The sequence below is a fragment of the Echiichthys vipera genome (genome assembly GCF_963691815.1).
Source record: "Echiichthys vipera genome assembly, chromosome: 19".
NCBI lineage: Eukaryota > Metazoa > Chordata > Actinopteri > Perciformes > Trachinidae > Echiichthys > Echiichthys vipera.
The window spans coordinates 14,970,310-15,086,565 of NC_139844.1; the positions used below are offsets into that span (position 1 = coordinate 14,970,310).

At 40.2% G+C, this 116,256-nt stretch overlaps 2 protein-coding genes across 3 annotated transcripts; both read left to right on the forward strand.

The window, feature by feature from the left end:
- Positions 1-3,665: 3,665 nt before the first annotated feature.
- nudt14 (nudix (nucleoside diphosphate linked moiety X)-type motif 14) lies at positions 3,666-25,506 on the forward strand (the record flags this gene model as incomplete). The annotated part of the gene is made up of 5 exons (XM_083934634.1): positions 3,666-3,777; positions 15,903-15,946; positions 21,657-21,721; positions 23,127-23,427; positions 25,257-25,506. The coding sequence occupies exons 1-5, from the start codon at positions 3,697-3,699 to the stop codon at positions 25,504-25,506; spliced, it is 741 nt and encodes a 246-aa protein (XP_083790760.1). The 5' UTR covers positions 3,666-3,696.
- Positions 25,507-44,665: 19,159 nt separating this feature from the next.
- On the forward strand, positions 44,666-94,637 carry jag2b (jagged canonical Notch ligand 2b). Of its 2 annotated transcripts, XM_083934338.1 has the most exons (26): positions 44,666-44,942; positions 45,580-45,882; positions 64,584-64,638; positions 69,004-69,261; positions 70,658-70,718; positions 73,330-73,460; positions 74,755-74,874; positions 75,657-75,770; positions 76,003-76,116; positions 78,165-78,278; positions 78,736-78,782; positions 79,760-79,933; positions 83,293-83,455; positions 83,552-83,713; positions 84,388-84,501; positions 84,657-84,770; positions 85,424-85,537; positions 86,193-86,309; positions 86,950-86,977; positions 87,725-87,810; positions 89,086-89,199; positions 89,328-89,443; positions 90,324-90,581; positions 90,701-90,832; positions 91,351-91,501; positions 91,642-94,637. In XM_083934338.1, exons 1-26 carry the CDS (start codon positions 44,868-44,870, stop codon positions 92,166-92,168), a joined length of 3,762 nt encoding a protein of 1,253 aa, XP_083790464.1. In that variant the 5' UTR covers positions 44,666-44,867; the 3' UTR covers positions 92,169-94,637. The 2 variants fall into 2 exon arrangements, with proteins under 2 accessions (XP_083790464.1, XP_083790465.1); XM_083934339.1 differs by lacking the exon at positions 78,165-78,278.
- The last annotated feature ends 21,619 nt before the right edge of the window (positions 94,638-116,256 follow it).

Here is a 116,256-nt window from a genome sequence, read left to right on the forward strand (position 1 = left end):
TTGTTCATTATTCTGAATGTGGCAGCAAACCAGAGCAGGTTGACTCCTGTACACTGCTTCAACTCTGCAGTCCCCCGTCTTATCGTGCCCTGCAGCTTGGCTGGATCGGGCAATATAAATTGGACGTGCCCAGAGGAGAGTCGCCGGTTCCTCCTTTTGGGTCCGCACATTGTTTCGTCTAGGCCTGTATTTATTTAGATGTAAATCAGCTCAGAAAAAAAGTGTTACGTCCTGTCCTTGTGTAGTGGGCGGTGGACTGGGGCTCATTTGTTGGAGGAAGTCAGCCCCATCGAGATAGGAGCTCTGCAGATTGTTTTCCATTATAAGGCTGTTATTGATGTGAGGGGGATGACATCATGCAGCCTCACCCTTCAAGGCAGAGCTGGTGAGAAAGAGCTCCCACACCCATCTCCTGCTCATTGCTCAGCATCTCTTCATGTGTAATGTGAAGCTGTATTTTAAAGCGTTCAAAAGTGCACTCCAAAAATTGTGGATTTTCCACGTGTTCTCTTTATATTGAAAGCAGGAAATGTAGTATAAGGAGGAAGGTTGGAGCACCCAGAACAAAGGACTTTAATCCGTAAATGTTTCCTGTTTACGTTCATGTACCAAACCGCAACCTTTTTTCTAACCTTAAGCGAGTGGTTTTCATGCCTAATCCTAACGTCACCTTTTGCAGACTAAAACCTAAAATGGTAGTTTTGGTGCCTATACCTAACCAACACCAAAAACAACCAATGCGGTCCACTTCTGGTCCGTCGCTGTCTCGCAGTGGACTTTCGTTTACCATTTTTTGTACAGAACTATTCGAACGATATCCTACGAACCTGTTCATGAGAATACCTAGAACCAACAACTTCAAGACTTCAGGAAGAGGCTTTCTGTGTGGCTCTGACTTGGTCATTTGAATTTACACCACTAACTTTACGCACATTCTAAGCAACCGTTTTTTTTTCTTTTTACACATAAGATTACCAAACCAACAGATGAAAGCAAATGTTCAAGTGACTCAATGAACAAAGTGTAGCAAGCTTTCAACAGAGACTTGTCAACAATAAAACGTCTGAGCATCTTCAAGAAAAACAGCCTTTGGTTTTCCTTTTTGTAAATAAAACGTTGGCATCAAAGGTCATTCAGGATGGTTCCCAAGTATTTGTACTGCTGAGGAAGAAGAACTCAAAAGTCTCATATGAAAGTCAATGACAGTCTCTTTGGTCATAGACATGTCCGGTTATAGGAATGTGTCTGAGACGGTTTAAAATAAGTAAAGAAAACGACACATCTTGAAAGAAAATGCACTGACTTAGAAGGTAAATTAAAATGCTTTCAGCCTGATCTATCACAGAAAAACACATTGTCCTCATTTGGACCAATTAGTGACATCCGTCACCTTAATGTGACCTGTGAGTGGTGGTTCCCCTGAGCATCAGTGTGATGTTAAAAACACCAAAACAAACCATCATCCATCGTCTTGGCTGTCATCTGTGTCTAATGTTTGACATAAAGACTTATCATTTAAATCTGGCTTTTAATTTGGAATATCGTTACAGCCATAGTTTTTTTTGTTGTTTTGGTGTTTATTTTTATTTTATTCTTTTGACCTTTATTTATTTATTTGTTACATTTTATTGTGGTATAGTCTTGTGAAGTAGTTTTTTATTGTTGTTTATTTTTGTTTTTATTGTCTGTGTTTCTATTTTCCCATTTGTTGTTTCTATGTTTCTATTTCGGGCTGCATATTTGTATAAATGATATGCTGTATAAATAAAGTTGAGTTGAGCATAATATGGAAATACTCCAGAGGAGTCAAAATGCCTCAAAATACTTCAGTAAATTTTATATATTATACACTTTGTCCTTTATATTGTCCATTTTCAATGTATCTAATTTCCGATATATTTCACATATTGTAAATAATGTTTGCACTATTAAGAATTTAGAATGTATTTATTGTATATATTACTTTTTATACTTATTTCACCGTGGGTCAGGGAGAAAGGTAAGAAAATTTACAATAAAGTTGACTTGCCTTGAAATGTACTTAGTTACATTCCACCACTGATTGGAGCTTATGCATGAAAGGTTCTTTACAAATAAAGTTATACTATTATTCTCATTTATAAAAATAAAAAATGTTCTACACAATTCTTAGATTTTTAAAAAGGAAATTAAATTAAAAAAATCCCTGGTGTTTATTTTATATTAATTAAATACATTTAATAAATTATTTTAATAAATAATATTTATTTATTTTATGTTATTTGATTGTAACAAACACAAAAACATTTGATGTACCATATGAGAGGTGCTTTACAAATAGAATTACACTATTATTATTATTTATAATGATTCTTCTTAGTCTTGTTATCTGTCCTGTTAATGCATACAAAGCCTGCATCAGTATTCATTTTATTTATTTTTTATAACCTTTATTTAAATTGGGAATATATTGAGGAGCAACCTCATTTGTAATAAAGCCGAGATAAAAACACAAAACCTTTTTGGACAAGACAAAACATTTGAAAAATACATAAGCAAATCTGAAATCTGAAATATCAGAAAAGTAAAGTGACGCAGTGATGCAGTTATGGATTTAAATTGTCCTAATACTAAGAGTGTGGTAAGTTTTAAGTGGTTTTGCAGACTGTCCCAGGTTGCAGGTGCACAGTAAGAAAAGTAGAGATCAGATCAATCAGATACCAACACCTGGGCTGAGGTATCAGCCGATACCCGATACCCATCCGATCCTACTGTTGAATAAATGAAGCGTATACCTCGCCATGTGAGTGCAGGCATCAGGCTTAACATAAACATTTAGCCTTGTTAAACAAAAAGGTAACAAATGAACACAGATATAAAAGTACTTACTATTATTTATTAACAAATAAAAAAGTGAAAGAAATAGAAATAAATAACACTTCCATGTAAAGTGCACTGCAAACAGATATTTTAAAATGTTATATAATACCAGGTGTTGCAAACACAGAATTGTAGTGACTTGATCGCTGGAACGGTATTGCTGTGTATGATGTTAATAAAAAAGAAATGACTGGATCGACCCGGATTGGTGCATCTTTAAAGAACAGCAAAATTTTCCTAATTTTGTATTAGCCAAGTGAACCTGCAGTGTGAGCCAGCCCTTTGAGTGTGTGTGTATGATGGAGACTTGCCTTGAAATATACTTAATAATTGATATGGGATGGTAAGAGACCAGTGAGAGCTTAGAAAACAAATATAATCCTATGTGTCTATCACGCCTTTTAGATATATTCAGCTTTTGAATACAGGACACAGTGATGAGTGTCTCATCTCATCTTCAACCGCTTATACAGGGTCGGGTCGCGGGGGCAGCAGCTTTAGCAGGGGACCCCAACCTTCCTTTTCCCGGGCCACATTAACCAGCTCTAGCTGGGGGATCCCGAGGCGTTCCCAGGCCAGTGTGGAGATATAATCTCTCCACCTAGGCCTGTAATAAATCTGAGGGCTGAATGATATACGGTGTCAAGTGGGTGTAGAGTTGTAGCTGAAACTGATCCAAAGCCTGCATCAGTGTACAGTCTAAAGAGATGAACTGCCTTCGCAGGTCAGTCTTATGTCGTCTCTCGGCTTCCGTAGACATTCCTGTACTGTCAGTGTATGTGTGCGGTGACAGACAACCATCGGCGAGCATCACAATCCAGCTCCAAGTGTGAAACTATGGAAGAGATTAATACCATTGAAGTCACTCCGTGCACAGAGTCCGACTACCTGAAGCCGCTGAGGGTGCACTACAACCAGGTGAGGGATTATTGAGTGTGATAACGGCAGATGCTGTAGGCTAACCCAACCCCCCATTCATTTGTGCAGCTAGCATGCTAACTAGCATAACATGGAGGCTAAAACTGACCTTAAACAACAAAACGTGGACAGCAACAGTTGTTTTTACTTTAACTACAACGACTAAACAACCGTGTTGGCTTCGTTTTCATGTGCAGTGTGTTTCTACGTTTGACGTGAGAACCGGAGAGACAGCTATTAAAAGCTAAGATGCTAACGGTTGCTAGGTAGCTGAAGAGGTTTTTTTTTTTTTTTTAGATTGAGCATCACGTTAACACATGATTTACATTAGTGTGAGGAGTCGTTGTTAACACGTGACAAGGAAACATGTTTTTCCTCCTAAATAGCAGGTCAGGTGAAACTTGTTGACTCCTATATGAATGTTGGTGTCTGTAGGTCAGAGGACTTGACACTGAGCTAAGATACTCATTTCTATGTGGATCCTTTTGAAGTTAAAGCTACCCTAAATGTTTTTACAACTCTACAGTGAAAATACACATCCAGGATATAACATTTAACACTTGTTGTCAGAGTATTTAAAGGTTTAGATCTCTTTGTCCTTTATAAATGAATAAATTAACTTTATTGATCCCCACAGGGGAAATTCACATGTTATGGCAGCTCAGTTACATCAATAGTATATAGAAATATATACATTCACCAGCCACTTTATTAGGCATACCTGGTGCTTAATAAAGTGTCAGTGTGATCTTCTGCTGCTGTTCCCTATCTGCTAGAAAGTGGGTGGTGTTGTGCGTTCAGAGATGCTCTCCTGCATTCCTCTGTTGTAACCAGTGGATATTTTAGTTACTGTTGCCTTTCTATCAGCTCCAACCAGTCTGGCCTTTCTCCTCGGACCTCTGGCATCTACAAGGCATTTGCGCCCACAGAACTGCCACTCACTGGATCTTTTCTCTTTTTGGGACCATTCTCTGTAAACCCTAGAGATGGTTGTGTGTGAAAATCCCAGTAGATCAGCAGTTTCTGAAATCCTCAGAGCAGCCCCTCTGGCACCAACAACCATGCCACGTTCAAAGTCACTTAAATCACCTTTCTTCCCCGTTCTGATGCTCTGTGTGAACGACAGCAGATTATCTTGACCACGTCTACATGCCTAAATGCTTTGAGTTGCTGCCCTGTGATTGGCTGATTAGAAATTTGCATTAACGAGCAGTTGGACAGGTGCACCTAATAAAGTGGCCAGTGAGTGTATAACATGAAACACTTATTGTCAGAGTACTTAAAGGTGTAAATCTCTTTGTCCTTTATAAGTGAATATATATATATATATATATATATATATATATATATATATATATATATATATATATATATGTATATATATATATATATATATATATATATATATATATATATATATATATATATATATGTATATATGTAAAGTATGCACTTTACAGAATAGAGAACAAAATAGAGAACAATGATTAAAAAAAAGAAATAAAAGATTACATACAGTATATACACTACACACCACATTTGTACAATTAGGGTCAATAAACACATGATGCATATTGCTCAGGAATATGAATATAAATAGGTGTGGTGAGTGATAGTGGCAGAAACATCGGTGTTACAGTATGTTATTGTACAATTTGACTGCCATCAGGATGAAGGACCTGCGGTAGAGAGTTTGTTGCTTAAGGGCCTACGGTCTCATGCAGGAGATGGGAGTTGTTGTAGATGTTAATTTCCTCTAATGTATTTAGACACATTGGCAAATGCATTGTCACGCGATCACTTAGTGATCTAAATGTTGATATAATTGTATAAAACATCAGTGCTTATATGCTTTTGTAGTGCTTCTTGAATGGAGTCAGTAGTCTTGGTTAGACCTACTTTGGCACATTCATATATTATCAGTCTGTTCTAGGTAGGGCTGGATATCGATACGTAACCCAGTAGTATAAAAAAACTCCTGTCAAACGTGATCTGCATTCAGTCCTTTTTGTATTGTGATCTATGAATACATTACTATCTGTGTGGTTGCAGCCAATCACCGCAATCCTTCTCTGATTTAATGCAGTGTGCGATAGGCCTACTACGGCAGCAGCCACAACCCATACAGTAGAGCGCGGTGAGATTTGGCAGTTTGTTGTGTTGGGATGCCACCAAAAACTTAAAAAATATAAAATAAAGAACTCTATTACTGATATCTGTTTCAATTAAATGATACTGGTATTAGTAGCTTAATTTTTTAACAATATCCAGAATTAATTCTAGGATATATAGGTGCACAAATACACGCCATCCATCCATCCATCTATTCATTCATCTATCGATCGATTTAAACCGCCTATAGGTCATGTTGGCAAGTTTTTATCTCAAATTTGATATTGTAGCTGCCTCTGTGGCCTAATGCTCAATAGTATTAACTGCATACTGAATACTGACAGGTATGGGATCCGGAAGCATGACTCTAAATCAGTGTTATGCTCGTTATTTGTCTGTGATTATAGGTTTATTAAGAAATCTTTTTATTTTTTTATTAAATCTTCCTGCTAAGAGAAAAGTGTGATGACTGTGTGTCCTGATGGTCTCCAGCAAAGTGAGAAATGCTTCCTCACCCAAACATCGGCTGCAGTCCAAGATGAATTTATTTTTAGGTTTCAAAATATTTGTGCAGTTTCTCTATTCCTGGGTTATAGACTTGGCTTTTGTTGTTCTCAGGATAGTGACAGTGGTTCAGAAGATGTTATTCTGGTACTGTTAAAACGCATTACTCACCCTGTAGATGATAGGAAGATTTAATTGTACCTAATCTAAATCGTGAAGCAAAGTTCATGTCATTAGTACATGCAAGATAAAGGCTATTTTGTTCACTCTAGAGCTGGAAACAATGCTCAATGTGCAGAGTGGAAAATACCTTTTAAACATAAAGAAACTGCAACTATGTTTAATTTGAAGGTGCTCTTTTGTGGTGCTGCTTTCAATTTAATCAGAAAACTCAAGTACCAAGGCACTCATGTTGAGGGGAGCTCAGTGAGGAGTTTTTTTTTTTTTCCTACTGGGGTTTACACCTGTGACAGCAGTTGGGGGTGGGGGGTAAGCTTGTCAAGAGAATGGCGGAACGGCTAAGACAGCAGATGGACAACAAAAGAGATGATGGTGGACTCCCTCTCTGTCCCGTCCTCCCTTTCATCCTCGTCACCTCTCCTGTGCAGCTCGGGAGGGGCTGCTCAGGGACTCCCCACAAAGGCCTTTCAGTCACACCGAGGGAGCATCTCTTCTCCAAACCTTTTATGTCTATCGGTACATCTGCAGCTAAGCCACTGGTCACTAACCGAAAAACCTATTCACACACACAGAAACACACTATAAAGTAGGTAATGTCATGCGTGAGAGGCTCTCTTCATCATTAGTGTTTACTAGTGTTTTGTCTTCTCTCCCTCGGCTCTCTCCACAAAGCAGGTGATTGTCCCTCGTTGACTCCGGGAAACCCCTCTTATCTATGTTGCCTAGTGCTTACGTTGAATCACGGGTTTCTACTTGGAGCAGGATAATTACCTTCCATTTATTCATGATAATGATCTGAATTATTCATCTGGAATTATTTATTTTGTATAGCTTACAGCCAGTGGCCCCGGTACTCCTTCAATGAATATGAGCTCCATTATGATCTTAAAACACACATTTTCTCATGTGAATAGTTATTTATAGACAGAATGAGTTTGAATGAGCCTGATGAATGAGTGTTTCTGTAGGTGGAAAGAGGATTGCCTGCATGTTTTAAAACCTTGATTAAGGGCATTAATTCAGTATGATCATTTATTACCTGTGGGTTGAAATCTAGCCTAACAAAATGAGTTATTGAAGTTCTTCTTTCACCCAGTCAACATTTTTATCTGATGTAATGAATAACAGTGGAATTCACGCTGTAAAACAAATCACGCTGGTTCAACAACTCACGCTGGTTCAACTTAACAACAAAACACAAGTAACCTTAATACCTTGAATAGTTGGTTCAAAGTTTTCACGTAAGTAGTAGAAAATATAAAACAAACTAAGTTAACTTCACTGTTTTGTTATACTAATTTCAACATGCGTCAAATTGTTTTATTATTTGAGAAGAAACAACCACAGCTTAATAGACACAAATATACTATAAAGCATAACACACAGGATCAATTTTCCATCAACTACACAACAGTGATTCTTTAATGAGTTGAGTCATCTCTCAGCAGAACATTTAGTTTGTTTAAAAAAATTCTGAAATTGTCTGAAAATACAAACTTTAAGTTGAAATTAACTTGAAAATTCAATATTTACCTTTATTGACAACAAATTCTAGATTGATAACAACAATACTAGGATCACATTTCACAGAAAATCTGATGTGGAATATTGAACACCATCTGAAGATTGCAGTTTTGTTTTTACATCACAAAATTTGGGTGCATGAATGTCAACATAGTCAATGTATAGCTTCACATATATAATAATGTACAAATTGCAAAACATGCCATCGAAGTGTGACTGCAAAGTGTCCAACACTTTGAATACAATATGTTCCAACATCTTAGAGATAATCATCCACCCCTTTATGCTCAAGTCAAGGGGAAAAAAACTAGTGAATGCAACGTTACAAAGCTGGACCAAAACAGTTTGCACTTGTTCGAGAGTAGTTATGTTATTGTTTACGTGTGTGGATATGTAGTAGTTACTTGGATGTAACTCCAGTTCTTTGAGTACGAGCTGAACCCTCTATTTTTAATATAATGTAGGCTGACTTGTTTTATTTGCAGGACCAAAAGAATGCTTGTTTGTCGTTTTCCTTCCACAGTGAATAATAAGTTCTCTGATTAGCGATGACAATAATGGTAATCTCAAATGCTTATATCGGGACATGTCTAAATTGAAATAATGATATCACACAAATGTCAAAGACTGTGCGATTAAAAACCACTTTAGCAATCAAAAACAGGCTGTGGTCAGTTCAAAGTTGTATCTCAGTCAGTTTGCATTGGAGGGACACCAACATGTAAGCTGACTTGATGTGATCTGAGGTCTCCATGCTTTCTGTGGATTTCACCCGAGGACACAGTCACATGGGTTTGTTGTACTTGAGGAGTGTGTCCTTGACACTGGATTTGGCCCTGGTGGATAGGAACCACTTAGCAGGTTGTTTTTAAAGCTGCAGATCTGTAATTTCACCGCAACTGGTCGATCACTTTGTGCAGGTGCGGATGCTTTTTGTCTGTCATTTTTAAACTCTGATTAGTTCACTGGTTGTAATGTGTGTATGATAGTCCTGCTGTCTTTGTTCAGGCTCGCCAGAAGACGGAGTGAAGCTAAAACCAGAAAAAAAAAACTGGAGAGCACATGTTGAGATTCAAAGAGGGCTATTGTATTTGAGGACGATAGTTCAATTTTTTTCTTTCTTTCTGCTGCAGCTGCCGGCTTTATAGTGTATGGAGGTGTGTGCATGTGTGATGGTTATTAGACTTTAAGCACCTAAAGACTATACATCCCTCCCTACAATAGCCATTCACACAGGAGTCTGTCATTTCTGATGCCCAAAGCCAGAGGGACCACATTAATTTCAAGGTCCTGTGTAGCCTGTCCCTGCTTCCCTTCCTCTCTCTCTCTCCCTCTCTCTCTTTTTTTTGTTTCTCTCTCTCTCTCTCTCTCTCTCTCTCTCTCTCTCTCTCTCTCTCTCTCTCTCTCTCTCTCTCTCTCTCTCTCTCTCTCTCTCTCTCTCTCTCTCTCTCTCTTCCTCTTTCTCTCTCTCTCTCTCTCCCTCTCCCCATGGGCTAATCTCTCTGTCGTAATCCATGTCGGCCATGATTCTCCGTCTCCCCTGGGCCATTCAGGCTGTCCCCGCCCCCCTTCTCTCAGCAAGTGGCCCGAGTAATGAGGGGCACCCCACCATCTGTGAGTGGTGACAGGACACTAAAGAGGAAATATGTGTGTGTGCATGAGTAGTTTTTACCTCGTACAGTATGTCGTTGCAGGAAAAGAAATAATCTTTTGGGTGTACGACTGTCATCAATCATCTCCAAATTAATAGTGATGACTGTATGATTATTGTAAACAAACTAGACCATAATCAAGATGGGTGTTCAATATTAACACCATGGAGCGGCCACTCGCTCACCGGGTAGAGCGTGCACCCCGTAAAGCCTCAGTCCTTGACAGTGGCCCGGGTTTGAATCTAACCTGCTGTATGGAGTCCTCTTTCATCCCTCTCCTGTCATTCTTCAACTGTTATAATAAATTAACGAAATAAAAGTCCAAAAAATCATTAAGGCTACATTTTCGCAACATCCTGTTTGGAAAAACCTGTCCCCCCTCCCTGGGATCACTGTGGTCGAGTTACTTTTGTCTGTCGCTTTTCTGAATGAATGGAAGTGATTTTTTAATATTTTTTTTTACCTTCAGCTTTTCTCACCTTCCACCATCTGCTGTTACCAGAAATCTCTGAAAAGCTGTAGCTCTCATTTATGCAGTAAGGACATGACACTCTTCCTGTCTCTACGCCTACTCGAACAGGCCTCAACATTAAGGCTTGTCTCTTCTCATGGAAGAGAGATTTACTTCCCCTACCGGACCAGTTAAAAGTCATATACAAAGAAAGTACTGTGTGTTTTCACCCTTTGTACCACTCATTACTTGGCTGTTTAGTTAAATTAATACATTCAGAATTCCAAATGGAAATGTATACATTTTTACCCAAGATACGTTACAATACATGTGTCGGGGCTACAACTTGACTTCCAAGTAAGTGACTAAGCTAGCTAGCGTTCAGCATTCGTTAGACACCCGTAACGTAGCTGCTGAATAGACAGTGAGTCGAGGGAGGCTTTTATGTGTTTTTTTTGTGTCTGGAAAAGTAAGTAAGTACATTTACTTGTCTCAAAAAGTTAATGTCAAGTTCTGTCAAAGCGTCCAAATCTGAAAATGCATCTTTTTTTCTCAATTCTTGCCTGTTTGGGTTTTTTTCACTCTTAAAAGAAATAAAGAGTGGATAAATTTGAAAGTGCCAGCCTCAAGAAAACCTTGAACTGTGTGGAGGTAAAGTTAAGGAAGACAACTTTCAGCTAAAACACCCATTTTACATGTGATTTTACAAAGTCACAGTTCAGATTACAGCCATTGTAAGTGATTGAAATTCAGTAATTACATTTAGAGGTAGACCCATTTTTGCTATTTTTAAATGATCGCCATCGGCCACCACATGAGCAGGTTAAGCCGATTATCACGCAGGCACATCTGCTTGGTTTAGTGCACGCTCATCACATGTGTCTGCGCAGAGAGCGTGTAATATGAGTAAACAAAGTTGTTATAATTATGATTGATATTATTTTTTTCAATCACTTTGATTACGGCCATTTGTCCTGTGACAGTGACACAAACAAACAAAAAAACATATTTCAGGATAGTTTTGAGACCTGTACTATTACTACTATTAACTATCATGTACCCTCAATTATCTGTGTTTGTTTTTGTTCAAAATATAATAGATTGTGATAGAATTATAGAATAAATTAAACATAACTTAAAAAAAACAAAATACTAACCTTGTAATTTTGTTGATTTTGTTTTTAATAGTTGCTTAGACGGCTGAGAAATCGAATCCCTTATTAATTTTTTGTATTATTTGTGATTATTAAACTGTTACATTTCATCAGATGGAAGGAAAAACGAAAAATCTGCCAAAAATAATCGGTATCCTATATCATCATTTCAAATAAGATGTGGAAAACATTGCCTCTAATGTTTCAGAACTGCTCATCATATATTTGTTTTCTCAATACTCCCATTTATTCACATGGCTACATTTTTATTGGTGTATATATTTCCAAATTTTCCTTAGTTATCTTCAATGCAAAATATAATGCGATATACAGCGCACAGTGCAACACTATTATGTTTCTAACTATAAGCATCATGACATATATATGCAGGACAGCTCTAGCGTATACCCCACAATTTACCTGGAAAAGGTTCATTGACGGAAAAAAAAGCTCTGTCTCATACATTATTTAACAAGCACGCTTTACAAAACAACCAGCCACCAGAAGTGCATCTCCGCCTCAGTCACGACAAGTGATTTATCACACACGCACGCACACACACACACACACACACACACACACACACACACACACACACACACACACACACACACACACACACACACACACACACACACACACACACACACACACACACACACGCCTCCGGACTAGTTTTTCTTTTACCCAAAAAAAAGTGAGAGGAGTGTGGCTGGCTTGGCATCAAGGAGGAATGGTGGCGTGTAAGACTCTGCACACTGTTGACATGACAGGTTTTTGTGAGAGAAATTACACCCGTAGACTGTCCACAGCGTGTGCAGAGCATCTTTTAATGACATGACTCCACAGCGAGGAGTTATGATGGTGTCGGTGACATACTAATGGCTGGCAGCCAGAAAGACCTCAAAACAGCAGATACCAAGTATCTTTTCCTAGTCTATAAGTTCCTGCAGTGTTGGTTTTAACTTAATATGAATAAATGCAACATTTTCCATCTCTTTTACGGAACATCTTTTCACATAAATGACAGAGACAAGCATCAAATCATCAGATTGGAAAAGAAAATCAGCTAATATTTAGTTTTTTTTGCTTTGACGATGATGTATGAGGATTTAATGAATTTAAATTGTGAAAGTGGTTGGTGATTAGTTTTCTGTCAGCTTTAACTTTTCCATCCATCTTCAACCGCTTGTCCCTATCAGGGTCGCGGGGGGGACTTGAGCCGATCCCAGCTGACATCGGGTGTGAGGCGGGGTACGTCCTGGACAGGACGCCAGTCTATCGCAGGGCACATAGAGACGCACAGAGATAGACAACCAGTCACACCTACGGGCGATTTAGAGTCACCAATTAACACGTACATGTCTTTGGATTGTGGGAGGAAGCCGGAGAACCCAGAGAAAACCAATGCAGACACAGGGAGAACATGCAGACTCCACACAGAAGGGCCCCAGCCGGGATGTGAACCAGTAACCCTCTCGCTGTGAGGCCACAGTGCTAACCACCACACAACCTGCTTTAACTTTTGCAAAAGTTTGAAAAAAATACATCAAAACTACAGTTAATAACTGCACAACAGCTTAAGAGAAATATGCTACATTGATTAATATGTGTGTTATAAATGATGACACATTTAGTTTTTTTAGACTGAGGTCAGTTGTTTGCAGTCAATAATTAGGATCATCTAAGAGGAGCTAAAGTAAGCCTTTATCGTTGACCTGATGTAATAGCTTTTTAAAGCTGATACCAAAGCACTAGCATAACTAAACCTACATGCTCTTATTTTACACCACAACACGATAGTTAATGATGCATGAACTGCATTATGCTAGCTTGGCTTCACATTGAGGCCCTGTGGTCGTGACCTGTTAGGTCATGCACCGCCTGGTCGTTTGACCGTTTGTTGAGATGATTTTGAGGATTCTTCTCAAAAGTTAATTATTTTTGTAGTTTCTTTACCCAGACTCTGTTGTACAATAGAAGCTGTATTGAAAATGTGATTAAGAGTAGTTTTTATGGATGAATGGTAAAAGGTCTGTCGATAAATAATAAGTTGGAAATCATTTTAAGTTTTTTAAATTCAACAAGCATTTTGTTGCAAAAAGACAAAACTGAGTGAACCTTAATATCAGTTATCAGATTCATCATAAGTAATATTGTTATTGTGATATTCAACAACATTAGCGTATTTTGCATTAGGGCTGTACTGGATAATCTTTTCTGCGTGTCTATTCATTCTGCTTAAACCTGGTATTTCTGCACAGTTGCTGATAAAGATTACGCTACATTAATATTATTAGTATCGTACTGTTTGTAGAATTAGATTCCAGTGATGTCTGCTCAGGATTGTTCCAGGCCCCGTTGGAATTGAAAGCTGTGTGAGAGGTTGTTCCCTTGTTGATAGAAATCTTAAAGTTGCACAGTGCGGCTCTGGCTCTCCGTGCATCTTTGGCACAGTGATTCATCCTAACTCAGACCCTGTTGACACAACAGTAGATTTATTATGTCTGATTCTATCAGTGCAATTAGCTTGCCATTTCACCTCCTTCCATTTCTTGGGTGGTACTGAAACTGCACCACACACTCACACACGAAGGCACATCTATTGTAGCTGAAATAAGCCAGTTCTGGTAAAGCTGTCATCCCTGCATCTGAAAGGGCTTGTGTGTGCGGACGGGAGGTGCAGTCTAAATTTTAATCAAGGACATTTTACCTCAGGCAATAGAAAATGTAGGACAACTTCACCATATTAATACAGCATGTAGTGTGGAGAGAGGAATACGTTTATATTTCAGTTCAGTTCACACATGCTGATTTGATGTGATATGATTAGAAAAAATAGATTGAATGGCGTAAAGGCCTATTTCATTTTTATGATTTCAAGTTAAAACCAGTGGGCTGAAGTCAGTCCTTTGTGCAGACTGAGTTACAGCTGCAGACACTTTATATATCAGTGGATGAGAACAAGCTATTTATTGACTTCACACTAAAAGTAAAGTGAAATGAGAATGAGTGATTAATTCCCTACAATTTTAATTTAACCTTCAATACATTTTTGCACCGTGAAGTGCAAACGCCTTCCCTCCCTTCCCCGAGCATGAATGAAAATAATCTTAAAATACACTATAAGGGTGTTTCCCTTTAATGTATCTTTACGCTTACTGCAAAGTGATGAGCCAACAATCAGACAATGTGTTTGTGCACTGCCCACATATTTAAGATCTCCGTGTGCCAGTGAGCATTTTGTGCTGGTCACACACCTACCTCTGTGGGTTGATTGCACTGCTGGAAATTTACTGAAGGCGGGTTCTGCTGCACTTAACCACAGCTTCTGTAATTTTAATTCTTCTAAACTTCTAGCTTTAATAACTACAGGATATGTTTTAGTAGTTAGTTTAGTAGTGTGGATTGCGCGTCCTTTCTGACGTAGGATGCAGAAACAATCACTGCATTAGTGAATAAGAATCAATAAATGACATTAACCAGACACATTGTTTTTATTTTATTTCATTTACCTCCCAAAGATTCAGGTGCTTTTGTAACTGGTTCCAATCAGAGGGAGCAGCCAACTTAATCACTCTTTTTCCCAGTTCAGTATGAACTTTAAGGACAGTTAGAAGACATACGTCCCGGGAGCAAAGACAATAACCTCCCATACTTTTTTGAAGGATGTAGGTCCATAAGTAAGAAGGAAGCGGTCCAAGAACAGCCTTATAAATCACAATATGCCAATGGTTGAGTCTATAGACGGGCAAGGCCGACCATCCGACCCTAGCATACAAAGATGATGAGTAAGAGCTTTGAGATTTGTGATAGATGTCAGTGCTCCAGGGTACACAATAAGCATATGTAGGCATTGTGCAGATGCATGCATGTATAACATCACCATACAGTAGTCCAGCACAGACGGAAAGGTGGCCGCAACAAGTCTCTTTTTGGCCTCAAAGGAAAAGCATACGAAAAACATAATTAGATACTTTTCCGATTTGTGATTCACAGGATGTCCCTGACATTTGGCCCCAAGCTGCTAATTTCTAACTGTGACAAAACACACATTGTTGCCAGTGTTTGCTGTAAGTTGTTTATTGAATTTGGCAGCGGCAGTGGTGGCGTACGGAAGAGCAACACAAATTGCTATTATCAAAACCATTCAGGTTAGCATTTTTCTTTTACATGGTTTTCGCTGAACTGCAGTTGCTAAAGGTCAGCTTTATGTCATATTTGTTGCAGGCACGGGGTTTTTTGATTTGCATCTGCAGATGTTTTTGTTGGGTGTGGTTTGCCTTCAACATGCCAAAGCAAGCATCAGTTGTGGAGCAGCTGATTGCCTCTACAGTAATCCTATTAAATAAATCAGCGGTGATTTGACATCCTGTCATGCAAGTCACTTATAACAAAGGGAGTGAGAAGTTTTGGTTGACTGAATACACACTGTATGCACGCTTTTTTGTTTACACTTTTGTTTCACTCAGTTGTCAAACAACATTTTCAGAGGATTAAAGGTATTGTATTAACTTATGCTGTTTGCTTTGTCTTATTCCTTCACAGAATGGCACAAAGAAATCCTGGGACTTCATGCGAACCCATGATAGGTAAAAACATGTTTTATTCTGTGCTGCTGGATGGAAGGAGTGCTCCTATTCACTCTTTCTTTCATTCTGTGTGTGTACACACAAACACACACACCACAAATGCACAAATCGATGGCGTCAACACCTTTATTTTTTTTAGAATGGGCTAACAAATAAAACCACCTTACTCAGAATGGAAATATTGATGTAGATAGGTCTAGAGACTAGCCAAGACTTCATCCCAAAGAATGTCTGCCAATGAAATGGCTTTGAAACATAGAAAAGCTCCATATGAGGAGACATTTTGCAATCTAAGAGCTTGTCGCTAAGGTATTGAATATGATCTAGCGCTCAGCAAACAAGGATGAATTTGTTGATATGAGTGCCAAGGAGCTTGATTTGCATCAACCTTGGCCCATACTATCTCTGAAACTCTATATTCTCTAAATGCTATCTGATCTACTCTCTATTTTGACCTGCACGATATTTTGTTGTACAAATCAGAATCCGGGTTAGTTTAGCTTTGGTTAATTAATGCATAACATAAACAAAGAAAGAGAAAATTAAAAGAACAATAAAAGCAAGTAATGCAAACAAATTCAAATACACGAATAAAGAATAGAATAATATTACAATAAAAGTATGAAAAGAATATGAACAATATATATGAATAAAAACAAAAGAGCTGTTCAGTTTTTAGAAGTGGTAGTTTTTTTTGCAGAAATGTGCAAAACTGTGCCATGAATAGAGATATAGTCCCAAAATGTGAGTTATTGCAATGCCGACATTTCAAGAGAAGTCTTGTCTCTCTAACAAACAAATGGTCACTAAACATGCGTGGACTTTCTGGTTCACTGTGGAATATATATATATATGTAATGTTAAAGTTATATGTTCATACCTTGTGTGCACAGTAAAAGAAATGTTATATGCGTTTTTGCCAGTTTTTTGTGTGTATTTTCACCTGTAGCCATCCTCTTGGCATTTGTATACATTTTTATTCTTAAGCATTTCTAAAAGATTCCAAATACCGAGCGCAGTCAAACCAAAACAGACCTTGTTTTTCGGGAACTGGCGCCTTGTTATTCTACTTGGCAACGGCTGTAAATGTCTTGAGCTTCACAGGAGGCACTGTAAGAGAAATATCACACTTTTGTGTCAAAGCCCCAGTTCCTACTCCCCGTTCTGCCCAGGGTACCATAATGCCCTGAGGTAAGTCTCAGGTCATTTAAGCCCTCTTTCCTCTAGTCCTGACCCCAAAGAGAGGTCCCTGTGAAAAATAGTTCCACTGAGACAAAAGCAGTAAACCTCCAACCTGTACTTCCTACAGAAAATAGCCCATGGGAACATCCAGCTTCCCCCCAGGTAGACATTCTGGCAAAGTGTTCTTCTCCCCTTAGCCTGTATTGAAAGGATCTAGGACTGTTTTGCATTTTTGTTTAAGTGTGCATAACATTTTCTTCTCAACAGGACACGTGTCACATTTAAGGAGTCCTAGCAAAAAATGTGGAAGACAGATTTGTGATAAAATGTCTAATTTAGCAAAAGAAAAAGGTAGTTGGACCTTTTCCTGTTCCTGAATTGTTTTTGTTTTCACAAACCAAATGGAGATGTTTACGCTTTAGTGGTTCTTGAAGATGTTGGTCTCTTAGTGGACATTCAGTTGTACTTCTGTTTTTCCACTAGCCATCCATTTTCCTACCACTTATCTGGTTGTTGGACCACTGACAACACTGTAAACAAGGTGTCCCAGGCGTCCTCCTCTCCAATCATGTCCTCCAGTTCTTTCTTGAGATTTCAAGGTTAAAATACTTTCACATTTAGCGTGTGTCAACATGAAGGGGCAATTGTTCTAAACCAGTCCTCCTTCTGAGCTAAACACTTTCCTTTGAGGGCAGGATGAGGAGTGTAATGGAAACTTCTCTCCTTTAAGACACTTGTATCCACAATTTAATCGATTTAGGTATTACACAGCGGTCATAGTCATAAGTGAAGGCTGGTGGAGGTTAGATTGGTAACGCCCCACCTTCAGATTTTTTCTTTCACCATGACAATCCGGTGGCTTAACCAAAGACGTCACACCAATCCGCCCATCAATCTCACACCACAGTTTACCCCTCATCATGACGAACTTTTAACCATAGGGGACTGGAGATGGGTAAATCCACAGATGATCTCGGCCTTCAACTGGAAGTTCCTGACCCTCAAGTGTGCACTGGAGGTCAAAGTCCGATGAAGCTAACAGAACTGCCTCATAGGCAAAATGCAGAGATTCAATATTGAAGGCCCAAGAAAGCACCACGAAAGCAGTTCACAAAAACATTTGTAGGCTGGGCAAACTCTCATTGCTTTGTTATTTTGACAGCTATGTGTTTATTGGAGTGTCTGCATACTGGTGCTTATTTAAAGTACATTTAATGACAGCCAGTATTGTCAGCACAAGAAATTGCATTGCCATTTGCATTTTTTGAGTTAATAAATAATAATAATACAAATACAAATATAAAAAATATTAAAATAAATTGAACAAATTTGCCTTTAGAGTTGCTGGTCATGACCATCATCATTGCCTCAATTCTGGTATCGGAAGATTCATTATCTAGCACGTAACCCAGCTTTTTACTTAAACAACAGAGATCTGGTAATAGTGTCTTGATACCAGTCATCACCTAGGTCCTATTCATATGTCTATAAGCCAGTTTTCCCGCTGTCCAGCCAGAAGCCCCGCAGAGAAAGCTTAACGGTGCATAAAAAGTCCTGAGAATCCATTTAGCCTGCTTCTTGGTTTAGCCATTAAAGCATTTTTCTTCAGCGGGAAGCTGTAGAACAGCAGTAATGGTGTGGAACAGCGCTAAAAGACCCAGGCCTGCCTCAGGGAGAGCTTCTATGCCTCAGGTCTGTGTCTCCCACTTTTAGCCTAAATCTACCACATCATCTGATCCATACTTGTACTTTTCAGTGACGATATCCCCCGCAAGACTATTTTTTACATCTGTAGGCTAAACTTGTTTTTCATTGCTCTGATGTTTGATATTCTGTGTACCTGCTGAAGGAAGGAAACAGGTCATGTTTTTTCAGTGTATACCATCCTGACAATTGGGGGCTACTTTCCTTTAAAATGGTCATCACAATCTGTTAATGAACGCCAAGACAAAAGTATTGACATGGAGTGATAGGTCAAGCTCTGTTAACTTTTTCAAGGGAGAAGCGATTGAAAAGGGTGGTCTGTGTCCTTTTTGTCAAGGAGATGAGAGCAAATGACGAAGTGATGGATGAGAGAAGTGGACGAACAAGTGGTTATAGCTGGCTAAGCTACAGAAAAACAAGGCCTTTAAAATAATAATAATTGATGTTTTCCTCTCACACATTGAGAAGCTATTGCCAGGGCCACACAGCAATATTGTGTTTCAAGTATCTTTTGCCCAATTTGTGTTAAATTACAACTTGGGTTTTTCTTTCATACTGCTGGACGGTTATATCAGTGATAATCTCATTGTACTCCCTCACTTAATTGCTGAGATCTTTGAACTCGACATTAAATATAGCTGGTGTTAAAATTATTACCCAAACTGTCGTAAACATTCATCACAGTTTACAGACTTCTAGTTTTTGTCTTGTTTTTTTTTTTTTATGGTCTCGTGCCTCGTTGGACTCTGAATTATCTTGGACTCGGCTATTGAGAAGTTGTTCCTGGCTGCTGATGCAGGATCACTCGTACAGAACATTGCCTATTTTATATGCATTGATTAGTTTGATGTGAGAAGGTAGATCAACTTGTTAATTGATCCCTCCTTACTCCTTTATTACTATATTAGCATTGGACATTATTGCCTATTGTGGTTTTGCACAGACTTGATCCTGCTTTGGCCTGGACTGCTTTTGGTCTTGGACTCGATCCTGCTTTGGCCTGGACTGCTTTTGGTCTTGGACTTGATCCTGCTTTGGCCTGGACTGCTTTTGGTCTTGGACTAGATCTTGCTTTGGCCCGGACTGCCTTTGATCTTGGACTAGATCTTGCTTTGGCCCGGACTGTCTTTGGCCTTGGACTAGATCTTGCCTTGGCGTGTACTGCCTTTGGTCTTGGACTCGATCCTCCTTTGGCCTGGATTGCTTTTGGTCTTGGACTGGATCTTCCCTTGGCCTGGACTGCTTTTGGTCTTGGACTCGGCCTTACTATGGCCCGGACTGCCTTCGGTCTTGGACTCGGTCTTGCCTTAGCCTGGACTGCGGTTGGTCTTTGACTTGACTTGGACTCGATTTAATTGGTCTTGACTACAGCCCTGGTCCCACTGTGAGTCTATGGGCTCATGATCAGCCTTAAAATGACTGGCCCTCAGATCAGCTTACGTTCTTACATATTGTTGAAAATATACATGGAATTTTAACTTGAATTATCTGTATTGCAAATGGATATAAAATCAGTATCAGCCTAGGCGCTGCAGCTAGGAACGAGTTGTAACAGCGTGTCCTGGTTCCCATTCACCATGGGAAAGATAGGGCAGGGCTTCCTGCCGCCTCAGACACATCCGCTTTCCCAACACCGACCCCAGGCCTCAAGACTCCACTGGCAGCGACAGTCACGCTCTCATACTCACAGACACAGCAGTGAACCACCTGTGATATACAATTCACTGGTTGCCAGTGGTGAAGCCATATTTTATTTCCACATCTGGCTTGTTGGGAGTCATCGGTTGAATCTGGAATGATGTGGTCCTCTTATTTCAGAATAGTGTTAAGGTTTGTAGCCATTCTAGTTTCAGTATCATTTTTAATTTCATTTTGGTTTTTAGTACTTAGTCTTCAGCACATTTCAATTTTTATTTAAATTAAATTTTATTTATCACATACGGTTATGCATAACCTAATTCAATCAATTAATCAATTTATTTGTCATATGAAATCATATAAAATACAATTCCAGTGAAAACAACCAACAAGGTCTGAAGGAGTTTTAGTTTTAAGGACAACATCGCGTCATCATGAAGCCCAAAGCGCACACTGGATGTGCCATTCAGACAGCTGTAGTCAAGGCAAGGTCACCGGTGATAAAACGACTGCAATCATGGAGCCTCACTGGGAAATAGGATAGTGGTGTATCCTAGTGCGGATGTGGATGGAGTTAAATGAAAAACAACACGGTTTTGTCATTTGCCATACACCACTGCAGTCTGTCCCTTGATCATTGGGTTTACTCAGACTTTAACCACATTTTCAATTAACATTTTAAGCCCAAAATGTGTGACCCTGCAGACAGTGTGTGCACAGGCAAGTAGTAAATAATAAAAAATAATAAAAAATGATTAGTGCCGTGCTAATTTTTTTATTCTATTAGTATTTTCTTTTCTCCTTTTTTCGTCCTGAATGACTTTTTACGAAAAAAAAGCCTATGAGCACATTTCTGGTACACACTAGATTTAAAGTGGTGCCTTTGGATGATCCTTTGTGGAGAAACTAACTCAACCTGATCAATAATAGTTTCAGTGGTTCCTTATTTTGTCAGGCTAATGTTAAAAAAAGATTATTTCAGGTTAATATACCTAATACTTGTGGTCAAAACAACACGAAAAGCTGAATGTTCCCCGGACACTCGTTTTAATCCATTAAGCCCTGACTCGTACTGCCTTCTTCTTTAATAACTGGTGTTTTTTAAAGAGTTGATCAAATGGATTTACTCGATGCAAAAGTTGTCTGATTTTATTTAAACTTGACCCTTTTTCCTCTTTCCCGCTAGTGTATCAGTGCTGATCTTCAACACCAGCTCACACTGTTTTGTCCTCGTCAAGCAGTTCCGCCCAGGTACGTTTCACCGCACAAAGCAGGAGAGTGAACTTTACTCTGCGACTGACTTAATTCATTTCTCTCTTGTCCCACAGCTATATCTAGATTGTTGTATATTCTGTGGGCACTTTCACTAAAAAGGCAGTACATTACAATCCCTGTTTATTCTACTGGATCTTAGTAACAATGCAGACTCATAAATAGGCCGCAAGAGGCCCCGTTACAAAGCAGCCTAACCTCCTTTGTTAGAAGTCACCAGGGACTGTATCAAACTGCAGTGTGCTAAATTCAAGGAAGTCTGGGCATTGATATATATATTTTTTTCCTCTCCTCTCTCATTGCTGTTGGAGGAAAAAAAATCCTTTATCTGAAAGAAATCAGTTTTTCTGCAACCTTCATTTGTTTTTAAACAGGGAGTGTACGACATGTTAGTCAGCTTATTGATGTGGCACAATAAATGTTAGCCTGTGTTATAAAAACACTGCTGTTTCCAGCTGATGATTTACGGATTTGATATCTGGATGATTATTTCTGAATATCATATTGCATGTGCTTAACTTTTGAATTTCCCAATTGGCATTTGCAGTTGAAGCAACGGTGCTACAGTCAGCATTTTACCGTTACAGGAACGCTTTCAATGATTAGCGTGCATCCTGTGGGGCTTCAACTAACGACTGTTACAACAATTAGTTTATCAATTCTTTTCCCGTTTAATTGATTAATCATAATCTATAAAATGTCAGAAAATAATGAAAAATCCTCTTCAGTAGCTGTTTTTGTTTGAAAAACAGTCCACCCAAAAATATTTAATTCACAATAATATAAAGCAAAAAAAGTAGCAAATCCTCACAGTTAAGGGGATGATGCTAATTCAATGAATAGACAAGTATCTGTGTTGTGTAAAATGAGACACATATTCTCCATCCTTTATTTTAGATGTATTACAGTGCCTTAGACATGCTTTTATGCCTCTGCGCCAGAGACCGAGGTGGCCAGTGACATTATGTTTTGGCTTGTCTGTATGGCCCCTTCTTCTGAACATGATGTCTCAGGAACCCCTGAGGGGATTTTCTTCACAAATGTCAACTTGAACTTGGGGATGAAGTGATAAGATTTTGGAGGTCAAAGGTCACTGTAACCTCACAAAATATTTTGGTAGATCACTTAAGAACTCTGTTAATAAGAATATTTCAATAAAATCGAATGCAAATAGGATAACATAATTAAGAGATGGCATAGACGTAATACCTTTTATTAAATTTGTTCAAGTCTTCACTGCATATAGATGTAAATCCACACAGCTTGGATTTAAACTGCAACTTGACTGTTTCACGGAGACATACAACCGCAAAGTGGTAATTCTAGTTTTCAATTTAAGGAAAAATGTAATGAGAATAATATTTTCTATCTTTTTCTCCACCAGCTGTATACATGTGTGAGTGGGAAAGGAACAAGACGCAGCAGTCTCAATCTGCTGAAAAAACTGAGGAGGGCGCCTCAGAAGCCGCTGCCTCCGCCCCAGAGTCTCAGGAGGGCCAGTCGGCCTCAGAGGGGGAGAGCTCTTCTCAGTGGCCACCGGCCTCGGCTGGGGTCACCTACGAGCTCTGCGCCGGGCTGGTGGACAAACCCAACCTCTCTCTGGAGGAGATCGCCCGGCAGGAGGTGCTGGAGGAGTGCGGCTACGATGTACCTGCCTCTAAACTGAAGAGGATTACTTCTTACAGGTTAGCTCAGGGCACATTAGATTTAGGAAATACCACAAGTTAAGAAACACTATTTGTGAATCAAGTTGATAAAGGCATTTTACTTATAACCTGTCCATTCCCAACTCAGATAAGTTTAAAGACATGGACATGGGCTTTTTTTTTTTAAGATTATTTTTTGGCAGTTTTCCAGCCTTTATTACATAGGACGGATAGGACATGGGGTAAGAGAGAGATGGGGGGAGACATGCAGCAAATGGCCGCAGGTCAGCGCCGAACCCTCGGCCGCTGCCTCGAGGACCTTCAGCCTCTTTACATGGGGCGACTGCTCTAATCACTCAGCCACCGGCTGCCCCTCCCTCTGGACGTCTTGTCCCTTAACAATTAATATCCTGTTGTCCTATTTTGCATCGCTTTCATTTATAATTTCTGAACCTCCTTGAGCTATGTTCAACCTGAAATAACCCACATTTGCAGCTTTGTTTCTTTAGGGCGCACTCACACTGTCCCTCCGTATCGTACCCTGTGCTTTAGGGTACTCGTTCTCGTCCTCGTGCTCATACTTGTGCGCATGCTTGTGCTCGTACATGTGCAAACGTGCTTTACAAAAGCCCACCTCTCCCAAACGGGCCGTGGACGGCTAGCATACCGCTCCTAGGTGCGGTACGGTTGCACTCACACTGGGCAAACAAACTAGACTTTAGCCTTGAAACGTGCTTGGGCACGGTACGGATGGACAGTGTTAGTGTTAGTTTGACTTCTGACAGTCACGTCCAGGTAGTATTAGAAACACCTTTAAAAGACTGACAGTCCTTTCAAAACCTTTTATGCATTAAACACTAACCCCTGCAGGCTTTAAACGATGTGAAGTCCTTCACAGTTGAGTTCTGAAAGGTTTCCAAAGAAAATTTGTACAGAAACTTTGTGCAGCACTATATTGAGGATGTAGGCTGGTTCCAGACCTCGTCCTCCTCTGAATCGCTACTGAATCTCCAGGATTTTTAAAGGTCTTTTTAATTGTAATTTGTAAAGGTCAGAAGTGGGCTAAACAGTGAACTGGCTAGTACAGAGCAATCTGGAGTGAGTTAATTACATTTTGTCTGGAGTATCACTGTCTGAATGATGCAAAAGAAAACATTTAATGATTCCAGTTTGAAAAAAAATACTTTGGTGGAAATGTATCGAGATTCAAAAACCTAAACCTGACTGAAAGTTGGGGAATTTTAGAGGATAATGATAAGAAATTGCACTGAAGAAGAGGAACTACGTTTATTAAGTTAAGAATCATCTATCTTTATCAACCTATTATTAAGCTCTCTATATTATGACACAGAAGTTTAAAGTTGAAAATGAACAGTCCCACATTAAACAGCAGCACCTGGACAGCTTTGACTAACAGCTCTTAAAACTATGTTTTTGATTTGACCTGAACACCTCCTCTGGTTTTGTTGGTGTTGTCTATGAGCGTTGTTATGTGTGGGCTGCTTCCATTGAAGAGATAGGTATCGTCTTAACCCTCAGGACCCCTATGAGGGTGGTTTTGAAGGAAGCTCATGGAGTGGTGTCTGTGCTGAGAGTAGGCAGCTCGAGGTCAGTCTGGTTTAAATGGCAAAGAAATTCACGGAAATGCTGATGTTTCATGTATGTTGCTTATTACCAGCATTCAAAGATGGCTTCATATGTAGACTTATAACTGAAGTCTACATTGCATCAGTACTTAGATTCAATCATATTATATCCAGTATTGATTTATCTAAACGCCATCCAGCCCTGTGTAAAAACATAAGCAACAATTGCAAACACATACATGGACACCGGTTAATTTGCCCTTCTCTTATCCTCCCCTACAGGTCAGGCGTAGGCGTAACAGGTTCCAAGCAGACCATGTTTTATGCTGAGGTGTCTGACGACAACTGCGTGAGCGCAGGCGGAGGTGAGCCACGGGAGGGAGAGCTTATCGAGGTGGTCAAAGTCCCGCTGCACGAGGCCATGACGTTTGCCTACGACGAGCGTATACCCAAAACCATGGGGGTCATTTTTAGTTTCATCTGGTTCCATAATAACATGTCTCCCAAGTACAAGATCTCCACCAATGTGTAACTAGTATTAACCAACCCTATTTATACCGTTTATTCCAAATCAAAAATCAAACACTGGCCCAGCACATCCACTCTTCCCCTCATGGCTCTTCATCCTGTATTGCCTTTTTTGCTTATTGGTACATGATGAAAGGTGGGCCCCTTGTCTTGTTGCCAACAGGTATCTTTACGTTTTGTCCTGTTTACCTTTTTGACTTTCCTGTGGTCTTAATATTTCTCCTAAAAAACAAATTTGCCATAGCTGGTTGTCACCGGCACATTTTTCTCTTCTTTATTATTATTATTTTTTTTTTTTTTTTAATTAATCGTTTCATTTACTGTGCCATCTGTTATAAATGGCTTCATATCACTGATTTATTTGTCTGCCCTTGATTAAAGGAATACTCCACTGTTTACAGTCAAACTCAAGTATTGTTTCAAACATTCCTACAACACCCAGCATTCGTTGCAAACTCTGTGACGCTAACCAGCCATGTGTCCATAGTTAGCATTGGTTTGCTAACATTTTAGCATGCAAATATTTGTATTGGAGTTGATGCAAACAGTTCTACTTGCCTGACAAAGTGTACCAGAGAACAAGATGCATATGACTGATGGCTCCTTTTTGCAATGGTAATTACTTGAAGCATTAAATATATAGATTAGGTAAAAGAGCAAAATAAAACAGTGGAGTATTCCTTTTTCCATGATCCAGTAATGCAAAAACTATGCTAGTCAATGGTGGGGCCTTGTAACGATTGAGGTGTCAGGTGTGTTTAAACCACCACTTGTTCAAGCATGCCTCAGCTAATTTCTCTGATCCACAATCGCCTTTAAGCAATACTTATCATAGTGCCCCGGGCTAAACAATCACTCAGTGTCACGGAAATCAACTCTTTATAAAGTCAAATCAGTCAATATATTGGCAGACGTTTTCTTCTACAAGCAAAGTGGAAACTCTGCGTATTGTTTCACATCACAGTTAAAGGAACTGCACCAAGGGCCTAACTTCGGTTTTAAGTGATTGTTCTTAAGCACAGTCCTTCAATGAGTTACCTGTAACCTGTAGTTTTTTGAGCTTTGAAGGAATTAGTTTTACTCTCTGTTGCATATTTTTCTTCTGAGATAAAGACAGACTCGTAATACAGTGGAAAAGGCACTGTATGCAAAGAAAACCTCTATTTTCATCACTTTGTCACTTCTAGAGTGTTCATTTTATACCCAGCATGGCAAGGCTACATTTTGAACACATACATGCAGGTTTGAAGCATATTTAAAAAGTCTTGAATGCTCATTAACACACAAACAATCGGATCTCAACGTGAATCTCAACAGAAGTTTGCCAAATTCTCAGGTCCAAATAGACAAACGTTTGGTCACATTCAGGGTGGATCTCTGGATGTGATGATGACCAGCAAGTTATTATATTATTGCAGCTTAAAGGCAACACAGTTCTTATTCTTCTTACTATCATGTTAGTATTTTTTCTTCATTCAGAAAGGGCTGGTACTTCATTTATTAATCAATATGTGAAAAGGAAGAAATTCCCCCCACCTTTATAGTTTTCTTAACAATATGCAAGCTCTGAAGCAAAGACAATACAACAGTTTTTAGAAAATTACCGCTCACTTAAAACACATAAAACATTATTTATACATTCCTACAGTTAGATAATAAGAAAACTACGCTGCAGATCTTTAGCTATGGTGACTGACTTCAGCTCTTCTTGAGTTCAATGTTAGCACTTTGGACATGTTGGAGGTGAAATCATCAAGTAAAACCATGAATCTGTTTTATTAAACAAAAACAAAATGTAGTCTTCATAATACAGTTTGCTATTAATGTACATGTCTGATCTCTGGTGTGAAAACGAAGAAATACTCCCGGTGAATATGAGCTTCAGCAGAGATTGGATTTATTTTGTTCTGGGCTTTTTGAGCACGAGGAACAGCTGACAATCAAATGTGAACATTTGTCTGCTTTTATCCATCAAACCTTGCGTTTTTCTGGTCATTTTTCTTTAGTTTGCGTGTTCTTGTCCCTATTGAATCTCACAGCCGTTCTCTTTGAAGAGGACTGACTCTAAATTCATGTTTATCTGCACAAACAAAGTGAAGAGAATCAACTAAACTAATAATATTTATTTTTTTCCACCCAGACTGTGATAGAATATATGCAGAACCCTTAAGCCATATTTATCTCCTGTGACGGGCCGATCATCGAGCTTCTTCATCCGTCTTTCCATCAAAGATCATTCCTTGATGTAGGATTGTATAGTTTGCTTGAACTGCTTGAATTTTTTTATTTTGAGGATTATATTTACTAAATTGATTCACATTCTCTCAATCGCATACAAATTACAGGATGTATCTACTGTGGAAAAATGGGGATAGCATCTTTGGAAACCTGTGAAAAACAAGTATTAAAAAAAGACACAAACTGTAACACTGAGGCTTTTAAACTACATTTTTTTAAACTAAACTTGACATCATGATAACCAGCCAACAAAATATCTTTTTTTTTTTTTTTAGTTTTCAAAAAGTTATTTATTTGACACTTTACCCTCCTTACTTCCTCCATCTTCTTCCAAGTCGCAATCCTTTATTTAGTCAGTTGAATAAGGTCTAAAGCCGTTTTCTCATATGAACTTCACTCATGTAGCACACAACAGGTCCATTTTAGACAAGTTCTCACTTACTGGAAGTACTCCGTTTAGTTTGTACGAAGGGAGGCGTCTGGGTGGAGGTTGCTGGAGTCTGGGCAGGATGCAGATTACACCGCGGTCTCGTAATTTGGTCATAAACAACCGAGACAATAACGTTGTCTACCCTTACCGACAGAAGTCTCTGAATCTCGCTGTCTCTCCGCCTAGACATTTTCAATGCCATCTTTGTGTCGATCATCCTTGGACATATATTTTCTTCCAGTTTTAATAATAGAAATCTAATCAACGCGCCCACTCGCTCACACAACGTCTTACACATTGGATAACTTTTCAGACTCATAAATCATCCTGATGATGATATTACTTGCTATAAATAAAAGCGATATTAAAGTGTCACCAGTTCAATCTTCCTGTTGCTTTCAGTTTACTGCTAAAATACAACAATATTCTTTCTGAACGAATTAAACTTAAAATAAATTATGCCTAATCCCTGAGTGTCTTCAGCGATGTCTTTAAAACATTTATTGTGCAGCCCTAATAGGGAGCTGGCAGGCTAAACTCTGTTTGGTGTCCGGTCCAACTGATTCGGACGTTTGCGTTGTCATACAGTAACGCTGGGTGATTTCTAGATAATTCCTGGGTTGGTGTGCATGTGGGAAAGGAAAATTGATCTCAGTATTTGTTGAGTTAAATGTAGTTAAACCTGAAAGATTCCCAATGGTGCTCACAGTTTTCCATCAGCTTGTTCTCGTCTGGTATGAGACAAGCCCATCTTGGAAATGGTGATCACTTTTTGTCTTAGAATGACTCATCAGAAAATGATCCTCAGCCCACATTTTAAATGGGTTAGCCATAATCGTTCCCAAAAAGTATATATTCCTCTGTGTATTTAAAATCTCAGTTTGCTAAAACGAGGCCAACTGCTTCTGATTTGGTTTGATGTAAAAATGTGACAAACAAAGCCATTTAAACTTGTAAGGCCAGTCTGTAACTTTATGTGCCTGTCAAATGTGGAGAAATGCCCCAGGACTTCTCTTCTGGCTGAAATTATTGCTCTTTTTGAGGATAGTTATAGAAAAAAAACACACAGGCTTTTTTCACTGCCTTTTCCATAGGCTTTTCACTGTGGGCGGCATCAGCCAGCAAGTACAACTCTGGACATATTTCTCCACACCTCCCCTCCAGCTATTATCTGGAAGTCGAGTGTATTTAGTGAACATATCCCAAGACAAACAGCAGCCTTAATGATTGACAAGACAAAAGTGGCATCCAGAGAAGATAGCAGCTGCAAGTGGGAGAGTCTAACGTCTAAAGATGGTGTGACTCCAGCTTGAATTCAGTTGTCAAAAAGAAACAGGACATGGCAGCACTTCAGGTTCGGGTGGTTCAGCCTGCTTCTCTACATAAGCAGTTAAAAATGCGCTGGAAATTAAAATTTACGTAAGGCCTGTGGAGTTAAATCTCACAAGCTCATCTGTTATCAGTGCACTCTATTTTATACCATTTTTTTATTAGTTTTATAAGCTATTCAGATGTAACAGGCAATGTTTTTATAATCTCATTTAGCTTAAAACTTTGTGTTTTTTCTGTGTAAAATGCTCAAATTTGAGTTTAAAGCCAAACTGCACCCTCATAGTGTTTTCTTTATTCTTATGGAAGCCATTTAAAGGTCGGTAATGCTGGTGGTTGGCAGTGTTTTCGGAGAACTTAAAGGAAAAGTTTGAAAATATGCTTATTTGTCTATTTGCGGAGAGTTCGATGAGAAGATTGATGCCACTCTCATGTCAGTGTGGTAAAGCTACAGCCAGCAGCTAGCTAACTTACTGTATCTTAGCATAAAGACTGGAAATGGAGGGGAAACAGCGAGCCTGTCTTTGTCTAAAGCGAAGTGCAACCTTGCTGAAAAATTGTTTAACACCAAAAACTGCAGTTCCTTAAATGGCCACTTGAGGCTGGCTCAAAAAGCAAGTCATTCCACATAGACCTAAAAAAACGGTTCATAATTAATTTCCCCCTTTATGTAGGTGAATTGGTATCACCGATGAAAATTTGTTAATTCAGGGTTCCCACCGGTCTTGGAAAACTAGTTTTCCAGTCATGGAAACAGCTGGAAATTGTTTAAAAATGACCAAATATCCTGGAAATAATCTCTGTTTTTTTAGCCCCTGACTCAGATCGCCTATGCAAACCTGGGTTTGTATTTGCTTTGATGAGTTGGTAGAATAAACTGCATGGTATGGCGCTCTAAAGCGGGCTTACCAGACACGAGGCGGAACCCTGCTTTTTCATTTTGTTAATCTTCGGAGCAGAATGGGTTTACAGCAATCTTGTCAGCGTCTCTTTTAGGAGTCAATATTTTTCAGACCCACGAGCAGATTAAATACTTCAATACAAGGCCTATCGCTAAATTACATGACCGTTTTTGAGCAAGTACTGTCCTAAACAAAATAATTTCTAAAATGTTTGCATAACTTGAAAGTTAGGCGACATCAACCACTGCCAAGATGGTGACTGCCACCTTGAACTTCACAGTAGCTCTTAATATTTACTTAAACAACCACCTGAGTGGTATCAATCTCCTCATCTTACAAGACAAGAAAGCGAATTGGCCCGAAATGTTGAATCGTTCCTTTAAGTCTCCCACAGCGACAAGCCAAACCTTCCCCTCTACGGCAAAAGTAAATGCACTTTTGACAGTCCAGAGTGAGGTTGCAGACTGTGCCACTGCTAAGCCATATGCTACTTCTCTTGAATAAAACACAAATATATGAGGTAAGTGAATGGTTGTATAATTCATTCTTACCTATGCTGGATATTAACCATTTAGCCCGGCATTGGACATTTTCTACCTCCATCACTCAGGCACATATTAAAAATATTCTGTGTCCGTTTGCTTGCTTCTAAGGCGCCGACATATCAAATTTCTCAGCAACAGTGTCAGAAATGTCAACACTCAGTGGTTTCTCTGTGACAGAACACTTAATTCATCGGTATCAGACTTTTATAGATGTACCCCCATGGCACTATTTGTCTGTTTTTTCCCAGTTTCTTTTGTTAGTGTTTTTGTGCAATTTTCACAATTTCTTACTGTATTTTCAATGATCATGAGCTGAGCAACAGTTAATCTTGAACATGTTTTTAAAGGTGCTATGTGTAGTATTCTCTACAGTAATTACTGTTAAATTAATACTTGGATCATGGATGTGATAGTTCAAACATTACCTCTGGTGATCTCACCCGTATTCCTTTGTTTGTCGGAAAAGGCACTTTTGATTTTTGGGTGACGTTTGCTTCTGTCTGGGCAGACTGGCAGCTGAATATTCAGAAGCAACAGGGGGAAGAAAATCAGATTGGCTGCTATTAAGGCGTTCATAGTGACTATAAAGTGTAGCACATGTTATTCTGTTAGGTAGTGTAATATTCAGTGAAAATCCTACACATAATACCTTTAAGTGAAAGAAGTAGTATTATTTTTCTCATGGTGATGACATGAAGAAATTCGTCCAATTGTGATTTTATTTTTCTTTCCGGTGTCTTTCACTGAATTTGTGTTTTTGAAAAATGATTTCTGGGAAAGGAAAAAAAAAGTACAAACACGAACATTACAGTTTTATCATGTATTTTATGCTTTATTAAAAGTGTATACTCATGTGTGGGCAGTGTTTTCAGTAATGTTTCAAATTTTGTTTATTTATTACCTAAATGTTGAAATATTAAAACTTTTAAAACATACAGACACTTGGTACAAACATACAGTATATATTTAAATATGATACTTTGCATGTGCACTAACTGTGTTGGATTAAACTGCATTAAGTTAAAATAAAATGGGTTTGATGCCCAAAATGTCAACATTTTTTTGTCCTATAATTATTTACTCCTTCCTCTCTCTTTTCAAGAGAACGGCACGATCACTCTCTGCAGAATAAGGTTAGTGGTACAATACTAAATAGTTCAGAAGTGGTTAGTTATATATAGGCAGCTCTTATTTGGCCACTAAATTGGTCTTAAAATGTCATTAACTATATAGAGTTCCTGTAGACCAAGTTGGCATCACCCCGATTCCCTCGACTAAAAGCCCTGTGGAGTTTCCCATTGGTTTTGTTTAAATAAACTATAAACTAAGCTTCCAACTTTTGCATATATATAAATGTATATTGTTTGGTGTGATTCGTACCGTGCCCCATGCTTTAGGGGGATTACCCCCACCCTTCCAGGCTCCAATGCCTCTTGTTTATACATCATCACCCCTCGGAGACTTAGTTTTGTCTGACCAGCGCTAACCGTTTGGCGGCATCTTTTTAAATTTCAGTCACGGGGAAAAGACGCTTATAAACAGACATCAGGACCACCGTCAATGCTCACGCTCGTGCCCGTACATGTGCACCCGTGCATAAATAAAAAGTAAACAGGAAGAACTTTGTCTTTCTCTTAGTGATTGTTGCAAGGATAAAAGTGAAATACCCAACAATCAGCAAGTCAACTGTATCGCTAAATCATATCTGCCAAGTGACTGTATCGCTTTCACTTTCTATTCTTTCGTTTTTCTACCGCACTTCTTAAAAGCATGTTGCGTGTAAACAAACTGGCTCCAGGTCACACTTTTATTTTCCGTCCTACTTGAGTGTCAAACCACTCTTTAATGGTAATGTCACACTTTAGGCACATCACACTAGCTACGTGATAGGTTTTCATTTCATTTCCATGTAATGCTTTTGACGTTAATAACATTTAGACTGAAAGGGAATTGTTTGCTTCTATGCTCTGTGTATAGAAATCTAGATGATTCTAAATGTTTTTGTTTGTTTGTTTGTTTGTTTCACTTGCAAGCATTAAAGAAAGAGTTCAAAATTTCAAAGAGCTAGTTGAGATCATTACCATTCCTGTATGTAAAGTACAACGCAGAAACCAAGAGGGTATTAGCCTAGCTTAGCATAAAGACTGGAAGCAGCCGGAAACCAGGACCTCTCTAAAGTTTACTAATTAACACATCAAGTTCATTTAATCCGCGCACACAGAAATTAAAAAATGAGTACAGCTTCTTTGCGAGTTGCCTAGCAACCTAACTTTGATGTCATAACTTCAGGAAGTCACTGCGCCCAGCTGTTGTTTCGTCATATTGTCGGTTTCACATTTCTGTTTGTGTACAGATGAAACAATCCAGACACAACATGTTCATTAGAACCATGAAGAGAGATATGCTAGCTGCTTCCAGTTTTATGCTAAGCTAGGCTAATCCCCAGTGTATATAAACAGTCCCAAAAAATGCACTAGCTCACATGATTTTATCTATTTTTTCTTACTTTTTTAAAATATGCTGCTCCAAGCTATTCTTTCTCAGTACTAAATTCATTACGGAATCTGTACTGAATTGTTGAAACAACTTCAAATATTTACATACTGGCTTCAGTAGTACCGATAGCTTAGTTGTCTGAATTGCCAATTGAACTAGCCACGCCAGGACACAACAAAGCCTCCGGTGAAGTAAAGGGCAGCATGCGACCTGGAAAGCAATGTTTGCAATCTGCCATAAAACAGAAAGAAGAAGCCATGTTGAGGCTCCGCTTCCATAGGTGAAACAAACACGGCAAAAGCTGCTCTAATACAGCCGCAAATTAGAGCGAGAACAATAACTAAATACTAGCGGAGTGTAAGGGCCAATCTTCAGAGGATTCGAGAATGAAGTCATAATAGAGAAGATTGCTTTAAGTCACATTAAAATTATATGTCACCTGGGTTTCTTTTACATGAATAAAAACATTTCCACATGAATTAGTGCATAAAAATCCAACCAAATGCAGGAAATGGTTTGACGCTTAAAATGTTCTGGCTCTTGCTCCATACTTGATACACGAAATTGAGAGTAGTATTGATTTTGTAAATGTCAAACTAGTGTTTCTAGCTCAATTTTCTGCATCCTCCCCTCACCATCCATCTTTAGAAGTTGGATGGGTGCTTAAATTCCGTCCCTGATGCTTTCATGTTGTAACTGGACACATGTGACATCTCTGTTCTCCAGAGACCCTGCGTGTGTGTGTGTGTGTGTGTGTGTGTGTGTGTGTGTGTGTGTGTGTGTGTGTGTGTGTGTGTGTGTGTGTGTGTGTGTGTGTGTGTGTGTGTGTGTGTGTGTGTGTGTGTGTGTGTGTGTGTGTGTGTGTGTGTGTGTGTGTGTGTGTGTGTGTGTGTGTGTGTGTGTGTGTGTGTGTGTGTGTGTGTGTGTGTGTGTGTGTGTGTGTGTGTGTGTGTGTGTGCAGCAGATGGATTACCACCCCTCTGAATGCAGTCCATTCACAGGTGGGAGCTAAAAACCTGCCCTTTGAAGGACAGACAAGATCCAGCGCTGCAGGGATGTGCACAATAAGAGTGATTCCAGCAGTCTGTCTGGAGTGACACACACTCTCCATCTGTATGCAAATGTGATCCCACACATATGGAGAGGAGGTTTGCTTTTTATTTTAACCTTATTCTACCTGCGTATCTTAATAGTATGTCATTTAGATACATCAGAAGTGTTAATGCCCCGTAGCTTTATGTTTTTAATACCTTTAATAAACTTAGCAGATCCACTGGAGCAACTGGGGACAACATGTCGTGCTTGAGGGGACATTTATAATATTCACCATTCACAGTGGTGGAAAGTAAGCACATTTATTCAAGTACTGCACAACTTGTAGTTTACTTCCGTATTTCCATTTTCCCTTAGTTACTTCGCAGACTCAAATATATAACTTTAATTAAGATGTTTATTATAGATTAAGCTTCCTGTCAGTATATAAAGTAATTGAAATACGATCCACCTTAACCAGCTGCAACATCAACACACAATGCATAATGAGTGCTTTAAGTGTATGTTGATGCTAATACCTTTGACTTTAATAAAATGGTACATCCTTTAACTGTGCCTTAGTTGTAGTTGGAACAGGTGAGTTAATGTCATTTTAAACGGTAACTACCAACATTTTGGTGTATGAGCCCTTAAAAGTAACATGTCCTTCGAATCAAATGACAAAAAAACATCATTAGTCCGTGTTTTCTGATTTGTTGCCTCTAAGGTTTATTTATATTAAAAACGTGGCCAGTGTTAGTCAAACATCATGTTTTGGGTTAAAACTACTACATACTAGTTCTTCCGTCTTCATCATGGTTTCAGTAATAGCCACTTGGTTAAGGTTAAGGTTCACGGATTAATGTTCTTGGTTTTGGTTAAAATAATCCAGGGTTGACTCTCGGTGGGGGATGAACGACACCCGTTTCAGACGTTATCACTCATTAAATGGCAGTAATCAGTAGTATTAGCTTCATTATGGGTCAGAAGGTGCCGGCTTCACCTGCCAGTAAGTTCAGAAGGCTGTTATCATCTATTCACACTCAACCGTCACCACTGGTGTCCCTTTTTAATGGTTTTAAATTCAGACAAAATGTATGTTACTCAATTAGGTTTAGGCAACAAAACTAAATAGTTAGGTTCAGGAAAAAAATCATTGTTTAGGTTAAAATACTAAAGAACATTATGTAAGAAAGTAAACTCACTAACTTAACTACGTATACTATACTGTACATCAGTAGAAAGTGACGCTACAGTGCCGTTAGTCATCCCCCAACTGCAATGAAGTGCAGATGCAAAAGACCTGGAAACTTTGACCAATCAGAGCAAACTGGGCTTTTTAAGGAGGGGCTCTTAAAGAGACAGGCGCTAAAACAGTGTTTCAGAGAGAGGGGAAATACAGGTATATTCAGACAGACAGCGCAAGAAAAATAATGTGTTTTTGAACATAAAGTATGTAAACATGTTCTAGTAGAAACCCAAAATACAAGTGTAAACCTGAAAATGAGCATAATATGTGATCTTTAAAGCAAAGCTGTGTCGACTCCCAATTCCTTGGTTTTGTCTGTTGAGGAGTATGACAAGTTCAACCAGAGTCTTTTCATTTAAGAAAAATGTTGCTGAGTGTGTTTCTTCTACTTCATTCAGTCTTGTTAGTAATTTCACAACCGTTCAGATTGATCCCACTACTCCTTTAAGAGAGCCAGCATTAGCAAATATAGCTGAATCTCTCACTTAGATGAAGTAATCTATCAGTTCTTATCTACTTTTTCACCAAACCTACCTTTGAAATAACTACAAAATATGCAGCTCTTGTGCCCTCGACTCCTGGGCAGCTATAGGTCATAACCCTGGATTAACATGGCATCGTGCTTTGAGGAAGAGCAGAGGAGGGGACTGGTTCAAACTGATAAACAGTCTGACAGGAACCAGGTAAATACCCACAACTTGTTTCTATTTCAAAGGGCTAAAATCAAGCTCGCCATAAAGGTTTTGCTGCTCTTTTATTTTTGCAACATTGCGAGTCCTTATCAGTGACACATATTTACGAGGTCCTGGGCTATGTGCATGCTGGGATGGATTGGAGGGTTTAGAGCAAGTCTCCCCCTTAGGTATCTCCATATGTGGAAGGAGTGTTATCTGTTAACACTGACGAGAAAAGAAATCTGAACGACATACCACGTATCCTCTTTAATCAGTGATTCATAGGAAGAAGCATGGCAGGCAGCATTCGTGTAATCTGAGCATCTTATCTCATCTCTCACAGTTTAGTGATAGAGAGCGCAAAAAGAAACAATAATTTAGGTTCAAAGGACTTTAGGACACTTCCCTCGCTTTTTTCCCTGGAGATAATCGCTCAGGTTTAAAAAAATATATATACAAAAGAGCAGAGGTTTAAGGTTAAGGAGATACTTTACCTTATAAGATACGATTGAATAACAATGCAATAGAAACATCTCAATGCAGGTCATTGAAAAAAATAAAAATAAAGATGTGTATAACAGAGTGATGCAAATTCAGATGGATGTGGCCCACAAGAGAGTGTACAAAGCTGCACTTTCCTGCTTATCTGAATAATTTAATCTAAACAGAACAACTCCCACAACACTAGAGGCAGTCAAACACATTTCATTCATAAAAGATTTTAAACAAGTTTTGGGAAAAATACGTTTTAATATGCAGCTACATGTCAGTGCAACAAGCTGCCTATCTCGCTTAAATTAAACTCCGTTGAGAGAAGTTTTGGTTGTTAAAGGAGCACCGTGTCTTGTGGTAAAATTGTATATTGCATTCAAACGAATAGTGCTCACTAGCGCCTCACTTTTCAAACGTGCATTGCAACCTGGTTGCAGCTACGGTAGGCGCTATGTGCCAAGAAGCTTTTTTGGCGAGGAGGATTCCTTCTCCTGTGGCGTGGCATAATTCTGATCCTGCATTAGGAACAAAAGTGCAGTGAAGGCTTTCAGATTTGCCGGGGCAGTGACAAGCGCATCTCACTGAGCTCCCCCAGTCTTCCACAGTTATGCTGGGTCTGAGCGAAAACGCATTAAGCCTTATCGGTACCACATAGTGCTTTATGGCCCTCTCGGCCATTCATAGTCTTTTCCAGGGCATGGAAGCCTCCATAGAGCTTACCTGTTCTGTGTAAATACAACTAAAAAATGATTCGCTCAGGAGGAAGAGTCAGATTGTTGACAGAGGTAATTGTACACCGATGAGGACTTATTTATGAATGAAGATGTTGATTTGACGTAATACATTACTTAAAATGCCACACAGTGTCCCTTTAAATAATTTGTTGGTACTGTTTATAAATGCCTGTTTGCCTTGTACCGCAAAAGAGGACCAAAATGGAAATAAGCCCCAACGCTTTTATGTGTGGGTTTTTTAATCCTCAACAATTTTAAATATCTTGTCTGTCTGTCATTGTGATCAGCCTGACAAGTATTATTTTCTATTAAAACGATTCAGTTAGCTGCAAGTAACGTACCTAAACAAAATATCAGATGCCAATCAAGAGAAAAGGGCGAGCTGCAGTAGAGTACTTAGTGTTGCCAGGCCATCACAGCCATGAAAGGTGCCTTCATGTTGTTGTCATGTGTCAAGTGTGTAAAAGGTTAAACGGGGACCGAGCATGAACAGGAAAAGCAAGACATACAGTTTGAAGTGTCATTAACTTGCCAGACTGGTTAACATTGTAACATTGTTTTTTCCATTCGTAAAAATGTGTGTGTGTGTGTGTGTGTGTGTGTGTGTGTGTGTGTGTGTGTGTGTGTGTGTGTGTGTGTGTGTGTGTGTGTGTGTGTGTGTGTGTGTGTGTGTGTGTGTGTGTGTGTGTGTGTGTGTGTGTGTGTGTGTGTGTGTGTGTGTGTGTGTGTGTGTGTGTGTGTGTGTTTCCCTGTTGGCCCAGTGTTATAGAAACCCAGCTATGCATTTCCAGTTAGTTTGGAAACGTCTGTCACTTTTCCTCTTCCCCTGAACAGTAAAATGTCACGTTTGGAGTAGCATGTGTGAAATTTGAGCTCTCCACATGAGTAAACGCATACAGTACTATCAGCAGAGCAGAACATGAGGGCACGATAGAGGTACACTTCGGTGTCAGCGGTGACTAACATGTCTCATCTTATCGCAGAGGAAATGCCTTTTCCACACACTTGATAGCTCAGTCAACCATGGGAACTGAGGGGGAAAAAAACGGGTCAACTAAAGTCACTGAAACACCGGGGGCTCACTCACAGAAAAGCTTGATGACTTTACTCTAAACCTGATGTTTGTAATCAATAAACTCTTCATCTTTGTAGGTAGAAGAAGGCGGTAAAATCATAAGAACTAGTTAAATACTGTATGTAAGAAATGTCTTCATGAGGACCATGTGAGCTATTATATTTAACGTTGGAAAGAAGTCGAGTATGCGATATGCTCTGTGTTCAGGTGGTTTAGGTCAGTGGTGCTCAACCAGGGGTCCGAGGACCCCCTGGGGTCTCTGAGGGAGGTCCAGGGGGTCGTAGTAGTAGATGAAGAAGAGGAACTGCATAAGATAAGACAACATTGCTCAAAGTGTACTACATGTAAGTATACTAATGAAGTATCCGATGTGTCGTGTCCGCAGTTTTGCAGACGTCTTTTTTACGATGGTGGCCTACAGGGAAAAAAGCTGCTCGTGGGCTGCCAGCATTTGCATAATCGTCTTATAGCATTTTGTTTTTTGACAGGCAGTCTGCTGGAAAAGCTGCATTCCTCTGCCAGCCTTGGAACGGTGCAGTTTCCCTGTTCTTTACTCCAATAATTTCCTCTAACAGGACACATTTGAGTCAAAATGGGAACAAAAAACAGAACTCACAACCTGCATGGCATTTAGGTATGAAAGCTTCCCCCCTAAAACATATTATAATTACACAAAATAAGTGTCACAGCTGTCCATCTCCACACAGATAAAATTACTTTGATGCACAAATTTCTCGTCCCAACAGGAATAAGAAGAACAGTATTTTGCACGGTGATCCTCATTAGATGTTTCTGTTGTCTGCTGTCTCTCACACAAAAACAATGGTAATCATTATTGGTTAAAGGCTGCTGCGCTTCAAGGGGAAGGGTGGAGGCCAGGAAACAAGTTCGGTCAATCATGATGAACAACAGAGGTCACAAAAAGAGATCATTAATTATTCAAAGCCCCCTTTTTAAAAGACATATGTGTTTAAATTAATCCACAAGGGGAATAAACTGCTATTTAACAGTACTGCTTATGTACGGTCCATGTGGACTGACCTCCATATTATTCCTACGATGAATGCAAGATCACATGCAGAGTAGAAAACATTCACATCTTCATATTTAGACTTTCATCATTAGAGAAAGATACTACACTGATACCACAATTAAAACCCTGCAAATGAGCAGCCAGCGTGGTAAGATAGTCATTAGAGCTCAGTGAAAAACAGCGTGTCTCAACCTTGACCGATCCCGCCACTATCACCCCCCCCCCCCCCCCCCCGCCAAAAAAAAAAGCCACCAGACGAAAGATGCTTAAAGATAAAAGAGAATCGACTCGTCAGCCGTATGTACAGAGACCAGAGATCTGAAAGGAGAAAAGCCATGAAAAATGGATGAGAGAAGAAATCCACTTCACCTCCCCCCTGGAGGCTCGCAAACCCCCCACAGCGCTCCCACACATAATCCCTTCTCCTCCTGCACACACACACACACACACACACACACACACACACACACACACACACACACACACACACACACACACACACACACACACACACACACACACACACACACACACACACACACAGACACACACACACACTCCTCTCTATGTGCCTCACACATATGTACGCAAATAGGAGGACAAGGCAGGCACACACACCACCCCGAGGCCTTTTGGTAGGTGTTAGTATTCGGGAGATAGTCTGGAAAGAATCACAGCTTCATAAAATAGCTAAAATCCTCATCTTTAGTCGATATTTTTGCTTTGATTTTTTTTGTGGATGCATTTATAATGTAACGGCAAAATGTATCCAGGTTCCTCTGGTGAATCACTGAGGCTTAACGAGACGCCAAACAAATGTTCATTGGTCACGGTTTCGATGGCGGGGCACACATTAGTAAATCAATAAGGTCTCAATGCTTTTACAGAGGCATTTCAACCCTGACATGAAAACATGAGAGTTAGGGCTGAGGGATTTCAATTTTATCGGCATGAACATAAAAAAATATATATATTTCAAAAATATAGGTTCAGCACAATATGTTGGTTATGGAGCAGCCATTTTCAAGGCAGGACCAACTAAGGCTGCATTCACACCAGATCAGGCATTGCAGTGATAACACAAGTCCTCCCATTCATTTGAATGAGGGTAGGGTGTTTAGGCTGCGGCGTAGGGGAACTCAGTGAAGGCTGTGACACCTACTTCGGACGTTACCACTCCAATAAATGGCTGTGATCAGTGGTTATCAGCCTCATAGATATAAGACTGTTTTCATCTATTTTCATGGTAACGGTTGCTGTCAGGACCCCTTAACGGTCTGGGAGTCGTGTTGTGAATTCAAACCAAACAAACGTTACTTGGTTAGGTTAAGGCCATAAGACTACATGGTTAATTTTAGAATAAGGTCATCTGTTGGGTTGAAATACTAATGAACGCAATTAAGAAAGTTAACTGAAGAAGTCACTGTTTCCTTTGTTGGTCTTTTAATACTTCCTACCGTCATATGACATCACTTCCTGCGACCCTGCCCTAATTGGCGCAACGCCTGATTTGGTGAGAATGCAGCCTACAAATCTACAGCCATGCGAGCAAGAGTGAGGCTCTACTTACTGCTAATCAGTCAGCATGCTAACATGCTCACAGTGATAATGCATGTTCACCATCTTTAGCATGCAAACATGCTAAACTAAGATGGCTAACTAGCACAACAGACAAAACGTTACAGGATCCCTTAAAGTTACTTGCGATTCATCCTGAGGGGGACATTAATGCTTGTACTTTTGTACCTATCCATCCAATAGTTCATCTCTATTAACAGACATCAGTTGCAGAAGCGGTCTGGTTTCTATTTGTAGATATTGCATTGACCAGTTTGGGCATGCTTTTGTTGCATGCAGGTAAACAATCCGAGTGGAGAGCAAAAGAGGCGGAACGCATTTGCCACCACGCAACCACAGAAACCATTGTCTGTCATCTGATAATGATTAAGCTTTTCTTTGGCTTTTTGTTATTTTTTATCTGCATTCATATTCAGATATCTATAAATAAAGACGCTGTCTCTTAATTCCAACTCTCGCATCTTACGTTGCTAGTTGGACTGTAAACGATGACTGCCGCTCGGAAAAGGAAGTCTTGGTATTAGTCCGTTGCCCCCAGAGGTTAAATGATCACCACAAAGATAAAATGTCAACCTCATGGTGACTATAGAGGAAAAATTAGGATCAACATCCCTCTCGGGATCATTAATGTCTGTGAAAAAATGTCATATAAATGTCCATCTAGTAGCAATATTCCAGCGATCTGACCGACATCCCCCTAGAGTTGCACTTCTACCAGCAGCACGGCTAAAAAAACCACACTGGTCAAACACACAGACACACAGACACACACACACACACACACACACACACACTGTTCACCACCTGAGGCCCTTTACTAGGTGTGATCCAACTTAAGGCACTCACATGTACTTGTGACAGCGTGTGAAATGTTCCAGTCAAAGCGGCTGCAGCGGCTCAGGCTATCGGCAGCCTCCTTTCAGGCCTATCTGACGGGCTGGCAGTCGCCTGATGAGAAGGAGACGGAGACATGGAGGACTGGAGGAGGGGGGTGCTGTCACATACACTTTGAGTGGCAGCTTCTCTCGCTTGTTTGCCTTGTCAGAAACGGAGTGGGGTGACTTCAGTAGTTGCATGTTGCATGTCACTTACACCTTAGCAGGTCTTATTTTCACCTTTCATACCAAAGATTGCTAAACATACTAGGGTGTGATATCTTTATGAGCTACACAGTGCTCTATTTGTGTCATTTTAATTTTGCTTAAGAAAATGTACAGATACAAATGTATCCGGTCAAATTATTGTTGATAGCTAATTTAAAAAGCTGTGCTTCCACCTACTCAGGAACAATGGACAGACAGAGGAAATCTACATAATGTAAAAATTGCTACATTGAGATTTCAAGAAGCACAGATGGATGATAAGTAGAACACGGACATTATTCAGGACCCTAAGCCGCAACAAACACTATGGAAAGGACAACTGATGACGCTGATTAACCTTTAGGTTTCTTCGTTTGTTTACGTGATCATCTGAGGGTTGTATAGGTTTGAAAACGCTGAATTCATAATTTAAAGTTGAGAAAAAAACTTTTATTCACAGGGACAAAATGGATAAAGAATTTATTATTTAAGTGATGAATACAGTTTTTTATGTTGCTTCTTACAAAATATTTTGGAACTGGAAGATTCAGGCCTCTGCTAAGGAATTGTCTGTGAATCAACATTATACAAGGATAGATACAGTGCACCGTCTCGGTATTCCACTACTTCACATTTGACACGTTTATTCCTTTGAGGGGGAACAATGTGAAGACTGAGAGAGTAAATACTGTTGTTTTTTGTAATGTTTCAGCTGATTTATTACAAACTACAAATACTCTACATTGCTTTTACTTTTTCAAGGGTATACAAACATTTTTCCAAATATTTTTTTGTTTGGTTTCCATTTATTACAACAAATCAACTTAATGGTAAAAGCACACATTATTTATTTTGTAGCATTTTTAAGTCATATAATTTATATACTTCAGTCTGCACTTACAGTTGCATTGGCTCAAAGGTCGCTGCACCTTTAATAATGTGAAAATAACAAATGGATGCAGCTCCATTAAACTTAACATGTCTGCACACACTGATTCTTCTAACATAATGGAAATGAAAGGAAAACCAGCTTCTCTTTGTGAGGAAAAAAAGAAAGCACTACAGGGTGCTTTGGGAAATGGTTATCACTTACTTATAAGATGTTCTTTGAGAAGTGAAACCACCTGACCATGCTGCCAGGTGATGCTTAACCGGGACAAGCATGCATGCTGAGATATGAGACTGATGCTGCAGAGAAAGCTTTCATTTGAATAGTTTCTATTTGGAATATTAAGTGTAGAGGAGGGAAAAGCATTTTGTGCATGTCAAGGTGCATTCTACCTCTGAGAAAATATGAGAACAGCAGAATATGAACAACAGAAATGTGCGGCATTGTTGCAAATGTAATGTTGTATCTTATGTCTTTGTGTTTTTGGAGAGGGTTAAGTGCTCAGTGTAAACGGTGAGTGAAGCAGACAGTAGAGGGCGCTCTAAACTGCTGTAATGAGGTGAGCTCCTTGGTTAAGTCTAGTCTCCTGAACTGAAAAAGTGATGTGTTTTAGGGGCCAGTTTTTCTTTCATCAGCCATGATACTGCAGAAACAGATGTTTGAGAACATGTTGATGGCAATATGTTGATAGAAATAATAATAAAAAAATAGTTTTTGTGGAGCATCATTATGATTAAAAGCAAAAGCATTGAGAAGGGATGCATTTTTAAAAACACCAAGGACAGTGTGAGTGCGCCCTAAGAGGAATCCAGGACCAATTTGGGCCGTGGAAACTGTTCATTTACTGAGCTAAGCTTCAACCTTATGATCATAATCAAATCACGTCAGTCACCAGCAATTAGTCCACTTTGACTCTGAGAAATCCAGTCTACCTGCAGGGGCTACGTTTTTCAAGTTTTATGTGACAAATGAAATGCTTTGAATTAAAAAAAAAAATCCCTACAGCAAATAAAGAGTGTAATTAAATTCCAGACAGCGCATATGAGCTTTAATTCGCTCATCATAATATCTTTGCAGGCGCGTTTAATTAAAAGTCGAGCCATGCTTTGTTCGCATGCTGTAATGCGGTTTGTCCAAATGAAGCTCAATCCAAACCCAGCATAGGCTAATTCAAGTTTTTGGGAGGAGGAGGAGGAGGAGGAGGAGGAGGAGGAGGCTTCGGTGGGGGTATTATACTATTGTCCGCCCCTTAATCCGGTTGGCTCAGAGACTGCCCGCAGGCCAATTTGTAAGTGGTTTGCGGAGCTGCCAATCAAAGCAGACATCCTCTCCTCAGGCTGTGGCTACGATCATCTCAGTTGCTGCGTGGAGAGATTTGACGGAGGGACACTCCTGTGCATGGACCATCACTGCGCTGCAATCCGCCGCCTGCAACGTGAAATCTGGATGTACACGGTGGAGAAAACTCGCATGTGAATATTTTATTTTTGCATGTCAGGAGAGGAGGAACTAGTCGCCGGCTCCGCGGCTGTTTGTCTTTTCGCATCGCTTCTCCCCCCTCCGATGTCACTCTAATTAACCGGAGGCATGTGGAATCGCACCGGGATTAACGTTAGGAAATGCTTCCCAATATTGTGCCTGCTGTTAGCGTTATGGACAAAGGTGAGACTGCGTTTTGTTTCATTTCCTAATTGTTTTCTTTTTTTTAATTATTTTTATTTCAGCTCCACATGAGGACAATTAAATGTTTCAAATTTACAAATGTCAAAAGTTGGTGGGCGTGGGCAGATGTATATTTGCTCTCCGGCGTTGTATATTCGCGTCACATTAATCGATAATTGAATTACGTAGCCGTCAGTTGTCGAGCATGTGATCATGATGTTACCGTGGCTAGATTGAAGTCTGAGGAATTGATACATGCTTCTCTCCATTTTGGTTTCAATTCTAAGAGCCCTGTGTGTTTCTTTTTAATTTTTTCCTTCTGTTTGGGGGCTGAGAATTAGGCCTGAATCAAGAAGTTGTAAGTTGCATTGCATCGATTTTATAACCTGATTGGCTTAAACCCCCCTAGCCTGCAAACTGTAGGCTTGTTCACGTGCTCCATTCATGATGCAACACATTATTTTGGAATATCCACCCAATCTGCATAGGATTTTAGAATGATTTTAATTGGGGGTCAGGCACTGGGTGGCCACTTGTCCATTTTTACGCACCAATTTGAGCAACCCAAATCATTCTGTACCCCGTGGATAAATGGCCTGCGTTTAAATGTTGACTTTAAAAAAAATGTTGTTTCCAGGTGTCCCAGTCAACCGGCTATTTCGAGCTGCAGCTGATCACCGTGAAGAATCCAAACGGCGAGTTAGCGGACGGGGAGTGCTGCGACGGCTCCAGGAGCCCCCAGGACCTGCGCTGCGCCCGCGACGAGTGCGACACTTACTTTAAGATCTGCCTGAAGGAGTACCAGACGGAGGTCACCACCAACGGACCGTGCACGTTCGGAGCTGGATCTACGGAAGTTCTCGGTGGAAATACGTTTTCTTTTACGAACGCAAAGAATAACCCGAATAAGATTTTGATCCCCTTCCAGTTCGCCTGGCCGGTGAGTTGTGATTTCTTAAGGCTACAAACAGTGTTTTCTCGATACAAATCTGGTCACTATGGTGTTCGTTGTTTGATGTATGTGTGTGTGTGCACATGCCCTGGGAACACAGCATCAAACCATTTCTGAATGGTTTTGGAGCCACTCTCCCATTACAGCAACACTGATCAGGATTAAAGTTCACACTTTAGGAGTTTTTTTCCTGTCAGACTAGGGCTGCAGGTTACAGTTATTTGCATTATTATTATTATTTTGTCCAAAAACAGTCCAAAACCCACAATTATTACATTTACTATCACATAAGACCAAGAAAAGTACCAGATTCTAACAGTTGAGAACCTGGAACTATCGAATATTTTGGCTTTTGTGCTTGAAAAACGACTTATTGATTAATTGACTAATGTTGCAGCTTCAATTACACCCATCATCCGGTGCAGTAAAACTCTACAGTATTGACAGAAAGAACCTGTTTTTAAAGATCAAATTGTGTCCAGATAAGCTGACGCTAAAGGGATCCCACTGATGCTAATGATTCTGTGGTTTTGGGTCACATGTTTGTGCCTTTTGAAAGGAAAGAAATACCTAATTAAATGGTGTTTTCTTAGCAGAATCCTGTCAAATCTACACACATCACAGCTAAACGATTGCATAATTCACAAGGATCCGGTTGCAGCTACATTGGTTCAGTGTCATGTGGGTCATCTTTTAAAGTTGCCCTGATATATGAGGGTTGGCTTTGTTCCAGTCCACCAGGCTGCACCTGCCAAGGCCCTGATAGGGTAATTAGACTGAGGGACATGCTTTGATACGTAGACCCTGGAAGGGGGGATCTGCTGCTTCTCCTGTGGAGAAACGGTGATGCAAAGCTGTTTACCTCCCAGAATGACTTTTTGCTGATTCATGAGGATGTTGAGGGCAATTTCATTATAATGCAATCCATCAAGTGGAATTGGCTTTATTTAGACTTTCAGGATTGTGCCACTTTGCTTGCTGCTGCCAGTTGTGTCGGATGATTGTCGGGTAATAGCAAGAAAAGTAGAAATTGATTGAACCTATAAATAATTAGTTTGTGTTGGATCTCTACAGAATAGAAACAAGTCTTATCTGGTGCCTGTTGTGATGTAAGACAATGGCATGCGCTGTGTTTGGAGGTGCAGCCTGGTTGTATGTGTTGAAAAGACGCTCCAATTAACTATTAACTCTGTATTATAATGATGGGAGTGTGAAATATGTGTTCGATGCCTCTGGGCAGTGACTGGGTGCATACTGCTGGCTGGTTTTGACACCTTCCACCCCTGTGCACCTAGCAGCTTCCTCTCCTGCTGAGGGTGCCAGGTGGCCCCTGGTGGCCCCTCCAGGGCAATTAAGATCATCAGTGCAGAAGAGCGATCGCTGATGCACTCTTTATGAGCTAACTCTTGTCACCATTGAGTTTGAGTGAATCTGTTGTAAGTTGCTTCTGACAACTTGTCGATTATAGTTCTAAGGGATTTTGCTGTTGTGTTGCTTCATGGTTTTATTCAGGTGTGTAATGTAGTGGTGATCAAAGTAACTGTAATCTGAACAGTTTATTTGCATGAGGAAGTAGAGTTTATTAGCGTGATGATGATGGGTCGATTAAATAATAGATTAGTCATTTTCTGGTTCCACCTTTTGAGTTGTAGCAGCTTAGGTTTTTTTTGTTTTGGTTGGATAAAACAGGAAGATGAAGATGTCATGTTGGGTGTGAAATTTACATAAAAAAACGAATAATGAAACACTTGTTTGTGGCACAAAAAGTATATTTTCCTAGTTAACTTTGTCTTCTGTTGATAATAAAATGAATATCCTTGGGTACTTGATGATAGGTCAGACAAAACAAGCCAAATAACCAAATGATTAATTGATTTATTTAAAGAAAATAACTGCCTCACTAGTTGCATGTAGTGCTGCAACTGATTATCTTCATAGTTGATTAATCTGTTGATTATTTACTCAATCAATCGATTTGTTGTTCGGTCTATAAGATGTCAGAAAATGGTTAAAAATCAGTCAGTGTTCCGCAAAGCCCAAGATTAGTACATAAATAGTAAAGATGCTAGAAAATATTCACATTTAAGAAGCTGAAATCAAAGGATTTGGGCATTTGTTCTTAAAAGTTCTAGTTGCATGCAGTCATATTTGAAGTAAACCTGATTAAACTTAGTTTCCATAATAGGTAGGTCCAATTAATGAGCAGCTCTGTTCTCCTGAAAGCTTGGCATGTTTCTGCAGCCTTTTGTGTTTAATCCAGGTTCGGTCTTTGTGTATTTAATGATTTTGGGGTTTTCCTGCAGCTGTTTATAGCAGTCCGCCTTTAGTGAATTAACAGCCTCCTTTGCTTGCGTCTTTACGCTCCGGGGGGATAATGGCAAAGGTGTGATTTCACACAGTGTGAGCCGTATATATTTAATGAGGGAGGAATGAATGATTTGACCATCGGGTGGGAAGGTGGGTTAGGGGCAACATTCATGCATCACATACTATATGAGCCAGTGGTAGTCTCTTATTGGATTCATTGACTGACACCTCGAGGCAGAGGTGAAGAGGGCTATTCTGGTGTGTTGTTGATCTGTAAAGTGGCCCGGGCTGATAACCGTGCACTATTCCAGTGCCAGATGTCACAACAAGCCTACAGGGCCACTTGGCTTTGGCGTTGTCGCTTTCCTCACTGAAGAAACAAAGATGCAGTGTACTATTGGCTGTGTCATCTGGACAACTGCCCATTTTAAGCCCAGATGGAAAGCAGTGAGAGCTGGACTCTTGTGTCATCTTGAGAGCCAGTATCTTCTAAACCAACCTGAGAAATGAAAGAACGCAGCGGTGAGTTTACTTCCCGATTCAGAAATATTTCGTCATTGTGAACAGAATAAAGCTGTATGGGTTGAATATGTTCCCTACAAAACAGTGATTTACAAATGGACCTTGATCTCCTGAGGTGACGATACCCTTTTAATGCCTGTGAAATCGTCTGAATAGGCACTTTTCATCTTTCATCTCTTGGAAATGTTTCTTCTTCTGTGAAGATATAAAGACATCAAAGCGTCCGCTTATCGGCCTACTTACCATCATCAGTGTGTTGCAGTTGCTAATGGCTTATTTTACTCAGATTGCGTGATGCTTATCCATTCTTTGGACGTCTTCCTGTGATTCTCCATCTCTGGGCTCGGCCTGCCAGCATGCTAGTAAGGAGACTGACTATTGATGCTGATGCCATATCTGAGCTAAGCCTCCACTCAGGGTTTCCCCGCAGCTTTGAATTTACAGTAAATGTGCGCACTTGCTTATGTTTTTTTGTATTTTGTGAAGGTGCCATTGATATTTTCCTCCAAACTTTTGAAGCTGAGGGAGTAGAATAGACCCACGAGGCACTTTTATGGCGTTTTTGTTGCATGCAGCCCACTTAAGTATTTAGAGTTGATGGATTTTATTTGATTTCTCCCCCTTTTTGTTTATTTATTTATTTATTTATTTATAATCCCATTCCTGCTGGAACTTGTCCAGTCGTGTAGTTTTATAGTTTTCTTTTGCGGTAGAAAGTCCTGCTACACTCTGTTACAGTCAGTCCCCGGGTAAATAACCATCTTTTGAATCGTGTTGACGCCTGTGAAGCTAGCTTAGCTCTCTAAGCTCTCACGCTAACATGCTCACAAAGACGGTGCTGGAATGCGGATGTTTAGCATGTACCATGTTCACCACTGTAGTATGCTAACATTTGCTATCTAGCGCTTCACACGAAAGTTCAGCTTAGGCTGAAGGGAATGTCATTAGTTTTTTGTGTAGCATAGTAAAGAGTAAGCCTATAGGCACCTCTAAAGCTCACAAATGAATATGTACATATGTGTATGTGGCTTGTTTGTTCAGCTACATAAACAGAAATATAAAATCAACAGTTGGTGTTTTTAAAGGAGGCAAGTGGTGTATGCAGTTCCTCTGGTTGCCCGGGTTGCCTGGTAACATCTCCGTGACAACAAGACTAGACTGTTTTGTTTGTGTACGGATTAAACAAACAAGATATGTGTTAATTACTTGTTAAGCTTTAGAGGTGATGTTTTTTTTTGTCTTTTTTTAATTTCATGGAGGGCTTAGCTAGCTGTCGCCCACTGTTTCCAGTCTTTATGCTAAGCTAGGCTAATCACCTCCTGCTCCACCTCCTTGGTAGATGCACATGCAGTGAGACGGGTGTCAGTCTGACTCTCATAAAGAAAGAAAATGAGAAAGGAAATGTTTTAGCTACTATTTGAAAAAACTGTGCTCAGATTTAAGTGATTTTTCAGCTTTAGTGCTGTAGTATGTGGATCATACTGTGCCTTGTTTGGCCCGGCTGATTGAGTTTCCATTTTGTGGGCCCATGCTGTGTGAGCACTTCAGGAGAGAGAGAGAGAGAGACAGAGACGCGTCTTACCTCCATTTGATCACTAATGAAATTGCAGGTGGAATTTCTCTCTATCCCTCTCTCTCTCCCCGCCCCCCAGCTACATTAGCCGGACGTCCGTTTGATGTGAGCCTGCCTGTAACTGTAACTGCTCTGAACTTGGATATGTAGCAGACCTCCCTCAGCTAGTAAATAGATGCATGTCGCTCACCTACAGCAGCCACCAACCTCACCAAGAAGCTTGAGCAGGTGATTTTGAATGAGAACTAGTTGTTATTTCATTAGTCATGACAGTTTAAGCCTCTTTATTCCTGTAAAAATAACACTCATACTCTGGAGAGTATCTGTCATCAAAGGAGGTGTACCAAGTGTGTACCTAGTTGGTGTCTTTGGTCTTTTGTTTATACACTCCCTTGTGTGGCGTGCGTTCAGTCTCAAAAAGGCTGATCATCTCAAAAAGTGAGCGGTGTGGACGATCTCATTCACATTTTAAGGACGAGTTGATCTGCACAGACCTGCTGAAGATCATTTTTCTTGGAACCAACCCAGAGTATTTAAATGGTTTTGGCTCCCTGCTCTGGCCACGTGTGTGTATCCCAAATGCACACTGTGTTACCGTCATGCTTCTTTTTGTGCTTCTGCCAAGCATTTTTCAACATGTCTTTTCTTTGTCCCTGTTGACTGACTTGTGGAAGCAGTAAGTCAAGGGCTTGACACTCGGAGGTCTGTGGCCTATTGTGTTTCTATAGATTTACAAATACAACAATTTGTTTTGTTTCTTACAAATTGTTTAAATGTAGAAAATGTTTTGTGCATGCAAACAGATTTTGCAGCAGCATAGGGATGTTTACATTTAACTGTATAACCCTAACTGACAACAAGAATTAATATTATCAATAAAATGGTTAGAAATAATATATATATTTAATTGCAAAGTAAAAGAAATTATTTAACTGCTAGTTCATTTTTGCAACAGTTATTATTATTGCCATTCGTCAATTAGTTGTTTGGTCTCTAAAATGTCAGAAAATGGTGAAAAATGTCGATCAGCGTTTCTCAAAGCCCAAGAAGACGTCCTCAGAAGATGTCTCGCTCAAAGGTATTCAGTTTACTGTCATAAAGAAGTAAAGAAACCAGAAAAATATTCACATTTAAGAATCTGAAATCAGAGAATTTTGAAAAAAAAAAAAAAAAACCTCATCATTTCCTCAAATAGTTGGAATTCATACTGATGAGTAAACAAGATCTGAGGGTAGAAATTCAGACTGGCACACTTTTTCTATCAGTAAGAAGTAGGACAGAGGCTTCAGTAGTCGCTCATTTGAACACTTTGACTCATTGAACGTTTACTGTATGTCCCTCCTCTCTGCGCACACACACACTCACAGAACCAAAGGCTAACACGGGCTGCCATGGTTAGCCACACCTGATGCGGAGCTTGTCAGAGCTGTTGCTAGGATACGGCTACATAGGCCTCTTGTAAACAATTATCTTTCCTTTTCTGTGGCTCCCTCCCCCATCCTTCCCCCTGTGGTCCCAGGGCTGCTGCGTGCAAAACCACTCACACGGGCTCACCTGTGATTCAGCTCAGCGCTGTATTGATTATGCAATGAGCCAGTCGGACAGCATTTTCTTGGAGCTGTTTTATTGAGCTTATTTTTTACATATTTGGCAGTCATAATTGGCAACATATACGCATGTGTGTATGTGCAAATAAAATGTTGTCTGAAAACAAGCAAGCATTCCTCTTTTGTGTTTGCTTCGTGTCCTGCAGCTGCTTTGTAGTAGAAGCTGGGGTCTGATTCTCTACAATACATGCTCACCCTAACCTTACGATTAACTGATAACAGGCACAGAAGCATTTGATTGGCCCCTTTACGATTCAGCCCACTCAACAAAACTGTGACTGCATTAAGTCTGTACTTGTGCAATAGTATACTTCGGTTAATAATTTTATTTTTCTGCAGATTTTTAGTTTCTCCTCTTTCAATCATCACACATTTGGTGTAAAACTGTTGTTTTTAAATTTGATTTTAAGTCGTACTGATGTGTCAAAGTTTAAAAAAGGACCTTTTAATTGAATGAAGCCATATTTGAATTATTTGAGGCGTTTTATTTGTGGTGTTCTTGATGACAGTTTTGCCCCTTAAACAATCCTACATGGTATTCACTCAACGTCCTCATGATTATTTGATGATTTTATTCAACTTAACACATTTCAAACATGAGACCATTTTGCGATGTAAAATTGGTGACATCAAAAAGCAAAGTGTTGTGGCGATGACCCCTTCCCTACATTCTACTCCGCTACGTACGGTGCCCTTGCATGGACCACGCCAATCTTCGATATTGGCCCTTATTTTGAGCTCAACTACACACCTGTAAAGTTTCATGACTGTATCTTGCACGATTTTCTTAGGCCATGAGGTGTAAAGAGGAGGGTGCCTCTTTTCTACTTTTCTACCCCCGTACTTCCAGCGCCCTTGTTCGGATCACACCGATTTTCAAATTTGGCTTTCAGCTACACACCTGAAAATCTAAATCAGACAGACGGACAGACTTATAAACACCCGGCGAAATACTTGAAACCTAGGTATTTATCGCTACTTTTTGCAATGATGATACCAATAATACCAATGATGAAAACAATACCAGCGTCGCTATTACGGCTGGCAATAACATCTCCTCCTAATTGGGGGTTGCATTTTCGTAAAACTTTGGTCAGAGAATCGGCCTGGAAAATCAGATTTCTGCAAAGAGCCGAGGATTCATTCAAACGGTCAGCCTTTCCTTTCTTGCATCAATTACTAAAAGTAATTTAAAACTCTGAGCTGTTACATCACTTATTTCTCATGTTCACCAGTTTGTTTTAGTCAGTGAAGGAGTGAGAAAAAAGCCCCATCACTGTAACCCCATGCCCTGACTTCTTCCCAACGAGGCCTTCCCCGCTCAGACATTGCATATTGTGTGTCTTAGAAATCTTCCATACCGTTGCCAGTCGTCAGAGTTTACACGCCTGACAGACATCTGTGTTGTTGCTTCGCTCATCAACAAAGAATCAGTGTAGTATTGACTGTGTGATCTGGACAGCTGCCCTGTGGAAACCCTTGTGGACTGAACTCTTGTCATCGCCATCTGACTCTGACTACATTCTTGATATTAAATGGATCTGTGTTATAGTGTCGCGAAAGGAGGCGTCATGGATTTCCTCTGAGAATACTTTGTTTTGTTCATTCTGGGATTTCACACACAAGGTACAGCGTGTGTGAATCGGTGGGGAAACAACTGTGTTTAGGGTCCATTATTTAAACGGTTATTTTTCACAGTGCCTCAGGAAGATGATGTTTTAACTTGTGCTCAATTAACGTCGTACATACCTGAGTTTGAGCAGGAATCTGGCACATTTCTTTGGAATTAGCTGTTTGGTTGAGTAGGAGCATCAGTGTCAACCACCATGAGTGTTCAACCTAATTTAAATCCTTTTTAACTTCATTTTTATGAGTTGCACTTTCTGTGATGCTGTTGCACTAACTTTCTACTTATTTTGGACATATTTCTGCCCATGTCTTCACCCTGGTACTGTCCTTCTTACTGTAGTTCACTTGTGAATCTGCTGGTAAGTCCATATATATATCAACAGTTAATCCTAAAGTTAGTTGTGTACAAAATCAACCTCTGCCGAACGTTGGCTTTCATCATTCTGTCACGATAATAGGTGGTTGGATGATGACAGTGATGATGGAGCTGTGTGTGTCTCATGTCTAATTTTAAAGTGGAGCCATTATGAATTGCTGGCATCCTTTTGTGTCTGTTCCCTCTTTGGGCACGTTGCCAACTGAGGTATTCAAAAGCAAAATGGATGAGACGTATCCTGTAGCCACAGTGTATGAAAATACTCTAATTATTCCTGTTTAGATTGGTGCCTCGGTGCAAACCACCGGCAACTGTGAACAGCCAATTTTGAATGTGTAAACCAACATTCAAATTGGTTATGGAAATATTTCAAATGCATTGCACTTTCATGCAACAGCATCACAAGCAACTTGTGCCAAGATGAAGGTTTCTGGCATCTTGTAATTTGTCCAAGATCAATAATGAACAGTATGTTCTAATATTTATCACATCCAGGCCCACAATGTGACGACCAAGCCGTGATTTTCAAACTTAAAATTACCTAAAGCTGCATGTTATTTTAGAGGAGTTTGTACAAAACATCTGCGTGAGACCTTTTTGTTATGATGGTTTAAGTATTCCTATGGGTGCATTGACAAGAATGTTTAAGATGCTTTCCTGAGCAGCCTCTCCTGGGTCCTAAGCTCATGGGACACTTGAGGAAGCTCCACTGTATGTTTTGTGTCTGCTCATGTGTGTTTGAATCAAATCTTTGCCTGCACTGTATGTACGAGGTGTTATGACTGGGTTTGAAATGGCACTGAAATCAGTGTGTGTCTTCAAACTGTAACTGGACCTTTTAACAAATTGTAATATAAGAGTTTTTCAGTCCCCCCCCCCCCCCCCCCCCCCTTCATACACATCACCAGGCTACTACTGGTCCAGATAATCAATAAGGTAATAAGACCACATCGGGCGTAGAAACATTTGACCTGTATTAAGTATGTATGTAAGTATTTTCTCATTTTCTTAAGAAAGGACAACATCATTTCTGTGTTTTTCTTGCACCCTGAGTGAAACAGGCTACTTTTTCAAAATATCCCGTTGTGGAGCTCATCCATGTGGTGTCACAGCTGATCCCCTTGTGAATGAATGACTGCTGCCAGCACATTGCAGTGAGGCGAAACTACAGATGTAGATTGAGAAGTACTGCTCCTGCCGCAGAGGTGGCTTGTTAATATTGTCAATAAATCATCACCACATTAATGTGACACAGTAATATTTACTCCGGTCTTCTATTAACACGGCTGAGAAGACTGGAAGCTTTTAATAACATTATGTACTGCATGCAGAGAAGGTCTAAGGGTGGGCTGTGACAATAACATTGACAACATTTCCTTCTGAATTCATGCTGAACCATTGTTTTTGGGCATTTGTGAAAAATCAATTGAAACATCAGTTGTAGCAGACAGCTCAGGTGCCTCTGTCAACACATGTAGTGCAACTTTTAGGTGCACAATAGACATGTAGCTGTAAGTGGTGCGTATCTTTCTCTGGTTTGAATCTGCGTGAGTGCGTGTTGCTGTGGCCCACTGCGTCCCCTGCCTCTTGTTAAACGAATGGTGTGCAGGTGCTAGAGGCTCCTTGTGGGGTAATTAAAGCATGTCATTACACGGGCAGTTAAATTGTCACTCCACTGTGAACCTGTTTGAAATGACAATGGGGCTCGGTTGGATGCGCTGCTGTATTGCTCTCCAGTCAGGCGCCCATTTGCTTTGAATCCGGAATTAGCCTGTTAATGTTTCTGAAGCACGTCTATTGCTGTAGTTAGCTCTTGGACTTCTTCTTTAGGCAAATTAACACCTGAGGGAGTGAGTGACAAATACCCACGAGTCCGCGAAAGCTGATCTTTAATGGTGACTGTTTGAAACCTTTTAAGATGTTTCTTGACACACGTGATGATGAAGAAACTGAGACTAAAAGGTATTGTGGTACGACTGTATTGTGATAGTCAAGATAAGAAGAAATACCTCCATGTTTTGATTGAGGGTGGGCGATATACTAGTTTATCACCATCACTGGTGTCACGTTCTGCCGTGACATGGATTTTTTCATGCCGTCATTACGGTGATAAATGCCCACACATTTTGGTTTTAGCGCGCACACACACACAAGGAAGTTCTACTTGCCATAATACCTGACTAACCGTGTCATACCCGCACAGCAGGTTATACTGTTCATGGTTGGGTACAGGCTATGTTACCCACAAGCCCATCGTTGTTAAAGGTTAAGGCAGGGCCGGTAATGGTAGGTTATAAAGCGAGTGGCAGTTTACCGTTGAGCTTACAGTTACATCAACAAGTCAGAACTCTGGGGAGAACAGTCATCTAAAAAAGGGGGCTACTTTGGTTTGGCTGTAGATCCTCTGACATAGCACAAACTTCAATAATATCTAAGATTTATGGAAACACCAGAAATCTTCTTCACTGTCTAAAAAGCATGTATGCTTGTGAGTCAAAGTTTTCAGCACATATTATACTGCTTTAAGTTGCAATTTTTTGTTTGTCCTACACCCACAGACCAAAAGATGTGATTGTCAATTTGTGCTATTTTTCAGGTCGGTTTAAAGTCAAAGTTTTACAAATTGTGTAATCTAGAGACCAGGATTTGGTCTAAGAGTGTTGCGTTTAGGAGTAATTTTGAGCAGGACTTTTGGTTTTCAAAGTCTTTCTTCATGTGGGTTAAGATGTAAAATGTTTTTTATTTTTATTTCAGTAAACCCAAATATTCTGTATTGCTCAGGTGCCAATTGCTCAGCAATACAATTCAGTCACGATACTTAAATTCAGTAGTCGGTGCCAATTAAACGATTCTCGATGCCAATTCGATTACATTTCAGTATGACAGATAAAAAAAGAAAATGTTATCTCGTCAAAACGTTTGGATGTTATATATGAATCAAAAATCACCTTGAATTAGTAGCTGTACTTTAGCTGTCCTCGTGAATGCCTTCTTGTTTATTTTTTCTATTTCAATCTTAAGCCTAACGTTAGCCATCTGAAAATAGGCACCGTTGATGTTTTTTAAAATCAAACGGTAATACAAGTATCGGTTCTCGTGACAGCCCTACTCAGAATTTAAAACTACAACTCTGAGAATAAAGCTCATTTGATTCACTAATTAACCTTCAGTCCATTATGGAGCGGGCTGCCCCCCAAAAACACACGTAGGTGTATGCTTAATTGTCCGGCCTATATGGAGCCAATGAAAAATGAATGTCTTTTAATGTAATATCTTTACAAACAAAAATATCTTAAGATATGTTCTCTTACATTTCCAATAAAGTGAAAAGAGGTGGAATCATGTTTTGAGGGGAGTATCCCTTTTTAATTTGTAATACTGTGATATAATACCGTCACAGCAAGAAAACAAAAAAAATACTGGGATATCAATTGTAGGTCCTCTCATCCTAGTTTTCATATGCCTTTCCCTGATTATTTCGATTCATTACATTTTTCCATTTTGAAGCATGCAAAACATTCATCTGTTTGGTTCATGGTTTAAAAAACAGAAGTTTAGCGTTTAAATATAAAAAAGAAATATAATCAAAGTCAGGTCAGACATATCTATTGTTGGCATGTGAAATCATTTAGCTTTTTCTATGCAAATGTGCATGTGTTGGTGTTTGTTTTTGCGTGTTGCATACTTTTGGATCATGCTGGTTAATTAGCACTAGAAGGGGAGGGGTTTGTTGTATTGGAAGTGATGGGTAATGACCCTGTTGGCATAGTAGCATTATGCTCAATGGGCCGTGTGTATATGTGTGTGTGCGTGTGTGTGCACAACCGGTCTACACAAGCCAGCCAAATGCCTTGCCTTCAGTGCGACAACTTTGGCACACGACTCTGGCAAGTGGCTTGTGGGCAGAGCTCACCCTCCACCCAGCAGAGGTATGACTGTCACACAGCCATAACCTGCTTACTTGTAGTAACATAAATGAATATTGTCTTGAAGTTCTGGTGCTTGTCTGGTCTGTAGGGCTTCATTCAAACTAAACACCAGAGAAACTTACCAAATATTGATACTGGTTTCTCTACATATTCTCTCAGGTTGCATGGTTTTTTGATTGAGGTTAAATACTCTGGCACATTCTGAAGACATTGGGATAGGCTTCAGTTTAGCACTTACAGTAATTGCACACTCGTTGCAGAGCTACAGTAAAACGCTTAGTAGCATAACCGATCGGTCACCCGATAAGAAGTTAATTGATGTCATTCAATGAAGCAAAAACGGCCAATGGTTGAAGCCTTTTCAAATGTGAGGATTTGTTGATTCCCCTGCTTCATATTGGTCAGATGTGTTGTGTATCAGGATATCATGGACAGAATAATGACAAGAAGGAAAAGAACGATTCGATGGTGGAACCTGAACTCAATCCCAAGGATGCAATATTATACAAGAAAAGTGGGAGGAATTGTCACATTATTATGTTCTTTTATATGTTTCACATTTTAATGGTAATTGAAATGGGCTCCAATTTCGTCTGCAAGCAGAGCACAGGAGCGTTGTGAGTATGGATATCAAAACGAGGTCAAAAACCTTCTTGCATGTAATTCTCTGCCCGTCAACATCATCACCACATTTGCAAGGATTTTGCCACTGGAGGTCTTTTGATCCTTGCCTCCTGAGCAGACTGAGGAGCTAGACTGAGAGAGATCGGCATTTGGGTCCACCCTGGAGGCAGACGTTATGGGGAACTGGTTCAGTTGAGCTCACATCTACGTTTTCCTATTTTTTCCCACTTGATTGGAAGAAGCTGCTCCCCCAAACCCACAAACAAGCTCTCCTCCCATTGGAACCCTCTGTTCTTAGAAGGTGTCTAGACTTTCTGACATTCATCCTTTTAGGTGTCTGATTCTTTAATTACCCTCAGGAACATTAGGAGATAATGATACCAAATTATTTTGCTCCAAATACCAGCCAATTAGAATAAGATACTTGATTAAGATCATTTTATGGGATGGCTTTCATTCTATTATTCCTCAGACGACTATTATCCATCACTCCACATTAAGAGTGATAAGGTGCCACTCTTATTCAACCATATATGGTTTTCAGCATCTGAAGAAGGTAGTAGGCATGTCACATGCTGTTGTGCCCACTCCTGTTCAGCTGAGATGGCGTAGCTCGATTGCCCTCGCTGGAGTAGCGTAGACAGCCCGAGTAAAAACCAAAAGCTGGGATTGACATCACAGATTAATGAAGATTACATGCTGCGATTACTGGCCACGGGATGAATCGAGATGACCTCATGTCCCATCAGAAGGCAATAAATCAGAGAGATGTCAGTGGAGCAGGGAGGTGCACATTCAGGTCACCTATCAATGACATGTGAACAGAAGTAGCCAGAGGTTGAACATCAAATGTGTAGAGAAAAAAAAAGAGCTTAATCCACATTCGAGGTCCCGACTTTCCCCAAGACGCAGAAATCAGTCAATCAAACCTCAAATCCAATGTAGACGCACCCTTCCATTGATACAGAATTGTTGGCAGACAGGGATCCCTCCGTGGGATTACACACCAGGCCTGGGTCTTGCATTCTTGGTATTCTTCGAAATGCAAACACGCACATGGCCCCACATGCAGAGGGCTGACTCCTCTTTTGAGAAAGAAGCGTGCAGATCCCATGCTTAGTGACCCCAACCTGCCCCGGCATCCACTCCCCACTGTCAGGTCCCTCAGTTCCCTGTCCTTTTTAAAAAAAAAAAAAAAATTAAATTTCAATGGCTACCTTCCTCTCTCCCATCCACCCATCATCGGGCGTGGGAACCTACACCTGTGGCTGTCCCCAGATATCACCACCACATCCTCTTCTTTTTACCAAGATTACCTTTTTGTCCAAATTAGTCTTTTTTTTGTGCCACGCAATGCAAAGATGGCACTAAACTGTTATATCATTCCAAGCAAATGTAGATTCACTGAGTACATGACATATAAACATATTTTTTCACCGTAACACCCCCCCCCCCCCCCCCCTTCTTGTCTTGAAAACTAGGTTTTCTCTAAGTAAATCCTCTAATCCATTAGGGGTAGGGCTGGGTTGGGTTTTTGGAGATTTGACTGACAGGAGGATTCTTCGTCATCTCGGATGAAGTATCTCACACTGTCTCTCACAGCTGATGTGTTTTTTGAGTTGAAAAAAAGGGCGGGTTCATGAGATTAGGATCTTTTCTGGAGTTGGATATAAGATCACGACTCATGCGAGAATGACTGTTTTTGAATGATTTTTTTTTTAAACATCGCCCATGCAACTGTGCTGCCCAGGCTCACCAGCACACATGCTGAGACTAATTGTCCCTGTGCTGACTGTCTCTTCATGGACAATGGTTTTGATTAGGATGGGGTGAGTTATGATGTTGGGACAAGGGTCTTTGTTCAGTAGCTTTTCCCCCTTCCCTCCCCCACACCTCCCCTTTATCCCGCCCCTGCCCATCCATCTATCTTGTTCCAACCATTTGGGCAGCTGTCACTTAATCCAGCTAATCACAGAGTAGGATGGTCTGTGGGAAACCAGACTAGTCCGTGGCTTTGCTCAACACCAACACTACACAGACTCTGAACTATTTATTAAAACAATTACAACATGTAGGCATGCAAGCGAGCCTGGATTTCAGGTGAACCCAAAAGGTAGAGGTCACGATATGGGCACCTGTTCTTTCTGTGATCTTTTGATTCTGTCTCAAGGTTTGTCTGCCATACTTCATCATGCAGGCATCATCTCAAGATGTCCTGGCCACTAATTCATTCATTGCCACTCAGTTTTGTATGCATGCATTGGCATATGCACACACCCACCCACATGCTCAGACTGGGGCAGAGAGCCCACCCTTTTGTGGTGGGGGGAGGGGGCGATGGGTGGAAAGGTCAGAAACCGAGCTACATGTCATGGGATGATCCACGTTCATGTCAAATAATCCATCTCTGAGGGCGCATCTGTTGTGCGTCTGCGGGTTGGACGGGTTTGGCAGAGCTTCAGGAAACTGCAGTGCGCTCTTCGACCAAACTCAGACTCACTACTCTCTTCTTGTTCCCTATTCCTCTAACAAACTTCCTCAACCACCTCCCCTGCCCTAGCCTAGTTTTTGGCCTCCCATGTCTTACAGGTAGCTACAGTCTCATACAGCTGTACCCCCCTGCCCGTGTCCAAACTCTGACCCAAGCCCTTTAGCTCACCCCTATCCTGTCATCTTCTATCCCCTTCTCTTGTCACCCGTGGTCCTCCACAATAACACTCCCCTCCCCTTCCTCCCGCCACCACCCACAGCCAGACAAGCCTACTTAATCCCACAGCCCAGCAGCAACCAGCCTACCAGCTTGTTGGTCCCCCAGATCAACAACACAGACTGACACACACACACACACACACATACACACACATTTTCCAATCCCCCTCCCTGTGATTTCTCTTTCCCGCTTCATTGAAGCATTGAAGTCCCTCAAATACTTGCCTTATGCTTTTCTTTTTTGCCCCCCCCCCAAATCAGGCCAACGTCATATCAATGACATTACAGTAGAGGTCACAGCAGTCACACTGTGGCTACTACAACTGTCACTGGTGGTGACGTAATGAGTGCTATTTAGGTCAGCTGGTTGCCTAGCAGTGTGCCCTGCAGCACACCAGCTAGATTACTCTTGTGATGCTGGTTAGCTTGGTTAGTTTTCGTGTGTGTGTGTGCCCACGTAATAACACTGTTCAAGTTTACCCAAACTCAGCTCAGATTTCTGCTACATCACTGCAAAGCATTTAGTCAGCATGTTTCAAGAACAATCCCTTCATAATATCCATTAAGTGTCAATTAAAGTATGTACTTAAATTGACGAAATGTAATATAAATCATACAAATAGTTGTTGTACTGCAAAATGAATTAGAATTGTTATACTTGGAGGCATGGTGGTGCATGCATTAGGAGTGGGGACCCCCATTAACCTGTTTTTTTTTCATTCATCAGTTAGCTCAAAATAAGTCAGAAAATAGTGAATAATAGGTGTCCCATTTTACCAGAGCTCAAGGCGATGTCTTTAACCAACAGTACAAAACCAAAATCATCCAGTTAAATATTATTGAAAACAGGAAAAAACAGCAGATCACATTTGGGAATCTGGGGAAAAAATCATCACCATTTTTGCTGCATTTCAGCACAGGGTAAAGAACATTCATCAATGCACCACTACTGTTATACTGGTCAACTGTTAACAAACTGATAATCCCCTTAGCTGCTGATTTACCTCACTGTCTGGCAACCAAGGACAAAGCCCGGCAGAGTTCATCTCGCACAGCTAATTTAGGCAAAGTGACCTTCTTAATGGACATTGTACCTGCTGAGGCTTTATTTTTTACTGAAAACATGGTGGAACAGCCACCTACCCTTTTTAACAGAACTTGTTAAAACTTATATATTGATTGTGGTAGAGGAAAGCTGAAACTAATTACGTGTAGAGGAGACACAGCAAATGTTTTCCAGTGGTGTTTTTTCAGAAAACAGCAGGTCTATGGTCAGTGGGTAAAACATAGACCATCACATCTGGGTCACAATTATAATGCTGCATTGTTAAAGGGATAGTTTGGATTTTTTGACGTGGGGTTGTAAGAGTTACTTATCCATACAGTAGATGGTGGACGGCACCCCCCCAGTTTGGATAAGCAGACAGTAGTAGTTGAATATTTTCACTGCTTTGCCTTGCTGTCAGACAGCTGCATGTTATTGTTCGACTGTAGTGTTTAAAGGGTTAGTTTGGATTCACCACGGTCGCAAAATAACACCAACAAACTAAATGATGCAGGCAGCCGTAGACCACCAACGGCCGTGTTCAGCAAAGTAAATTGACTGTTTTTCTCAAAGTAGTGTGGTTGCTTTGAAGAGAGCGTACATGGGTGCAACGGCTTTAGTTCTCAATCGAAAAGTGAAAATATTAAAAATGTAGCGTAAACTTAAGCTGATAGATATTTTAAGTGGCTAAAATCCTCCACGGCAGTAGATCGCTTAGCTTCTGTGCCTGTTCTCGTCCCTGCTTCTTCAAACTGGGGGCGTGTCAACCACCACCTACTGTAGATAACACACTGACTATGGATAAGTTCCTCCTACAACTTCACTTAAAAAAAACCCCAAACCATCCCTTTATGATGCATCAAATGTATCCAGTTACTTAAAAAGGAATAGTTCAATAGTTCATCTTCGGAAATATGCTTATTTGTCTTTGATATCATACCACAAGTTGTAGTTTAGTCACCATGAGGTTGTCGGGCAACCAGCTGTGGCCTTTTCCTCAGTTTTTTGCTCAGCACATCTGAACTCCTCGCGATGTGTTTGCTTGATTCACCAGGATTTTTGTATCAAAGCTTTGCTGTCGAGGCAGTAGGTTCATGCTACCATGATGCGTACTGAGCCACAGGAAAGTTGGTACAGCCCAGTTTGCTGTTCCCCTCCACATCTCCACATCTCCATCTTGTCTCCTGGCTTCTTTCCACAGTTGTACTTACCGTATCCTGCTCTCTTATCTTTGAATCGTTAGGTTTCATTGGCAGCGTAACTCAAGCGCACCTCGAGTAACGGAGCCAACTTTCATACGAGACTCTGTAGTAGCAATGAATCGATTTGTGTGTGTCTGCCTGTAAAAGAGTTGCATGTTTATGACTGAAATGATCACTGCATTATTCTCTAAATTGTGATCATTAATGATGTTTACTTATCCGGAAAATTCAGGAACATAAAAACAAAGGCCCTTTGTCAAATGTTCCTCATTTTTTGTTTTGGAGAGTAAAACAAGAAATATTATAATCATTAGCACTTATGTTTTTGTTGAGTATTGTATGCTTTATTTTAGGCAAGGCAAGTTTATCATGGCTTTATTTTTTTTTAAAGTAATTTGAATAAGAAAAGTCTAATGCTTCAAAATATATTACAGAAAAAAACGTGTGTTATCACATTTAAGTCACATGAAATGGAAATGTTGGACTGTAAGTAAGCTGTGGCTTCTTCCAGTGCTCATTGACAGAATCCAAATTTTATGTTTCTTTGTGCTTAATACTATCATTCCATGCATTTGCATATCCGATATTTAAGTCTGACGTAACACCCTTTCAAAATACCATTTCTGGGCCCAAACGCTCTGTGGGACAAAACGAATAACAACGGCCGAATCTGTGCATACAATAGGGAACACAGCACTTCCAATACGAGTATCAGAAATGCCTCCAATAAAGCTTAAAATGCTGATATTGGCAAGTATGTGAGTCTATGCACCAATCTGATGCCACATAATTTAGCCAAGAAAAAAAATCTACTTTTAAAGCAGATTATTTATGTTCCTTTTCCCCTTATGACTGATTGTCAAACTACATAATAAAAGAAAGTTCTCAGTCATTTATCCTCTGTATGTGTTTTTATGTTTTAAAAACGACCTAACCTGAGCTAGATCATACACAATAATTGCAATCATATCACAGCTATTTCTTTTTATTTTTATAAGTATTAGATTGACAGCAGAAAAACTTAATTAAACCTTATTAATTAGACTAATTAGACTTACCTGCACAGGCATGAGCAGACTCTTACACCTTGTGTTGAAGAGAGAGAGATGCTATTTTGTCCAATTTTCACCTGACTTATTTCTCTTTTTTCCTTCCTTTCCCTCCAGCGGACGTACACGTTGATCGTAGAGGCCTGGGACTGGGACAACAGCACACGCAACAGTGAGTCTAAACTTCACTCACCTTTAAGCGCCACCTTGTTGTCAGTTTTGACAAGTGGCACTGACTGATGATTGTTTTTTTTGGGATTTTTTTTTTACATATGGCAACAATCTAATCCTTTTTCGTTTTATTATTTTCAAGCAAAAATGCCAAAAGTAAGCCACAAGTAATGGCTGCATCTAAAATATGGATATTTGGCTTTTTTATTTTTTTTTACTTTATATTTTATAGTAACTGTTATATTTTATTGTCTCTAGAGAATTATGAGGGACATTTTCCAATTTTTTTCTGAGATCGACTGAGTAATTAATCCAGTAAAAGAATCTGCAGGTTAACTGATAATAAATATGTTTATTGGCTACAGCCCGAGTTAGAATGTTCCCTCCTGTCCACATCTTTTATGTGTTTTGTGTATCCAGGTCGTAAATGGAAACTTGATTGAATTCCTGCTTTAACACTATAGGTTAGCAGGTGGAAAACATGTTGTACTGTCATCTGTAGCGCTTCATATAGAATACACATCTTGGTTCTGCTCAGCTATGTTGGCCGTGGCGGTCAGGTCTGACCAGCTGTATCCTGTTTTCCTTTGGTTATGTCCGCTGGATGGACTCCTGTATAACCCCTTTTTCCCGTCTGAAGCAGTAGCCCAGTCTGGGAGGAAGAGGACCCATTGAGGACTATAGTGTCTGCATGTGTGGATATAAGCTTTGATGTGTGGAGACGGTGGCATTTTTCACGAATACCTCTCTGCGCTCAAGCCTGCGTTTATATCCAGAACCTTACCGTCCCCTCCAGTCCAAACTCTTTTATTTATATGAGGTCATTACATCCTGTTTTGTCCATAACATCAAACACACTTCCACTCGAGAATGCAGACAATGGAGAAGAAATAGATTTTGACATCACAGCGCTTTGATTAGACTGTTGCATGCCTTGTGTTGTCGCTGTTTTTTTGTGCCTGTGGGCCTCCCAGTAATTGCGTACATTTACAGTAATTAGTTCTGATGTTTCCGATGGATGTAAGGCCTCAGTGTCGCTTGAGAAAATGTCCCAATTGATTTTCTGCCAGCTGCTCGCACTTAAGTCTCAGCCAAACTGCTATGAAGTAGCAAAAGGATACAGGGCATAAGAAAACATTTCACTGGCATCAAATGGGGAAAAGACACATTTCTTGGTCTTGTCTCAAAGTATAGAATATAAAATGGACCTTTTGAAGCTCACGCGGGTTTGATTCATTCTATGTTGAATTGCTGTTTGAAAGCCGCACTGAGCCTGCTGTTGGGTCAAAGACATCAGCTGACTTCAACATTAATGTCATGGGTTCATGAAGCACAAACGTCTGAAACAAATGCTCCTTTCAACCTCCGTGGGAGATCACAAGGGACTCTTTTTGTAGTGGGGACACTCCTGTAAGGTCACAGTGAGCTGCTGTAGCGATATTAGCCTTTTCTTCCATTTGCAGGTGGGGTCAGGCAGGTCACACTCATTATTTCATTCATTTTGTTTTTGGTACTTGTTTTCACAGTTAATGTGTCATGTCACGGCACATACATCAATCCTCGTGTGGAAATCAGGGCTTGGTTTTCACGGTTGGTGTTCAAAGACATATTAGATTAAAAGACTTATACGAGACTAGAGCCAGACTGGTATATTGGCGTATCGCTGACATATTGTAGCTGTGTTAATGTTTTCTAATATAAAACCCTTTTTTACAGAACATATATTACAGAAAACAATGGTGTGATAGAGTAAGAAGCTTGACTGCTTTGAGACGAGCTGTAGGTTTTTTTATCGCTGCAGTTGTGTTTATGGCATTTCAAGCTTCCCAGTGGTCACATTATCAACAGGCATCGTATTTTTTTTCATAGCTTTGCAGACAACAACATCATGATGTGTGTGGTTTTTTTTAAGTTACCTACGCACTGGCATTGAAGACTGGATTTCCCCCAGTTTCCTCCACTCATACTCGGCACAGCACAGGAATCCGCGTGCTCAGATCCTGCCTCATCTCAATGCTTTACACATCACACGTCATATCCTGAACGCTCAATCCTAAACTGAAGGGCAGAAGGTGTACAGCGGGTAGATATCAAGTTGGATCAGGTAGTTTAGTGGCCCATTAGACAGCCATTCTAGTAATTGATAGCAGTTTTCACTGTTGCCTCTGCTAAAAATGTTGTTATCTGACTGGAATGGTCATTCATTTGATTTTTTCTTAGGTCCTGCTCTTATTGTCTTTCTCAACTTAACTCATCTTTAACTTCTTTTTCTGACCAATAGCTGACCCTCATAACCAATCATTAACCTTTAACAGACAAGTAGGAAACAAGCAGGAAAGTCTTCGTCACATCCACCTGCGAGATTATCATTTGTTTGTCTGCCTGCTATACTCAGTGTGTGGGACGGCAGATTTGACCCGCCACTCCTCATCGATATAATGGCATTTGTCATGTTGCTCTTGCTGCTGCACTAGCAAGTTGTGTTTTTAAGCTCTGTATTTGTTGGATGTCTACGGGGCAACGAAGCGTATACCACTGCTAAAAGGCAGTTTGCCAGTGCTTAAGTAACTCCAGTAAAAGGCACTTATGGTTGCACGTGTACTAACTCTTTAACTGATCGTAGTAATCTGTCAAAATTGGTATTGGTTAAACAGTTAGTTATTAACATCCCTAATCTCATCCAAAGTAAAAATCTGGTCATATGAATTGACAAGAAACCCTCGAGGCGAACTGTATTGCACGATAAGAGGCGTGCAAGGAAAAATTTTGAAATGGTGTGCATCCGTAAGAAGACGCTGGAACTTGTCCTTCGGCCTGAGTCAGCACCGGCCTCATGTCTTGTCCTACGTAGGAGCCTACCAGTGTGTGGGTCTGTCAGTGAGATTCCTCTCCTCCGTCATGTCCTCCAGTGTGCCGCTATTCCCTTCCCCCTTGTGTCCTCAGGAAAGGCAGCCGGCTGTGTGTTTATCGAGCAGGAAGTGGAGTGGACTGGGCGGCCCGGCTCAGTGTTTAGACACCGAGGTAGCGAAGCCCGGCTTGGGCCCGGAGCCCATTGTTCTCTATCTGGCAACTGCCGGGAGTTATTTCTGTTATTGTTGCTTAATTCTGTCTGACATTGTGGCAGTCCCCCAGCAGAGGAAGGTATGCGTGTATATGTGTGTGTTGGTCCCTGCTTGCTCACTTCAAAATGTCTATGGTGCATTGCCACCAAAGCCATGGCGAAAAAAGGAAATCGCAGACCCCCTATTTCCACAGAGATTGTTTGCTAGTTTCGATCCCACTGTGATAAGATTGCTTTCTTTCTGGAAGCCGGCGCTGCGGCGAGCCCCACGGAGACAAACAATGTTTAATGGGAGTGTTGGCGTGCCAGAGGCTAAATGGCAGCAACCTCCTCGACATGACGGTGCACATACAGACAGCTCAGAAGGCACCGCTGCTATCACCAGAAAATAGATCCATTTGCAGACAATGAATTTCAATTGCATACTTATAATTCAGTGGGTAACACACACACACACACACACACACACACACACACACACACACACACACACACACACACACACACACACACACACACACACACACACACACACACACACACACACACACACACACACACACACACACACACACACAGAGTGATATCAAAGCGTCTGTCTGCTGAATAAGAATGCACCGCTTTTCTTGTGAAGGAATGACTTAACGTCCGAATGAGGGAGGTCCCACATCATTGTTTGATGTCTGTGTTGCAGCGGCTGATGGCCTTCTGAGTTTTGTTTGCGATCCCAGCTGACTTCGGGCGTCAGGCGGGGTACACCCTGGACAGGACGCCAGTCAATCGCAAGGCACATAGAGACCAACAGAGACAGACAAACATTCACACTCACGTTCACACCTACGGGCAATTTAGAGTCAACAATTAACCTTAACACGAGCATGTCTTTGGATCGTGGAAGCCAGTGAACTGGGAGAGAACCCACGCATACACAGGGAGAACAAGCAAACTCCACACAGAAGGGCCCCAGCCGGGATTCGAACAAGGAACCCTCTTGCTGTGAGGCGACAGTGCTAACCAACTAAACAATGAGCACTGTACTACATTTTTATTGTAGAGATGTTGGTTATATCCTCTTTAAATATGGCGTTTTCTGTGTGGAAGTGTACATGTTAAAGACTAGTTAGACATTTTGTGAAGTGCACTTAGTCACTGTCTTTCTGTTTAATGTCTCCAGCAGTTTTTGGTGCTCTCAGTTCTGTGTATCTGTTCATTCTGTTCATCCACTTGGTTCTGTGGTCAAAACAGGACAAAAATATTCACAACTTCAACATCGACTCATTTGTCTTCGTCTGTTTTCTTTTTCAGCCGACGAGGAGCTGCTGATTGAACGCAACACTCACACCGGCATGATCAACCCCGGCGACCACTGGCAGACCATCCTGCACGACGGGCCGGTGGCTCGCCTCATCTATCGTATCAGAGTGCGATGCGACGACAACTACTACGGCAACAAGTGCAACAAGCTGTGTGTTCCTCGAGACGACTACTTCGGTCACTATCGCTGCGAGCCTTCAGGGTCACAGGTGTGCCTGGACGGCTGGATGGGCTCCGACTGCAGGACAGGTGAGCTGCAGATGTCCCACACAGAAAAAGACGGACATGTTATTTTCTATGTGAGTCTGTCAAGATGACCCCACAGTGCACGGAGCAGTCTCATGAAAAGACCAGACTTTCTTTTTAGAGCTGCAATGATGAATGGATTAGTTTATCAACAGAAAACTAGACGGTGACTATATTTATAATCTATTAATCATGTTAGTTATTAAAAACAGGTGCCAAACATTTGAGCTTCTCACATGTGAAGGTTTGATGTTTTTCTTTGTCATGTATGATAATAAAGTGAATATCTTTAGGTTTTGGTCAGAAAAAATATCTGAACAGATCACTTTGAGCTGTTGGACATGGTAAACGATGAATTTTTTTAATAAAGGAAAATAAGAAGAAGGCAGCTTAATTGATAATGAAAGTAATCATTAATTGCAGCCATACTTTTTTCTATGAACAAATTGTTGAGGAGGCTATCTATAGTTAAGACTTTACTTAGACCATTTAGTTGATTAGTCATTCAATTAATTGCCAACTATTTCTATAACTGATCCATTGTAAAAGATGTTTTTAAAGTGTCTGCAGGCTCTCAAATATGGAGATTTCCTGCTTTCCTCTGTTAAATATCACATCAAGCTGAAAATGTTGGGTTTTGAAGTGACAAATCTGACTTTGAGACGAACATTTTTCACCACTTTCTGATATTTTATAGAAGAGAAGATTAATTGATTAATCTAGAACAAAATCAGCAGATCAATCGAAGATGAATGTTAGAATTTTTTTTATTTTTTTTTAAACTCTAAGTGTGTAAAGTGTTCAGATCATCTGCCGATAGTAAATGTAGTTATCATTAAAAACTTCTGATGCGGTGTTCTTACTTGACAGACACACCAACTACTGTGCAAACAAAATCCTAAGAACAGAAAAATTTCAGGAAACACAAATTCTTTTCAGTTGTACAAGTGTGGTTTCCAAAAAAGCATTGGTGGAAACGCAACGTGCAGTGTTGAGGTCGTGCTTGTGGGTGGTGTAGAGAGAGTGGGGGGCCTCAATAAATCACCCAACTGACCTTAGAAGACGAAGGGTGAAACGAGCAGGGGAGGGGAGAGGGGCTAGGGTTGTTTTTAAGAGGGGGTGTAGTGTTGTACATGCAGGCTATAAAGATGTCCCTTCCTCGCCCCCCACAACCCTGGTCAAGGTGCCATGAATTCTCACGTCTTGTTGCACTTGTTAGAAACAAACAAACAAGCTTTTCCTCCTCCCACCTTTACACACCGTCGCCCTGCCTTGTCCCCCACTTCTCTCTGGATCACTTATAAATAAATTGTTTTTATAAGAAGAAATGTAAAGTTACACGTCTCCCAATTGAATGTAATTGATTCTCTGTGTCTTCTTGTTGTTTTTTTTTACTTAGCAATCTGCAAGCAAGGCTGCAACCTGTTACATGGCGGCTGCTCTGTCCCAGGGGAATGCAAGTAAGATTAACAGGAAAATCTGTCTCTTTCATATACGGAAATGTGACTGCTCAAATCCTTTATTTTCTCCAGGAGTCTTTATCTCTGGCTGCTTTGGGTTTAGATCAATCATACTGTACACGCGGTTGGATTTTTAGCTCAACAGAGCTGGGATTTCTGTAAGAACTGCAGTCGTGGTTATCATAAAGGCAAGCGAAAATGTGTGCACAGAGCGATGGATTTCAGATGCCGAACGGAGACCCCTTCACTTGAGGTAGCCTGTTTTTTTTTTTTTTTTGGCGTCAGCCTTTTTCTTTCCTCTTGGGCATCTCCGCTTCGGTTCAGAAGAAAAGGGCAATGCCGCGCCTGCCTTCTTGTATTTTTAGCCACCTGAAATCCTTCAGAGAATACCAAGCATCTCATCAGCTCTCTGCTGCTCTGACCGAAGAAAAAAAGGGAGTCCTCGGTGTGTGTGCGCGTGTTGGTGTGTGAATTTGACCACAGGTAAACGTGCTGGGAATTGTCATATCCCCTCCCCATCCGCATTGCAGTCCTCCTTGAAGGGCAGGGGGGAAGGAAAGGAAATTAATATCCCACTGTGTTATGTACATTTCCCAAAGTGGAAATGACAGTTAGATAAAGTGACGTAGAATGGCCCCATAGGTCCACGTTTCCAGGATGTGGTGCATCCCGTCGTCATTTGTAACCCCCCCCCCCCCCCCCCCCCCTTCCCCTCCTCCCACCTGCCAGATGGAATGAGACACTTCTTCCATTATTAGGAAACAGGGTTTTGGCTCGGAGCCGGAGCATAACAGGGGGGATGACCAGTTTTAGGAAACGGCTTCACATTTTTTGTCTGCCCCTTGTTCAGTATCCTTATTCCAGTTATCAGACAGACAACAGAGGGAAGCATCTTATTCTTCTGAAAATGTCAAGTCCCAGTCAACAGGAAGAGTGACATGAATAGAAGAGCAGCAGTAAAGAATCTTCCTGCAGTGGCATGAATTTAATGAGGCCTCAGGTCACAGAAATGTGGTATTAAATCCCTCGCCTTCTCCCTTTCATTGCCTTTATTTCATCACAGTTTTATGGGCTTTGCCTCATTTGCCACAGGCTTTTTAAGAAACACAAAAGCTGGTACGTGCCTGTTGTTATTACGCTGCTGCATTGAGGCGTTTTATTAGCACACATTATGCTTGTTCTGACATATCCTCCCCCTAGAATCCATTGGGTAAGCAATGTAACACATTTTTCAGCACTCTTGAACGCTTTGCAAACTTTGCCATGTCAAAGTGCCAAGATGTTGGAAACCAACTCACAAGAAACACCGTGCCTGCACCCGTAAGGTGTTGGTGATTAATTATAACATCAATATGGCCACAAATTGCCTCTTTTGATCCATTATTTTAAAAAGCAGTGAGCGAGTCTCCTTGCCAAAAGTACTGTTAGTGTTATTGCTACATTGCTGTCAGACCCTCTGAAGCTAATCATATACAGTGGAAGAAGCATGCCAAGTATTCCCTGATGACCGCCCCCCACCCCCACCCCCAGCCAGAGAGATTTCCGAAAGGCCTCGTCTCAGAGAGACAGCGGTGCCGTCTGCAGGAGACTCAAAATAGCAGTCAATTGACAAGACAGCTGGCTCGACGACACCACAGCCCTGGAATAGCCTAGCACTGTCATGAAGCTGCAGGCGCATGCACACGCGTTACTGTATACACTCAGTTGTCTCCAGTCGCTCGCTCTCAGAAGCACCGTGCCACCCTCGTAGCTCTCAGTCGCCAGACTCTAACCCGAGCATGGGAGCCGCTGGAAGTATTCTTAACCCCTCCAACCCTGGAATGTAACCCTCCACTAAGATTAGTTGGCAGGAGGCCGTGGGATAGGTTGAACCAAAACCAGATACAGTATTAGGTGTGTTTCAACTATTAGGCAGGTTGCACCCAAAGGCTCAAATCAGCCACTCATTTTGTCCCTTTTGCACATTCAGTAACTCACTGGACTCTTCCCCACTAACTTAATAATAAATGTTATTATTTTTAATCGTGCACTTCTGTGATGGGTTTGGTTTTGAGAAGCTTGGCTTTTTTGTGGCAGCTTGTCACTGGACTTGAAAGAATACTAAATTACCATTTACGTATCAATTACTCGCGAGCGTTGCCTTGATTTTGTGGCGAACATTTCATTTTTGTCACGTCTCCACATCAATCGATTAAGAAATAAGGAAAAGGCTCTTCTTGATTTGTAAGTGTTTTGCATTGGAAAAAGTGTGTTTTTATCAGGCTTCATTGACTTTATTTCCTGGATACTTCCACTCCATAAGTAGGATCTTGTGCACAATGAAATCCATACGATGATTTATTTATTTTTTGATCCCCTCAGTGTTAAGCTGAATGAATATTAAGTTCTGTTACCAGTTTTAAATAAGAAATACCATTTTTTTATTTCCTACTTTATATTGACGTCTCATTTAAAAATTATTCAATAGAGACCTTTGAACATGTTCTCCAGAATATGAACACATTAACTTAATATCTTGATCTAGTGCTGTTGAGAGAATGGTCGTTTTAAAGAAAGTGCAAAGAAATAAACGTAACATGTGTGAAATTATTTTTGTGGCTTTGTTTGACAGGTGTAACTACGGCTGGCAGGGCCAATTCTGTGATGAATGTGTGCTTTACCCCGGATGCGTCCACGGGACCTGCAACATCAAGTGGCAGTGCAACTGTGAGAGGAACTGGGGTGGCCTGTTGTGTGATAAAGGTATGGAAAAGTTTTTTTTTTTTTTTTATGTAGTTTTTTTCAAGTTTCATCTCCTCCCACACAAGACACTGGCAGAGCGCCTGCTTTCATCCTGCACATCCCCTCAAGCTACAGTTGCCTGGAATCGATGAGTAACAAGTGAGCGAGCTACTGAAAAGACCTCTGAAGAAGCAACATATCACCGTGTAGAATACTGTTAATGTTACACCTTTTCGGGAGGGGTCTTAAAGAGACAGACGGTGAATACAGGTATATTCAGACAGACAGTATGAGAACAAAGTGTTTGTTTTAACATTAAAGCATGTGGATATATTCTAGTAGAAACACAGAATACAAATAGCAACGTGAAAATGAGCAAAATATGTCCCCTTTCAAAGGTACCTTAACCTACCTTCATATGAGCTCTGAAACCTCTCTAAGCAGCTGGATAGTTTTACTGCCTGTGTGATCCGAGCAGCAGCAGGGACACTCGATCCCCTCACATCCCTTCGTCACAGAGGGCTCTTCGGGGGATGAGAATGGGTCCTGAGATCCCCAGTGGAGACAGATCCTCGCTCTTTTATTTACCAGCCTTTAGGGTGACCTGGCAGGTATCAAACAGGGTTTAGTTGACTTTCTTCTGTACGCGGAAAAAACAGATAAGCAATCGAAGAAGAAAAAAGGACTTCTAAGAGTCTAAAACTGACTGCTTGGCTGTATCCTGTAAATACTGTAAATCCTCCATCATAATGAAGTGCAGCAGAGTGGCTGTGAAAACACTATGTGCTTCCTGTGAAAGCTGACAGCTGGTGCTCTATACCGAGTGAAGATCCCCAACAAGCTTCCCAGGAACTCCCGGCACCAGCAGGATAAAATTATGGTGAAACGAGCTAAGTGTCTGAAGGGGCTGAGTGATGAGGCGGCTGTAACGTCCCTTCAAATAAATACACGTAACAAACGTAACTGCCCTAATTTCATCACGTTTTCTACAGGTTCGGTTGGAAGTCTCATTCGTTAACATTTTCTGGAAATGTTAAATTTCAACAACATTTGTCTGCAACTTTACAAGCCTTGCACATCTGATTTGGCGCTTCACTTCACTGCTCGACCAGAGACTGTAGAACTTTTAGTACAGTGTGGTAACAGGGCTCAGTTCAGTGTCAGCAGCATTGCATATAGACAAACATGATGCAAAGATCTTTATTACGGATGGACACTTTTTGCAGATAATTCAGGCAGGATGGATGAATTCAAGATTTGATCTAAAATGGGATAATACCAATCACTAAATGAGTGTTGCGGTGTCTTTCTCCAGATCTCAACTACTGCGGTCGCCACCAGCCTTGTGTCAACGGAGGAACATGCATGAACACTGAACCAGATGAGTACCACTGCGCCTGTCCACAGGGATACTCTGGAAAGACCTGTCAGATAGGTGAGTGAGAACCCAGGCTAGAACCCGCACTGCTGTCTTTGAAGGGTGACCAAGATCTTCTGTCATGTACAATATTTCCCCTTTTCACTGTGGTCCCGTTGGATTCATTAATGACAGCATTTCTTTGCTGTATATGAGGGTAAACTGAATATCTTTTGGTTTTTGGACTGTTGGTTGAATAAAATGAGCGATAAGAAGATTCATCTTGCGCTCTGAGAAATTGTGGTGGTTATTCTTTCTAGAACGTCTGGGATTTTTGTCCATTTAACGATCAGTAATCAAGAATAGAAACAATCCTTACTGTAGTTTCTGTACTTAAAGGTCCAAATTGTAAAACGTCAGATGTCTTCTTTTTTTTTATTCTTATAAAGCAGGTCGAGAGTTTTTATAATACTGTGAAAGTATCAGAACATTGAATCCACAGAGAAATGCACACAGCCTATATTCAGAAACTGTGTCTTTAAACGAGCCGTCAGGACTTACAAGTATATTCTGACAAACAAAATGAGAAAAGTAACGTGTTTTTTGAACATTAAAGCATTTAAACATGTTCAAATAGGAACCCAATATACAAATACAGAATCAACCTGAAAATGAGCAGAATATGAGACCTTTTGGTACAGATATACAAAGGTAGGAAATAATTCTATGCTAGCATGCTAACAGCTAACAAAGGACGCCTTTGATATAATCTATTGGAAATGGTTGCTTATCTACAGCAAGCAACAAATGGTAATGATTCACTTCTTCCTTCTTTGATGACACCTCTCTTCCTCCATCAGCCGAGCACGCCTGTGTTTCTGATCCGTGCGCCAACGGTGGTACATGCCACGAGGTTCCCACAGGGTTTGAGTGCCAGTGTCCGCCTGGCTGGGAGGGTCTGACCTGTGCCAACAGTGAGTTATATCTTTCACTCTGACACAAACCCTGTGTTGTTCAGCATCCACTTAGCTTCATTTGGACATGTTTACTTCAGTTAGTCCAAATCTCTCATCCCTCCTTCTTGTCCTCTTTCTCCATGATATTATTAATGTCCAAAGTCTTACTCGAATTCAGCACTTTCCTCAAATGTTGCAGTTAATAATAAATAAACAGTGTGAGTTGAAGTGTTTGTGTTTTTTTTCTCAGATTTGGACGAGTGTGCCTCCAGTCCATGTGCTCAGGGTGGAACCTGCATCGATCTGGAGGACGGCTTCGAGTGTGTGTGCCCTCCACAGTGGGAGGGGAAGACCTGCCAGATAGGTGAGATTCATCACTGGAGATGGTTAAAACATTTTATTTCCCATATTCAGGATTTCAGTTTTCTCTGCAAACAACTCTACATTTCTACAGGGAGATGTGTTTTTGCAGTCGTTTCTTTCCTATTTGTTCCTTTTCCTAAATCAAATCACACACACACACACACACACACACACACACACACACACACAATGCTCAGGATATATGTTTTTGTATTCAAATTGGAACCTGAGCCCCCTTGGCAGAGCACGAGCTGTCAATATCCTGGACGAGCTGGCAGCTGCACCACTCTTTTTTTTTTTCTCTCAATGATTTTATGAGCTACTAGTGTGTCTATATCCGGCTGTTTGTTTGTCGCTGGTGGTAGCATTCGTTTGTTTTTTTCCGCTGCCGCCCTGGCAAGCGGACGTGAGCGGCGAGAAGCCAGGAAAGGGATTAGGACCAGTAAACAAAGTTGGAGTGTGTGCGGGGTGGTAAAGGTAGGAAAAAGATCCCAAGAGTACAGTGTCATCTTACCAGCTCAGATCTCAGCTTACAGGCAGCCATTGGCCTCCTGTCTTACCTGGCGTGTGTGCGTGTGTGTGTGTGTGTGCGTGTGTAGTTTAGGGTTTCAGAGGGAAGACAGGTGTGTGAGTGAGCACAGCAGGACTCCCTGCAGCCTGTCCCCCCTCCTCCTTCCCTTTTGAATATTTGAGCAGCGTTTCTTTTCTTTGTTGTTTCACTTTTGAAGTCTTTGGAGGTGCTGGAGGTTTCTGTTTGTATTTTTGTTAGCCCTCGCACACTGATCTGACACTAAAAGGTGGAGCTAGAATAACTGCAGTCTGCGATTGTTGCAGACGTTCCTCTGCATCGTCAGTGAAGAGATATGGAGTGGAAGCTGGATGGAGCAGTGAGGAATGAAAAAGGTTTTTCATTGCATGGCTGTACACGGCTCTTAACCATCCAGTAACAACCGGCCTACATTAAGGATCCTGATCTAGTGTGTAGGTACATGTCCATATGGGTTATGTACGGTTCTAAAGGTACTATACCGAAAGTGTTTGATGGAAAAGCAGCTTAAAACAATTCTGCTTCAGTCTGAGGTCTTGAGTTTTTGACCTGGAAGACGTCACCACGGACTCTCAAAATATGCAATAGAGCAGTCGCCCGATGTAAAGAGGCTGAAGGTCCTCAAGGCAGCGGCCACAGGTTCGACTCCGACCTGTGGCCCTTTGCTGCATGTCTCCCCCCCTTTCTCCCTCTCACCCTATTTCCTGTCTGTTCTTCATAATAAACGCTTGAAAAACTACCAAAAAAATAATCTTTTAAAAATGAAAAGAAAATACTGTATTTATGCAATAAACATATTTTGGGCATTTTATAGATTAAATCACTGTATAATAATGTATCTATAACTATATAATAATCACAAACCAACTGATAGATTTATTTATTGTGGAAATTTCATCCCTTTATAGTTATGCATCATTGATAAATTTAATCATTCTTTGTTTTTTTGTAAAATAAAAAGGGGTAGTTCAGTGATTTTAATATTGCAATGACATAAAATTTGTAGACTTTGATTTGTTATGATAATTATTTTTTAGGAAAGAAAAGTCTCTGATTCCACCTTCTTAAATGTGAATATTTATCCTGTGTCTTTCTTCCTCTAAGACAGTAAATTAAATATCTTTGAGTTGTGGACAAATCAAGAGATTTGAGGACAACTTCTTGGGCTTTTACTTCATTTTTCGTCATTAATACACATTGAAAATAATCTTCAGCCCAGCAGAAGAGACTATTAAACAATGATTAAAATTGAGGCTGAGGTGTCCTGACTTTTACTCCTTACTGTCAGCTCCAAAAACACTGGATCCTAATTTCCCATTATGCAACCAACAGCATATTTTCTCCAACACATGCTTTGTGTTAAAAAAGTCTCCGAGTGCAGGTCGAGATAACTAACCAAATAAAATTTGGGGCTTCTGGTCTCTTTTCTTTTACTTTGTCCTTTTTTCTTGGTTTGTTTTAATTGATGGACTCGGTCTCCTTCTACTTCCTGCCTTTCACAGATGCAAATGAGTGTGCAGGAAAGCCCTGTGTGAACTCTTATTCTTGCAAAAATTTGATTGGCGGATATCACTGCGACTGTTTTCGGGGATGGTCCGGACAAAACTGTGACATCAGTCAGTATTTATTTCCTTTTTAAAAGTCACTTCTAAATTATTGCCCTTCCACTGGCGTCCTCTTCTTCTTCTTCTTCTTCTTCTTCTTCTTCTTCTTCTGGTTACTTCCAAACGCCTCCTCTCACTTCCTTGACTCACAACACAGGTGTAGTTTGGCGTCACTCGCTTTCCCACATTTGTTGACCCGTTTCTTTCTCGTCTTGGCAAACTGAATCATCAGCAGGACTCAACTTGCATGCCCAGTTCATTTCTCTGGATGTAATGCATGCCCAGTTACACTCTATACAAGGTCTATCTGGCACTCTCTTGGCTTCACTAGTTATTACTTTTCCAAACTTGGACATAACCTGTGCACATGCCACATTGTAGATCACACCTGATAGGGAATATAAAGTGATACTTATTTAATAATGTTTAGTAATAAAACTTTACATTTTAACGTGTTCTTCCTCTTCAGACATCAACGGCTGCCATGGTCAGTGCCAGAATGGAGCAACATGCAAGGTATGGATGTTTTACTTTAAAGCAGTGGAATATAGCTTTAAAGCATGGGTGTCAAACTGATCCAGTAAAGGGCCGTGTGGCTGCAGGTTTTCATTCCAACCAAGCAAGAACACACCTGACTCGACTTACTCAATCACCTGAACTGTCTTCACACAGTTGATTTGTTGGACCAGGTGTGTTTTTGATTGGTTGGAATGAAAACCTGCAGCCACACGGTCCTTTACTGGATCAGTTTGACACCCATGCTTTAAAGCTATGTTCCACTTCATCCAGTCGTTTTGAACTTTGCGCTGCGGTCACCTGCTCTGGATGTTATCACTCCATGTAATTGCCTTAATCTGTTATTTACAGCCTCATGGATATGGGTTAGAAGGCTGTTCACATGGTAACGGTTAGGACCCCTTGTCGCCCCTTTTTAACGGTCTGGAAGTAGCGTTGTTAATTCAAACAAAATAGATGTAATTTGTATAGGTTTAGGCAACAAGACTACGTGGTTAGGTTTAGGAAAAGATCAGGGTTTGGGTTAAAATACAAAAGAGTGTAATGTCCGAAAGTCAACTGAAAAAGTCACCGTTTCACATGGGCCACAAACTTTGGTCTCCCGTGTGAAAGTCCTGTGCACGTCTGATCGATCCACCACCTTAACCTTCCTCCTTACTTGGAATTTTTGGTCTTTTTAAACTTCCGTCACCACATACTACATCATTTTACAGCACTACGGCTAGGCAGTTTATAGTGACGCTGATAGGTGATCCAGCTTACCATTACGATAGATGCTAATGGTTTACTAAAGCAACCAGTCGTTCGAACGGCCATACCGCCTCATATCTGTGGTAGTGAAAAGCAGCTGATGACACCCATTCAATTGTCTGACAGCGACTGCTGCACGCATATGGGCCTAAATAGCTCGGACATCTCCACCCACCGCCTTGTGTCGTTGCTTCTGAACTCTTCATTTTTTTATTTTTCATCTTTAGGAGAGTGCCAGGGGTTACCACTGCCAGTGTCCTCTGGGTTTTGTTGGCACTCACTGTGAAATCCAGAGGAATAAGTGTGACAGCAGACCGTGCCAGAACGGCGGCCAGTGCCACCCAGTGTTGGACGGCTTCGTGTGTCAGTGCCCGCCACAGTTTGCTGGACAGCTTTGTGAGGTGGGTCTCATGTTCAACAGGTCACATTGGATTGGATTATTGTGGATACAGTGATGGTTTATAAGCTGGTGGTCACCTTTATCACCTTTGGACTGCATTAGTGACACATTTCATGTCTGAGAAGAGAGACTTTAGGCACACAGTGGGCCAAAAACATTTTTTTTTTTTTATGTATTCTTGTCATAAACCGCTCTATCTTTGTGAGGTTTGTTCATATGTCAGATTAAAAAAACTCTCCTAATTAGACACATTTGTCATAAATGGCTCAAATGCGAGGAGTGCATTTGTGAGATTTGATTATTAGCAAAATTGATATAAAGCTGTCAATAACTTGTCAACAGAGCAGCACATAACTGACAGATATTTATAGGAAATGGTTTGACATGAAGTTAGATGCTAAAAAACATCCAGGATAACACTTTCTATGTTATCCATAAATATTATAAAATGGAGTGCTTATAGCACCGTGTAGTTCCTACATGCTCATAAATATCCATAGTGCTTAATAACAATAATCATAACAAATCATAAAGGATTTCATAATAATGTATAATCTCAAGTATCATAATATGTCAATTGCTGGTAACTCAATTACACCTTTTTCAAGAATTGTAGTGTATTATAAGTTTCATGGTAGTTTTAATTTATAATGCATTGTTATAATTGTATAATAGTTTCATTATAACACACCACTGCATTGTAATTTAAGTATTATAAGTAATTAAAAAATGCATGAATATCTGAGTGCTTACAACTATAATTATAAAGTGCTGTAAGCACATTATTATGCATTGTACATATATTTTATAATATATTATAATCACTGTTATAATGATTATAATGAAACTATTATACGTAATTTTGTAATATCGATGGTTATTAAGCATGAATGTGTCAGATTGTTTTTGGTGAGGATTTCGATCAAAAGAAGAGAATATTAATATTTAGTTGACAGTCATTTTGATTTTGAAAATAAACACAAAGTAAATTCCAAACGGCAGGAGTCATTAAAGCACAGTGATCTCAGCCAACTGTCCATTGCCAAATTATGACTAAAAGTTGTGTAATATGTTCCCAGCCCAACATGCACAGCCCAGGTTTCATTGCAGATTTCTGTTCTAACAGATCACTTTGTCTCATACAGACCTGGCATATCGGTGTCTTTGCTGCAGCGTTTTCTATTTGAGGTGTGTGTGTTTGAAGCTAATGTAGGTTAGCAGTGAGGAAACCGACACTACACTGCATCTCCTGGGCCCTGAATGGAGGACATTGCTGGTCAGGAGCCAGTCCTGTTTTAGCATCTCTACTATAAATATGAGACTCTCTGAATGAGGTGACGCTGGATTTCTGCCCGCATACTACAGAGCTCTGATGCCCGCTATGGCACGGTGTGCATTCCTGCCCCGTAGTGCCAAAACTACAACACGTCCTGCATCATATTTATCTGATTAGTGTCTCCACTCAAGTACATAGAAGATTTATTGTTTAATGGTGTTTTTGCCACTTCCTGATCTGAATGATGACTTTAGAAGACAATAGGACAAATTGAGTCGAGCATGCTAAGTGGGTATTCAGACTAGATCAGATGGTCCGGCGAAAACACAAGTCCTCTCATTTTCCCTGATCAGAGTTGTCACAGTACCCTTTGAGGCTGTGTCCCATTAAGTAAACATCGCTGCCGCAAGAAAGTTTTAAAAAACAAATTTATCCGCCTGGAGTTTGTGTAACAGCTGATAGTTTCCTACAACAAGCTCCAGCACAAAGCTCAGTCCCTCCGTCTCTTTGCTTTCTCTACAAAAAAAAGCTGCCTTCAAGTGCGGTCTGAAATGCCAAGATTATAACAACGATTTGAGGAAAAACAATAATTATGAACTATAAAGTCTACTTGTTGTGCTACATCAGTTACAAAACTCAACTCACAAATACAAGTTTCTATGTGAATGTTTACCAATAAACTGAGACAAATGGGCATGGTTAAGATTATGTGTTAAGGAGTTGAGAAATGGGACAAAGAAGAAAAAAGTGTCCGTTGTCATTCGGTTGGCATTAAATCCACTCTGTACATCCTGTAAACCAGACTTGGAATTGACAGGAAACCTGTAACCTTCTCTATATTTCCATGACATCTGAGCAAACCCGACAAGTTGTTATCAAATGTGCGAGAACAACTATTAAATGGACCTCATTAATTGATATCAACTGCTGTTAGGGTGAAGAATTAACTTCTAGCCTTGTGTTTTCAGGTTAAATGTAGTTGCATGTGTAATGTTTGCTTACAATGGATCAGAATGAGAGGAATTTGGGTACCAAGGATTTTTTTTAAATTAAAAAACAAAGCACAACAAAGACGTTCCAACACACATTTTGTTGTTTAAAGGTTCAGCAACCTAGTGACCTAATTATTGATTCCTACTTCATAATGCATTCAGTTTAAAATATCCTGTGATATTTATTTTGTGAAATAAGAGTAACCTCCTTTTGAACGTCGCAAGCAATAACCAAAAGCCAGTTTTATTGCAGAATGTTTTTACGGTTGACCGCAAGTAAATTATGACGTTGCTTTGTGGTTTTCAGCTACAAATAAATTCTCAACCTGTCTTGCTGCAATGAAAAATGTCTCTAGGCTGTGAACAGTCCAAACAGAGAGTTAATGTGCTGAAGATTTATAGACGCTCTTGTCCTCAGACACGCTCCCCCTGACCACACACGTGCAAATAGTAAAGAAAAATGTATCTGGCCCTGACACTTGGGGTAAAATAAACTTTGTGACCGCAGACTTCAGCCACCCTGTTGCCCTACTCTTACTCCATCATTCAGCTCCTTAAATGGCAAAAAGGGTGCAACCGAGAGTTTATGCACAGTAGGCTTCTGTTTACAGAGATTTTCACTCTGTATTGCTGCATGTAGAAATGGCAAAATATGTCACCGTGGCCTCTAGGCGGATTCTTTCTGTGTCACGGGGGTATGACAGATGATTTATCTTTATCATATTCACTGCGGCTCTCCATGATGTTGAATATTTGCCCTCATAATGGGCTACCTTTCTCTCTCTGTTTCTCTCTCTTGTGCGAGGCTTCTGTCTCCAAATAATCTTGCAAGATTAAGTATGGTAAAGATGTAAAACCAAATGCATGGATTTCCTTGATGAGCTTAGGGAAAGTTTGTGAGGCTTAGTTTGCTTGTCCACTTACCTTCCATTTGTTCTGAACAGCAGCGGTGGCTTTAGCCACGCTAAGCCGCTCACCAACACAGACTTAAAGATTTGCTTTCTCCGTCGCTCATTTGGCTTCACTTGCATCTACACTTTAATAATAACCAAAGGACCGTTTTCATTTAAAAATCCCTCTAAATTTCCTCAGATCTCTGGCTGGTCCCCCTCAGATGCTTGTGATCCAAACCCTTGTGAGAATGAGGCCAAGTGCCACAGCATGGACCAAGACTTCTACTGTGCATGCCCCGAAGGCTACGAGGGGAAGACGTGTGAACGACTTAAGGAGAACTGCCAAATCACCCCATGTCAAGGTGACGGAAGTTGTCTGCGATGACGAAACGGTATTGAACAAACTGCTGTTTCAAAGAAAAGAAATACATCTGAACCGTGTTTTTTTTTTTTTGTAGTGATTGACAGCTGCACTGTTGCTGTAGCGACCAACGATTCAACCGGAGTGCGGCACATCTCCTCCAATATCTGCGGTCCACGAGGACGCTGCATCAGCCAGCCAGCGGGCAACTTCACCTGCATGTGTGATCCCGGATTCAGTGGCATCTACTGTCACGAGAGTACGTAGAGACTTATGCCTTTTGACTTTTTTGTTAAAGACCAAAACGAAAACTGAAATTTCTTTTGCCTTAGTTTTTAAATGATTGAAAAAGGAGTTTTTTACTTAAAATGAATTGAAAAATATTGTAAGCATTTTATTATCATTATTTTATTCCATAAAACGGCACAAATATCTGGTCATTTCTTCAAAACAGTTCAATCTGGTAACACTTTCCCCCAATTTTGACCATAATTTAATACTGTAATAGATGGTTAACGCATTATAATGCTGTTGCACGCAACTGTCAGGATTTTTATTTTTATTTTTTAAATATATTTTTATTAGCCACCACCCAACAATAACACTCAGAAAATAAGAAAAAACATGTTTTTTAAAGTAAATAAACCATAAAAAATAAATAAATACAAAGACGATAAAATAATAATAAAAAATGAATTCAATATATATTCACATTTAAAATGACCTTATATTTAATTTCAACTGTATGATTGTGTGTAATAGACCTCTATAAACATTTCTAAAGTGTGTATGAACTACTTATAAATGCTAAAAAGGAGGATTAAAATGAAGTGTTGCTAAGAATCATAGACAAACATCCTCTGAGTGAAGTCCTGCTGAAACTGTTTTGTCTTTTTGTAACCTCCCCCCCCCCCCCCCCCTACACTTTTTCAGATATCAACGACTGCATCAACAACCCCTGTGGAAACGGAGGGACCTGCATTGATGGCGTGAACTCCTTTCAGTGCTTCTGTCCTGACGGCTGGGAGGGTCAACTCTGCGACCTCAGTGAGTCCCTCGCCCCCAACATAAAATCAGTGCAGTTATTCACTTTTTAGCCACTCTGTGCACCATTTTAAATAAACAAACGTTGCCTGGGGCTGGACTAAATCGAAGACAGTTTGATAAAGATAGAATCATGTAAGTCTTCCTCCTCCCTCCAGATGTCAATGAGTGCAGGCACAACCCGTGTAAGAATGGTGGGCGGTGCATAGACCTGGTGAACGACTTCTACTGCGAGTGTGCCGACAACTGGAAGGGCAAGACCTGTCATTCTCGTGAGTTATGTTGACTCTCTGTTAATGCGTGTCTTTATGTGCATAGCTTTGCTGGGGCCCCAAATCATGCTACACATCTCTGTATGCTATGAGTATTTTAGATCAAAGGAATTATCCCTTCAAAAATATTTTATTAATCCTTTCCCAACAGCAAATATCACAATAATTTGTAAATCAATATGGAGAAAAGAAGGGAGAAATAACTAAAATATAAAATAAAAAAGTGTTCCCATGTTGTTGTGTTCATGTCATATTTTCGTTATTTGCACATTGTCAAGCTCAAAGACAAAGTTCACATTACACAGAATAAGTATTAAAAGGAGTTTAAATAGGCAACTGCAGAGGACCAATTACATTTACACCTTGACTTAGATCACAATTCTCTAGATATTGTATAAAAGGACCCCAAGGTTGATTGTTTACCTTTTTATTAATGCAAGTTTTCCAGAGGTTGAGTTATGGACAATTCTTTAATCAAATAAATTAACTTTGGTTTCCCTGTCTTCTTCCAAGAGAGAGAACTGTTTTTGAAAGAAGTAAGAAAGGTTTAAGGCAGCATTATGAATCCTCCTTTCTCACTCATGCTATGAATAGTCTTACAAAGGTCACGTGTGAGTGTGTAACCTCCAGTGTTTCTGTGTAATCCTGGCCAGGCGAGAGCCAGTGTGACGCGACCACCTGCAGTAACGGAGGCACCTGCTACGATCACGGGGATGCTTTCCGCTGTGCCTGCCCACCAGGCTGGGGAGGAAACACATGCAACACAGGTGAGGCCTCAGGATGGCGTCTTATCGGAGATGTGAGCTGCGGTTCAGAGGTCTGGAACCAGGATTATTTAAGCTTAAAGGCGTCGTTTACACTCCTGTTTTGAAATGCGTCACGGTGATCCGAACACAAGTGGACAGTCGAGACACATCAGCGTTCACATCTGTTTCTATCATGCTGGACAGCTGACGATATCAATGGTTGGTCGACTTCGTCCAACTTATCGTAAAATGGGAAAGTTCTGATGCTCTGTCCCTAAAAAAAACATCAACACACACATTTTCCAGTAACTTCCTTCTTGAGGTCCTAAGTAGGTGACACTGTCATGCAATTTCTACCTCCAAAGAACAAATTCAGAGCACATCAGCAACTCCTTACAAGCCTCATAATTACGGACAACATTGTGTTTTCACAATGTTACTGATTCAAACACATTTCAAGGTCCTCAGGCATTCATTTTAATGCCTTTATAATCCAAGTTTCCGTGCAACATTTCAGGTTAGATAAGGTCAGGAAAAATATCAAAGCTGTATTTTCATTTTCTATTGCCAAAACACTGTCATATTTGATTTATTGTGCAACTATACTGTTCATACTATTTCTGTTTTTTTAAGATCTGTGATCTTTGACTAATGCTTTCTTTCTCCACTCCCACAGCCAAGAACAGCACATGCGCCTCCAGTCCTTGTTCCAATGGAGGAACCTGTGTGGGAGGAGGAGACGCCTTCACCTGCATCTGCAAAGAGGGCTGGGAGGGCCCCACCTGTGGCCAAAGTTAGTTTCTCTATGTAGCTTTGCATTTTTACAACATACAAGTCGCCATGCTATACAGCCATAAGTTACTTATTATAACATTTCCTTGCTGCATTCTATGTAAACTTCAGGATCTTATGAGATATTTTATGAAGTGGTGTTTGAAAGTGTCCAACACCAAGACCTGCCATATCTAAGAGCTTTAAATGTCACAGTAATGTAAGCAAATGTATATTTATCAAGACTACGCATTTGAACACACTATATAAATATATATATATATATATATATATATATATATATATAATCTATCAAATATTTGAAGGAGTTTTGTCAGCAAATCAGTACAGATTTTGTATACAGAAATGTATGCAAATTGTGCCCGCCAGATCTAAAAAAACAAGTCAGAAAATCTGTCACATCAGCGACGATACATTGAGTCAAAGCATCCAGGAGTAGCTCATTTTTTGAAAACAGTATGAAATAAATGAACGTGAACTTGTTCATGTTTTGAGATTGCGAACTAAGTTCAAAATTGTGAACTATGGACGTAAACAAGTTCATTTTTATCTGCCCTAATCAACTTTGAGGTAGCTCTCGATAAGTGTGAACTTGCACAACATTGACTAAATGTCTTCCTTTTTGTCGTTCTCTTTAACAGATATCAACGACTGCAACCCTCATCCATGGTATGTACAGTTTCCTGCCTCACACACTCCTGTGGTGTAGCCAAATTCCCCTCCACCACCTTTTATCCCTGTCTCCCTCATCTCCACACTTCACACAGACTTTGCAGGCTGGAGGAGTGAAGGGGCCGTTAAAAGCAGTGGAAGTTGTCCTTAAATCAAGCCTCAAAGGGGCATCGCTCAGAGGAGGGGGCTCTGATATTGAATAGGACAGAGGGAGGTGGGAAGAGAGGTTCTTTTAGTGGCAGGGCAAGAATCCCACCTACCCCATGGTGAATGCAGGTGGGGGATGGAGTGGTGGGGGTGTATGTGTCCATTCTTCCTGTGCGACCTGGGGGGGGGCTGGGCTTTGAGGAGGAATGGAAGGAGAGGTATGATGAGAGGAGAGGAGAGGAGGGGAGGGGAGGGAATGGACACGCCAATTAGCATCTGAAAGGTGGAGGCTTGTATTGATGAGTTGAATTGAGCTTTGTGACCCCCCCACCACCACACACACACACACACACACACACACACACACACACACACACACACACACACACACACACACACACACACACACACACACACACACACACACACACACACACACACACACACACACACACACACACACACACACACACACACACACACACACACACACACACACACAAAAACGATGTGCTTTGTTGCAGCTGGAAAGGATGTGGCTCTTGTACAGCCTCATCTAACCGTTGTTGTTTTTTTTTATTTCTTTCCTCTCTTCAGTTACAATGGCGGTATCTGTGTGGATGGAGTCAACTGGTTTCGGTGCGAGTGCGCTCCCGGTTTCGCCGGACCAGACTGCAGAATCAGTGAGTAATGACACGAGGTCACGTCACAAATATACAAAACCTCCATCTAAAACATTTAAAATCAAGAACCTGAACCTGAATCTACATTCAGAAGACCTTAACACAGCCATAGCAACATAGTATGATTAAGAGGATGGATAGGTGGAGCGAGGAAAGACCGAAAGGAAAAGACGGGGATAAGAAGGAGATGGACACATTGACACCTATATGTAAGACCGGGTAGCCTCCCTCTCCCTTTTTCTCTGTCCTTTTAACGCATCAGAGGTCAGAGGTCGTCCCTCCTCCATTCACACACAGGCACACAAACACACACGGAAGACAAATTACCCAGTGACCCTGAAATTCTTCTTCTTTGCTCTTTTGTTTTGGCCGGATAGCGTTCACCTTTTCTGTCAGGCTTGAATTTGAGAATTCTCATCCAGACTGTGTTCATGTGGAATCAGGGTGACAATAGCCGGGGTTCAGTGATTTTGATGGGAAGGCACAATTGATGTGTTGTTCAAAGAGCTGCTTAAATAGATGGGTTCAAACATGCACAATTTAGACATTAATGATATGAAATATGATTTTAAAATGTAAAGTACTTGGTTTTATCCAATAATTGGCTTTTTATTTAACCCCCCCCCCAAGAGGTTATGAAATGATTGACAGAATTGGTAACAAGAGGAAAAAACATTACTACCATTTAAAATTGTAGTTTTTCTGTCAAAATTGTGAAGTAAATATTTACAAATGTTTCATGTCTTATTCAACTTTGGTAAGATGTTAATTTTACCAGTGACTGATAGCAAACTGTCTTGACGTCGCTGACATTTTTAAAGGGAGTCCTCAATGGAGGATGCTCAGCCCCCTTTTAACCTCCTCTGTCAGAATATAAACTGCACCACAAAAGTCAAATGGTTTGCAAGCATTTCTGAGGCGGGGGTTGATGGTGCAAAATGTTGTTGCATAAACTATTGTTACTTATTATCTTTTTAGTGACCAAGCTAACCAGCTGAATGTAAGTTAGCAAGCTTGTGAAAGTAAACAGAACATATAGAAAGAGGCCCAGAGAGCTATTGTGACTGACTAGTGCTAGCATGGTCCAACCAGCTAGCATGTTAGCGGTTTGCTTGCCAACTGCAGGAGATAACAGACAAGCCGTACGTATTTCATAGTTTTTGAAAACATTGTGGTGCAGGGCCTTTACTTGGCTATAAAAGGTCTTTAGCTAAAACTGTTAGCATCCACGGCCTTGTGTCCAACTTAAGTGTGATGTTTCTCTTCCCTTCACAGACATAAACGAGTGCCAGTCTTCACCCTGTGCCTATGGTGCCACCTGTGTGGATGAGATCAACGGCTTCCGCTGCATCTGTCCGCTCGGTAGAACCGGAGCCCGATGCCAAGAGTGTAAATGCATCTCTATTCTCTGCTCATTCAAGTCACATCCTGTAGTTTATGTAATCAAACTTTAATTACATTGATTCACTCGTTGCTGTAGACCTACAGTAGTTCAACATGTCTCTGTTTGTCTGTAGTTATAGGTGTTGGGAAGACTTGCCACTACGGTGGGCTGCAGTTTCCCCATGGCAGCCGCTGGGTGGAAGAGTGCAACAGCTGCCATTGCATCAATGGCAAAGTGGACTGTACAAAGGTAACATGGCCTATCTTAAAGACAGTCCCAGTAAATATCCAATACTCCCTTTATAAACAACACAAACAACAGCAAGGGAAAAACAACAACCAGTAATAGCGCAGACAGAGAAGCCCCAGTTACTGTTACCATAGGGTTCAAACAAACACAATCTGGCTGAGTTGTAATGAACAGTCTGAAAGGTTGCTTGGATTAGTTGTTGGTGCCGTAATATGTCCATTACCTTTTGGTTGTTGTTTATTTCACTACATGTAAAAACTAAGCTAAAATAATTCAGACAATGCATTATTGTGTAACACATGTCAGCTAAACACTAAACACGATCATTCACGTTAGAAACATGTTCAATTAGGATGTGACTAAATGAGATCAGAACTTAAACAAGAACTTTACTATAAGAGCACTCGTAGAGCACAGACCTCCTCCAAGGCATTCCCTATCTACAGTGTTAATGCTGAGTGAATTCTCCCAGACCGGATCCTGTGAATTCCAATTATTCAAACACCGCATGAATGCAGCGCGGATGCCCTATCTTGTAATGTTAATGGTAAAGTGGAAAAGAATTTGTGTATCCGCCCCGGGATTCAAATTCCACAGAAAATAGTAACTATTTGATAATCGATCAATCTTTGGGTCATATTTTAAGAAAAATACTAAACATTTGATAGTTTTGCTGCTGTTCAACTGTGACCTTTTATAGACAAAATAATCAATCAATTGAGAAAATAGGCCAAAATATTAATCAATAAATGAAAAAGAATTGGGTTATTTCCAGCTCTAAATGAGATGATGACTAACGTTTGTTGGGTGACACGGTAATGCCAATATAAATGTTTTGAGAGACTACATGTGGGTGAATATTCTGACTCTATGACACCAGGTGCTGTGTGGTCGTCGTCCCTGTCTGCTCCAGTCTTCAGGCCAGGATCAGAGAGGGCAGTCCTGCCCGACTGGACGCGAGTGTCAGGAGCACAGCTACCTCATGTGCTTCTCCCCCCCTTGCCATCAGTGGGGGGTTTGTTCCATGGCTGGACCCTCATCTCCACAAGCAACCACCAAGTGCCAGCCAAACACCGGGCATTTGGACAACAGCTGTGGCCACGTAACACTTGTTTTCAACAGAGACAAAGTACCACCAGTGAGTCATCTCTTCACATATCATTTTTCCCGTTGGCAGTCGTGCAGTCACATTTTCAAGTAGTGTTTTTTTTTTTTATTATTGCTGATGAGTATGTGTGTATGTGCGTGCATATGTAGGGAACAACAGTGGAGAACATCTGCTATGAGCTGAGGTATCTTCCTGACACCCGAAGTTTGGCAAAAGACCATGCTCTTCTCCTCCTGTGTGACCTCTCCCATTCGAATCAGGATGCTGTAGAGGTGGCTATAGTAAGTGAAGCATCCAAGTTTATGCGTTATCTTATTATTCGCTCAGCACACTGTCCACTACTTTGTTCAGTGTTATTAAAACTGCCCCATTTCAGCTGAGAAATACATTTGTGTTGGAGGTCATTAGTACTTATATCCAGTTTGGCTCGCACAGTTTGAGTTGGTCAACTACTTGTGTTTCTCGTTGGCCAACCCTGTTGTATTCAATCAGAATTGGTTGCCTTAAGTTGAGGTCAAAGTGACACATGTTGTCATTAAAGGCTAAGCAAAGTTTAAGGTATATATTGAACATTTTGAAAAATGCAATGCCAGTGTTTGCTGCCTGACTGTTTGGCTGTTTAGACTCTGAAGACTATTGTTTTATTTAATTCCATTTTATTCTTATTTAACTATGTATATATACGTTCTATGTATGTGTAGCATGAAAAGGCTACATTTCATTGTGCAACCAGGTGTTGTAAAATTACACTCTCACCCTTGTTCCCAGCTGTTATGTCTCATTTCTGCCCTGTTCTCAGTCTTTCCAGCCAGAGGATCTACCAGACCACAGTCTGATCCAGGAGGCAGCCAGCGCCATAGTGGGCACCTTAGCAAAGCGGCACAACAGCACCGTAATGCTGGCAGTCATTGAGGTCAAAGTGGAAACACAGGTCATGCCCCCTTCAGTGGGTAAGTAATAATTAACAAAGGTGTCCTACAAGGGTTTGTCGTGGCTCCTATTGAGTTCCTGATTAGTGACTTCTCACTACTTCTACTGATTTCTATTCCTTGTTCTCAATTTCCTCCCTTGAACATCTTGATTTCTACAGATTACCTGGTGCCTCTACTGTGTGTGGTCTTCTGCTTGCTCTGCCTCTTTTGCATCATCGTATGTGTTTGGTGGACGCGTAAACGGAGAAAAGAGCGCGAGAGGAGCGCACGATCATCCGCTGACGACAACGTTAACAACCAGTGGCAGCCGCTTCGGCTCGTCGTGGGACGTCAGCAGCAGCAGCAGCTGAAAGAAAGCAACAAGGACGCGGAGCAGGAACGCAAAAAGCTCATGGGCCCCTCCTGTCGGACGTGTGAGGAGGGGGAGGAGGTGGAGGAGGAGACGGAAGGCGAGCTTGAGCTTGAGGAGGAGTGTGGTGGAGCAGAGGCGGGAAAGCAGTCAGTTTATATGTACTCTAAGACTGCAGTGCAGTCCAGCGGGGGAGTGATCTGTACCATGCACAGCTCCAGTTCACCCCTCAAAGCGCCCCATCGGACCCCAGGCTACAGCCCCAAAGACAACCGCTGGAAAAATGTCAGTGCCGCCTTGACCGGTCGAAAAGACCTCAGAGACCATTGTGTATAAGAAATTTAAACAAAAGACTCGCAATATGTAAAGCGAGAGAAGCTGCAAGGCAGCGACTATTCTTATTTTTGGAATACTTTTGGGAAGAAAAAAGGCTTTGTGTTTTAATAAGCCGTTCTTTGCTTTGTTTTCATGTTTTTTCATGTCACTGTCACCTGAAATGATTTTTGCTTCAGGAGAATAGAGCACAGTGAACATCCTTTTTTTGCTTCTGTTCACTTATTTTTCTTCAATTATGTACAGAAAGAGCTGAAATGTAACAATTTTTCAGGAGGCAAAAGAAGCTCTCTGCATTTTTGTTTTTGTTTTTGGAACTATACCATTTAAGAAACGAATCATCGAAAAGGAGAAGAAATACAACCTGTATAAAGATTTTCTTTGTTGGTTTACAGATGATTATGATTTTGTTAAATTGTCAGCGGGCTCCTGTTCAGTGTCTGGAGGGGTAGATACACATTAAAGGGACAATAAAGGAAGGGTTTGGAGGGAAATGGACTGTTGCAGCCACAGTAACAGAGTAACAGTCTCTTTTCCGGCTTTGCCCACTGATCCACCTGTGGCCGTCATGCGCCAGCCTTACCAAAACACTTGGCCTGGAGGGGAGAGGGGATAGAAACCCCAGTGCCTACTATGTGGCCTTCCATTTTTTTCTCCTGTCTCTCAGTTGTCTTGGCTGAAAGCTCCGTTTGAAGACTTTTTGCAGTATTTGAGTTGGTAGCAAGTGCCTTTCTAAGAGCCGCGTGGAGGCTCCAAGTCGCGCTGCCCAGTTTGACCTCCTTGTTCTCAAATCTCAAAGGGATATAAGTGTACATCTAGAGAGTTCAATTTCACAGCAACGCCATTCAAGGTATTTGATCAAAACAGAAATGAATACTCTGTACATATGTGTAAATACTAAAGGAGTCGCTGTGTATATTTGAAATAAGTAACTTAAAGACAAGTCACACATTTTTATTATTATTATTATTGTTATTATTATTATTATTATGATTAATATTATTTTTTATTTTTTTTACAATGCCATTCCTTTTATTTATGCCAGTCGAAATGGGCACGTTTTATAACACTTCATATCAAGAGTCCCACAGTTAAAAAAAAAAACCTTTACAATGAGGTACCACCTATGAAGGAATTTCTGAAGGGTTTATAAATGGTCGGTCATGAGGACGCATTTATTTATTTATTTTATTTTTTTGTTACCACATATCACATCAACAGTTGCGGCTATGTCTATTTCTCTTGGCTACACGTGGTCCAACAATACAACATCTGGTCTCAATCGTCAGCTCCCCTTTGCACTGTAGTTCTTCTACCAGCATGACAAAATGAACCTATAGGTCTTAGTCAACAGATGGATACTTTTTAGATGCAAATAAATGATTTTGCACTTAATTTTCCCTATTGAAGGAAACCTGTATTAGTATAAGCAACATGTATAAATGATTAATCAGTGTGCTTAGTATTTCAAAACAGATTTTTAACATTGTCATATTTAAAGGGGAGATCAAAAATGTATTAGATATGGCATAAAACTGCAGACTGTATAGACAGAAAGTTGTATTTATGGACACTCCTCAATCGGTGACGTTGCAGTAGGTCTTTTGACTGACAGCTATTGTGACATCACAAATAGGGACGTGTCCAGAATTGATTTCCTGCCCGTTGCAAGCCGAGCAGTTGTACTTCTACATCATTCGATCCAGTTGTTACCCTTTGGACTCTAGTTAATTGATACTCTCTGTTAGAGGAGTTTTGGTTGTTTCATCAGGATTTTGTTAAAAAGAAAATTCAGCGGTAGCTTTTTGCAGGCAGTGCTGCAAAGCTGCCAACATTATAGCCTTAAAAAGTTCTCAAACCGTTTCTAAACCCATCACAAGCCCTTTTGTTTCAGGTGCCTTAATGTAATGAGTAATGCATTATTTGTGTATCAATGGTCATCTTTTTATGTTGTTGGTTTGTTTTCACTGTTAAAGAAAGTAACTCTTTAAAACATTGTGTGTTGTATAGTGGCGTGTTTTATTCGCCTGAGTAAAGTGCTCTCCTTGTCTCGCTTCGCTGTCATGGAGATTTCTGGAATAAAACACTTGATGGAGGATTTAAAATGAGAAAAGAAAAAAAAACAATCCGCCATGACTCTTTTGAGGGTCATGAATGTGGATGTCAGTAGGTCAAATGTGGACATCATGCATTAGCTTCATGTTTGGTTTAAAGGCTTTAATGAAGGGAACAATATTTGCAGTTGCAGATGTTTTTGCTACCATGCAGATGTGTGCGCGTGTGTGTGTGAGTGTGTTGTTTTTTTTAAGTTACCAACTCAATTCAAAATGACCCCTTTTTTCATATCATGTCATTGTCTCAAAACGGCAGCGTATTCTCTGTAAATGGGACTCAGCAAAATAAAGAATTAAAGATGCATCACTGCTGGTGTTAAAAGCTGAATATGCATATTGTATACATTTTATTCTACAGGGCACATAAGTTAATTTTATTCAAAGGTTTCCATTCTTTTAGTGGATGTTTCATTGTTCTAAATAATCATCCCAGTTATTTATTAAAGCCATTTTGTTCAAGTTGAAGTTTAAGGTCTTTATTCTTATTTTGTGCTCAGCAATGACAGTCGTGAAAACCCCAGGAACCCTCCAACAACACTCATTAAATATCTATACAAAATAAATCAGGAATAAAAAATATATCATATATGTGTGTATATATATATATTTATATATATTCAGTTGTCATGGTACTGTAGGTGTCCAAAGTCTTTGGGGGCTTTCATGGATGTTTAAAAAGTGAGCTTGACGTTTTATTTTTGACTGACTTTTGCCAAGCGAGCAACCAGCTTTTGGTTGCCAAAACTGAAAATAGGATTTAATTTTTAAGCACCTAATATTTTGAGTAATTAAAGGGATAGTTTGGCTGTTTGAAGTTTAGTTGTATGAGGTACTGAGGTGCCAGTTTGGGGAAGCCTACAGGAGTCCTGACACAGAAGTTAACTGATGTTAATCAGTATTTTTATACTAAAATTGATCAAATGACTGTCAGTTTGCTCACAGTGAAGAACCTATTAAAACCTGAATCTATAGCTGTAAATAGTGTTTTAGTGTCTTTGAGTTCATTCTTTTATAATTAGAAAAAGAAGTGTACATTTTATTTATACAGCTCTTTTCATGATACTTAAAGATATTTTACAGAAGTTAGTATAAGTCAACCCGTAACTGTTTGCCACTCACACAAGAATAACAATCCTCTGGAACTCTGCAGTCCTTGCCCTTGGCCTCGTCTGTGGGCTGAGGACAGCCTGGATCAATTGATCCAATAATCTCGCCAGCCTCTCCGCCATCCTGCCATCACTCTCCACTCTCGCTCCCACCACACCATCTCCTGTTCTGGGCCGATCCGGTCTCCGCCAATAGGAGACTGGCGTGATCATCCTGGCCACATAAAGATGTGAATGTTTCATGAGTAATGTTATGATGCCGGGCCGAGTGGTGGTGTGGGTGGGACACTTTTTTTTCTCCTGGCTCCCATGGGTGCCCCTGGCTGGCGCTAATAGGACCTTCCCTTGCCGGAAAGGCCGGATCGACTTACTCAGCTTTGTGGAAGTGATGGAGAGGAAGAGAGTTTATAATGTTATAATAATATACGGATGACTGTACATTTAACACAGGTTTGGTCGTGTATTCAGAGCATTATTTGATTCTAGAAAGGGACATTACCTACTTGGATATAAGGATATTGTGGTTGTTTCTGCAGAAATACTTAATGTTTGAATTTCTTTTTGGTGCTTTATTTGAATAATATGTAGGTGCCAACTTTCACTTAGGATTGAAGCCCCATCCCTGACTATTTACAGTGATAAATGTCCAGAAATTATTGATCTGTTCTCAACATGGGATTTAAATGGTCAGATCATCACACCACCAAATCTAAAGTGGAAATCTTACTTATGCTTCTCCTAATTCTCATGATCTATTCTTTATTCTCATATACAATAGGGCCAACATGTGTATTGGGCTGTTTTTTCATGATTAAGTAGTAAAAAAAAAACTTAAAATACTACTACACCAATTTAGTGTTGCACCCCTAACATTGATGGACTCACGGTGCACGGTAAAAAAGGAAAACTAGCTTGCCAAAAACCTGCTACATAAATTACCCACAATGCAACTCAGCCAACAATGAATAATTACAACAATTAACAGTATCCGCATGATATTTAATGTGGACAATTATCATGCCACATTTTGGTTTTGAAGTTGTTTTAACTCCTCTTTTATGTCTCATCATTAATCATAAAGCACTTTAGCTTGGTACAAGGTAGATTTGTGATGCCAAGTTGTCTCTGTCAGCATCAGTGATCCCAGACTGCATCAGTAAAATGACACCAGTTTCCAAAAGTGTCTGCTCACAGCAGCCAAGGACATCTCTGTACGCTGCATTTGTAAACATGTAGTAGTACTACTACACTGGGCTCAAAATGGCTGTTTCACAAGCAGAGGAAATAGACAGACAATATACAGAGGAGAGGCCTGCTTCTTTTATTTCATTTTGTTAAAGCAGGCAAGGTTGCAGAGTCTCCTCTGTACACGCTGCAGGCTGCAGCACACTGACTAACTGTGAGATGGTATTTTGTGTGTGCTCCTGCTCTGTACATCTGTTGATGTGGGTCTTTGGGACCATCTGACAGTGGAAGCAGCTGGGTGACAGGATTTTAGGCTAAGCCCTCTGTCCCTTTAAACACACACACACACACACACACACACACACACACACACACACACTAATACACCAAGTATGGGACATCAAGTTGGCACGTGCTGGTGGGCAGTAGGCTGCAGCTGGCACTGTGGGCTGACTGAGGTGGAGGAACAAGTCACAGTGATTTGACTGTGTGTGTGTGTGTGTGTGTGTGGTTGTGTGTGTGTGTGTGTGTGTGTGTGTGTGTGTGTGTGTGTGTGTGTGTGTGTGTGTGTGTGTGTGTGTGTGTGTGTGTGTGTGTGTGTGTGTGTGTGTGTGTGGAGGTCTGCCTTGCGCTGCAGTAACCCTCACACATACCCTCTGCACCAGGAGGTGGTGGGTGCGGGGGCATCGGTTTGGCAGAGGGGAGGAGGGGGAGTGCAACCATGAGTATAACTGGGAGTCTTACAGCGCCATAGCAGCTTTTCTGGGACAACTGTTCAGTGTGTGTGTGTGTATGATTGTGTGTCTAAACAGAAGAATGTGTTTTGAGGAAAACTTCAATGATTTGCAGAGCAGTTACACTATGAGAAGTAACTGGATACAGAAAAGTATACTGTACTTAAATATGAACTGACAGAAAAGGGTAGCGAGTCCCCTATAATAATTAGGATAATCAAAATTTGAAAGAGAAATGTGTTATATATACAGTTGCAGGTAACTGTACAGCTGTGGAAAATGTACCATACAGGTGTCATCATGTTTAAAGGAAATATGTGTAGGGCATCAACTAACAATTCACAATTATTGATCAATCCGTGGATTACTTCCTCAATTAACTGATCTCTCTCTATATATATGTGTATGAATAGCAAGCAAATAGTGCGGCAAACCCCACTTTCTAAAAACCCATGCTATTATGTCTTTAGTTATCTTGTTTTGTTCGGGGTCCAAAACTCAGTTTACCATCTCAGAAAAGCAGAAATAATACATTTCTAAGGAAAGAAATGGTGAACACTTGTCATTTTTGCTTTAAAAAGTATGTAAATGATTAATTGATTATCAAAATGGTTGCAGATTAGTTTTTTGTTGATCAGCGAATCAGTTAATAGTTCTAGCTGTAAGGGACAATGTAAAAAAAGGCTGCCCATGCATTGGTGTTGTTTGTATCATCAATACAAATCTTGCTTTATTTTCTGTCTTTTGGGGTTTTGGGTTACTTAACAATGTCAATATTTGAATACCATATTGAATGAATGCAGTTCATTCTACTTCTGGTTGTATGAGACCTTAAAATTTGACCATAAACATCAAAATCATCCATTGTTTTAGAGTAATTATACCAAAGGATCACAATTAATCTGAAATATTGATGTTAAAATGCTTCAAATGCTAAATTCTAACCATAATGGCCCATTTATTTTGCTTCCCTGCTGTAGAACAGGAAGATCACAACGATGGAAGTAATTTAAAACACACAGGGCAGAAAGAAAGGTCAAAGGTCAGAAGAGGGTAAACAAACTGTGAATTTGCATCAACTTTCCTACCTCAGCTACAGTGGGAGCCTCTTTCCACACATACACACTCGTGCACACATATCCATGCGGTGACATGATGCCATGCGTGTGCACTTATTGGCTGGTGAGAATCTGGCCTTTAGCTGGTGGGGGGAGAACAAAGCATGGCCTCACATATCCTGAATATAAATAATACACACACATATAGCCTCTGTTTACATGAACAGACAGATGGAAAGATTGTGTGCTTGACACTGCGCTTGTCTGAGATTTCATCATGCAGTTTTCCTTCCTATGTTTCCATCCACATATTCCATGCATGTCTGTTTGTGCACGCTCAAGTGACTGTGCAGGGCAACCCAACACCCTGCACAGTGAAATGCAAGGTCAATCTGCACCTCTCCCAGCAGGAGTGATATCAGAGAGTGTAAAACACCCTCAGGAGCCACTCTGAAGCAAGTTACTGTATGTACAGTACGAGCAAATAAAAAGCTACTGAATAAGAGCAGTTAGAAAGCTGCCCTCATGTTCTCTGTGTTCTCACACAATTGTTAACCCAATATCTCCAATTTCTGCTGGCACTAACATCTGTGTTTCTGCTAACAATTAAGAACATATAATACAATAGTAAAGTATTATCCAATGTATGATACATGTAAAGACAATTTTGTCAAGTGTAATGTATATATTTATTTATTAAATCTGGAAAGGGTCTCACTAAGAGTAAAATGATCTGTTACAGGTGTGTCCTAACTCATGGGCAAGATTAAATATTTCCATTTTTTGCTTCTTTATACTTCTACTCCACGATTTTTGGGAAGCCAATATTGTACTTTTTACTGCAATTAATTTATTTGACATCAGTAGCCTAAGCCTGCTTTGCAGATTCAGACACGAATACAAGATATAAATCAACTAATTCATTGATGATGTGTTATCTATACCTTTTTAATGGAATTACATTGCTAGGAAACAGCCTCAGTCCTTGTTAACTTCCTGTCAGATTATCATTCTCATACACGCAACAGGAAATAAACTAGGGCATTTAGAATGTTTATGTTAACAACTATGAAAAGGTAAAGTTAAAAAAAAAAACTCTAACCCTAAATTAAGTACTCTTCTCCACTGGCTACAGCATAAATCTAACGCACCCTTTTAAAGATGGCGGTAAATTTAACCCGTTCTTCAAAACCCCGCCCACTCCTCAGTTTAGCTTGTTAGCACCTTTCCTGAACTTTTATCTGCTGTCAAGACTTCCCAAAGGAATTTACCTCTGCTGCTCTCCAACAAATGTCAGTACATGCTAATATGCATATTGTAAGTCTGGGCTTGATTGGTATTATTATTATTATTATTATCATTATCATCATCAGTGAGTTAACGTTTGTAACTATAAGCTAACAAAGCTGCTGACTGGTAACGTTCATCTTTGTGTCTTGTCTTCTCTTGAAAGTACTTTTGGTGCGTGTGGGCACTATTGCATTAGTATTGCTTGTGAAATAATCTCTTTAACTGCTGAGTTTAATCATTCTTTTGGTTGTGGTTTGACATGGTTCATTATGGGTCTTTCATGCTCATGATTTAATTACAGTGTTGCAAAATATGGTTACTGAGCAGCTGAAGTGATAGATTTACTGTGCCAGGTGGCAGTAGATGTACTCTTAGTACAACCGTTATAATGTAATTAGAAATTTAAATTCCAGTTAAAGTAGTAGGGCTGTAACTAACGGTTGCCAAAAGATTTTTTTTAAATTAAATATATTAAATAAAATCATAAATATATTATAAAACAAATATAAAATTATATTAAAAAAAGAAAAGACAGAATAAAACAAAAAATAAAACAAGCTCAAAAAGCCAATGTTGCCAATCCCAGTTTCTCAAAGTCCAAGGTAAATGTCTTGTTTTGCCAATCCAAAACCCAAAGATACCCCCCTTTTTTAATATGATGTAAAAAAAAACAAACACGAAAAGCAGGACACCTCCATATATGAGAGGTTGAAACAGCATTTTCTACCACCTTTGCATGAAAAATTACTTTAATGATTAATTAATTATCAAAATAGTAGGCGACTATTTTTCCTCATGCAGGATGATCTATTCCAAAAATGATATTGTGTTTTTAGGGGCAGCAGTAGCTCAGTCCATAGGTGACTCAGCTGGGAACCGGAGCGTTGCTCGTTCGAGTCCCTGTGATGACCATGAATGGAGTGTGGCTGGAGAGGTGCCAGTTCATCTCCTGGGCACTGCCAAGGTGCTGTTGAGCAAGGCACCGAACCCCCAACTGCTCAGGGCCTCGATCCACTGGCAGCCCCCTCGCTCTAACATCTCTCCATTAATTTAATGTATATAGGTCCTGTCTGTGCATGTGTGTGTATATCGGGCCTGTGTTTGTGTAACATGAATAATAATAGAGTGAAAAAATTGAATTTCCCGTTGCGGGATTAATAAGTAATTCTTCTTCTTCTTTACTTTGTTTTGAGCCAAATGTCCAAGTGAGTATGGGACCTCCTTGAGATGTGCCACCTTTTCCACATTTTTTGGAATATGCACATTAGATACACATTTTTAGCCCTCCATTGAGAATCCCATTGTTAAAGCGCAACCATCTCTTTACAATATATAAATTATATCATTGGATTCTAACTATGGATGCATTAATGTGTAATGTTGCTACTTTACATATGATCTAATTTTTGTTTTTGAAAAAAAAGGAATAATCGGAAAAATGATTACAAGATGGGACATGTTTTGGCGCAGGTGTGCGCACTCCGAGTGTCCTTCGGGTTTCAAGTTGGCACCACTCCTGCGTGACTCAGCCGTGACTCCCTTGGTCCACAAATGGGTAAGGCCATAATGAATGTAATATCACACATTCCATGGTTAGTTTGGGCATGTCCCAGAAATATGTTGCCTTGAGCCACGTCAAGTGGTAAGACGATGTGTTTGAACAATAATGCTGAAGAGAAAGTGATTGAGAACATTAAACTTACTGAAACTCTCTCCTGTATCCCTGGCATTTCCAACTTTTTACATTTACTGAGCTTTTATACAACTAAATAGATGGAATGAAAATAAAAAAAAGTTTGTACCTTTTTCTTAACATAAGTACTTTAATGCAGTCACTGAGTTGTCTGTAATTCTTATTTTATTAGAGCAAAGTCAACATGTTGGGGCTTGATGCCTTGCTCAAGGATATTTTATTGTTAAAGGGGAATTCTTGAACTCCCTGCATTCCCTTTACGTCTCCTTACAGTTCACTCCTTTTTACTGTTCAGGTCATCAGTGCAGGCAGGGCCATGAGTGAAAGCGGGGCTTCAACTAACGATTATTTGCTCAGCTGACTGATAAATAGCTGAATATAGTTGAGATTAGGGCTGTTGGTAGAGAAAAGTCATTTAAATGTTACATTTGACTTGAAGAAATTATACATTTTCACCACTTTCTGACATTTTATAGACAAAACAATTGGATTTAAACCCAAAAAACATAACGTTGGTGAAGCAGAAACAAGGGAATGTTTGGCATTTTTTGATGATTTCAACAATGAATAAATTATAAAATTGTTGACAGTTAACTATCACTTAATGTGCCAATTAATAGACAACTTATTTCAGCTCTAAATTAAATTGTCTGTGATCATTATATATTTGTTAAATATCATAAATATATCAGCCACAGTTATGAAAAGTTATGGAAATGCTCTTTATCTTTCATGATAGAAGACACAGAAAGTATTAAATACTCTGACTATACTCTTAATTTACTCTCTAATAGTTTGAAATAATCAGTAAGACCAATTTGGGAACTGTTCTGAAATGAAAGCAGAAAAATCTTAAGGTCCTAATTTCAGAAAGCAACGCAGTCAGTGTGATCTGCGAGTTAACTGTGGAGGTCTTTTAAACGTTTCTCCTCTCTGTGCTGTGGTGATGAACAGTGGTGAAAGTGACACTCTCCAGAAGGAAAAAAAATCAATTCATCAGAAACTCATTCAATGCTTTAATCAATTCTCTCGACTTGACACTTGACAGATGCGACCTTAGATATCTGATCAGAGGTCATTGCCATCTGTGCTCAATCAATTCAATTACAAAGCCTCAGTTAAAGGATAATTGAAAGTTATAGTGGGAAAGATAATTGATTGTGTTCTTAAAGACCAATAATCCATTTTAACCATCAAGACTCAAGAATTATGGGTCCAAGTTACATTTGGTTGCAGCTATTCCATATATGTATTCTGGACCCACCAGAGAATCATGGATGCTCAGCAGTTAGACTATAACATGTATAAGAGTACATTATTGGTGTCGGTAGAAAATCCCTAAATCAAGGTCGTGTGAGGTCATGCTAGGACTCGGCATTGGCATTGGGCGATAAGGGCACAGCTGGGAATAGCGAGTGTCTGGATGTTTCGCTTGGCACGGTGCCCGATGTGACAGCTGACTTAATAAGGAAGGCCTTTTATCCTGCAGACGAACATGTGGCCGATGCTGCAGCAGCCTTTCTACCAGACAAACGGTTTCTCTGCTGCTGAGGACCAGGGGGGAGGGGATGTGATCTGCTCTGAGCCCACCTTCCCTGAAAGATCATTGCAACAGTAAAACAGACCTAACCTTTTTATTTATAGAATTGATCTGTTGGTTAATTCAACTAAATTAATAAATGACACAAAGCTTGGCAGACACTGTGTGCGTGATTAGGGCTGCCCCCGACCAAGGACTTTTATTGTCGACCAGTAATCGTCATTTAGAGTGATTAGTCAACTAATCGACGCATATACAACCAAACCAAATTTAAAAGCCTCCAGTCTTTTAGGCCAGCCGCCAGTCACATAGATTTTCACTTAATTTTGACAAGACACGGCTCTAAAAAAAAATATTTTCCTGCGATCAATGGACTAATGAAACTTTGGTGGACCGGCATATTTTCACATCGTTCTTTGTGAATTAAGTTAAGCTAGTGATTGTTGGATCAGTAGAAATACTCACTAAGATAGTTTTGGTGAGTTTCATTTTGTTTCTGTCCACCCTAGGGTATTTTTAGTGATCTTTTATATGTACTAGTCCAGTAATATTACAACAAGCTAACTACAGTTTATATTAACAGTTGCAACTGTAGAACAACGACCTGAGAGCCAGATGATCGCTGAGACAAAGTCAAATGACAACCGATCTAGTAGACTTTGAGCCTGATTCTAAAAAGAGCTTGAATCTAGACTAATACAGTATCCGTCTGGCTTAGAGTAGCTTTAATTTTAAACTTAAAAAAATAAATAAAACAATAAATAGAACAACAGTAAAAATACCAATCATTTGACCCTCGATCTCAAAAATTGGGTTTTGTCTCACAACCAGTCCAAAAATAAAAATAAATTACTGTGAATTAAAAGTGAAAAGCAGCTTTTCCTTATGTTGAAGAAACTGGAGACAGATATAACGGTGGTTTCCTTTAAGTAAGGATGAACTAATCACTTTGGTTAGAAATGTCAGCTATAGTTAGCAGCAAGACAACCCCAAACAATGGCAAGTTTTGCCCAAAGCAAGTCAAGTGGGTTTTTTTCTCTTTTGACCCCCTTATAGGACTAACCCTCACCCTTAACCTAATTTATGTCTAATTCACATCCTTATTATAACCCATAACCTGAGTCCTAATCATAAACAAGCTAATTGAACATGTGAGGACTGACAAAATGTCCTTACTCAGGAGGATTTTCTGCATCTTCCTATTATTATGAGGACATGCACACATGCACGAACATCCACCAGAGTCAAGTGAGTTATCCACTCACCCTGCTCCCCCCTTCCTCCCCCGTCTGTCTGACTGAGTTCCTGTTCCCATCTACTTAGAGAGCCCAGCCACTGGAGATACAGAGAGGAGAAAAACCAAGTCTTTCTTACAACATTAAAGGCAGGCAGCCTTGTCACAGCGTGGCCGTGTGTGCTACCTTGTTTGATAGGGAAATTGGATCTAGACTTGAGAGAGGAGTGTAATGCAGTTAAAGGCATCATGAAAAGCCAGCTGTAACAGGATTTCATCCTCTATGGAGCCCCAACTGACTGCTGCCGTGAGGCAACTCATTAGGGAAAATCCAACTGTGTGTGTGTGCGTGTGTGTGTGTGTGTGTGTGTGTGTGTGTGTGTGTGTGTGTGTGTGTGTGTGTGTGTGTGTGTGTGTGTGTGTGTGTGTGTGTGTGTGTGTGTGTGTGTGTGTGTGCGTGCGTGCGTTCGTGCGAATGTAGGAGGTTACACATTCTCCACAGCGTCAGTTGGTGAATCTGTCGTGCAGTAAAACCACTTTGTATCTGGCAGAGGGTCATAACAAATGTTTAGTCATGCTGCAGAGGAAACTGATATAGCTGTGCCTTAAAGAAATTGATTGATAGATAGATATATCAAGAAAATAATCAACAGATTAATCAATAATGAAAGTAATCATTAGTTGCAGCCCTATTTCTTTGTCATATGTGCAAGCAATGTGAATCAATCAAATTGGGCTTTGGGAAATTGCAATGGTCATTTTTTCACTGTTTTCTCAATGTTACCTCAGTCAGAGAGCGTGAGCACATTTTTCAGGTCAAGGTTCGTGAGAAGAGACAGAAAAGGAGGCAAACCGCCCCACATACGGGTTCTGAGCTAAACAGACGGCATAGCAAATACGAAGGCTCTTTTACTGTTTGAATTGTGAAAACTAAATCACAAATCATAGCATTTTTTTGCATTTTACTCTGCTGATTGACCCAATTAAAATGGGCCTGTGACCCATTTTGTTCTCTGACCCTAGTTTTAGGAAAGGCTGCTTTAGATAGAAACATAGACCATAAATAGAAATTCTACCTCTGTTCTTTAGAAGAGTAAATTGTGTATTTCTACCTGTCTTTGTTTTTAAGCGATTACTGTTTTTGGGTGCCAAGGTGACTGTAAGTATGTGTGTTCGGTGCAGAACAATTTTAATAGCTTATTGCCAAGGTCAGCGCCTTAGCTGTGCTATGTGTGGAATGAGTGAAGGCCTTTACTTGCAGTGCCTTCAACCGACTCCAGAGAGTCGCGCTCATTGTGTGGCAGCCTGGGGGGAACAAAGACATTTCCACAGGAGGAACTTTGGGTTCCTGTCGATAAGGAGGGCAGCGTTGTGAGTCCGGGCCGTGTTTATATGCTTGTGTACAGTGGGGATCGACGGAACAGCAGAGGCTTGCACTTTCCAGACAACAAGTGGTGGCTGTATAAATAGTCACCCTTGGAGTAACTTCAAAGGGAGAAAATTCCACCCGATGATCACAATATTCCCAGCCTGACTGAAGTGTGTGTGTGTGTGTGTGTGTGTGTGTGTGTGTGTGTGTGTCTGTGTGTCTGTGTGTCTGTGTGTGTGTGTGTGTGTGTGTGTGTGTGTGTGCAGGGGTTTAGGGTATAGATTTTCACCACCAGATGATATTCAGAAATGTCAATGTGGTGTCGATGTGATGGACCAAATGTTGGCCAGTTGTTTTTAAAGCAAAGTTTTTAAGTGTGTTTTCTCCTTTTATCCGCTCCATCAAATGCCTTACATTTACTTTTACCTAATTCATCATCCACTGGATTAGCTGTTAGCTTGTGACAACATTAACTCTTGATCTTCTAACTATGTTGTATCCAAGCTCTCTGATTACATTCACACGCTGTCTGCTTCCTTTCCTGCCCACTTATCAGCAGCTAATTGCCATTAATGCTGAGGAGACAAAGTTGCATCTGAACAGTTCATTCACTTATCCCAGCGTTGAGACACAGGCTTTCATGTCCCATATTCCCACGGTTGGCTTCGGGACTTTCCAAACTCTGCAGTTAAGCTGAAGATGGCACATTGTCAGAGTATCTACATTAGCATTGGCTTCACAAGCAAAACCTGAAAATCACTGCATTCTTTGCTGTCTTTGCACACATGGACGAAGCCGACTTTGTGTAGTCTCCGACTCTGATGAGCTATTTTGTATTTAGCATGGCTCAAAAAGCTGATGTTGTGTGTGACATTTAGGGGTCTCCTGTCAGATGACTGCATGTGTTTTAAAATAATCAAGCAAGACTCAAGTCTCTAAGAATAAGCCACGATTGTACTATTAGTCCTGATTAGCAGGTCAAATTCATGTTCTACGGTTTACTCATTCACTCATCTGACAACAGAAAGATGCATCAATGACGGCAACCGGATTGTGTGATCTGATCCATTGACTCATAAAATAAGCCCTCACAGACTGCCCATCAGTAAGATGAGGAGATTAAACTATGTTTTATTGTTTTGATAATTCAGAGTTTCTAAAACAAAAAAATGTTTGAAATTTTAGTGACAATATGGACTTAAACATAAACCACAGAGATCAAATTCGCCACCAAACCTCAGACCAAACGAGTGCTGCAGGAGTCGTAAAACCCGGAAATGGGTTAGCATTTTTGCGCTTTCAGTTAATTCGTCTTGAAGTTTTTAAAAAATGTATTCTTGGTTAGATGCCTGAAAATATATTCTATGCTTAACACAAGCTCAAAGAGATTTTCACATTTTGTTCTACGAAATACTTTACATGAGTAATAAAATAACCCCACTGAATTTTGAAGCTTTTAAGTATCTTAAACAGGCCGTTGCTAGCAAGTAGCTAAATGACATGCTAAACACACAACATCAATTAGAAGCTGTCGGTGGTAACACTGAAGACTTACAACTGTGGTGCAGTTTGTTTATAGCCTAAAGTTAGCTTTTTACTTCTGGCGGTTGCATTTATTTAAATAAATACAGTAAATCATGATTTTTCCAAATGAAAGCTATACTATAATTTGCACTTACTCTGAAGAGTGGTGTGTGCCATGCATTCATTTTGTTATTTGGTCCATGTAAAAAAGCTCAAAAAGCAGCATGTGAGGAGAAATTGACTGGGCTTCAGTGACACCAAACCCACATCCGACACCTGATAAGGAGTTTGCACACCAGCAGGCACGGAGCCAAAGATACGCCGTGGCGGCACATTCACGATGAAGGCTGAGAGTGCTGAGAGGTGAGAAGCATGTGTGGAAAGGGGAACGGCTGATGTCTTCACATTAGGCCTTTCAGAGGTTTTCTATGTGTGTCAAGCATCTATGATTGTCTGTTCAAATACACTTTTTATAATGTAAATCGACTGCTGTTCAAGTCTTTCTGTGACCTACTTTCTCAATGTTTTACTCATTTTTAATGTTTTAAATTGTGATCATCATTATCATTTGGATGCTAATAAACTTGCTGGGGAAAAGACATACTACTGTGGAAGTGAAATCACATCAAGCTTAATACTTAGTGCTGAGGCCACGGTTGCATCCTCAGTAAATCCTGTGCTGATAGTTTTATAGTGTTACCAATACGCTTTCCTTCAGTGGCTGTTTTGACCCTTGCTTATTGATTTTCTCCACAGAAGGAGTCAATGCCGAGATGAGCACTACTGCTGCAGCAAGGAGGGTCAGTAGGTTTACACTGAAAGGAGGGAGGGAAGGATTTCTACTACACACATACACACACACACACACACACACACACACACACACAGGAGAAAAGAAAGAGAGGAGGAGGCAAGAAGGAAGGTTTCTCTCTCATGGTGAGCTTGTGTATTTTTAAACAGCGGCTTGGGATAACATTTTAACATATGAGGATATTGTGATTTTGGATGCAGTGAAGAAATGATTATAATCAAATGTAGAGATTTACTGTAATCTATATGTCTGTTTTGTCATATCTCCTTGAAAAAATGCAGATTATTCAATTAAACATCTTGGCAATTGGATTCCCATGATCAGGTGGTGAAATTACACACCCACACTAGATTAGTTACTTTTCGTTAAAGGAAAATGACTGCGTAAACTAAAAGAAGCCTAAGGCATTTTAGCCTGTTTAAGTGCTCAGCAAACACCAGAAAATACAGTGGTCCATGATATAAAAACACATACAGTCAAATAAAGAAGACTAGATCATATTTAAACGATAACAGTTGGTGGAAAAGACCTGATAAAGGTGTAATGACCAAATCGTTTGAATAAAGCAGTTATAAATAATCATATAGGGGCGGCATCGTGGTGCAGTGGATTGAATGTTCACTCCCACACTCCGAAGACATGCATCTTAGGTTTAATGTTGACTCTGAATTGCCCATTGGTGTGAATGGTTGCCTGTCTCTAATGCCTCGTTTCCACTGAGCAGTCCGGTCCAATTCTGTTTGTTACACGTTATAACAGTTTTTTTTCGTGTTTCCATTGTCAAAAGTTGCTGTTACTTCACTTGGATGTTTGACCATCACTGTAGTTTGACACCAGAAGGCTGTTTCCACATTCATCTGCTGATGAGAGAAAGTTAACCTTAGATCTCAGTTTAACACGTTTACTTGCAAAAGTGCACATACACTGACTTTTTAGTGAAGTAGGAGACATCTGGTGTCCAGCAATTGTGGGGATCTTTAAGTAAACTAACAGGCGCGAAGTTTACGCTTGCTTTAAGATCGTCAGATGGTGAATAAGCACAATAGTACGACACTATTGCAATAGAGTCGACACTCCCTGTGATATACACCAGCATGACTAGCAGGCAATTTATTTGACAGCTCCCAACATGTAATGCTTTGAACTGGACGAGTGGATGACTAGGATAATATCTATATGATGTAATAATGACTCAGGAGTGGAGCGGGTTGGCGTTTTTGATTCCTAGTTTCAGGCCACATGTCAGTGTCACAGAGCCAGATGATAAACCCTGAATTGCTCCTGATGACCAAAAAGATATTTTTCTGCGGTATCATTGAAAACATTTTTTTAAACAAGAACTTTACAGTGCAACAGATGCCGCTTTGTATTTGTGCTCTCTTTCACATCTAGTTTTGACCAGTGTACACCTTTACTGTCCTGCTCAGAGCAGATGAAGGCGGGGAGTCGGTACTACTCCTGCTACTCATCAGGCAGAAGTGGAGGCTGATGTGTAGATATAACACTAATGCGAGGATGGAGAGCAAGAGCACTGTCAACATACAGCCATGGTACTGACGGAAGTGTGAGTGCATGTGTGTAAGGAGGCATTAGATATCATGTACAGTACAAGCATGTGTTGAAACTACACATGCTTGTACTGACCCCTGCTGTTGGGAGATGATCCATACAACTTTCCTCTACACATCTTTTTTTTTTTTAAGTAAGAGAGTTGTTTTGGCTCGACAGAAACTTCTGGAGGAAATTGCTCTTCAATATATAATTCATCTGTTTTTCTGAATATTTAATGTTCACCACTTTGTGTGTTGTAGAATGTAACCAAACACATTTACTGAAGTTAACTTAAATATTGTTACTTTTTATTTCACTTCTTTCATTTGACAGCTGTAGTTAAATTGCAAATTGAGTTTTTTAGAGTTTTTTTATGAAGTATTTAAATGTAACCCTGTTTTGACGCAAATGCTGTTTACATGCTTATGCACAGTAGTACTAATAATCCAGTATCTTTTCTGACAATAACCAACCACTGTAACCATAGCTGCATAATGAATACTTTACTTGTACTTTAAGTATATTTCGTTGATAATTCTTCTGTATTTTTTAGTGGGATATGGAACATAGGATTTTTACTTGTAATGGGAGTCTTTTCACATTTAGTACGTTTTTAAATTGCATACTGTAGACATAATTACACTGAAAATGGAAAGGCCATTTCACTGCATGTTTCCACCTTTGTTTGTTTGTGTGTGTGCACGTGCGTGTGCGTCTTTGGAGTTTCTTAATCATTACCAGTGCCCATGCAATAAGCACAACAAACCGCCTAATTAATGGAGCGTCCAACATTCCTGGCTTTTATACTGCGACACAAAGGAAGCCTTTTAGTGGCTCAGCAATAAATCAGTGGCTGCAGTCAGTCAGCGACACTTCATCACAATGTAACAGTGATGTTTCTGTACTGGCCACAGCCACGGTGGCGACTCAACAATCACACATTTTTAACCTGTGTACCGCTTTTTTAGGTATTGTTGCATCAACCATGAAATCAAGCATGAAGAGAGGTTAACCATTAACCAGCAGTAAGGTTAGCAGCAAACAATTGGAAAGTTTTCCAGTTGTCTCTTCACCGAACAGTCATGTAAAAGGATGTAACAGTGTCTGTTTTAAATTAATACTTGGTCTATATGATTCATTTTAAACAAGACAAGACATGAGTGTGATTTTTTTTTTTTTAATCTTTATTTTGTTTCCTGAGCAAAATAAACATTGATTAGGTTTCACTAAACGTGTGCACCTGCAGTTTAAGCCTCAGAGGGATATAAAGTGCACTCCGACACATGCATCTACTCACAGCAGGCCGATCTTTGTGCCAAACGTGTAATCACACTGAGTGCAGGGTGTAATCGTACTGGGCAGGTGGTAAAAGCAGCAGATCAAACGGGTCAGAGCAGGAAATCTTCTTTTTCAGCTGGTCAAGTGCAGAAAGTGTGATAAAGAAAGAAATCCAGAGGAAATATTTCAATTGATCCAAACCAGTTGGTAGGTTTGCAATATTTAAATGAAAAAGTGCTCTCAAATGCATCAGAACAAACATCAGAGCTCCATTTGGTATAAAAAATAATATATATTTTAATGCAATAATTGATTTCAAGGTAAAATGATGAATTGGGGAAAGTAATTGCCATCTATTTTAAAAAATGTATTATAGTTTCAACCTTTTTTTCATACAAAAATGTCAAACATCAACCGGTTTCTGCTTCTCAAATATGAATATTTGCTGTTTCTCTATTTTGAATAATTGTAAAGGATGTAATTATCTGAGTGTTTGTCGGGAAAAAAACAAGACAATTGAAAAAGTCACCTTGGCCCATGGAAAATGATAACAGGCTTTCCCCCCCTATTTTAGAGACAAAATTATTAATTAAGAACATAAACAAAACGACAACAAACAAAACACTTTGTGAGAAGATTTCTGAAATTGTTATTCTGAAACCACAGTATGCTCCTGCAATGAAATCTGGCTGTTTGCATCCATAATACTACTTTATTTTTATAGCACCTTTTATAAATACACTGCAGTTTAAAGAATCAAACAGTAACAAACACACAGTTTAATGATATACTGTATAGTCTATAATTACAAACAGACCAGTATTCATGTCACTAACAAGAGCCAAAGAATCTAAATTAGGTCACAATCAAAACCACCAAAAACAGGTGCTGGTTCATGTAATAAAAATGAAATTGATAGAAGTTCATTTCAGGATTGACTGATTGTATGTCTTAAAAATAAAACCCTTTGACTGGTTATCTCAGAGTAAGTGATAAAGTGATGAATCCCTATATGAGAGTATTGTTGAGAGCAGCAGCAGATGTGAGGAGAGAGAGCATCCAGAGAGGGGGAGGAAGAGGAGTGTGGGTGTCTGGTGACAGAGAACTGTCTTTTCCATCAGCCTCATTAGTTAAGTATGTTGTCAGGGATCCCATTAGTGTTTTTACAGTTCACTGAACTCCTCCCTTTGTATCAACATCTAGTGCGTGCGTGTGCATGTGTGTGCGCCTTGTCAGACAATATAGATGTCTGTTTACCACATCTCCAAATCAACCATTGCAGTTTGTAACTTACGATAATGGTTGTATTATAATAGTGGATGTGTATATAACAGTGGCTGTATAATGATCAGACAATGTAAGAAGACATTTAGTGTAAGTGAGGAAACCCACCACTAGGGTGCACTCTCATTCTACATGAAATGTTTTGGCTCAAGGACAAATGTCCCAAGCTTACCAGCTATGCAGGATACAATTTTAGCATGGGACTGGGCCAGTAAATCCAAAATTTAAAGGAAGTGAAACAAATGCATGTTCAAAACATTAATGACCATTATGTTTTCTGTGACAGAAAGACAGGCTACGTACCAGGACTCATACTTATGATAAGGCATATATTTATTTGTTACTCTGAATTATAATTTAAACACCCAAAACTTAACGGACATTAAGGTATTATCCATAATACGTCTAATTCAGTGAAACTAGGCAAGGAGAACAGGTGCTTATCAGACCACAATTTTCAGAGTTTTATGGTTATTAACATTCGTGTAAAAACTTTATTGAGAAGAATCGAACACGGGTTAAAATCTGTCATTATGATATAATTGCAACAATGACTCTTATTCATGAAGCACCTACAGCAGCAGATAAACAGAAATGTCATGAAGAATAAGTCTGTGTCTGAACGGTCCACATCATGGAAAATAAGGCATCATTGACTTTGTAATTCTTAGTGCTTATTTTGAGGTTATTATGTGGGTATAAATGCATTGGAGGGTTTTAGTTGCTCTTTTGTTCTGCTTTGCTCCCTTAACAGAGAGATGCTTTGACTAAGCTGCTTGTTTACCATGCACAAAATAGTTTCAGCTGTCCGGCCTGCAATTCTTTTATATTTATTCCCTCTGTATCACTGCTATCACAGCATTGTTTTCACAGCATGCAGAGCAAGCTGTGAAAAACCCACTGTACACTACTGTACCTGCTCACTGTACACTAGCTGCTCAGCACTGAACAACAGACAGACAGACAGACAGAGTTAATCACTACCTGGTGAACATAGTAGAACATTTAGAAGCTAAAGGACCAGATATTTCCCTCTCTCTGTAGAGTCCAAAAAAGGAGCTAAAATAGAGTAAACATTGCGTTTACATTTGCCAGGTTTTTGCCATTTGCAGCTTGTGTCTGCTGCCTGCAAGTGGCCAAAAAAATCAGTGTTTGCAGGTTTAAGTCGGGGGTGATTTGTGCAGCTGACAGCATAGTGACACTTTTTCATCACTCCCTTATATCTGCAACTCCCCTTCTGTCTCCTCTATATTCCTCTATATATGTAAACATTACCCCGCGGAGCTCTATTTTAGAAATAAAATCCCCAAATCAGTTGAAGCGCTTTTTAAAGGAACTTCACCCTGCCAGCTCCTGAGTTCAAATTGTGTGTAACAAGCCCATGTCTGAACAGTGAATGAATCATGCTCATTATCTGAAGAATTCACAGTGAGTGCGTGGGCGTGTTGATGACGTTTTGAAGGGTTGTTAAGAAGGGCGATTTAAACAAAGATGGTAACGAAAATGTCTATCTGGAGAGACTGAGATTCGGGAACGTCTGTCATTAAAGGCTGACGTTTAAGTTGTCAGCCAAATTCCAGGAATGGCAAGAGACTCGGCTGTTTATGACCAAATGACCAACCAGCTCCGTCGCTGTGGTGTAACCTCTGTCATGCACTGCCACCTGCAGTCTCCACGCAGGCGCCACCCCTCGCCTAAACCAAACTCTATCTATAGTATCTCTGGTAGCTTGGAACATATTTGGCATGTGTCAAGGACATGAACATAAGGATGATGTAAGATAATGTCTGTATCTAAAGCTGCTGATTTGTTTTGTAGATTGACCCGAGTATGCAACAGACTAAAATGTGGCCAGTAGGCTTTTAATCTGTCGAGGAGCTACAACTCATGAAACTAATTAAAATCATCTTGAGACTCGTACTCCTACTCAGTATAAGTCTCGACTGCATGATTCATCTGCAAAGTGAAACTCGACCAAACCATTAAATGGCTTTTAGCTTCACAGAGAGGAAAGACAATCACTTGACTTTTATGGAATCCCCTGGACATCTTGTGTTATAGAAATAAATGATTGGTGACTCAGCTGAACCTGATTTGAACTAACATGATTTTGGAATAAATAACAAACTGTTTTTGAATTCTTTCATTAGAAAATAATTGAATATGATGGACAGATGTGACTTCCCTGGAGAAGTGATGGATAGGGTTTAATTCTGTATATATTTTGAAGATGTACCCAGAAAGAACCAAAACATATAAACAAAAGAATACAATTGTTAGTCTCTGGACATTGAATCTCAAAGCCGGAATCGTCTTCACAATGTTATAAGATACACAACCTATGCAATAAAAACATTTTTTTTTTCAAATTGAAAGTTGAATAGGCGCATGGGGTTGTATGCTTTTCCCCCATCTGGGTTGGTTTAATTACTTTTCTGAAGAATAGCATAACTCCCACATCACAACGTGTACCGGGAGAGAATGCCAGACACGGCGCTCTCCAGCAATGAATAACCCCTTTAGAAACACACTCATACACACACACAACCTCCTTACAGTTTGAACAAATTTGATGGCTTAAACACTTATACACACACACACACACACACACACACACACACACACACACACACACACACACACACACACACACACACACACACACACACACACACACACACACACACACACACACACACACACACACACACACACACACACACGCAAACACACTAAGGAAGAATTCCAAAGTCTTCGACAGTAATTCTTCCTTCCTTTCTTTCTTGTTTTGTCTTTCTTTCCCCAATAATCACTTTATCCTTTATTGTTCTTTTCATTTTGAGTGTGTGTACCTACTTTTCTACTGTACTGATGCTTGGCTGTGCACATTTTGCTAAAATCAACTCTGCCTCCTAACTACACATCATAATGCATCAAATAGTATAATGTTAATATTAATCAAAATGGAGTAAAACAATAAAAATGGTTTAAAAAATACTTGTGGCTTTTTTAAGATGAACCCAACTCAATCGATTACAGCCAAGATACAGAGTATAAATGAATAAAGGCCAAAGAATAAATACAATTGTCGCAGTAAAAGCAATTTAAAAGATGCTAATGATGGTTGAAATCATTAAATGAAAAGCCTGATCCTCTTCAGACGCCTTTAGTTTGGAAATGGTCAGAGAGGCCCCAGTTTTATGCTTATAAGACCTGAACAAAATCCAAAGTTTCAAAAGAAAATTTAGGCCCAAAACTGTTGAACTGATACTCAACAGTAAAATGTGGTCCTATCACTATTAGTTTAAGTGGAAAGTATCAATAATTGGAGCCACAGCAAAAATGTTTAATTAGGCAAATGGATCTTGTTAGTGGTAAAGGTAAGATGAACTTAAGCATTTATAATCCTCTGCCCACACAACATCCCTGTTTCTAAAAGCACCACTCTATCTAAACCAGCTGAATCAGTTTAGGCCCTGACTCATCGCTGCAGAAACTAAATGACAAGAAGTAAACCATTCCCACACTGGGTCAGCATTTGAAACCGGCTACCCAAAATGCAAAGCAGTGCCCTCAGTGTCACCTCATGTGCCAGGTTGCCACAATAAGAGCAACAACTTCCCACTCTCACTTCTATAAAGCTGGCAGCATGTGATGCCTGCCCTGTCCCATGCCTTTAGAGGTCAACATGAGCCGCTGACCTTTGGCAAGACCCATCTAGCCAGGAGGTCAGGCAGTTTTGATTCCTTGTTTTTATGCTTAATGTCGGGATAGCTGTGATTGACGTATCCGTTTATGAATTGTTATAGATAGGTTGTTTGTTTGTAGGGATGCAGTTCACCCTCAAAGAGATTGGGACTTTTGAGGGATATTTGGGATGCGTATGAATGGATCAATCCTGATATTTTTGGCAGGTTTAGTACCCTATATAAGCAATAACACCGATTATGTAAAATCTTCGTCATAAACAAGTGTAACCAGCAGGGAAATGGAGGGCAGCTCTTCGGGGTTATGAATTTTGAAGGGGGCATAACCTTCTGTGTTCCTCTTACTGATGGATCCATCTCTCTCTGGGCACAGAGGACTTCTCCTTTCTCTTTGCCAGCTGTTTCCGCACTAAAATCACTGTCTTCAAAAAAAAAGAGAGCTCACAGCACCTTATATTGATGTGCACATCAACACTTAGGGTTGTCCCCAGTGAATTGCAAGCCCGGTTGCCCACCAGGCCTTAGTTGACCCCCCAACTGGGCCTAAGCATCCTTTTAAAACTACTAGTGGGGTTAGTGGGTTTTGAAAATTGGACAGTCATATTGTAAAATC

Excerpts from the sequence above, each read along its gene's own strand:
- jag2b (XM_083934338.1), top strand. The coding sequence starts at position 44,868 with ATGTGGAATCGCACCGGGATTAACGTTAGGAAATGCTTCCCAATATTG. Across the intron at positions 45,883-64,583 it reads CCTTCCAGTTCGCCTGGCCG|CGGACGTACACGTTGATCGT; the intron begins GTGAGTTGTGAT and ends CTTTCCCTCCAG. Across the intron at positions 83,714-84,387 it reads TGGCATCTACTGTCACGAGA|ATATCAACGACTGCATCAAC; the intron begins GTACGTAGAGAC and ends ACACTTTTTCAG.